General features: G+C 36.2%; 5 protein-coding genes and 1 pseudogene across 6 annotated transcripts; 3 read left to right on the top strand and 3 right to left on the bottom strand.

The window, feature by feature from the left end:
* The first annotated feature begins 34,052 nt into the window (after window positions 1-34,052).
* On the top strand, window positions 34,053-37,718 carry LOC145061664 (signal peptide peptidase-like 4). Of its 2 annotated transcripts, none has more exons than XM_079009200.1 (14): window positions 34,053-34,425; window positions 34,771-34,929; window positions 35,008-35,119; window positions 35,220-35,339; window positions 35,449-35,600; window positions 35,675-35,857; window positions 35,991-36,025; window positions 36,100-36,262; window positions 36,394-36,447; window positions 36,544-36,636; window positions 36,708-36,850; window positions 36,939-37,009; window positions 37,112-37,199; window positions 37,254-37,718. In XM_079009200.1, exons 1-14 carry the CDS (start codon window positions 34,273-34,275, stop codon window positions 37,285-37,287), a joined length of 1,560 nt encoding a protein of 519 aa, XP_078865326.1. In that variant the 5' UTR covers window positions 34,053-34,272; the 3' UTR covers window positions 37,288-37,718. The 2 variants fall into 2 exon arrangements, with proteins under 2 accessions (XP_078865326.1, XP_078865325.1); XM_079009199.1 differs by having other exon boundaries at window positions 34,054-34,425; window positions 37,112-37,195.
* Window positions 37,719-41,039: 3,321 nt separating this feature from the next.
* LOC145061848 (SKP1-like protein 21) lies at window positions 41,040-45,709 on the bottom strand. The gene is made up of 10 exons (XM_079009425.1): window positions 45,542-45,709; window positions 44,754-44,837; window positions 43,678-43,899; window positions 43,048-43,239; window positions 42,852-42,962; window positions 42,370-42,448; window positions 42,071-42,192; window positions 41,793-41,983; window positions 41,563-41,708; window positions 41,040-41,465 (listed from the first exon to the last, which is right to left on the bottom strand). The coding sequence occupies exons 2-10, from the start codon at window positions 44,781-44,783 to the stop codon at window positions 41,428-41,430; spliced, it is 1,131 nt and encodes a 376-aa protein (XP_078865551.1). The 5' UTR covers window positions 44,784-44,837; window positions 45,542-45,709; the 3' UTR covers window positions 41,040-41,427.
* A 19,517-nt stretch (window positions 45,710-65,226) lies between these two features.
* Window positions 65,227-67,148, bottom strand: LOC145061071 (uncharacterized; annotated as a pseudogene).
* A 100-nt stretch (window positions 67,149-67,248) lies between these two features.
* Window positions 67,249-70,609, top strand: LOC145061064 (putative glycerol-3-phosphate acyltransferase 8). Its single transcript, XM_079008432.1, has 2 exons — window positions 67,249-67,927; window positions 69,624-70,609. The coding sequence occupies exons 1-2, from the start codon at window positions 67,289-67,291 to the stop codon at window positions 70,497-70,499; spliced, it is 1,515 nt and encodes a 504-aa protein (XP_078864558.1). The 5' UTR covers window positions 67,249-67,288; the 3' UTR covers window positions 70,500-70,609.
* A 34,545-nt stretch (window positions 70,610-105,154) lies between these two features.
* On the top strand, window positions 105,155-109,878 carry ANTR2 (Major facilitator superfamily protein). The gene is made up of 11 exons (XM_079008790.1): window positions 105,155-105,361; window positions 105,959-106,461; window positions 106,564-106,671; window positions 107,320-107,475; window positions 107,567-107,782; window positions 108,321-108,530; window positions 108,613-108,750; window positions 108,851-108,952; window positions 109,038-109,103; window positions 109,199-109,283; window positions 109,501-109,878. Exons 1-11 carry the CDS (start codon window positions 105,307-105,309, stop codon window positions 109,596-109,598), a joined length of 1,737 nt encoding a protein of 578 aa, XP_078864916.1. The 5' UTR covers window positions 105,155-105,306; the 3' UTR covers window positions 109,599-109,878.
* Window positions 109,879-111,231: 1,353 nt separating this feature from the next.
* Window positions 111,232-113,457, bottom strand: CYP86A8 (cytochrome P450, family 86, subfamily A, polypeptide 8). Its single transcript, XM_079008755.1, is given in 3 exon segments — window positions 111,232-111,544; window positions 111,546-113,145; window positions 113,224-113,457. Coding segments are annotated over 2 exon segments (1,623 nt in total). The 5' UTR covers window positions 113,100-113,145; window positions 113,224-113,457; the 3' UTR covers window positions 111,232-111,475.
* Between the last annotated feature and the right edge of the window lie 29,067 nt (window positions 113,458-142,524).

Raw genomic sequence — 142,524 nt, 5'->3', positions numbered from 1 at the left:
CTACATAGAGTGGAGTGGACGAAATCATATAGGGAAGCCCTATAGATTTCGTTCATGGGCTCTAAGGAAATGAGTTTATGGGTTGCTTGTTGCCTAAGTTAGGTATTAGAGTTTCCACCTGAAAACCCTAGCAGCCACAACTATATATATATATATATATATATATATATATATATATATATATATATATATATATATATAGGACCCCATACAAGGGGAATTTTGGCCTAAGCATTCAAGAAATAAACCTCAGCCGAAATCCTTCTCTCCTAAGTCATCCTCCTTGCAGTGGGTGTTTGTGACTCCATTAGAGGTGTAAAACTTAGGGCACAAGGCTTTCAGAAGTCAAGATCAAGAAGGATTAAACTTGTTATTGTTACATAAAAAGATAGGTAAAGATTCTAACCCTAATCATATGTGATTTTCGATATATGTATGCTAGTCATAAGGTTATTGCTTTGGTATTCATATTTGTATGTTCAAATTAGAAAAAACTAGATCCAAAGCAATTAGGGTTACATGTACACCATAGGAATGATGTTATGCTCAGAACTCAACAGTAGTATCAGAGCCTAAGTCGTTTTTCTATTGAATAGATGAAAAAGTGAACGGACAAAAGATCAAAAAATCGAAAATTTTGTTGTCTGACTGATGAACCCGTCGAGTTCATGTCTGGACTCAACGAGTTGCTTGAAATCGACGAGTTCCATAGTTAACTTGACAAGTTGAGTGATCTGTTACCAGATTTTTCGATTTTTTGGCCAGTTTTTGATTTGGATAATTACCAAAACTCGTCTTTATTGCCTAAAATCGATTTTTTATGATTGGTATGCATATCCTTATCAAAATTGGTGATTAGGTGTCTAAGCCCATAACTATTATTAGTATGTACTTGACGCGATTACGAGCATGGTCCTTTTAGGTTGCCTTCACTCACGCAACTTGATAGGATGTCAAGAGGAGAGAGAGTATGATTTATTATATGAATAATAAATTGATACTCAAAATGGTTTTATTAATATATAAAAAGATTAATATATTATTTGGAAATCATATCATTTAATTAGTATTGGTCGGAAATTAATTTTGTGATCAAAAGAGACTGATTGAATAATTAGGGGACTGTTATGCAAATCATTGATAGTTGCATAATTGGGCTGATTGACTACATAGAGTGGAGTGGACGAAATCATATAGGGAAGCCCTATAGATTTCGTTCATGGGCTCTAAGGAAATGAGTTTATGGGTTGCTTGTTGCCTAAGTTAGGTATTAGAGTTTCCACCTGAAAACCCTAGCAGCCACAACTATATATATATATATATATATATATATATATATATATATATATATATAGGACCCCATAAAAGGGGAATTTTGGCCTAAGCATTCAAGAAATAAACCTCAGCCGAAATCCTTCTCTCCTAAGTCATCCTCCTTGCAGTGGGTGTTTGTGACTCCATTAGAGGTGTAAAACTTAGGGCACAAGGCTTTCAGAAGTCAAGATCAAGAAGGATTAAACTTGTTATTGTTACATAAAAAGATAGGTAAAGATTCTAACCCTAATCATATGTGATTTTCGATATATGTATGCTAGTCATAAGGTTATTGCTTTGGTATTCATATTTGTATGTTCAAATTAGAAAAAACTAGATCCAAAGCAATTAGGGTTACATGTACACCATAGGAATGATGTTATGCTCAGAACTCAACAGTAGTATCAGAGCCTAAGTCGTTTTTCTATTGAATAGATGAAAAAGTGAACGGACAAAAGATCAAAAAATCGAAAATTTTGTTGTCTGACTGATGAACCCGTCGAGTTCATGTCTGGACTCAACGAGTTGCTTGAAATCGACGAGTTCCATAGTTAACTTGACAAGTTGAGTGATCTGTTACCAGATTTTTCGATTTTTTGGCCAGTTTTTGATTTAGATAATTACCAAAACTCATCTTGATTGCCTAAAATCGATTTCTTATGATTGGTATGCATATCCTTATCAAAATTGGTGATTAGGTGTCTAAGCCCATAACTATTATTAGTATGTACTTGACGCGATTACGAGCATGGTCCTTTTGTGTTGCCTTCACTCATGCAACTTGATAGGATGTCAAGAGGAGAGAGAGTATGATTTATTATATGAATAATAAATTGATACTCAAAATGGTTTTATTAATATATAACAAGATTAATATATTATTTGGAAATCATATCATTTAATTAGTATTGGTCGGAAATTAATTTTGTGATCAAAAGAGACTGATTGAATAATTAGGGGACTGTTATGCAAATCATTGATAGTTGCATAATTGGGCTGATTGACTACATAGAGTGGAGTGGACGAAATCATATAGGGAAGCCCTATAGATTTCGTTCATGGGCTCTAAGGAAATGAGTTTATGGGTTGCTTGTTGCCTAAGTTAGGTATTAGAGTTTCCACCTGAAAACCCTAGCAGCCACAACTATATATATATATATATATATATATATATATATATATATATATATATATATATATATAGGACCCCATACAAGGGGAATTTTGGCCTAAGCATTCAAGAAATAAACCTCAGCCGAAATCCTTCTCTCCTAAGTCATCCTCCTTGCAGTGGGTGTTTGTGACTCCATTAGAGGTGTAAAACTTAGGGCACAAGGCTTTCAGAAGTCAAGATCAAGAAGGATTAAACTTGTTATTGTTACATAAAAAGAGAGGTAAAGATTCTAACCCTAATCATGTGATTTTCGATATATGTATGCTAGTCATAAGGTTATTGCTTTGGTATTCATATTTGTATGTTCAAATTAGAAAAAACTAGATCCAAAGCAATTAGGGTTACATGTACACCATAGGAATGATGTTATGCTCAGAACTCAACAGTAGTATCAGAGCCTAAGTCGTTTTTCTATTGAATAGATGAAAAAGTGAACGGACAAAAGATCAAAAAATCGAAAATTTTGTTGTCTGACTGATGAACCCGTCGAGTTCATGTCTGGACTCAACGAGTTGCTTGAAATCGACGAGTTCCATAGTTAACTTGACAAGTTGAGTGATCTGTTACCAGATTTTTCGATTTTTTGGCCAGTTTTTGATTTGGATAATTACCAAAACTCGTCTTTATTGCCTAAAATCGATTTTTTATGATTGGTATGCATATCCTTATCCAAATTGGTGATTAGGTGTCTAAGCCCATAACTATTATTAGTATGTACTTGACGCGATTACGAGCATGGTCCTTTTAGGTTGCCTTCACTCACGCAACTTGATAGGATGTCAAGAGGAGAGAGAGTATGATTTATTATATGAATAATAAATTGATACTCAAAATGGTTTTATTAATATATAACAAGATTAATATATTATTTGGAAATCATATCATTTAATTAGTATTGGTCGGAAATTAATTTTGTGATCAAAAGAGACTGATTGAATAATTAGGGGACTGTTATGCAAATCATTGATAGTTGCATAATTGGGCTGATTGACTACATAGAGTGGAGTGGACGAAATCATATAGGGAAGCCCTATAGATTTCGTTCATGGGCTCTAAGGAAATGAGTTTATGGGTTGCTTGTTGCCTAAGTTAGGTATTAGAGTTTCCACCTGAAAACCCTAGCAGCCACAACTATATATATATATATATATATATATATATATATATATATATATATATATATATATATAGGACCCCATACAAGGGGAATTTTGGCCTAAGCATTCAAGAAATAAACCTCAGCCGAAATCCTTCTCTCCTAAGTCATCCTCCTTGCAGTGGGTGTTTGTGACTCCATTAGAGGTGTAAAACTTAGGGCACAAGGCTTTCAGAAGTCAAGATCAAGAAGGATTAAACTTGTTATTGTTACATAAAAAGAGAGGTAAAGATTCTAACCCTAATCATGTGATTTTCGATATATGTATGCTAGTCATAAGGTTATTGCTTTGGTATTCATATTTGTATGTTCAAATTAGAAAAAACTAGATCCAAAGCAATTAGGGTTACATGTACACCATAGGAATGATGTTATGCTCAGAACTCAACAGTAGTATCAGAGCCTAAGTCGTTTTTCTATTGAATAGATGAAAAAGTGAACGGACAAAAGATCAAAAAATCGAAAATTTTGTTGTCTGACTGATGAACCCGTCGAGTTCATGTCTGGACTCAACGAGTTGCTTGAAATCGACGAGTTCCATAGTTAACTTGACAAGTTGAGTGATCTGTTACCAGATTTTTCGATTTTTTGGCCAGTTTTTGATTTGGATAATTACCAAAACTCGTCTTTATTGCCTAAAATCGATTTTTTATGATTGGTATGCATATCCTTATCCAAATTGGTGATTAGGTGTCTAAGCCCATAACTATTATTAGTATGTACTTGACGCGATTACGAGCATGGTCCTTTTAGGTTGCCTTCACTCACGCAACTTGATAGGATGTCAAGAGGAGAGAGAGTATGATTTATTATATGAATAATAAATTGATACTCAAAATGGTTTTATTAATATATAACAAGATTAATATATTATTTGGAAATCATATCATTTAATTAGTATTGGTCGGAAATTAATTTTGTGATCAAAAGAGACTGATTGAATAATTAGGGGACTGTTATGCAAATCATTGATAGTTGCATAATTGGGCTGATTGACTACATAGAGTGGAGTGGACGAAATCATATAGGGAAGCCCTATAGATTTCGTTCATGGGCTCTAAGGAAATGAGTTTATGGGTTGCTTGTTGCCTAAGTTAGGTATTAGAGTTTCCACCTGAAAACCCTAGCAGCCACAACTATATATATATATATATATATATATATATATATATATATATATAGGACCCCATAAAAGGGGAATTTTGGCCTAAGCATTCAAGAAATAAACCTCAGCCGAAATCCTTCTCTCCTAAGTCATCCTCCTTGCAGTGGGTGTTTGTGACTCCATTAGAGGTGTAAAACTTAGGGCACAAGGCTTTCAGAAGTCAAGATCAAGAAGGATTAAACTTGTTATTGTTACATAAAAAGATAGGTAAAGATTCTAACCCTAATCATATGTGATTTTCGATATATGTATGCTAGTCATAAGGTTATTGCTTTGGTATTCATATTTGTATGTTCAAATTAGAAAAAACTAGATCCAAAGCAATTAGGGTTACATGTACACCATAGGAATGATGTTATGCTCAGAACTCAACAGTAGTATCAGAGCCTAAGTCGTTTTTCTATTGAATAGATGAAAAAGTGAACGGACAAAAGATCAAAAAATCGAAAATTTTGTTGTCTGACTGATGAACCCGTCGAGTTCATGTCTGGACTCAACGAGTTGCTTGAAATCGACGAGTTCCATAGTTAACTTGACAAGTTGAGTGATCTGTTACCAGATTTTTCGATTTTTTGGCCAGTTTTTGATTTAGATAATTACCAAAACTCATCTTGATTGCCTAAAATCGATTTCTTATGATTGGTATGCATATCCTTATCAAAATTGGTGATTAGGTGTCTAAGCCCATAACTATTATTAGTATGTACTTGACGCGATTACGAGCATGGTCCTTTTGTGTTGCCTTCACTCATGCAACTTGATAGGATGTCAAGAGGAGAGAGAGTATGATTTATTATATGAATAATATATTGATACTCAAAATGGTTTTATTAATATATAACAAGATTAATATATTATTTGGAAATCATATCATTTAATTAGTATTGGTCGGAAATTAATTTTGTGATCAAAAGAGACTGATTGAATAATTAGGGGACTGTTATGCAAATCATTGATAGTTGCATAATTGGGCTGATTGACTACATAGAGTGGAGTGGACGAAATCATATAGGGAAGCCCTATAGATTTCGTTCATGGGCTCTAAGGAAATGAGTTTATGGGTTGCTTGTTGCCTAAGTTAGGTATTAGAGTTTCCACCTGAAAACCCTAGCAGCCACAACTATATATATATATATATATATATATATATATATATATATATATATATATATATATATATATATAGCACCCCATACAAGGGGAATTTTGGCCTAAGCATTCAAGAAATAAACCTCAGCCGAAATCCTTCTCTCCTAAGTCATCCTCCTTGCAGTGGGTGTTTGTGACTCCATTAGAGGTGTAAAACTTAGGGCACAAGGCTTTCAGAAGTCAAGATCAAGAAGGATTAAACTTGTTATTGTTACATAAAAAGAGAGGTAAAGATTCTAACCCTAATCATATGTGATTTTCGATATATGTATGCTAGTCATAAGGTTATTGCTTTGGTATTCATATTTGTATGTTCAAATTAGAAAAAACTAGATCCAAAGCAATTAGGGTTACATGTACACCATAGGAATGATGTTATGCTCAGAACTCAACAGTAGTATCAGAGCCTAAGTCGTTTTTCTATTGAATATATGAAAAAGTGAACGGACAAAAGATCAAAAAATCGAAAATTTTGTTGTCTGACTGATGAACCCGTCGAGTTCATGTCTGGACTCAACGAGTTGCTTGAAATCGACGAGTTCCATAGTTAACTTGACAAGTTGAGTGATCTGTTACCAGATTTTTCGATTTTTTGGCCAGTTTTTGATTTGGATAATTACCAAAACTCGTCTTTATTGCCTAAAATCGATTTTTTATGATTGGTATGCATATCCTTATCAAAATTGGTGATTAGGTGTCTAAGCCCATAACTATTATTAGTATGTACTTGACGCGATTACGAGCATGGTCCTTTTGTGTTGCCTTCACTCATGCAACTTGATAGGATGTCAAGAGGAGAGAGAGTATGATTTATTATATGAATAATAAATTGATACTCAAAATGGTTTTATTAATATATAACAAGATTAATATATTATTTGGAAATCATATCATTTAATTAGTATTGGTCGGAAATTAATTTTGTGATCAAAAGAGACTGATTGAATAATTAGGGGACTGTTATGCAAATCATTGATAGTTGCATAATTGGGCTGATTGACTACATAGAGTGGAGTGGACGAAATCATATAGGGAAGCCCTATAGATTTCGTTCATGGGCTCTAAGGAAATGAGTTTATGGGTTGCTTGTTGCCTAAGTTAGGTATTAGAGTTTCCACCTGAAAACCCTAGCAGCCACAACTATATATATATATATATATATATATATATATATATATATATATATATATATATATATATAGGACCCCATAAAAGGGGAATTTTGGCCTAAGCATTCAAGAAATAAACCTCAGCCGATATCCTTCTCTCCTAAGTCATCCTCCTTGCAGTGGGTGTTTGTGACTCCATTAGAGGTGTAAAACTTAGGGCACAAGGCTTTCAGAAGTCAAGATCAAGAAGGATTAAACTTGTTATTGTTACATAAAAAGAGAGGTAAAGATTCTAACCCTAATCATATGTGATTTTCGATATATGTATGCTAGTCATAAGGTTATTGCTTTGGTATTCATATTTGTATGTTCAAATTAGAAAAAACTAGATCCAAAGCAATTAGGGTTACATGTACACCATAGGAATGATGTTATGCTCAGAACTCAACAGTAGTATCAGAGCCTAAGTCGTTTTTCTATTGAATAGATGAAAAAGTGAACGGACAAAAGATCAAAAAATCGAAAATTTTGTTGTCTGACTGATGAACCCGTCGAGTTCATGTCTGGACTCAACGAGTTGCTTGAAATCGACGAGTTCCATAGTTAACTTGACAAGTTGAGTGATCTGTTACCAGATTTTTCGATTTTTTGGCCAGTTTTTGATTTAGATAATTACCAAAACTCATCTTGATTGCCTAAAATCGATTTCTTATGATTGGTATGCATATCCTTATCAAAATTGGTGATTAGGTGTCTAAGCCCATAACTATTATTAGTATGTACTTGACGCGATTACGAGTATGGTCCTTTTGTGTTGCCTTCACTCATGCAACTTGATAGGATGTCAAGAGGAGAGAGAGTATGATTTATTATATGAATAATAAATTGATACTCAAAATGGTTTTATTAATATATAACAAGATTAATATATTATTTGGAAATCATATCATTTAATTAGTATTGGTCGGAAATTAATTTTGTGATCAAAAGAGACTGATTGAATAATTAGGGGACTGTTATGCAAATCATTGATAGTTGCATAATTGGGCTGATTGACTACATAGAGTGGAGTGGACGAAATCATATAGGGAAGCCCTATAGATTTCGTTCATGGGCTCTAAGGAAATGAGTTTATGGGTTGCTTGTTGCCTAAGTTAGGTATTAGAGTTTCCACCTGAAAACCCTAGCAGCCACAACTATATATATATATATATATATATATATATATATATATATATATATATATATATATATATATATATAGGACCCCAGTCAAGGGGAATTTTGGCCTAAGCATTCAAGAAATAAACCTCAGCCGAAATCCTTCTCTCCTAAGTCATCCTCCTTGCAGTGGGTGTTTGTGACTCCATTAGAGGTGTAAAACTTAGGGCACAAGGCTTTCAGAAGTCAAGATCAAGAAGGATTAAACTTGTTATTGTTACATAAAAAGAGAGGTAAAGATTCTAACCCTAATCATATGTGATTTTCGATATATGTATGCTAGTCATAAGGTTATTGCTTTGGTATTCATATTTGTATGTTCAAATTAGAAAAAACTAGATCCAAAGCAATTAGGGTTACATGTACACCATAGGAATGATGTTATGCTCAGAACTCAACAGTAGTATCAGAGCCTAAGTCGTTTTTCTATTGAATAGATGAAAAAGTGAACGGACAAAAGATCAAAAAATCGAAAATTTTGTTGTCTGACTGATGAACCCGTCGAGTTCATGTCTGGACTCAACGAGTTGCTTGAAATCGACGAGATCCAGAGTTAACTTGACAAGTTGAGTGATCTGTTACCAGATTTTTCGATTTTTTGGCCAGTTTTTTATTTGGATAATTACCAAAACTCGTCTTTATTGCCTAAAATCGATTTTTTATGATTGGTATGCATATCCTTATCAAAATTGGTGATTAGGTGTCTAAGCCCATAACTATTATTAGTATGTACTTGACGCGATTACGAGCATGGTCCTTTTAGGTTGCCTTCACTCACGCAACTTGATAGGATGTCAAGAGGAGAGAGAGTATGATTTATTATATGAATAATAAATTGATACTCAAAATGGTTTTATTAATATATAACAAGATTAATATATTATTTGGAAATCATATCATTTAATTAGTATTGGTCGGAAATTAATTTTGTGATCAAAAGAGACTGATTGAATAATTAGGGGACTGTTATGCAAATCATTGATAGTTGCATAATTGGGCTGATTGACTACATAGAGTGGAGTGGACGAAATCATATAGGGAAGCCCTATAGATTTCGTTCATGGGCTCTAAGGAAATGAGTTTATGGGTTGCTTGTTGCCTAAGTTAGGTATTAGAGTTTCCACCTGAAAACCCTAGCAGCCACAACTATATATATATATATATATATATATATATATATATATATATATATATATATATATAGGACCCCATAAAAGGGGAATTTTGGCCTAAGCATTCAAGAAATAAACCTCAGCCGATATCCTTCTCTCCTAAGTCATCCTCCTTGCAGTGGGTGTTTGTGACTCCATTAGAGGTGTAAAACTTAGGGCACAAGGCTTTCAGAAGTCAAGATCAAGAAGGATTAAACTTGTTATTCTTACATAAAAAGAGAGGTAAAGATTCTAACCCTAATCATATGTGATTTTCGATATATGTATGCTAGTCATAAGGTTATTGCTTTGGTATTCATATTTGTATGTTCAAATTAGAAAAAACTAGATCCAAAGCAATTAGGGTTACATGTACACCATAGGAATGATGTTATGCTCAGAACTCAACAGTAGTATCAGAGCCTAAGTCGTTTTTCTATTGAATAGATGAAAAAGTGAACGGACAAAAGATCAAAAAATCGAAAATTTTGTTGTCTGACTGATGAACCCGTCGAGTTCATGTCTGGACTCAACGAGTTGCTTGAAATCGACGAGTTCCATAGTTAACTTGACAAGTTGAGTGATCTGTTACCAGATTTTTCGATTTTTTGGCCAGTTTTTGATTTAGATAATTACCAAAACTCATCTTGATTGCCTAAAATCGATTTCTTATGATTGGTATGCATATCCTTATCAAAATTGGTGATTAGGTGTCTAAGCCCATAACTATTATTAGTATGTACTTGACGCGATTACGAGCATGGTCCTTTTGTGTTGCCTTCACTCATGCAACTTGATAGGATGTCAAGAGGAGAGAGAGTATGATTTATTATATGAATAATAAAATGATACTCAAAATGGTTTTATTAATACATAACAAGATTAATATATTATTTGGAAATCATATCATTTAATTAGTATTGGTCGGAAATTAATTTTGTGATCAAAAGAGACTGATTGAATAATTAGGGGACTGTTATGCAAATCATTGATAGTTGCATAATTGGGCTGATTGACTACATAGAGTGGAGTGGACGAAATCATATAGGGAAGCCCTATAGATTTCGTTCATGGGCTCTAAGGAAATGAGTTTATGGGTTGCTTGTTGCCTAAGTTAGGTATTAGAGTTTCCACCTGAAAACCCTAGCAGCCACAACTATATATATATATATATATATATATATATATATATATATATATATATATATATATATATATATATATAGGACCCCATACAAGGGGAATTTTGGCCTAAGCATTCAAGAAATAAACCTCAGCCGAAATCCTTCTCTCCTAAGTCATCCTCCTTGCAGTGGGTGTTTGTGACTCCATTAGAGGTGTAAAACTTAGGGCACAAGGCTTTCAGAAGTCAAGATCAAGAAGGATTAAACTTGTTATTGTTACATAAAAAGAGAGGTAAAGATTCTAACCCTAATCATATGTGATTTTCGATATATGTATGCTAGTCATAAGGTTATTGCTTTGGTATTCATATTTGTATGTTCAAATTAGAAAAAACTAGATCCAAAGCAATTAGGGTTACATGTACACCATAGGAATGATGTTATGCTCAGAACTCAACAGTAGTATCAGAGCCTAAGTCGTTTTTCTATTGAATAGATGAAAAAGTGAACGGACAAAAGATCAAAAAATCGAAAATTTTGTTGTCTGACTGATGAACCCGTCGAGTTCATGTCTGGACTCAACGAGTTGCTTGAAATCGACGAGTTCCATAGTTAACTTGACAAGTTGAGTGATCTGTTACCAGATTTTTCGATTTTTTGGCCAGTTTTTGATTTAGATAATTACCAAAACTCATCTTGATTGCCTAAAATCGATTTCTTATGATTGGTATGCATATCCTTATCAAAATTGGTGATTAGGTTTCTAAGCCCATAACTATTATTAGTATGTACTTGACGCGATTACGAGCATGGTCCTTTTGTGTTGCCTTCACTCATGCAACTTGATAGGATGTCAAGAGGAGAGAGAGTATGATTTATTATATGAATAATAAATTGATACTCAAAATGGTTTTATTAATATATAACAAGATTAATATATTATTTGGAAATCATATCATTTAATTAGTATTGGTCGGAAATTAATTTTGTGATCAAAAGAGACTGATTGAATAATTAGGGGACTGTTATGCAAATCATTGATAGTTGCATAATTGGGCTGATTGACTACATAGAGTGGAGTGGACGAAATCATATAGGGAAGCCCTATAGATTTCGTTCATGGGCTCTAAGGAAATGAGTTTATGGGTTGCTTGTTGCCTAAGTTAGGTATTAGAGTTTCCACCTGAAAACCCTAGCAGCCACAACTATATATATATATATATATATATATATATATATATATATATATATATATATATATATATATATATATATAGGACCCCATACAAGGGGAATTTTGGCCTAAGCATTCAAGAAATAAACCTCAGCCGAAATCCTTCTCTCCTAAGTCATCCTCCTTGCAGTGGGTGTTTGTGACTCCATTAGAGGAGTAAAACTTAGGGCACAAGGCTTTCAGAAGTCAAGATCAAGAAGGATTAAACTTGTTATTGTTACATAAAAAGAGAGGTAAAGATTCTAACCCTAATCATATGTGATTTTCGATATATGTATGCTAGTCATAAGGTTATTGCTTTGGTATTCATATTTGTATGTTCAAATTAGAAAAAACTAGATCCAAAGCAATTAGGGTTACATGTACACCATAGGAATGATGTTATGCTCAGAACTCAACAGTAGTATCAGAGCCTAAGTCGTTTTTCTATTGAATAGATGAAAAAGTGAACGGACAAAAGATCAAAAAATCGAAAATTTTGTTGTCTGACTGATGAACCCGTCGAGTTCATGTCTGGACTCAACGAGTTGCTTGAAATCGACGAGTTCCAGAGTTAACTTGACAAGTTGAGTGATCTGTTACCAGATTTTTCGATTTTTTGGCCAGTTTTTGATTTGGATAATTACCAAAACTCGTCTTTATTGCCTAAAATCGATTTTTTATGATTGGTATGCATATCCTTATCAAAATTGGTGATTAGGTGTCTAAGCCCATAACTATTATTAGTATGTACTTGACGCGATTACGAGCATGGTCCTTTTAGGTTGCCTTCACTCACGCAACTTGATAGGATGTCAAGAGGAGAGAGAGTATGATTTATTATATGAATAATAAATTGATACTCAAAATGGTTTTATTAATACATAACAAGATTAATATATTATTTGGAAATCATATCATTTAATTAGTATTGGTCAGAAATTAATTTTGTGATCAAAAGAGACTGATTGAATAATTAGGGGACTGTTATGCAAATCATTGATAGTTGCATAATTGGGCTGATTGACTACATAGAGTGGAGTGGACGAAATCATATAGGGAAGCCCTATAGATTTCGTTCATGGGCTCTAAGGAAATGAGTTTATGGGTTGCTTGTTGCCTAAGTTAGGTATTAGAGTTTCCACCTGAAAACCCTAGCAGCCACAACTATATATATATATATATATATATATATATATATATATATATATATATATATATATATAGGACCCCATACAAGGGGAATTTTGGCCTAAGCATTCAAGAAATAAACCTCAGCCGAAATCCTTCTCTCCTAAGTCATCCTCCTTGCAGTGGGTGTTTGTGACTCCATTAGAGGAGTAAAACTTAGGGCACAAGGCTTTCAGAAGTCAAGATCAAGAAGGATTAAACTTGTTATTGTTACATAAAAAGAGAGGTAAAGATTCTAACCCTAATCATATGTGATTTTCGATATATGTATGCTAGTCATAAGGTTATTGCTTTGGTATTCATATTTGTATGTTCAAATTAGAAAAAACTAGATCCAAAGCAATTAGGGTTACATGTACACCATAGGAATGATGTTATGCTCAGAACTCAACAGTAGTATCAGAGCCTAAGTCGTTTTTCTATTGAATAGATGAAAAAGTGAACGGACAAAAGATCAAAAAATCGAAAATTTTGTTGTCTGACTGATGAACCCGTCGAGTTCATGTCTGGACTCAACGAGTTGCTTGAAATCGACGAGTTCCAGAGTTAACTTGACAAGTTGAGTGATCTGTTACCAAATTTTTCGATTTTTTGGCCAGTTTTTGATTTGGATAATTACCAAAACTCGTCTTTATTGCCTAAAATCGATTTTTTATGATTGGTATGCATATCCTTATCAAAATTGGTGATTAGGTGTCTAAGCCCATAACTATTATTAGTATGTACTTGACGCGATTACGAGCATGGTCCTTTTAGGTTGCCTTCACTCACGCAACTTGATAGGATGTCAAGAGGAGAGAGAGTATGATTTATTATATGAATAATAAATTGATACTCAAAATGGTTTTATTAATATATAACAAGATTAATATATTATTTGGAAATCATATCATTTAATTAGTATTGGTCGGAAATTAATTTTGTGATCAAAAGAGACTGATTGAATAATTAGGGGACTGTTATGCAAATCATTGATAGTTGCATAATTGGGCTGATTGACTACATAGAGTGGAGTGGACGAAATCATATAGGGAAGCCCTATAGATTTCGTTCATGGGCTCTAAGGAAATGAGTTTATGGGTTGCTTGTTGCCTAAGTTAGGTATTAGAGTTTCCACCTGAAAACCCTAGCAGCCACAACTATATATATATATATATATATATATATATATATAGGACCCCATACAAGGGGAATTTTGGCCTAAGCATTCAAGAAATAAACCTCAGCCGAAATCCTTCTCTCCTAAGTCATCCTCCTTGCAGTGGGTGTTTGTGACTCCATTAGAGGTGTAAAACTTAGGGCACAAGGCTTTCAGAAGTCAAGATCAAGAAGGATTAAACTTGTTATTGTTACATAAAAAGAGAGGTAAAGATTCTAACCCTAATCATATGTGATTTTCGATATATGTATGCTAGTCATAAGGTTATTGCTTTGGTATTCATATTTGTATGTTCAAATTAGAAAAAACTAGATCCAAAGCAATTAGGGTTACATGTACACCATAGGAATGATGTTATGCTCAGAACTCAACAGTAGTATCAGAGCCTAAGTCGTTTTTCTATTGAATAGATGAAAAAGTGAACGGACAAAAGATCAAAAAATCGAAAATTTTGTTGTCTGACTGATGAACCCGTCGAGTTCATGTCTGGACTCAACGAGTTGCTTGAAATCGACGAGTTCTAGAGTTAACTTGACAAGTTGAGTGATCTGTTACCAGATTTTTCGATTTTTTGGCCAGTTTTTGATTTGGATAATTACCAAAACTCGTCTTTATTGCCTAAAATCGATTTTTTATGATTGGTATGCATATCCTTATCAAAATTGGTGATTAGGTGTCTAAGCCCATAACTATTATTAGTATGTACTTGACGCGATTACGAGCATGGTCCTTTTAGGTTGTCTTCACTCACGCAACTTGATAGGATGTCAAGAGGAGAGAGAGTATGATTTATTATATGAATAATAAATTGATACTCAAAATGGTTTTATTAATATATAACAAGATTAATATATTATTTGGAAATCATATCATATAATTAGTATTGGTCGGAAATTAATTTTGTGATCAAAAGAGACTGAATAATTAGGGGACTGTTATGCAAATCATTGATAGTTGCATAATTGGGCTGATTGACTACATAGAGTGGAGTGGACGAAATCATATAGGGAAGCCCTATAGATTTCGTTCATGGGCTCTAAGGAAATGAGTTTATGGGTTGCTTGTTGCCTAAGTTAGGTATTAGAGTTTCCACCTGAAAACCCTAGCAGCCACAACTATATATATATATATATATATATATATATATATATATGTATATATATATATATATATATATATAGGACCCCATACAAGGGGAATTTTGGCCTAAGCATTCAAGAAATAAACCTCAGCCGAAATCCTTCTCTCCTAAGTCATCCTCCTTGCAGTGGGTGTTTGTGACTCCATTAGAGGTGTAAAACTTAGGGCACAAGGCTTTCAGAAGTCAAGATCAAGAAGGATTAAACTTGTTATTGTTACATAAAAAGAGAGGTAAAGATTCTAACCCTAATCATATGTGATTTTCGATATATGTATGCTAGTCATAAGGTTATTGCTTTGGTATTCATATTTGTATGTTCAAATTAGAAAAAACTAGATCCAAAGCAATTAGGGTTACATGTACACCATAGGAATGATGTTATGCTCAGAACTCAACAGTAGTATCAGAGCCTAAGTCGTTTTTCTATCGAATAGATGAAAAGGTGAACGGACAAAAGATCAAAAAATCGAAAATTTTGTTGTCTGACTGATGAACCCGTCGAGTTCATGTCTGGACTCAACGAGTTGCTTGAAATCGACGAGTTCCATAGTTAACTTGACAAGTTGAGTGATCTGTTACCAGATTTTTCGATTTTTTGGCCAGTTTTTGATTTAGATAATTACCAAAACTCATCTTGATTGCCTAAAATCGATTTCTTATGATTGGTATGCATATCCTTATCAAAATTGGTGATTAGGTGTCTAAGCCCATAACTATTATTAGTATGTACTTGACGCGATTACGAGCATGGTCCTTTTGTGTTGCCTTCACTCATGCAACTTGATAGGATGTCAAGAGGAGAGAGAGTATGATTTATTATATGAATAATAAATTGATACTCAAAATGGTTTTATTAATACATAACAAGATTAATATATTATTTGGAAATCATATCATTTAATTAGTATTGGTCGGAAATTAATTTTGTGATCAAAAGAGACTGATTGAATAATTAGGGGACTGTTATGCAAATCATTGATAGTTGCATAATTGGGCTGATTGACTACATAGAGTGGAGTGGACGAAATCATATAGGGAAGCCCTATAGATTTCGTTCATGGGCTCTAAGGAAATGAGTTTATGGGTTGCTTGTTGCCTAAGTTAGGTATTAGAGTTTCCACCTGAAAACCCTAGCAGCCACAACTATATATATATATATATATATATATATATATATATATATATATATATATAGGACCCCATACAAGGGGAATTTTGGCCTAAGCATTCAAGAAATAAACCTCAGCCGAAATCCTTCTCTCCTAAGTCATCCTCCTTGCAGTGGGTGTTTGTGACTCCATTAGAGGTGTAAAACTTAGGGCACAAGGCTTTCAGAAGTCAAGATCAAGAAGGATTAAACTTGTTATTGTTACATAAAAAGAGAGGTAAAGATTCTAACCCTAATCATATGTGATTTTCGATATATGTATGCTAGTCATAAGGTTATTGCTTTGGTATTCATATTTGTATGTTCAAATTAGAAAAAACTAGATCCACAGCAATTAGGGTTACATGTACACCATAGGAATGATGTTATGCTCAGAACTCAACAGTAGTATCAGAGCCTAAGTCGTTTTTCTATTGAATAGATGAAAAAGTGAACGGACAAAAGATCAAAAAATCGAAAATTTTGTTGTCTGACTGATGAACCCGTCGAGTTCATGTCTGGACTCAACGAGTTGCTTGAAATCGACGAGTTCCATAGTTAACTTGACAAGTTGAGTGATCTGTTACCATATTTTTCGATTTTTTGGCCAGTTTTTGATTTAGATAATTACCAAAACTCGTCTTTATTGCCTAAAATCGATTTTTTATGATTGGTATGCATATCCTTATCAAAATTGGTGATTAGGTGTCTAAGCCCATAACTATTATTAGTATGTACTTGACGCGATTACGAGCATGGTTCTTTTGGGTTGCCTTCACTAATGCAACTTGATAGGATGTCAAGAGGAGAGAGAGTATGATTTATTATATGAATAATAAATTGATACTCAAAATGGTTTTATTAATATATAACAAGATTAATATATTATTTGGAAATCATATCATTTAATTAGTATTGGTCGGAAATTAATTTTGTGATCAAAAGAGACTGATTGAATAATTAGGGGACTGTTATGCAAATCATTGATAGTTGCATAATTGGGCTGATTGACTACATAGAGTGGAGTGGACGAAATCATATAGGGAAGCCCTATAGATTTCGTTCATGGGCTCTAAGGAAATGAGTTTATGGGTTGCTTGTTGCCTAAGTTAGGTATTAGAGTTTCCACCTGAAAACCCTAGCAGCCACAACTATATATATATATATATATATATATATATATATATATATATATATATATATATATATATATAGGACCCCATACAAGGGGAATTTTGGCCTAAGCATTCAAGAAATAAACCTCAGCCGAAATCCTTCTCTCCTAAGTCATCCTCCTTGCAGTGGGTGTTTGTGACTCCATTAGAGGTGTAAAACTTAGGGCACAAGGCTTTCAGAAGTCAAGATCAAGAAGGATTAAACTTGTTATTGTTACATAAAAAGAGAGGTAAAGATTCTAACCCTAATCATATGTGATTTTCGATATATGTATGCTAGTCATAAGGTTATTGCTTTGGTATTCATATTTGTATGTTCAAATTAGAAAAAACTAGATCCAAAGCAATTAGGGTTACATGTACACCATAGGAATGATGTTATGCTCAGAACTCAACAGTAGTATCAGAGCCTAAGTCGTTTTTCTATTGAATAGATGAAAAAGTGAACGGACAAAAGATCAAAAAATCGAAAATTTTGTTGTCTGACTGATGAACCCGTCGAGTTCATGTCTGGACTCAACGAGTTGCTTGAAATCGACGAGTTCCAGAGTTAACTTGACAAGTTGAGTGATCTGTTACCAGATTTTTCGATTTTTGGCCAGTTTTTGATTTGGATAATTACCAAAACTCGTCTTTATTGCCTAAAATCGATTTTTTATGATTGGTATGCATATCCTTATCAAAATTGGTGATTAGGTGTCTAAGTCCATAACTATTATTAGTATGTACTTGACGCGATTACGAGCATGGTCCTTTTAGGTTGCCTTCACTCACGCAACTTGATAGGATGTCAAGAGGAGAGAGAGTATGATTTATTATATGAATAATAAATTGATACTCAAAATGGTTTTATTAATATATAACAAGATTAATATATTATTTGGAAATCATATCATTTAATTAGTATTGGTCGGAAATTAATTTTGTGATCAAAAGAGACTGATTGAATAATTAGGGGACTGTTATGCAAATCATTGATAGTTGCATAATTGGGCTGATTGACTACATAGAGTGGAGTGGACGAAATCATATAGGGAAGCCCTATAGATTTCGTTCATGGGCTCTAAGGAAATGAGTTTATGGGTTGCTTGTTGCCTAAGTTAGGTATTAGAGTTTCCACCTGAAAACCCTAGCAGCCACAACTATATATATATATATATATATATATATATATATATATATATATATATATATATATATATATATATAGGACCCCATACAAGGGGAATTTTGGCCTAAGCATTCAAGAAATAAACCTCAGCCGAAATCCTTCTCTCCTAAGTCATCCTCCTTGCAGTGGGTGTTTGTGACTCCATTAGAGGTGTAAAACTTAGGGCACAAGGCTTTCAGAAGTCAAGATCAAGAAGGATTAAACTTGTTATTGTTACATAAAAAGAGAGGTAAAGATTCTAACCCTAATCATATGTGATTTTCGATATATGTATGCTAGTCATAAGGTTATTGCTTTGGTATTCATATTTGTATGTTCAAATTAGAAAAAACTAGATCCACAGCAATTAGGGTTACATGTACACCATAGGAATGATGTTATGCTCAGAACTCAACAGTAGTATCAGAGCCTAAGTCGTTTTTCTATTGAATAGATGAAAAAGTGAACGGACAAAAGATCAAAAAATCGAAAATTTTGTTGTCTGACTGATGAACCCGTCGAGTTCATGTCTGGACTCAACGAGTTGCTTGAAATCGACGAGTTCCATAGTTAACTTGACAAGTTGAGTGATCTGTTACCAGATTTTTCGATTTTTTGGCCAGTTTTTGATTTGGATAATTACCAAAACTCGTCTTTATTGCCTAAAATCGATTTTTTATGATTGGTATGCATATCCTTATCCAAATTGGTGATTAGGTGTCTAAGCCCATAACTATTATTAGTATGTACTTGACGCGATTACGAGCATGGTCCTTTTAGGTTGCCTTCACTCACGCAACTTGATAGGATGTCAAGAGGAGAGAGAGAGTATGATTTATTATATGAATAATAAATTGATACTCAAAATGGTTTTATTAATATATAACAAGATTAATATATTATTTGGAAATCATATCATTTAATTAGTATTGGTCGGAAATTAATTTTGTGATCAAAAGAGACTGATTGAATAATTAGGGGACTGTTATGCAAATCATTGATAGTTGCATAATTGGGCTGATTGACTACATAGAGTGGAGTGGACGAAATCATATAGGGAAGCCCTATAGATTTCGTTCATGGGCTCTAAGGAAATGAGTTTATGGGTCGCTTGTTGCCTAAGTTTGGTATTAGAGTTTCCACCTGAAAACCCTAGCAGCCACAACTATATATATATATATATATATATATATATATATATATATATATATATATATATATAGGACCCCATACAAGGGGAATTTTGGCCTAAGCATTCAAGAAATAAACCTCAGCCGAAATCCTTCTCTCCTAAGTCATCCTCCTTGCAGTGGGTGTTTGTGACTCCATTAGAGGTGTAAAACTTAGGGCACTAGGCTTTCAGAAGTCAAGATCAAGAAGGATTAAACTTGTTATTGTTACATAAAAAGAGAGGTAAAGATTCTAACCCTAATCATATGTGATTTTCGATATATGTATGCTAGTCATAAGGTTATTGCTTTGGTATTCATATTTGTATGTTCAAATTAGAAAAAACTAGATCCAAAGCAATTAGGGTTACATGTACACCATAGGAATGATGTTATGCTCAGAACTCAACAGTAGTATCAGAGCCTAAGTCGTTTTTCTATTGAATAGATGAAAAGGTGAACGGACAAAAGATCAAAAAATCGAAAATTTTGTTGTCTGACTGATGAACCCGTCGAGTTCATGTCTGGACTCAACGAGTTGCTTGAAATCGACGAGTTCCATAGTTAACTTGACAAGTTGAGTGATCTGTTACCAGATTTTTCGATTTTTTGGCCAGTTTTTGATTTAGATAATTACCAAAACTCGTCTTTATTGCCTAAAATCGATTTTTTATGATTGGTATGCATATCCTTATCAAAATTGGTGATTAGGTGTCTAAGCCCATAACTATTATTAGTATGTGCTTGACGCGATTACGAGCATGGTTCTTTTGGGTTGCCTTCACTCATGCAACTTGATAGGATGTCAAGAGGAGAGAGAGTATGATTTATTATATGAATAATATATTGATACTCAAAATGGTTTTATTAATATATAACAAGATTAATATATTATTTGGAAATCATATCATTTAATTAGTATTGGTCGGAAATTAATTTTGTGATCAAAAGAGACTGATTGAATAATTAGGGGACTGTTATGCAAATCATTGATAGTTGCATAATTGGGCTGATTGACTACATAGAGTGGAGTGGACGAAATCATATAGGGAAGCCCTATAGATTTCGTTCATGGGCTCTAAGGAAATGAGTTTATGGGTTGCTTGTTGCCTAAGTTAGGTATTAGAGTTTCCACCTGAAAACCCTAGCAGCCACAACTATATATATATATATATATATATATATATATATATATATATATATATATATATATATATATATATATATATAGGACCCCATAAAAGGGGAATTTTGGCCTAAGCATTCAAGAAATAAACCTCAGCCGAAATCCTTCTCTCCTAAGTCATCCTCCTTGCAGTGGGTGTTTGTGACTCCATTAGAGGTGTAAAACTTAGGGCACAAGGCTTTCAGAAGTCAAGATCAAGAAGGATTAAACTTGTTATTGTTACATAAAAAGATAGGTAAAGATTCTAACCCTAATCATATGTGATTTTCGATATATGTATGCTAGTCATAAGGTTATTGCTTTGGTATTCATATTTGTATGTTCAAATTAGAAAAAACTAGATCCAAAGCAATTAGGGTTACATGTACACCATAGGAATGATGTTATGCTCAGAACTCAACAGTAGTATCAGAGCCTAAGTCGTTTTTCTATTGAATAGATGAAAAAGTGAACGGACAAAAGATCAAAAAATCGAAAATTTTGTTGTCTGACTGATGAACCCGTCGAGTTCATGTCTGGACTCAACGAGTTGCTTGAAATCGACGAGTTCCATAGTTAACTTGACAAGTTGAGTGATCTGTTACCAGATTTTTCGATTTTTTGGCCAGTTTTTGATTTAGATAATTACCAAAACTCATCTTGATTGCCTAAAATCGATTTCTTATGATTGGTATGCATATCCTTATCAAAATTGGTGATTAGGTGTCTAAGCCCATAACTATTATTAGTATGTACTTGACGCGATTACGAGCATGGTCCTTTTGTGTTGCCTTCACTCATGCAACTTGATAGGATGTCAAGAGGAGAGAGAGTATGATTTATTATATGAATAATAAATTGATACTCAAAATGGTTTTATTAATATATAACAAGATTAATATATTATTTGGAAATCATATCATTTAATTAGTATTGGTCGGAAATTAATTTTGTGATCAAAAGAGACTGATTGAATAATTAGGGGACTGTTATGCAAATCATTGATAGTTGCATAATTGGGCTGATTGACTACATAGAGTGGAGTGGACGAAATCATATAGGGAAGCCCTATAGATTTCGTTCATGGGCTCTAAGGAAATGAGTTTATGGGTTGCTTGTTGCCTATGTTAGGTATTAGAGTTTCCACCTGAAAACCCTAGCAGCCACAACTATATATATATATATATATATATATATATATATATATATATATATATATATATATATATAGGACCCCATACAAGGGGAATTTTGGCCTAAGCATTCAAGAAATAAACCTCAGCCGAAATCCTTCTCTCCTAAGTCATCCTCCTTGCAGTGGGTGTTTGTGACTCCATTAGAGGTGTAAAACTTAGGGCACAAGGCTTTCAGAAGTCAAGATCAAGAAGGATTAAACTTGTTATTGTTACATAAAAAGAGAGGTAAAGATTCTAACCCTAATCATATGTGATTTTCGATATATGTATGCTAGTCATAAGGTTATTGCTTTGGTATTCATATTTGTATGTTCAAATTAGAAAAAACTAGATCCACAGCAATTAGGGTTACATGTACACCATAGGAATGATGTTATGCTCAGAACTCAACAGTAGTATCAGAGCCTAAGTCGTTTTTCTATTGAATAGATGAAAAAGTGAACGGACAAAAGATCAAAAAATCGAAAATTTTGTTGTCTGACTGATGAACCCGTCGAGTTCATGTCTGGACTCAACGAGTTGCTTGAAATCGGCGAGTTCCATAGTTAACTTGACAAGTTGAGTGATCTGTTACCATATTTTTCGATTTTTTGGCCAGTTTTTGATTTAGATAATTACCAAAACTCGTCTTTATTGCCTAAAATCGATTTTTTATGATTGGTATGCATATCCTTATCAAAATTGGTGATTAGGTGTCTAAGCCCATAAGTATTATTAGTATGTACTTGACGCGATTACGAGCATGGTTCTTTTGGGTTGCCTTCACTCATGCAACTTGATAGGATGTCAAGAGGAGAGAGAGTATGATTTATTATATGAATAATAAATTGATACTCAAAATGGTTTTATTAATATATAACAAGATTAATATATTATTTGGAAATCATATCATTTAATTAGTATTGGTCGGAAATTAATTTTGTGATCAAAAGAGACTGATTGAATAATTAGGGGACTGTTATGCAAATCATTGATAGTTGCATAATTGGGCTGATTGACTACATAGAGTGGAGTGGACGAAATCATATAGGGAAGCCCTATAGATTTCGTTCATGGGCTCTAAGGAAATGAGTTTATGGGTCGCTTGTTGCCTAAGTTAGGTATTAGAGTTTCCACCTGAAAACCCTAGCAGCCACAACTATATATATATATATATATATATATATATATATATATATATATATATATATATATATATATATATATATAGGACCCCATACAAGGGGAATTTTGGCCTAAGCATTCAAGAAATAAACCTCAGCCGAAATCCTTCTCTCCTAAGTCATCCTCCTTGCAGTGGGTGTTTGTGACTCCATTAGAGGTGTAAAACTTAGGGCACTAGGCTTTCAGAAGTCAAGATCAAGAAGGATTAAACTTGTTATTGTTACATAAAAAGAGAGGTAAAGATTCTAACCCTAATCATATGTGATTTTCGATATATGTATGCTAGTCATAAGGTTATTGCTTTGGTATTCATATTTGTATGTTCAAATTAGAAAAAACTAGATCCATAGCAATTAGGGTTACATGTACACCATAGGAATGATGTTATGCTCAGAACTCAACAGTAGTATCAGAGCCTAAGTCGTTTTTCTATTGAATAGATGAAAAAGTGAACGGACAAAAGATCAAAAAATCGAAAATTTTGTTGTCTGACTGATGAACCCGTCGAGTTCATGTCTGGACTCAACGAGTTGCTTGAAATCGACGAGTTCCATAGTTAACTTGACAAGTTGAGTGATCTGTTACCAGATTTTTCGATTTTTTGTCCAGTTTTTGATTTGGATAATTACCAAAACTCGTCTTTATTGCCTAAAATCGATTTTTTATGATTGGTATGCATATCCTTATCAAAATTGGTGATTAGGTGTCTAAGCCCATAACTATTATTAGTATGTACTTGACGCGATTATGAGCATGGTCCTTTTAGGTTGCCTTCACTCATGCAACTTGATAGGATGTCAAGAGGAGAGAGAGTATGATTTATTATATGAATAATAAATTGATACTCAAAATGGTTTTATTAATATATAACAAGATTAATATATTATTTGGAAATCATATCATTTAATTAGTATTGGTCGGAAATTAATTTTGTGATCAAAAGAGACTGATTGAATAATTAGGGGACTGTTATGCAAATCATTGATAGTTGCATAATTGGGCTGATTGACTACATAGAGTGGAGTGGACGAAATCATATAGGGAAGCCCTATAGATTTCGTTCATGGGCTCTAAGGAAATGAGTTTATGGGTTGCTTGTTGCCTAAGTTAGGTATTAGAGTTTCCACCTGAAAACCCTAGCAGCCACAACTATATATATAGGACCCCATACAAGGGGATTTTTGGCCTAAGCATTCAAGAAATAAACCTCAGCCAAAATCCTTCTCTCCTAAGTCATCCTCCTTGCAGTGGGTGTTTGTGACTCCATTAGAGGTGCAACACTTAGGGCACTAGGCTTTCAGAAGTCAAGATCAAGAAGGATTAAACTTGTTATTGTTACATAAAAAGAGAGGTAAAGATTCTAACCCTAATCATATGTGATTTTCGATATATGTATGCTAGTCATAAGGTTATTGCTTTGGTATTCATATTTGTATGTTCAAATTAGAAAAAACTAGATCCAAAGCAATTAGGGTTACATGTACCATAGGAATGATGTTATGCTCAGAACTCAACAGTAGTATCAGAGCCTAAGTCGTTTTTCTATTGAATAGATGAAAAAGTGAATGGACAAAAGATCAAAAAATCGAAAATTTTGTTGTCTGACTGATGAACCCGTCGAGTTCATGTCTGGACTCAACGAGTTGCTTGAAATCGACGAGTTCCATAGTTAACTTGACAAGTTGAGTGATCTGTTACCAAATTTTTCGATTTTTTGGCCAGTTTTTGATTTGGATAATTACCAAAACTCGTCTATATTGCCTAAAATCGATTTTTTATGATTGGTATGCATATCCTTATCAAAATTGGTGATTTGGTTAAATATGGATAATATAGGATTATTTTGATTCAAATATTTAATCTAGTAATTTTGAAAAAGTTTTAAATCACACCCTTTAGGTTTTATAGTTTAATGTTGAAATTAAAAGTTTTAGTTTTTGAAATTTAAATTGTTAATACCTAATATTTTGAAAGGTTTCAAAATTTGTCCTCGAGTTTTGGAATTTGAAATTTAATTAAAAAGTTTTAATTTTGAAATATTAAATTCTAAAACCCTAGTATTTTGAATAGTTCATATTACATCCTTATGAATTTTATTAAATTGATTAAGTGTTTAATTAAAAGAGATAATTAATAAATCCATAATAATATGTTTTAATTTTAATCAAATTAAAAGTATAACTTATTAATAGATTAACCCACTTAGTATTTTAAATGTATAAAATACACCCTATACTATATAAAATTAAAACGTTAATATATTATATGTGTAAGTAAAAGGCCAGTCTTACCGTTAGTAGGCCTCATTCATGAAGCTGGTATATAAGGGGTGTTTAAGGAAGCGACTTGTAAAATGACCGTCATTGGGTATCCACTCTTACCCACCGTACCTTTGACCAGTGGAGGGTCGTTATCCAAACGGGTAGGATAGGACACAATCTTCCATTATAAGTATAATGAAGTACGAAGTAACTAAACACTTTTTATAAACTTCCCAAATCTTAGTTACTTTAGGAAAAATGTGAATTTGGTGCTAATCCATGAAATTGCACATTGCACCATGTTGGTAGTTAGTGGAGCGAGTGTGATTAACCGGCACACTAATATGAGACTAATGAAGGATGACAATGGGTAGCTCATAGTTTATCATAGATCAATGGAGCGTATGTGGTTAACCGACACATTGATTAGGTGATAAACGTCTTTGAGAGCACCAAGCTAATTTGCATGGTTATTCACACCTTGTTTGTGATCCTCGACATCCTAGTCACAAACTTAAAGGGAATAATCGAGATTAAACATGCCATTGAAAATTTCAATGAATCTCAAAAGATCTAGGAATTTCAATTCATTTAAAACCTAATGTCCTTTTTCGCTTTTCATGGTGGAAATTGGTAAATCATCATTTACCTACCTTCAAATATTTTACAACTGGATTACAGCATCCCTCTTCCGAATTGTAAAATATTATGTTGGGTCATAGCCTTAATATTTCATTTGGGTGTTATATTAAGGATAGAATCAACTAACTTGAATTTCTCCCTTTTGTAGATGTCAAATTATAACAACTATGGTCTTCCCGAATCCTTTGGAAAAAGCTTTCCACATGAAGATGATGTTCCACGATTGGATCGTGGAAATGGAAATCGTTCTTCACTTCCTCCATCTCCTCCACTAATTCTCCCTGACCCATGTGTTCGAAGACTTGAAAGTTAAAGGTCACTCAAGCCCTATTGGCAAGCAAACACGAAGATGGAAAGTTTGTATGTGCTCACATCTTTGACATGAAGTTGCATATTGACAAGTTGGGAATGTTGGGTGTCAAAGTCTCAAGAAAGCTGACTGTTGACTTGGTTCTTCAATCACTTCCTAAGTCGTATAGTGAGTTCATAAAAGATTACTATATAACAGACCTTGACGTGACCCTCATTGATCTCACCTATTTGCTTATTGCTGTTGAATAAGCAATGATTTGGCGCACTGGTAAAGCAACTTTGACTGGTAGGTTTGTTGGATAAGGTGTCTAAGTCCATAACTATTCCTGGTATGTACTTGACCCGATTGACATGGTCCATTTGGGTTGCATGGCATCATGATAATTGGATAGACAAAATGAGAAGAAGGACACTTATGATTTGTTAATATATTATAAGTTATAATATATTAATATGAAATCATATTATTTAATTAGTATTGATCAAGAATTAATTTGGAATTAATTTTGTGATAAAAAAAAGACTAATTAAATATATGGGATTGATTGTGTAAATCATTCATTCTTATATAGTTGGCTAATGATCCATGGTTTATTGGATTGGGCTAAAACCCATAGGGTGCTCCATGGATGCTCCATGGAGGTTAAAACCCATGGATCATGGAGGAAATGAAAAGCCATGTCAATTAGGGTTTACATAGTGTAACCCTACTTGTGACACACTATATAAAGACCCCATAGGCTAGCAAAATCGACACTAAGACTAGAACAAGGAGGGCTAGCCGATTTTGAGTGATAGTGTACTTCTCTCAAAGATATTCCAAGAGTTGTGGTGTTGTGTGAAACATTTGAGGCATCACATCTGGGGTGCTAGGCTCACAATGTTCTTAAGGAATCCAAGCAACAAGAAAGGTATGTTCTTCTACTAGCTTTTATGTTTCAACTTCCCCATGTCATGCTAGTTAGGTTAAGAACCTTGGAAAAATCAAATTTGCATGTGTCTTAGTAAAACATAGATCCAAGGTTTCTAGGATTGCATGTACATCATAGGAGTGTTAGAATGCTCAAAACCCTTCAGTGGTATCAAAGCATAGGCTTGGTTTCTTGATACTTGATGCAAATTGTTGAAGAAAATCAAAAATTATGCATTCTGTTGAGTGAAATCGCTGAGTCCATATGGGGACTCGACGAGTCCATGCATATATTAGTCCTACTCATCAAGTAGGTTCGTGTACTCGACGAGTAGGAGGCCTAGAGTGCAGTTTTTCGAGTTTTGTTGCCTGAAATGGACTAGAATCATTACCCTAAAGTTTTTTGCTTATAAAACATGTTTTTGATGTGGTAATGATTATGCTAATCCATTTACAATGCAGTGACGGAGCTTGAACATATAACTAGGGGGCCGAAAGTTAAAAAATCTAAAATAAACGTTATTACACAAAAAAATCAAAAAAAAAATATTCAGCATTTAAACACCAAAATACCTAAAGTTACCGTTTTCATCTTGTCCATGATTGTATCTATAAAAAAAATCAAAATGTATGAACAATTCATTCAAAATCTACCGATTAACTTTAATTTCTGCAAAAAAAAAACATATAACATTGTTTGAGATTCTAATTTCTTGATTCCTAAATTCCAACAACAATAAAATGGAGGAACAATTCAAATTAATTAACAATCTCAACTCATTTAAGACAAACAACAAGCAATTAGAGGAACAAATCAACAATCCTAGCTTATTTGGAGTTTTGGACAAACAAGAAGCAAGGAACAACAGTGTGTGAAATCATTTAATTGTATGAACTGTGAAATTCCCACAAGGCCACAACAATCAATTAACCAAATTTGCAAATGGAGACTGAACAGTAAACAACAGAACAAGATTACACGAAGGAACATATAACATTGTTTCATTTGTTTGAGATTCTAAGTTCTTGACTAGTTGACTATCTGATTTTTCTTCCAGATTGCACGATGGAAGAATAGAACTTACAGAGTTATAGAAGAGATTAAGAGAAGACTGAAGATTGGAATTTGAAAGTCTGCTAGCTGCTGTCACCTACTGTGCTGGCGTGCTGCGTCTGCGGATTGCGGTGACCTGTGGAGGCCGGAGGCGGAGCGGACTGAGGCGTGAGGCACTGAGGCGTCCGACGACTAGAACAGCGACCAATGAAGAACGGATTCAACGGATTGACCGAAGATGAGGATTGGGATTTGCCGATTTGGGGTTTGATACTTCAATTCACGTCATTCAGATTGGGCAGGAGGGGCCAAAGCCCAATTTACATACACCTGCGCTTATATCTCAAAAAATTATTCTTAGTTGGACTACTTCTAACCCAAAATTCAGGGGGGGCCAAGACCCCTCCTGGCCCTAACAAAGATGCGTCCCTGTTACAATGGTTATTATCAAAATTTCAAGTTTTATATGTGTTTATAAGATTCTTGAAATTGTTGATATGAATGTTCATACATTTATGAGTTTGGTAGATCAAAGGAATTCTTTGCAATTTTTTTGTTAGTTTAATTCTTGATCTAAATGTTTTTTTAATGGAGTCCATAATTTATCCTCAAGTTATGGATTATCAAAAGTCATTTCTTTTAAAGTCCATTAAAGAACACATAAGTTACATAAAATGAAGAGTCTTCATTTTAATAAACCATTAACTCATAAGTTATGAAGTTGAAAAGTTTTGGATAGTTATAAAACTTGTCCTTAAGTTTTGGAACATGTAAAGTCACTTTAGAAAACTTTAGTTCCAATCCCTAGAAATTTAAAAGTAAAAATTCAACCCTTATACTTTATAGTATTATAAGTTTATATATATATATATATATATATATATATATATATATATATATATATAAGATCAAGTTGTTTTACCGTTAGTAGGCCTCATTCACGAAGTCGGTCTATAAGGGGGTATAAGGTTGTTACCTATAAAATGACAGCTTAATGGGTGTCCACTCTCACCCACCGCTTCTTTGACTGGTGGAGGGTCGTTAGCCGATCGGGTAGGACAATGACTTTAATTCTCATTAAAATTATAATGATTATAAAGTAACTAAATGTTTTATAAATTCCCAATCTTAGTCACTTTAGGAAAATGTGAATTTGGTGCTAACCCATGAAATTACACTCTGCACCTTGCTTAAGTCGTTAGTGGAGCGCGTGTGGTTAACCGACACACTAACTTGGATTTAACATGGTTGACAAAGGATGGCTTAAGGTTTATCATAGATCGGTGGAATGCGTGTGGTTAACCGGCATATCGATTAGGTGATAAACATTAAGAGTACCAAGTAAATTTGCATGGTTATTCACACCTTGTTTTGTGATCCTTAGCATCCCAGTCACAAAACTTGAAGGGCACAATCGAGATTGAAACATGCCATTGAAAAGTTAAATGAATCTCAAAAGAGTCTAGGAGTTTCAAAACCAATTAAAACCTAATAATACATTTCGTTTTTCATGGTGGAATTTGGTGAATCGTCATTCACCTACCTTCAAATATTTTATAGCTTGGATTACGGCATCCCTCTTCTATGTTATAAAATATTGTGTTGGGTCCTAGCCTTAACATTACATTTGGGTGTCTTATTAAGGACTATCTTTATATCTAATCTAAACTTGTCCTTCTTCTTTTTCAGATGTCTTCCAACAATGCTGCTTATGGCTCAAACCCTACCGGCTCCTTCTCTCTCATGAACCTTTGTGGGAGAGTCATCTTTGATGGGACTAATTTCAATGATTGGATTAGGAACATAAGGATGGTCACTCGCTATGAGGACAAGGAATAAGTCCTTGACAAAGAGCTGAAGGAACTTGATGAGTCTTCTGCTACTCCCGAGGAGATCGCTGACGTCAGGACTCTTGAGAGAGATGCCACTAAAGTGGCATGTATCATGCTGGCCACGATGACAGCCAAGCTCCAAAAGTCTTATGAGGACTTCTATCCTTTTGAGATTCATCAGGATTTGATGGAAATATACCATCAGCGTGCTCGTCAAGAGCGATATGAAATAATCTCCTCCATGATAACAACCCGAATGAAAGATGGTGAACCCATCACGGGCCACATGCAGAAAATGCAAATGTTTGTGGACCGTCTGATGAAGTTAAATGTGAACTTTCCCGAGGAGTTGGCAATTGACATCATATTGCACTCCTTACCTTCTTGTTATGATCAATTCTGAATGACCTATCATATGAACAAGGAGGAGGTCACACTGAGCAATCTTCAAGGACTTTTGAATATTGCCGAAAGTGATCTTAAAGGTAAATCGGTTGTTACCACTCCTACTCTTACCACCGCCCATGTTCTGGATATCGGGCAAGGTAAAGGGAAGAAGAGGAAGATCCATTTCGAAGGGTAACAAGGGAAAGTCTCTTGATGGCTCCTCTTCAAGTAGAACCAAGTTCTGTCACTCCTTCTGCCAACCCTAAAGAGGCTGAATGCTTCTATTGCCATGAAAAGGCGCACTGGAAGCGAAACTTCCCAAAGTACTTGCAAGATGTTAAGGATGGGAAATTGAAACCCAACCATGCAAGTATTTACACTATATTGTCTAATAACTCACCATATTCTAATTCTTGGGTCATTGATATAGGTTATGGTATTCACATATGTTCTGATTTGCAGGGACTAAGAAAAAGTGAGAATGTGGAGCATAGGAAGATAAACTTGATCATGGGGAATAGGAAAACTTCACCTGTCACCAAGATTGGAGTTTATTCCTTGTTTCTAAGTAGTGGGTTAAGATTAGATTTGAATAAATGTTGTTACTCGTATGAAATGGCGAGAAATATTATTTCCTTTCACGGTTTGTACAAACAAGGATTTACTTTTTCATTTGATAATGAATGTGGTGGCATTAATGCTTTCTATAATAATGGTCTTTATTTTAAAGAATTACCTTGTGAAATTGTGTCGGTTGTAGATAACCTAGGAAATAATGTGTTATGTATCGATTCTTCCATTAGCTTGGATAAAGCATCGTTATAGCATTGTTGTTTTGGACATGTGAGCAAGAAACGCATAGGCTAGCTCCAAAAGGATGAAGTCTTGGAGTCATTTGACCTAAAGTCGGATGATAGTTGTGAATCTTGTTTACTAAGAAAAATGACAAAGTCACCCTTCACTGGTACTTGTGCTAGGGGTGAAGGTTTGTTGGATCTCGTACACACAGATGTGTGTGGACCATTCAAAACCGCCACAAGAGATGCTAACCGCTTCTATGTGACTTTTATTGATGATTATAGTAGATATGACTATGTCTACTTAATCAAGCATAAGTCAGAAACCTTTGAAAATTTCAAAGAGTTTAAACGGGACATGGAGAATCAATTGGGTAGGAACATTAAGATGCTTCGATCCGATCGAGGTGGTGAGTATCTTAGTACAGAGTTCCTTGACTATCTTAAGGAATGTGGGATTGTCTCATAACACCACAGCTTAATGGTATGGCTGAGAGGTGTAATCGAACCTTGTTGGACATGGTTCGTTCCATGATGAATCGAGCTTCACTACCAATCTCATTTTGGGGGTATGCCTTAGAGATTTCCGCCCATATTCTTAATCTGGTCCTTACCAAAAAGGTTGTCAAAACACCTCACGAGATGTAGACTGGGAAAATTCCTAATTTGGACCACATCAAGATTTGGGGTTGCGAGGCTTTCGTGAGGCGCGAGACTCACGATAAGCTCGAACCTCGAAGTGAGCGATGTATTTTCATCGGCTACCCACATAAATCCTTTGGTTACCTCTTTTATAGACCTAGTGATAATGTGGTCTTTGTGGTAAGGAGAGGAGTCTTTCAAGAGAGAGAGAGAGAGTTCATAAGCCAAGGAAACAGTGGGAGGCAAATTAACCTTGAAGAAATTCAAGAGTTAAGTGGTGAAGGAACCTCAAACCCTAGCAGTCAACATGAGGAGGAAACTCCTGTTGATCCAACTGACGAGTCTGTACCTCTGAGGCGTTCCACGAGAGTTAGGAATGCACCTGAGCATTACTATGGTTTCCATACTACTGTGGAAGGTGATACACTTATCATTGATAGTATACCAGTAAGTTTGGATGAACCTAACAGCTACACGGAAGTCATGGCAGTCCCTGAGTCTGCTAAATGGAAAGAGGCTATGGACAACGAGATACAGTCCATGTATGACAATCAAGTTTAGAACTTAGTTGACAATGTACCAGGTCGTAAGACAGTCGGGTGCAAATGAATCTTCAAGAAGAAGATCGACATGGATGAGAATGTACACACTTATAAGACACGACTGGTTGCAAAGGGCTTTTCTCAAACTCCAAGAGTTCTATGATGAGACATTTTCACCAGTATTGAAGATTAAGTCTATGAGTGTTGCTAGACACCCCTTGGACACCCTATTGGCCACTTTTTAAAAAGTCAACCTATAGTTAACTACTTATAATCAACTTTTTCGGAAAACAATGCAATTTCAACCAAAAAAAATATTTCAAAATTAAGTTAGAGTGTCTATATGGTAAAATGAATGTCTTTTTAGGCAACCCCAATAAATACGAACGTATCTTTACATACAATCATAAATCGGTCACATGATAATATAGAAATATTTTTTTAACAAACTCATGACTAGGGGTGTTCAAAAATATCCACATCCAAACTTCCGATCCGAAAACCCGAAAATCCGAAACAAAATTATCCGAAAATTCGGATATTCGAAACTCGTATATCCGAATTTTCGGATTCGGATACGAATATTAGTTTTATGAGTTTTCCGATATTTCGGATATCCGAATATCCGAAATAAAATGCATACTCGTTATATGTTTTCAATGTATACGTATGCATTTCTTTTAAATAGAGTAGGGATATATTAATTTTAAACCTTCAAAATATAACATGTTAGCATTATTATTTGGTTCAGCTGCGTTCAACAAACATGTAGTGATTAATTAGACTTGAAAATCATATGTGGTAAAGTTAATTTATAAGACATTATCCTCCTCGTTCTTGGTGTGAACACAACTAATGTTGTGAGGGGTGCTTGAATGAATTTGGAATCTGTGTAGTAATGACTAAGAAACGCAATATATGTTTTAATATTGAAACTCTATAACAATTAACAAAGAACTCGAGACATCTGAATTTTGGAACAATGGCAATGGTGATTTTTTTTTTTTGGTTTCATTTGTCTCGTAATTTTTCAATCTCGAATTTTGGAAACTTTGAATTTTCGGATATCCGATTCAGAATCCTAATCCGTATCTGAAATTTCGGATACGGATTCGGATATCAAAAATCCACTATCCAAATTTTCGGATATCCGGTTTTGAACACCCTTCTCTCATGACACTCACTTGCAAATTCCAAAAAAAAATGTCTATTATTTTGTTGAGCGACATTTCAAATGCCATTGTTGCGGTTGGTTACGAAAGTAACAAAAGAAGTAATTCGCGTTCACACGCGCTTTCCGTACGTATATATTCGCCATTTTCTGCCGCCTACTCCATCGTCATCGCCGTCGTCACACCGCACAATGACAAACCAAAACGAAGCAGCACCAATCTTCACGTTTTCTTGAACCAATTCCTTCTACTGCTGATCGCTTTCAAACCTGATCCAAGAACCAAGTAATGGAGGCAGCAGCAGCGATACCAAGCAGAGCTGTGCTTGCGTTGGTTGTAATTTCGCTAATTTCCTGTGTTTCTCTTGTTTTCGCCGGCGATATAGTTCACCATGATGATGTTGCTCCTACGAGACCCGGCTGTGACAACAACTTTGTTCTGGTAATAATTCATTTGTTATTGTTATTGTTTTTTGCTCGTGAGCTTTCTCTGTGTGCAGGTTGGTTCATTTGTCACGCAGTGTACGGTGATTTGTGTGATTGCAATAGTTTTCTTACTTAATTATTGTTTCAAATTGAAGTTCTTCTATGGCTGATGGACTAAGGTTGAGGTATTAGAGTTGGATTGTGATGTAAGGTTGATAACATGAGTCAAATTAAATCTAAGAAAATCATAATCGTACCCTAAACAGAAGTTCCTTAGCTCAAGCATGTGAAATATAGAAAATCCGAATTTCAGGTGTACAAATTTTCACCTATTTGCTGATTCCTTTATGTTATGTAACAGGTGAAGGTTCCAACTTGGATTGATGATAGAGAAGAAGATGAGTTCGTGGGTGTTGGTGCCCGATTTGGTCCCACCTTGGAATCAAAGGAGAAGGATGCCGATAAAAGCAGAATTGCTCTTGCAGACCCTTCCGACTGTTGCACAACACCTAAAAACAAGGTTTACTTTTTCTTCATCTTCTTCTTCCTCTTTCCTTGTAGATCTTTGTTGAAATTTTTATGATCATGTTTTCTGTAGCTTACTGGTGAAACTATCCTTGTGCATCGAGGGAACTGCAGCTTTACAACCAAGGCAAATGTTGCTGAAGCTGCTGGTGCTTCAGCTATCCTCATCATTAACAATGGCACAGGTATGTAAAGCTTATTGGGGATTTTATCAATCAAAGAAACTATATTATTACCATATACATACAGTATATCTTAACTTCATAAATGTTGATTCTTGTTTAGAACTGTTCAAGATGGTGTGTGAACCAGATGAACCTGATGTTAGTATTGGCATCCCTGTAGTCATGCTTCCACAAGATGCTGGTGAAAGCTTGAAACAGAATCTCCAGAAAAACTTGAATGGTAAGGACAGGTGTATTAAGATGATTATAAAATGATGATGAAAACCAACCTTAAAATAATAGTAGCAAGGTTGGTGGTTTGTTATAATTGTAACTGGTGTTATTCTCAGTTTTTGTGCAGCTATACTCTCCAAAGAGGCCACTGGTTGATGTTGCTGAGGTGTTTTTATGGCTTATGGCTGTTGGCACCATACTATGTGCATCTTACTGGTCTGCCTGGACTGCTAGAGAAGCTGCTATTGAGCAGGACAAACTGTTAAAGGTTGAATTTTTGACTTTTTGACTTTTTGACTTTTTGACTTTTGACTTTGACTGATATGAATGTGAAATTTACAGGATGGTTCTGATGAATACTTGAATATGGAGGTTTCAAATTCAAGTGGTGTGGTGGAGATCAACACCACATCAGCAATTGTGTTTGTTGTGATTGCATCATGTTTCTTGGTTATGCTTTACAAGTGGATGTCATACGGGTTTATTGAAGTCTTGGTTGTCTTGTTTGCCATTGGTGGTGCTGAGGTATCTCATAATAATAATAATAATAATTTCACTGTTATTTGCTTTTATCAAAATGTGTATTTTCTATTGCACATTTTATAAACAAAAGGAAAATTCTTTATATTCACTCTTTTTGTTTGTTCTCACTTCTCAGGGTCTGCAAACTTGTTTGGTGGCTTTATTGTCATGGTATTCTTCAATTTAACATAGTTTCATAGGTATTAAAGTTGGTTCTGAACTAACTAACAATTTAATAAATGCAGTTTCAAAATATTTGAACATGCTGCAAAAACATATGTGAAGATCCCTTTCCTAGGGGCAGTATCGTATTTAACACTAGGTGTTTCTCCATTCTGTGTGACATCTGCTGTTGTATGGGCTGTTTATCGCCGTTTTTCCTTTGCTTGGATAGGCCAAGATATACTTGTAAGTTTAATTTAATATTATCTATCATATATTTTCTTTTAAATGTTTTGAATTGATATGCAACTTCGAAAGAGATGAAATAGTTACATAGAATAAAATCTTTTGTTTTTTTATCTCAATTTTTACATCAGGGCGTCGCGTTGATTATCACAGTAATCCAGATAATCCAAGTGCCTAATCTCAAGGTAATCATCAAAATTTTGTTTTGTTTTTTTTTTCTAAGTAAGTGTTGCGTGTTTTAAGGTAATTAATTAATAAATATTTTTATTTGACGAATTTAGGTTGGAACCGTTCTGTTGAGCTGTGCGTTCTTGTATGACATTTTCTGGGTGTTTGTATCAAAATGGATGTTCCATGAAAGTGTGATGATAGTGGTGGGTTTTCTTATTTTGAGTTTTAAAGTAGAAGATTATTATTTATAATTTATTTAATTATGAATTAACAGGTGGCTCGTGGAGATAACAGTGGTGAAGATGGGATTCCCATGCTGCTGAAAATCCCTAGGATGTTTGATCCATGGGGTGGCTACAGCATCATTGGATTTGGTGATATCATTTTACCAGGATTATTAGTAGCCTTTTCTTTAAGGTTACAACAATTCATCATTCTACTTTGAAAAATCTACCCAATTAGTAAATATTAAGTCAGAGATTGTTTTTGTTGACTTTATTTACAGATACGATTGGTTGTCCAACAAGAGCCTTCGAACCGGATATTTCTCATGGACAATGATTGCTTACGGATTAGGTACGCAAACTTGTATACATACAATATACCATAATACCAATCTACTTACAGTTTGCTAGTTACTTTTTTTAACAATTAATTTATTATTATTTTAACATGCAGGTTTACTTATTACATATGTGGCTTTGAACTTGATGGATGGACATGGTCAACCAGCTTTGCTTTACATTGTTCCCTTCACATTGGGTAGGTTTAGTTGATAAGAGAATTTTTGTACATATTTATTTATAGTTAATATTTGCAGGGACTTTTATAACATTGGGAATGAAGAGAGGTGATTTAAGACATTTATGGACAAGAGGCGAACCTGATAGGATTTGCCCACATGTGCAGCTTCAACCCTCCTCTGAATCTCAACACTCGTAGTGCTAAACTACTACTACTAGTTTGCCTAAGTGTATATGTAGTTTATGACAATCTACAACTTCCATTACAACGAGTACAACCGACTAATGCATTGTCCCAAGTGTGTAATGCATTAGAGAGTTGTACGTCTTGTAGCGAAAGCTGTATATTGTTATGGATTTTATTTGCTTATGTATGCTCTTACAAGATTTGTTGCAAGTCCTTTAATCCCAAGCGTAAATAGGAAATTTAGAGGATAATGCGTTAATTACTTGTACATATAGTGCCACATTGGTTTAGATTTTGGTCGCTTTTAGCCTTCTATTAAAGCACCTCCCAGTGGAGGGCTAGACCTTTTTTTTTTTTTTTTTTGCATTTTATGATAACCATTTATTTTTCACTGAGTGGTTTTTTTTTTGACACTTAAATTTTTTTCTTCAAAATTATTTTCATTTTATACTCTTAAGTCATATTTTAACATTAATTCTTATTATATTTTAACTCATCCATTGAATTTACTAAATATGTAAAATATGAGACCTAAGTTCAAATCATATGGAGCATGCTTACATAACAAGGCAAGATGTCTTTATATCTTCACCAAATGGTGAACCACCTTCAAGGGAGCATGTTTTACAATATATATTTTTTTCTTTTTAAATATATGCAGAATAAAATGGAACCTCTTATGTGCAAAAAAATATCGTTAAAAAGTCTTTATCAAAGACTATCAAAATTCACATTATCAGATATTAAAAACTATATATGAGAGGTTCTTAAAAGAACAAATTAAAGGAAGACTTTAAAAACTTTTCACATAAATGAATATAAATGTTCTAAGTGTAAAAAAGAAAAATGTATTGACGAAGATATATAAATGTTAAATAAGATTAGTAGAAAATGATTAAAAAAAATCATTAAAAAGCCATTTGTTAAAGGCTATCGCCGAAAGGTGATTTGGAGAACCTTGAAAGCTAGAAGCATCCCCAGGAGATATGACATGGCTTTTTGCGATATGTATTGTCGGTGTTTACGACATCTGAACGGACCCCAGTCGGAAACACAAGTTCTTTTTTGGTTGAGGTTGGACTACACCAAGATAAGACTCTCAGCTAGAGGTGGCAAAAATTGACACGACACGAAACCCGACACGAAATAAACGGGTTTGGGTAAGATATTTCAACCCGTTTAAATAAACGGGTTGACACGACACGACACGAAAATTAAATGGGTAAGGTTAGGGTTGAGAATTTCAACTCGAATATGACTCCGAAATGACCCGTTTATTCATATGCAAGTATTTTGAATTATTTAAATAAACTAGAAAGATACAAAATCAAAACCATAAGTAAAAGATAGCCTTCGAATTGAATTGTTTTATAATGTTGAAATGACTTAGCCGTTTATATCAAGACTTCATTTCAATTTTTCCATTCTCTCCTAAACTACCCAGTCTCTTTCACCACTATCGCATCCTCATGACCTTTGTCATCCGCCTCCCCAACTCCCACTCTTTTAATTTTGTCATCTGAACTTCCTATGACTTCATCCATTCTGCCTCCAAACTATTAGTTTTGCCTTTCCGCCTACTCAACTCCTACTCTTCCAACATGCTCAATCTTTTAACCTCACATGACACGACATATTTCGAGGTATAGCCCTAACCCGAAACCCGACACGAACTCGACACGAAAATAAACGGGTTGACACGACACGACACGTTAATTAAATGGGTCGGGTTAGGGTCAAACACTTTCAACCCGTTTAGTGTTTCGACACGACACGAACCCGACACGACATGACACGATTGCCACCTCTACTCTCAGCTTGTACGTCTTCGCCTTGATCTTAGGCGATGGATCTTATGAGATCCAAAGGGATATGCATTGGTGTATGTTTTTTTTTGGTAGTCGATTTTAAGATTGAGTTGAAAAAAGCTATAGATCAACACGTTTAAAACATAGTATCTTTGGTTCAAATTTAGTGGGGAGTTGGTGTGGAGGTAAACGTCACCCTTTGCATTAAGGCGGCTTTGTTAAAGTAGAGGAAGACTATCGGAGTCTTGTGTGACAAGAAGGTACTTTGAAAATGAAGGGAAAATTTTACAAGGTGACTATTAGACTTGTCATGATGTATGAATTTGAATGTTAGCCTAGCAAAAAGGACAGTGAGAGGAAGATGGAAGTAACATAAATAAGGATGTTTAGGTGGACTTGTAGTAGAATTTTGTTGAATAGGATATCGAATATTGTTATAAGAAAATCGTTAGGAGTGACATAGATCTTATAAAAATTTAGATGCCGCTTGAGTTGGTATGGGGCTATGGCATGTCGGAAGGAGACCAATAAGGAGGATAGAGCATATGATGTTTGATGGTAAGATGAGACGTTTTAGGAGGATAATGTGAGACCAAACATGGAGAAGCTTGTTCATTCTAAGGACATGACTTCAGATAAGACGATTTGAAGGGGTAAACATGAGTAGGCTAGCACCATTGTCGTTTTTTCTATCATGATCGTTAATATTGATATATACTTCCTTTCGTATAATTGTCTGTTATTTTATTCATATATTTTTTATTGCTTATATTAACTTATTCCCCTTGCTTTGGTCTCATTTGGAGGTATTGATATATGCTTCATTTCGTATAATTGTCTATTATTTTAATCATATATTTTTTTATTGTTTATATTGACTTACTTCCTTCGCTTTTGTCTCATTTGCAAGTTCTTGAAGTCTTTTTGCTTTTATTATGATTTATCTTTGTGCCTATTTTATTGCTCACTTTGACTTACTCTCTTCTTCTTATTCTTGTTTTTCCTCATTGACATACAAGTTCCCTCGCTTTTCACATGTCGGAATGTCATCTTTATAAAACAACGCTCTTCTCTCCATGGAGAGACAGACAAGGGCAGTTTTGTATGGTGTCCAATAGTGGCGTCGGCAACGCCTAACTTGCCTATACGAAGTGCAACAAATTCGATTTTTTTTCCTATTATTGTGTCACTATGTAAAAAAATTGTGCAATTACGTAAAAAAAAATGTCACTCTAGACTGCAATTTAGAAGCCTGAAATTATAATTAGAAGCCCAAAGTTTTAATCCAACATTTCAAGCCCCAAAAGAAAAAGAAATAGACAATAGCCCAATGGCTTATGCTAGCCTTGGCCCTTGTGGTTAGAAAGAATAAGAAAAAAAATCAGCAGTGGCATATTGAAGAAGAGAAGACTCGCTGCCGGTCGCTGCTTTCTGTTTGCTCGCGTTGTTGCCTTCGCAAATCGCACTTCTCACCTGGCTATATCTTCAACTTGGCGGCTCCAAGCTCGAAATTGGGTACAAAATCAACTCCCTTTCCACTCCAAAGATGGAATTGATCGTTTTTATGTTTTTATATTATGTTTTACCGCAGAAAAAAAAAATCATGTCCCACCTAATATGAAATCACGTGTCCACCTTTGTGTGGAGAGACGAATTTTGACATCTACCTACCCTAACTCATTATAATAGGATTCCAACCTTCCGAGATCTGTTGTCATAGGTAATGAGTGGAATTGAGAAAGGATCAACGAAAAACATCAACTGAACACAGTTTTTTAATTTTAAAAGGGCATAAAAAAATTGATTATCAAAGACAAAAAAAAAATCTTTCTTTTCATCGGATACATCAACCATCATAACAATTAAAACGAGACAACCTACTTTTTTGTCATTATATGGCAATGGTTATTTTTATCCTGCTGTGAGCTAGTCTGGAGGTTTTTTAGCAAGTAGAATTTGGTTGTTTATTTTTAACACCATTAAATAATAGTACAAACTTGAACTTGAGATTATTATCCAACCAAAAAAAAAAAAAAAAACAAATCAAAATTGCATGCATGCATCATTTGGGTTTTCACAAAGAAACGTCATTAGAGGCGACTGGTGAGGTGAGGTGAGGTGAGGTGGTTTACACTTGAGAATAATCCCAATTCCCATGGCATCCATCCATGGGTACATTTCTAATCTCTTTTTTCTTTTTTCTTTCTTTCTTTCTTTCTTTAAGGTCAAAATCTGAGTCTCCCTCCTCTCCTCTCATCACTTCTCATGCTTCTCCATCTCCAGCCTTGTTGAATCTGTCCATTTTATTACACCAACAGGATTAGCAAAAGTCTTGGATTTTGTTTAATGGGGTGTAGTAAAAAGTTAAAAAAAAAAAAAAAAAAAAAATACTTGAGAATTTTGCTGAGCAACCATTTCCATTTCCATTAACAGAAACAGAATATAAAGTTGGCCTCCGTTCTTGGCCAAGAGACAAAAGCTCTTGCACTCTCTCCGGCCAATCAGAATTCAACCTTCGTGCAAAGTCCTCCACTTCTCTGACAAAACACCAATCATACCATTCTACTTTCAGTTTTCAAATTCAATTCACCCTAAGAATAAGAATTATTAAATGGAAGTACCTGTCAATTTGCTCTTTTATTTCAGGATCTATCCCATCTCCTATATCACAATCATCAAATTCATCATCAAGTCCAAATCTATCATCTTCTGAATCTTGCAACTTCAAAAGCTCGTTGATATTGGGTAGACAACGGCTTTTCACCCTATTATCATCATCATCATGCCCCACAGAACCAATACCATTTGATTCCTGTAAACATAACACACATGTCTTTTTTCTTTTTCTTTTTTTTTTAAATGAAGAACTTGTTCAATCGCTTTGTAAAGAATAAACTACCTTGGTGGCATTGTTTGTAGATGAAGTATCTGAGATAGCGCATACAGGAGCATTATTCTTATGTTGCTCCTTTCTTCTTCGGTTTTTCTTTTTGCTCTTTGCTGTTTTTACTTCTTTTGACTCTGCAATAATAATAATAATAATAATAATAATGAAAAACATCAAAATATAAATGCAATTCAAGATTATATAATAAAACTGTCAATTTTAACAAGTAAATCGCCACCCACATTTAATAAATAAATATAAAAAAACTATAGAAAGAGAAGCAAGTACTCATACTGATGCTAGGGAGGTACCTCCATTTTCTCCATTTATAAATGACAAAAGTTCATCAACTGATCGATCATCTACATGCTCCGCTTCCACCTCAACATTCTGAAAATCCAAACCCAACAGAAAGGGCATTTACGTCTTTTTCAAGAACAACTCCATGTCCCAAATACAAATAGTTCCCTGTTCTTGGGCTGGGCAGGACAAAAAATTGCAATTTTGGTCCCACTCACAGTCCAAGAACAACTGTGATGTCATGTCTTGTCATACTCACAAACACGAAAAAAGAATACTTACCTTAACAGAAGGGCATTTATGTCTTTTTCACAAAAAGAGAACAAATCCCTGACTGTTCCACCTTTTTAGGCAGGACAAAAAATTGCAACTTTTGTCCCAATGACATCAGTCCAGGTACAACAAACACACATAATACAACCTGTTATGTCATGTCTAGTCATACTGTTATGTCATGTCTTGTCATACTGACAAACAAGAAAGCATTAATTACCTTAAGTTTCTCTTTTTCTTTTAGTTCTTTCCTCTTTCTTGCATAAAGTCGATTCAATAATCGTATCCGAGGATCATCAGTTATATTTTTCAAAGGCTCTAACTTTTCTTCCTGCAAGAAATTGAAGATTTATTATTACTAAATGCTAATAAAACATATGTTATTATGCCATTTTATAAATATAAACAACAAACACCTCTGTAAGATCATCGGGTATATGAAATGTTTCACGGATTTCTTCAGGAGTTTTTCCTTCAATCATTCTTGCAAGTGCCCGACTTGTAAGATCAACTAATGGCTTTAACTGTAGGCTGTCAGCAGCAGATGTTAACTCACACAGCCGATTTGTGTCCATCCGAATGAACTTCTCATCAAACGACTTCCGCTCCTATACAAAAAAAAAATAGCAATGTACTTTCTTTACTTGTGCATTATTATTATAGCATGCAACTCTTATTTCTTTCTATTACAGCATTCTACTTTCAATTATTTATTCTAATCTGGATGCAAAATCTAACTTATTTATAGAATTCAAAGTTGATTTGTATTTGGATGACATTGCTATAATTGAGTAGATTTTTCAAAGTAGAATGTTGTACTAGGAAGAAGTGAAAGTAGGATGCTATATAAACAAATCAATGGAACTATGTTACTGTTTCTTGAATTTAACCCTTGAAATAATGATCCAACTTCTTCAATAAAACAATTAATAAGCTTGTGAACACTTGGTATATATACATTGGGCAGTTTTTAAACATTTGACCTGTGCCTTTTTTAGCTTTTTTTTTCTTCCCAAAAATGTTTTTTTTTTAAATTTGATGCATACCTTATTTGAGCGGCCTGGGACTTGATGGAATCGGCAGTAATCAAGGATTAAACTTAATGTGACAGGATTTACTCTTGCTGGAAGAGAGATTGGGTATGTTTTTGAAGATCCCATGCCTGCATGTATCTCATGACATATCAAAGGACAAAATATAGCAACCTCTTGTTCCACTTGTTGAATCGACCCATCAGCAGTTTGAAGCCATATATAAGACTTCATCATCTGAATAAAAAAAACATTAGAATAAAATCACTGTGCCACATATGTACTTTGTATGTAAATATGAACACTTTTAGGATTCACAAACTTTAGAGAAAATTTCAAAACCCCAAAAGTCTGGTACCACATAGTGCATGATTCTTTTGCCCTTTCGGGAAATTGAAACCCATAAAAAGCAAAGGTATAATTTGACCTTGTTTTCATGTTAAACCAGATAGAAAAAAACATGGTCTCATATCCCGAAAACCAAAAACCGGTGTTTACAAAAAGTTGTAGACAAAATTTATGAGCTGTAAACAAGATATTATGCTTTCCTGGTTTAACAACTGATTTATGATCAAGAAAATTTGTAGACACTATTGATAGGGGTAATCACCTATTTATGCAACAAAGTTACCACTTCATTGCATAAGTGGGTAAAAAAAAAGTTAGCCCTTATTTAAAACTTGTGAACAGAACTTTGATGCTTTCATGGTTTATAAAACTAATTCATGATCAAGAAAACGCATCGACTCTCTGATTTCATAAGGTTGATGATTGAAAATACATGAATGTTTCTATGTATGATATAAAAAAATGGAATAAACTTGCCAAACATCCTGTGTTAATTTTGCCATCCACCCAACATCACATTTCCATTATCTTACAAAAAAAAATGCTAACTTTTAACATCCAAGGCCATAAGTGTCTTTTCCAGTATGAAGGCAGGAGAAAGTAAGACAATAACCTAGACCTCTTACATATATAACCAACCTAAAAATTAATACTTTTGGAAGAGCCAAAAAGATCAAGTACAAAAACAAATAAATAAAAAAGAGAGTGCATATAGAAAAAAAGGGAATAACCATATATAATACCTCAGGTTTGATTACATCCGGCTCTGACATTATGTCAGGACGGTAGATAAGCAACAATCGGATGACTTACTGATAAACTCTAACCTGTATTCAAGATTTAAAGTAAGAAATTTTAGTGATTAGATAATAAAATTTAGATATAACACCAAACTCAATCGTTAACATGCAAAACTCTAGACATGGTCGCTGGTTCATTATAACTTTAAAAAGACCCAATTCATTGTGAGTGGATTGAAGAGAATTCCGATCATTTTAGCCTCTGATCAATTGCAGCAACTAAATAACCAGTCATTTGGCGGTTTGTGCAAAACCCTAATGCTTCGGGTAAAGAACCCTTGTAACCAGATTATTCAGCAAATAATACCATGTAGATAACATAAAAATCAGTCCTTTATCGATGCAAAGCCTAAACCTAGACCTAAACAAACAGACACTAAATTTTGCCAAAAAAAAAAAATCAAACCTAATTATTCATCAATTCTGCAAAACCCTAATCCTAGAGCCGCCCATCCATTGCCAATTTAGCAAACAAAGGTTCCATCGTTCGCTAATTTACTAAGAAAAAAGTCCGTTTCAGATAAAAAAATAAAAAAACCTAAGAAAAAAACTACACCGAAGTTCGCGACTATAAACACTGAAAATCGAGCAACTTATATAGTGATATACATCAATAACACAAACCTAGACACAATCACCAACAGGTTGAAAGAAAAAACATTTACACATTTCAATCAACGCGCAATCTCATACATTTGCATAAACAAATACGAGATTACAGTTCTATGTACCTGAGTGAAGATCTAACAGAGATTTGAGAAGACGCGCTTTAAAATTTCTGTGAAATTTGGCGGTTATTAGCGGAATCAATTAATGGATAAGAACGAGAGAGAGGTAATTTTGTGTGTTTTTGCTCTCTATATCTACAAATGGCGATACCCCTGTGTGTGTGATTCAAATTAGGGATAAAAATATAAGGGTTGTCATGATATGAATTGACAAAATTTGGGGTTTGAATTGTAATTTTAGTATTATTCAATTTCTGCCCTTTCACATTTAAACATATGATTTTCCCCCTTTATCTTGTTTATTTTCCCAAATGGGTGTGATAGTAAATACTCGGGTCGATGTGACACAGATAAATTAATGGGGTTTTTTTGGGAACAAAAATGGTGATTTTTTTAAACGATAATTAAACATAAACCAATATGATTGTTGATTGGATACAAATTTATAATCTTGAATGGCATTTGAGAAAAAATAGTAATTTATGACACCAAACGATGCAATCGTTAAAAGGAAAATGTTTGATGGCAAATTTAATGAAAATAATCTTTGTTTGGAAATTTTATTTGAAAGGAAAAAGGAAAAATAATAATTTTATGAGAATAATTGGAAATTGGTTCAAAAGCTAGGAGTTAACTTGTGAATAATATCGAAAATAAGATGAAATTTTGTTCTTCTTACAGTTAACTCAACTGTAAGAATAGGTCTTTTTCTAAAACTCCATGTTAAATACACTTAACGGTTTATTATTAATGTTTATGAAATTGCATATTTGTTCTGGTTTTTCAAATACTCTCTAATAAATGAAAGTTTTTTTGCCACTTGTCAAATTCTCAAGAGTTTTGTCACATGTAATTTTGTGAGAGTTTTAGAATTATTATTTTCCACTTGTCATTTTTTGAGAATTTCCATTTTTTTAAATAAAATTTCAAATAAGGAAAGAGAATCATTCTATTAATTTGATAATAAAGTCTCATAAATGCTCTAAAGAATATTTGATTTTTTTTTATATAAATGTTTGAAAAGATTACATTATGATATGTAAAAGTATTATTTTATAAAATATTTAACGTTTAAATATTGATATTAAATTTTTATTTTTAATAAACTCGTGTAATATACGGGTCTCACAATACATACAATTATTAAACATATCTTTATAATATAGCTTGCATTTCTTTTTGTAAAGGTAACTGGAATGTCATAAAAACTTTCCCATGCTATATATCAAATAAATTGAACAAATAGTTTCAAAGCTCTATTTTTAATTTATTTTTAATCTGAAAAAATAAATAAACGACGACCTAACATCCTAGGCTATACTCCTAAAGTTAAAATGGAACGGGCCCAAATATATGAGCCATGAGGGCGGGCTGAGGAGGCCTGAAGCTATAAAAGTTTGGACCGGAAGTGTTTAAAAGTGATGTATGCTAGGTGATTAAGAGTATAGTTTTGACTTTTGATGTTATATACCACCAATATACTAATTAAATATAGTTGAACGTTATTTATAATACTAGGCGAATATCTGTGCGTTGCGCAGAAACACCTATATAATTGAAGTCTTTTCAAATATATGTTTTTTTAAATATAACAATAACGTTGTTGTTAAATTTGATTTAATAATTTGTATATACTAAATTGATATAATATATTGATTATTTTGAATTATATGATAATATATACATTTATTATAACTTCATAATCTCAATCGTTTGAATGACTTCTACCCGCGAATTACACATAAATAAAATTAAATATAATATATGATTTGATGTTATTTATAGTTGTTTTTATTGTTATTTATATTTTTAAAATTTATTTGCTTAATGTTTTAATTTCTATCATAATAATTATTTAAAACATCAAACATTGTTTTTTATTGTAAAGTTAACAATATAATCATTTACATAGAGTTATTTTTAACTGTTGTTACTATAAATTATTTTAAGTTACTTATTTGAAAATTTTTAACGATTATAAAAATATATATAGGATATATTTTAGTTAAATTGATATTACAATTTAGTTTTTGTTTTTATCACTACAATTTATCACTTTTAACTATTTAGAAAATATTATTTATTTTTTTAAATGGAACTGAAATTTATATTTGAGTTGACATTGTAATGCGCAGAAACACCTATATAGTTGAAGTCTTTACAAATATATATATATATATATCTTTTTAAATATAACTCTAACGTTGTTGTTAAATTTGATATAGTAATTTGTATATTAATTTCATATAATATATTGATTATTTTGAATTATATGATAATATATACATCTAGTATAACGTCATAATCTCAATCGTTTGAATAACTTCTACTCGCGAGTTACACATCAATAAAATTAAATATTATATATGGTTTAATATTATTTATAGTTGTTATTGTTAACTAATTTTTAAAATTTATTTGCTTAATGTTTTAATTTCTATCATTATAATTATTTAAAACATCAAACATTGTTTTTTTATTGTAAAGTTAACAATATAATCATTTACATAGAGTTATTTTTAACTGTTGTTACTATAAATTATTTTAAGTTACTTATTTGAAAATTTTTAACGATTATAAAAATATATATAGGATATATTTTAGTTAAACTGGTATTACAATTTAGTTTTTGCATTTATCACTATAATTTATCACTTTTAACTATTTATAAAATATTATTTGGTTTTTTTAGTGGAACTGAAATTTATATTTAAGTTGACACTGTAATGTTATATTTAAATTAACAATTTAAGTATTTTATCAAAATTGTTCAAAAGTTGTAGCTTTAAACTGATAATGGTTTACATGCAACAACATTTTAAATCTAATAAATTAAGTATAATATGTTAAAATTTAAAGACATAACTTTATAAATAGAAGTAAAAATATTATTTTAAAATTGAAATTTAGTATATTTATGATTACACTTTAGGTTTGATATTTATTTAACCTTATTAACCAATTTACAATCATGATTAGAAAGACACTACAATTTATCACTTTTAACTATTTATAAAATAATCTTTGGGTTATTTGAGTTAAATAAAATTTATATTTAAGTTGAACTTATAATGTTATATTTTAATTAATAATTTATGTAATTTATACAAATTGTTCAAAAATTATACCTTTAAAATGATAATGGTTTACATCCAACAATATATTAAAACTAATAAATTAAGTATAATATGTTAAAAGTTAAAAAAAAAACATAATTTTATAAGTAGAAGTAAATATATTATTTTAATATTGAAATTTAGATTATATATGATTACACTTTAGATTTGATATTTATTTAACCTAATTATCAAATTATAATTATTATTATAAAGAAATTGAAAAGTCATGGGAGTTTCAAATGAATGTGGTAAAAGGAAAAAAGAATGGGGGTTTCAAATGCATGAGATTCAAGAAAAAATGCTAGCTTTATAAGTATTATGTGCGAGGCCCAATGCAGCGGGCAGGAGCCTAGTATGTGGTTATGTGCTCAGTATTATGTATGGCATGTATGGATCAGTAGATATGTATGTTATGCGGTAGGTTGGGGAACTCACTAAGCTTCATGCTTATGGTTTTCAGTTTTGGTTTCAGGTATTCAGTTTTTAGAAAAGGAGCTCGGGAGGGTTATGGTGCACACACCATGGCAAGTTAGCCTGGGATGTTTACTCTGATAATTAAACAAGTGTTTTGGAAATGAAACTATGATTTGTCATATAAACCCTTTTTGCATGTTTGAATGACTTAACACTATGAATTAGTAATGTTTTTAAAATAAATTTTTGGACTCGAAATTTGGGATGTTACATCGTACCCAGTGCGTACTAGCCAAAAGAGGCGTATGCTGGGCGTACTCAACAATTGTTGACTTTCGTTGAGTGTTGTGATTTCGGTCATATTTGGACTACTAGGGTTTTGGGCCTTGTTGGGCCACTAGTCTTTCTGAATTTTGGTCATTGTTAGGCTTTAGGCCTTATTGGATTTAGGACCATAATGGGATTTGGGTATCATTTAAGAATTTGGGCCATATTGGGCTTTTGGTGTCATTGTGTTGGGGCCTTGGTTATTGGACAATGTGAGGAAAGGGTAAAATGGTCTTTTACCATGGGTGTTGGACAATGAACTAGATTCATAGTTATTGTTTATGGTCCAATTATCAATTGAGGTTTTATTTGATTGATTAGCACGGGGATTTTCCGATCCAACAACCCGATCATTTGTTTGGCATACAGCAGCCTGAGGTGAGTTTACTCACTATACTATAGGACATTAGGATATGTTATGTGCTTGTAGTCTTTGTGACTCCTATTGTATGTGTTATATGCTTGTGTGTCACAACTGGAAATTTTGTGTCATGTAATCTATACATTCAAGCTAATGTGAATCAAAAACTTCAATCAAATACATCATACAAATACTACAAATAGTCATCAAACAATTGGGAACACTAGAAGTTCTTAATTAGGTCCATTTTGGACTAGAACTTCCTTATTGGACCTAATGGACCAATAAGCTTCCAATTTGACTATCTTGGGTTTAGAACCCCAATTGGATTCAAATTGGACCCACATTTATTTTATTCAACATTTTAGGTCATGTTGGACCTAGAATGAAATGAACTAAAATCCTTGATACATGAATAACCTAAACTAGTCCAATAAAAATATGAAAATCCTACCACATTCTTTTAGGTATAAAACACACCCTAACTAACTCTAATTTTGGGCTTAAGGGGAAAAAGCCCAAATTTTTCTTTTCCCTTTCCAATTCTCGGCCCAAGGCCCAAACCCAAAGAGAAATGGAAGTGTTGACTTTGGATGCCACCTCACTATTACCCAAAGGACATCCATGCATTGTATCTCATTCTTCCATGCAAGTATCACTTCAAAGATCACCTCACTTCTTCCTCTCTCTCACTCTCAGCCATACACCCACACACACCCACAAAAATCTCTCAAATTCTCTCTAGATTACTCAAGAACTCTCCTTCCTCCCCTCTTCAAAAATCTCGAGTTTTAGGAAGCCTTCAAGAGGAAATTTCCACAAATTCTTCATCTAAGGTAAGATTATGCATAGATCTATGATTTAGATTCTTGTTGTTATCAAAATCCTTTCCTAATCTATGCAAAAATCATGATCTTGCATCCTAGAACCATCTCAAACTCGAGATCTACCAAGGAAAGGTGCTAAGGCCAAAAATCATCAAGTTTTCCTCCATCTTTTCTTCCAAAAACCGAAACCACACCCAAGGTGAGCTTCATACCCCCTATTTTCTGTTTTTATGAGTTTTGTGGGGGGGGGGGGGGAATACAAGTGAAAGTGTAGATCTATATGTGTTTTGTATGCCTTGTATGATTTCCATGCTTATATGTATGCATTTGTGTGTTATAATGTTGGATCTAGCCATAAAACCCCTCAAAACCGAGATATATCTTGTGTTAAATGATTTTAGCTCCAAATATATTTCTAAATACAAAGTGTTTCAAGAAAAATGGTTAAGTGGTTTAGTAACAATTTTCTTTGGGTTAAAAACACAAATTTTGGACCTAAAATGTGAAAAATACAAAATTAAGGGCCCAAATTGACATATCACGAATTCTGATGGATGAGGTGTGTCAAAACAGTTTCAATAAAACAATTTCTGGAAATATACTCATTTAGAGGATTAAAAACATAAATTTCAAGCTTAATGGGCTAAAAATGACATTTTCGGCCCAATGAGGCCCATTATGCGAGATTTTCTGATTTGGAGGGCCAAAACTGCATTTTTCTGTAAAACAGTGGACTATAAGTGTTCCAAGTCCTTTTCAAAGGTTTAAAATGCTTTTTAAATTTAAAAGGACCAAAGTTGCAAAAATTTTACAATTTGGGCCAAAATTGTCAAAGTTGCGAAAAAGAAGGGTTAAAACCGAGAAAACTGCATTTTCAGGGACTTAAACTGTTTTCTATGAAGAATATGCTGAAAAATATTAATTTCAATAATTTTTGGTGTTAAAATGTCAAGAAAATTAATTTAAGGACCAAACCGGGAAGTATTCAATAAAAGGGTTGAAAATGTAAATTTTACAAACAATGAGGGGCTGAAAACAGGAAAATTTCAAGGCAAATTCAATATACGCAATTTGATCAAATAATGGCACCGCGACTATCGACGAAATACAATACACTACAATACCAAAATCGTTGTGAAACGAATTGGTTCGGTCTCGAACCAATGAAAATCCGAAACTACTAACACGACGACACTACGATTCATACAAATAACGTTTGGGAACTCAGTTTACATGCGAGTGTGCACAGACGTCTACGCACCATCTTTGGGCCCCAAAAGTGTAAAATCTTGTTTGTTGGGCCTAGCTAGCCCAATGACCTGATCTTAAGGCCCGAAGACATTTTTTTTTCTACGAAGTGTTGGGTTTAACCGACTTGGCACAACGTAGAGGGACTTTCAATGGCTTGTATACTACTGGTCCCCAAGGGTCCTTTGGTATTGCTAGTAAAGTCTACATTTCATGCGAGGCGGGTCTGGGACCCCTCGTATATTTTTATCCCCAACCGGTTAATGGAGTCATCGAGGTCTTCGTGTCCTCTCTCTCTTCGGATGTGGGACTACACCTAGTCAGGGCGATTGGATAACGTGATTAGTACGGACGACGCCTTCGGGATCGTTAGTATAGCTATAAACTGGGCGTTTGTGTAATGCGGGTTTGTAGTAATTAATCATGCTAAAAAATAATCCAACGTCGCCTGGGACTGACACTATACGCTATGCAATGGTTTCAATGCAACTTCATGTAATTTAAGAAATTAGGAAAACATCGGGTTTTCCTAGGGTTTTCAATACATACGGATTCGAAATGCATACAATTTTAATGAACAATTTTTACAAGTATAAAATCAAACAAGCATACCTATGGATCTTCACACCTTTTTTTTTTACTATACTATTTTCAGAAAATATCGGATTTTCTGGTGGTTTTCAAACAATACAAAACATTGGATTTCAAAAACTACTTATGAACTCACCAACATTTCATATGTTGACGTTTTTCAAAATACTTGTATTCTCAGGGAACCAGTGAATCAAGGGAAATCATATTCAGTGATGGCTTGCAGTTTATTTATGTACGAATCGAACAATTTATTTTTGGAAATGTAATGTTTAAACAATGTATTTCATGTAAACACTACTGGTTGTACTATATTAATGAATGGTGACGAATGTTGTTATGTTTCATATATATTCAATGTTATGGTATTCAATTGAGTCACGACAGCCCCCGGACGTTTCCGCCGTCTGGTTCGGGGGTGTGACAGGTTGGTATCAGAGCTTTGTTTATAGTGAACTAGCATGTCGAGCCACACATTGATATGCAACTATAAACCAAAAAGAGGGACTAACATAACTCTGAACAAAACAAATAAATAAAACACACTTGCTTGCATTAGGGATAAGGACCTAACGCTGAATCAAACACAATAACACTGGTATCTCGGTTAATTCGGGACTGTTCTTAGTGATACCAAGGAGTGAATGTAGCCTGATCAACTACATTCTCTCCAAGGTAAAACTAACACACGTCTTGATGAGATCGGGATAGCTAGGGAACCTAAAACTATACCCTTTATCACCCAAAAAGAGAATGTTTGCTTAGTCTGTACAATAGTCATAGCATCCTAGGAATAATGTTAGCATATTTACGTACTCGCGCAGACAGCATGGATGGCTTTCATCACCCTGGAGACCCCTACTTCCCTAATCAGGGAAACAACGGGTGGCTAGAGGAGGAGGAGCCTGAGGAAGAGCCTGAAGAGGAACCTGAGGAGGACCCCGAAGAGGAATCTGACGGGGAACCGGAGGCAGAAGTCGAGGGCGAGCCTGCCGAACCCGAAGAAGACGAAGAACCGTTCGGAGAGGAGCTCGATGACAGCGAAGGGGGTGATTCGGACGCAAAGTCCGAGGTCATCGACCCCCCTTACTCGATCAGGGTGCCTGCTTACCGTGTGGGCCCCACTGGACCTACCCCTCCTTGGGGCATTGATCTCTGGAGATGGAGCAGACATCAGGGACAGCGACCCCCGTTTGGCATGTCACGTGAGTTCTTCGACCTGAGGGACGGAGGACCGGCCGACCGAGCCCTACCGGTCATGGTGAGGCGATTACGGGACACCGGCGACCTTGCTCAGGGCACTGCTGATCAAGTACGCCAGTTGTGGACTAGGGTCGAGCGTGCGGAACAGGAGACGCGTGACGTCCTCAGGGAGTTTCACATGAGGCAGGTAAGGTGGGAGTCTCGACTTCAGGACGCAGAACGCTTGGTGGCTCGTCTTCAGGGAGCATCCACATCTTCGGCACCACCTCCTGACGCAGCTCATCGCGGTTAGGGATAGACTTATCATAGTAGATCATTAGGAACTATGTTATGTACTCCGACTCTATGTTTAAGTGACTACACTACTCATGGAGCCGTTATGCTGTCGGATTAGTGTCACATATGTATGCTCCTACGAGCAAATTTTATTGTATTACATGCGGATAATATTAATGAACTTTTGTGTGTTTTGCTATGATATTACCAGTTGTTATGTGTTGAGACGTTATGATTGTATGCTCGATGGTAGTAATGTTTAGGTTCGTATCATACACCTAGTTAGTAGGATCGCAACCTCACAGAAACCACGTACACTCAACATCTTTCCATTTCATGACAGAAAGATGCCTCGCCCAGCTACTCGCGGAAATCCCGAACTAACCCCGTCCGAAGTTGACACCACTACTTTCCAGGCAGCCGTGTCTGCTGCGGTCACAGCAGCTATGGCGCAACTTCACCGAGGGAACAACGGAGGAGGTAACGGACAAGGATCCGGAAGTTCGAACAACGGGACGAACCAAGGACCCACTAAAACGTGCACCTACAAGGATTTTTCGAACGCCAAACCCCGAACTTTCAACGGCACTGGAGGAGTGATTACCCTAAAGCGATGGATCGAGAAGGTAGAGTCGGTATTCGAGATATGCGAGTGCCCCGAGCAGATGAAAGTGAAGTTCGTGGCCTGCACTTTTGTGGACCAAGCACTCACTTGGTGGAATGGACACGTAGAAGCTATGACGCTCCCTGTCGCCAACTCTATTCCCTGGGCAGAAATGAAAGAGATGTTAATGGCTGAGTACTGCCCCCGAGGCGAAATACAAAAGATGGAACAGGAACTATGGAATCTCACTGTGCAGAATGGGAACATCGATGCCTACATAACGAGATTTAGCGAACTATCTCTGTTGTGCCCGGGTATGAGTACATCAGAAGGAAAGAAGATTGAACGATTCATCTGGGGACTGACATCCCCCATTTAAGGGAATGTGATAGCTGCGAACCCTGAAACGTTTGACAATGCAAAGATATTGGCAAAGAGGCTATATGATCATAACCACAAAAAGGGCGAGAAGCCAGTGGAGACTGAGAAGAAAAAGGAGGATGATGGCAAGAAAGGGCGGAACAACAAGAGAAAGGGGCGTCAGGGCCCCGAGACCTCTAAAAAGCAGCAAACAGTGGCAGTCAACGCTGTCACTGCGCCGGTTCCAGCCACACCACATGCTCCAGCCTCAGCTGCTTCAAATGCTTCAAGACCCTATTCCGGTAATCTTCCCAAATGCAACAAGTGCGGTTTCCATCACCAAGGAGAATGTAGGGAGTTCCATTGCACCAGTTGCAACCGAAGGGGACACACTGCAAGGTTCTGCAGGACTTATCCTTCTCAGAACCAGAGTCAGGGAAACAACTAGAACAACAACAACCACCGCAATAACAACAACACCAATGCCGGCAACAACAATGCAGGGCCTAGCCACACCTGTTTCGGGTGCGGAAGGACGGGACACTTCCGTCGGGATTGCCCTAACAACAACAACTCAGGAAACAGAGGAGCAGGAAGAATGCTGACTATGGGTCAGAGTGATGCAGTTCAGGACCCCGCAGTTGTGACCGGTACGTTTCTCCTAAATCACACTTATGCATGCATCTTATTTGATACCGGAGCGGAGCGAAGTTTCGTAAGCGAGAAGTTTAAACATTTATTAAAACAACAACCCCAGAAGCTAAATGAAACCTATACGGTGGAAATGGCCAATGGGAAAACCGAATCCACTAGGGAGATCTACATCGGATGTACCCTAACCCTCAACCAACACGTCTTACGAATAGATCTGATGCCAGTATCAATTAGGAGTTTCGATGTGATTATCGGCATGGATTGGTTAAGCCCCCACCATGCTAAGATTATGTGCCATGAGAAGGCCATTCGCCTTCGTCTCCCAAATCACGAAACCCTAGTAATTTACGGAGACAAACCCAGTACAAACCTTCGTCTCATCTCGTGCATCAAAGCACAAAAACACTTGCGAAAGAACAATTTGGCCTTCTTGGCTCACATAGTGGACAAGACCAAAGAAGAAACTAACATCCAAGACATTCCAGTAGCATGTGAATTTCCGGACGTGTTTCCCGAAGATCTTCCAGGACTACCCCCAGAGAGACAGGTTGAGTTCCGAATTGACCTCGTTCCAGGAGCAACTCCTCTTGCTAAATCACCATATCGATTGGCTCCTGCTGAAATGCAGGAATTGTCCAGCCAACTCAGTGAGCTTCTGGACAAGGGATTTATCCGACTTAGCTACTCGCCATGGGGAGCTCTGGTACTCTTTGTCAAAAAGAAGGACGGATCTTTCAGAATGTGCATCGATTACAGAGAGTTAAATAAACTCACTGTCAAAAACCGCTACCCACTCCCACGAATCGATGATCTATTCGACCAGCTCCAAGGAGCTAGTTATTTTTCTAAAATAGATTTACGGTCCGGATACCATCAACTCAAAGTCCGAGAAGAGGATATTCCTAAAACCTCTTTCCGAACCCGCTACGGACATTATGAATTCGTCGTAATGCCCTTCGGTCTAACAAATGCACCCGCCGCATTTATGGACCTAATGAATCGAATCTGTCGACCGTTCTTGGACAACTTCGTCATTGTGTTTATCGACGACATCCTCGTCTATTCTCGAAACAAAGAGGAGCATGGCCAACATCTCCGACAGATCCTAGAAACTCTGCGAACGGAAAAGCTGTACGCCAAACTCTCCAAGTGCGAGTTCTGGCTCCGGAGTGTGAACTTCCTAGGCCACGTAGTAAGCCAAGACGGAATTCATGTGGATCCTTCTAAGGTCAAAGCTGTGGAAGGATGGGCAACTCCGACTACGCCCACCGAAATTCGTCAGTTCTTAGGCCTAGCAGGCTACTATAGGAGATTCATCCAAAACTTCTCTAAGATCGCCAAGCCGCTTACCTTGCTTACGCAAAAGGGCGTGCCATTCAAGTGGACAGACCGACAAGAAATTGCGTTTCGAACCTTGAAGCAAGCTCTCTGTAGCGCACCTGTACTATCTTTACCCGAAGGAACGGAAGATTTTGTAGTTTACTGTGACGCGTCAAATCAGGGCTTAGGTTGCGTTCTCATGCAACGTGGAAGAGTGATAGCATATGCGTCCCGCCAACTAAAGACGCACGAAGTAAATTACACGACCCATGACCTAGAACTGGGAGCCGTGGTCTTTGCCCTAAAAATTTGGAGGCACTACCTGTACGGTACAAAGTGCACCATCTTCACGGACCACAAGAGCCTCCAGCACATCTTGAATCAGAAGGAGCTGAACATGAGACAACGAAGATGGGTGGAATTGCTAAACGACTACGAATGAGAGATCAAGTACCATCCAGGCAAGGCCAACGTGGTAGCCGATGCATTGAGTCGGAAGGAGTGCTCTAATCGCCGTACGAAAACGCACTCGATAACCATTCAATCTCATCTGGCCACTCAAATTGCATCAGTCCAGGCAGAGGCTATGAAAGCGGAAAATAGAACTAGCGAGGCATTACGCGGGATGGAGAAGAACCTAGAAGTCAAGGAGAATGGGGTATACTACTTTATGAACCGTATTTGGGTCCCAAAAATCGGAGGATTTAGGGAGACTGTTATGAAGGAAGCCCACAAGACACGATACTCCATTCATCCTGGTTCGGACAAGATGTATTTGGACATTAAACAACACTATTGGTGGCCTAACATGAAGGCGGAAATCGCGACTTATGTTGGTAAGTGCCTTACGTGCGCCAAAGTGAAAGTGGAGTACCAGAAACCTTCCGGATTGTTACAGCAACCGGAAATCCCTGAGTGGAAATGGGAGGGGATTTCTATGGACTTCGTGACCAAGCTGCCCAAGACGTCGGACGGATTGGACACCATATGGGTAATAATCGACCGACTGACGAAATCTGCCCATTTCCTGCCAATCAAAGAATCCTACAAGATGGAGAGGCTGACGCGTTTGTACCTACGAGAAATCGTAAGGCTCCATGGAGTGCCAAAATCTATCATCTCGGATAGGGACAGTAGGTTCACATCGCGCTTTTGGCAATCACTCCACAAGGCAATGGGAACTCATCTTGATATGAGCACCGCATATCACCCACAAACGGACGGTCAAAGTGAACGAACCATTCCGACGCTTGAAGACATGCTTCGTGCTTGTGTGATAGACTTTGGAAAGTCTTGGGATACCCACCTACCGTTGATCGAATTCTCATATAACAATAGTTATCATTCGAGCATCAAGGTGGCCCCTTTCGAAGCACTGTACGGGCGTAAATGTAGATCACCGTTATGTTGGGCGGAAGTAGGTGACACCCAGCTAGCAAAAACGCATACGTCAAACAGGGCACTAACGGGACCGGAAATCATTCGCGAAACCACAGAAAAGATCGTTTAGATCAGAGCTCGATTACAAGCATCGCGCGACCGACAAAAGAGCTACGCTGACAAACGGCGGAAGCCCTTAGAATTCCAGGTCGGTGATCGAGTATTGTTGAAAGTCTCACCCTGGAAAGGGGTTATACGTTTCGGAAAACGGGGAAAGCTGAACCCGCGATACATTGGACCTTTCGAAATTGTCGCCCGAATAGGCCCAGTAGCATACAGACTACAACTACCCGCGGAACTAAACGGTGTACACCCCGTGTTTCATGTCTCTAGTCTGAAAAAGTGCCTATCAGATGAAACCCTTGTCATTCCTCTTGACGAAATCGAAATCAATGAGAATCTCCTGTTCGTCGAAGAACCAATCAAAATCATGGACAGGGAGGTGAAGCGTACTAAGCAGAGTCGCATCCCGATCGTGAAGGTACGGTGGAACGCAAAGCGTGGGCCAGAATTCACTTGGGAACGCGAAGATCAAATGAAGCAAAAGTACCCTCACCTATTCTAGCATTCTCAAATCTAGCTTTCGAACAGAATTTCGGGACGAAATTCCCTCTAACGGGGGGATGATGTCACAACTGGAAATTTTGTGTCATGTAATCTATACATTCAAGCTAATGTGAATCAAAAACTTCAATCAAATACATCATACAAATACTACAAATAGTCATCAAACAATTGGGAACACTAGAAGTTCTTAATTAGGTCCATTTTGGACTAGAACTTCCTTATTGGACCTAATGGACCAATAAGCTTCCAATTTGACTATCTTGGGTTTAGAACCCCAATTGGATTCAAATTGGACCCACATTTATTTTATTCAACATTTTAGGTCATGTTGGACCTAGAATGAAATGAACTAAAAGCCTTGATACATGAATAACCTAAACTAGTCAAATAAAAATATGAAAATCCTACCACATTCTTTTAGGTATAAAACACACCCTAACTAACTCTAATTTTGGGCTTAAGGGGAAAAATCCCAAATTTTTCTTTTCCCTTTCCAATTCTCGGCCCAAGGCCCAAACCCAAAGAGAAATGGAAGTGTTGACTTTGGATGCCACCTCACTATTACCCAAAGGACATCCATGCATTGTATCTCATTCTTCCATGCAAGTATCACTTCAAAGATCACCTCACTTCTTCCTCTCTCTCACTCTCGGCCATACACCCACACACACCCACAAAAATCTCTCAAATTCTCTCTAGATTACTTAAGAACTCTCCTTCCTCCCCTCTTCAAAACTCTCGAGTTTTAGGAAGCATTCAAGAGGAAATTTCCACAAATTCTTCATCTAAGGTAAGATTATGCATAGATCTATGATTTAGATTCTTGTTGTTATCAAAATCCTTTCCTAATCTATGCAAAAATCGTGATCTTGCATCCTAGAACCATCTCAAACTCGAGATCTACCAAGGAAAGGTGCTAAGGCCAAAAATCATCAAGTTTTCCTCCATCTTTTCTTCCAAAAACCGAAACCACACCCAAGGTGAGCTTCATACCCCTTATTTTCTGTTTTTATGAGTTTTTTTTTTTTGGGGGGGGGGGGGGGGGAATACAAGTGAAAGTGTAGATCTATATGTGTTTTGTATGCCTTGTATGATTTCCATGCTTATATGTATGCATTTGTGTGTTATAATGTTGGATCTAGCCATAAAACCCCTCAAAACCGAGATATATCTTGTGTTAAATGATTTTAGCTCCAAATATATTTCTAAATACAAAGTGTTTCAAGAAAAATGGTTAAGTGGTTTAGTAACAATTTTCTTTGGGTTAAAAACACAAATTTTGGACCTAAAATGTGAAAAATACAAAATTAAGGGCCCAAATTGACATATCACGAATTCTGATGGATGAGGTGTGTCAAAACAGTTTCAATAAAACAATTTCTGGAAATATACTCATTTAGAGGATTAAAAACATAAATTTCAAGCTTAATGGGCTAAAAATGACATTTTCGGCCCAATGAGGCCCATTATGCGAGATTTTCTGATTTGGAGGGCCAAAACTGAATTTTTCTGTAAAACAGTGGACTATAAGTGTTCCAAGTCCTTTTCAAAGGTTTAAAATGCTTTTTAAATTTAAAAGGACCAAAGTTGCAAAAATTTTACAATTTGGGCCAAAATTGTCAAAGTTGCGAAAAAGAAGGGTTAAAACCGAGAAAACTGCATTTTCAGGGACTTAAACTGTTTTCTATGAAGAATATGCTGAAAAATATTAATTTCAATAATTTTTGGTGTTAAAATGTCAAGAAAATTAATTTAAGGACCAAACCGGGAAGTATTCAATAAAAGGGTTGAAAATGTAAATTTTACAAACAATGAGGGGCTGAAAACAGGAAAATTTCAAGGCAAATTCAATATACGCAATTTGATCAAATAATGGCACCGCGACTATCGACGAAATACAATACACTACAATACCAAAATCGTTGTGAAACGAATTGGTTCGGTCTCGAACCAATGAAAATCCGAAACTACTAACACGACGACACTACGATTCATACAAATAACGTTTGGGAACTCAGTTTACATGCGAGTGTGCACAGACGTCTACGCACCATCTTTGGGCCCCAAAAGTGTAAAATCTTGTTTGTTGGGCCTAGCTAGCCCAATGACCTGATCTTAAGGCCCGAAGACATTTTTTTTTCTACGAAGTGTTGGGTTTCACCGACTTGGCACAACGTAGAGGGACTTTCAATGGCTTGTATACTACTGGTCCCCAAGGGTCCTTTGGTATTGCTAGTAAAGTCTACATTTCATGCGAGGCGGGTCTGGGACCCCTCGTACATTTTTATCCCCAACCGGTTAATGGAGTCATCGAGGTCTTCGTGTCCTCTCTCTCTTCGGATGTGGGACTACACCTAGTCAGGGCGATTGGATAACGTGATTAGTACGGACGACGCCTTCGGGATCGTTAGTATAGCTATAAACTGAGCGTTTGTGTAATGCGGGTTTGTAGTAATTAATCATGCTCAAAAATAATCCAACGTCGCCTGGGACTGACACTATACGCTATGCAATGGTTTCAATGTAACTTCATGTAATTTAAGAAATTAGGAAAACATCGGGTTTTCCTAGGGTTTTCAATACATACGGATTCGAAATGCATACAATTTTAATGAACAATTTTTACAAGTATAAAATCAAACAAGCATACCTATGGATCTTCACACCTTTTTTTTTACTATACCATTTTCAGAAAATATCGGATTTTCTGGTGGTTTTCAAACAATACAAAACATTGGATTTCAAAAACTACTTATGAACTCACCAACATTTCATATGTTGACGTTTTTCAAAATACTTGTATTCTCAGGGAACCAGTGAATCAAGGGAAATCATATTCAGTGATGGCTTGCAGTTTATTTATGTACGAATCGAACAATTTATTTTTGGGAATGTAATGTTTAAACAATGTATTTCATGTAAACGCTACTGGTTGTACTATATTAATGAATGGTGACGAATGTTGTTATGTTTCATATATATTCAATGTTATGGTATTCAATTGAGTCACGACAGCCCCCGGACGTTTCCGCCGTCTGGTTCGGGGGTGTGACATTGTGTGTCTGTTGCTATATATATGTGGGGTGAAATAGACCCGATACAACCTTTTGCTGACACATGAGTTGAAATAGACTCGGGGATGAAATAGATATTGGGACGAAATAAACCCGGGGTGAAATAGACCCGATACGACCTTGGGCAAACACATGAGTTGAAATAGACTCGGGGGTGAAATGGAGTCGGGGGTGAAATAGACTTGACAAAACTTTGAGCTAGCAGATATGTATGGTATGTGGTATTTCGGGGAACTCACTAAGCTTTGTGCTTACGATTTCCAATTTATGTTTCAAGTACTTATGGATAGAAAGGGAAGAGCTCAGGATGATCGCATCGCACAGAAACACACACCATGATTTCCACCTTACTTGACTATGATGTATTTGGGATGTTTGGCTGACATACTATGTTTTTCCTTTATGGTTTTATAAACATGTTTGATTGGTGATTTTATTAATATGAAAATGAAATTTTTGGTCTTAAATTTTGGGACGCTACAAAAATGTTTGTAAAAAACTTTGAGATCGTAGTATGAGTTTTGAATCACATGAGTGTTCATCTAAATCCCTTAACCCAATGCTTTGATACCAACTTGTAATGTCCTAAATTTTCAAACCAAAAAATTCTTCTAAATTAAGAGTAAAACATTCAAATCCATTTTTCATAAAACCCCAAGTATCCAATTATTTCAAAACCATTGATTCAAATCATAAAATGTATCAGAATAATAAAAACAACGAAAGTCAAAACATAAATCAACAACGATACGTGTGCGGTACAATCAAGCTGGACCATTCGCTTTAACAAGAGTACCACTTAAAAACATTAAATCAAAAACCGTAAGCATAAAGCTTAGTGACTTCCCTATAATAACACATAACACAATACACATATAATGCATACAAACAAGGATTAATGGCTCTAATGTTGTTTCACCAATAACATACGACGAGGACTCACGGATCTCGCATCGTTCCATCGTCATAGGGCATCACAATTCTCGTGTCATTTCATCAACAATAGGGACTCATGACACTCATGATGTTCCTCCATCAATAATGAGTATTATATGCTTACATGTCTTATGTTGTTCCACCATAAACCTGTAATGACAACATTTCAAAAACAAATTTTCATTTTTAAATCATATTTTCAATCACCAAAAACAATATCCAACAACTGTATCCAATGTTATCATAATAAATAATCCCAGAATCTCAAAAGATCTCAAATACAAAAATCCTCTCAGTGTGTACGGATCATGCCGGCGCCTTCCCACGGTCCTCGCTGGTACCTGAAACACACAACACAACAACTGTAAGCATAAATGCTTAGTGAGTTCCCCAAAATACCACATACAACACATACGCCTTTCCAGACCATAACTCTGTGGGACCCTCCGGTCCGAGTGTCTTAGGGGACTTCCGTCCCAAAATCCCAGTAGACCTTCCGGTCCTACCCGTATCGACCTTTCGGTTCGTAACCTCCTGACCTTCCAGTCCATGTCCTCTCGACCTTCCGGTCCATATCATATTGACCTTCCGGTCCTTATCATACACATCATACATAAAACATACATATCACATATCAGCATATAAGACCTTCCGGTCATACATAGGTACCCTTCTAGGTACAGTATAGTGAGAAGACTCAGCTCGGGTGACTCGGCAATCTCGAAATCGGTAAATCTCGGTCTAGCCTCCGCCTAATCACATGGAATAAGCACTCTGATCAATACAACTCTCAAGGTTAGACTAGATCCATCTCTTAGCACTCTCAGAAGGGTAAAATACCATTTTACCCCTCTCAAGGCTCAAAGACCCTAACATTGACCAAACCCTAAAAGTTAACTATCCGGGTTATACTGCACATACCAAACCTGTACGCTGGGCGTACCCGAAAACCTCACAGAAACGGGGAACGCGACCCCCTACGTTGCGCATACTGGGATTACGCCCCGCGTAACTCCAAGTTTCATACTCCTTAGCTTTTGGGGTCTTAAACGGTTAAGACCCACAACCAACTTTCAGATTTGACCACTTCTAAGCCTCTTAATCCATAAAGTTGGTGGCTTTAAGCCTTTGCGTGGCTGTGAGAGTCACCAACACCCAAATCTCTCTACTTTCAACACTCTAAAGCTCATAACTCAAGCATGACTCCATAACAACGACCAAGATGGGATTTTTATGGATCAATATCACACATAACACTGAAATGGGACAAATCTAGGTCCATGGAGCCCCTCTTGCTCATAAAGTCTCCACCTTTGGGACTTAAACCCTAGAAATGGACCATAAAACACCAAACCAAAATAAAGAGGAAAGTTCTGAGCTTTTTACCTCAAAGTGAAGCTCCTTCCTCTGAAAAACTCAGATCCAAGCTGGAACTTCAAACCCTAGCCTCCACAAGCTTCTCTCATCATTCTTCACTAACAAACAAAGGCACCTTTAGCTCAAAATACTCACACACAAGCTTTAGGACGAAGGAAATGCTCTCTTAGGGTTTCATTCTCTAAAATGGTGGTTGAGGATAAGGCCTTAGCATTCCTTTTATAGTGCACAAGCCTTAAATTAGGTTTTGCATCTGGGCCCGCTACACCCAACGTAACCCTGGGTACGCCCAACGTACCTAGACGAGTCCGCGTCCAACTTAAGCGCATGAGTACGCACAACGTACTCTCCAGTACGCCCAGCATACTCATTTGCAACACTTTCCCACTCAAGGGCCATTCTTGACAAACTGACAAAGGAGAAGGATTAAATAGCTATACCTGAATTTCGGGATGTTACAAAACCCCTAAAAATAAGTATTCTAGGCATACAACTATCGTGTTGTTCTACCATCAACCCCCCATAGACACGAGTCTTCCTCGATCGTGGCATGCTTACCGTGACATAATCCATTTTCTTGTTAAGTACTTGATTCCTTAGGAGAAGGGTTCAAACTTTTAGTTTTGGTTCTTCTAAAAAATGGATAAAGTTTCTAACTTTATCCTTTTCGGAGGCTCAATCTCAACAAAACTCCAAACCTAACTCCTCAAGGAACAAAACTCATGCATGGCACAAAGGGAAGTACACACATTCCTATTTTTATATCTCCTTACAAGTCCATAAGAAAAATAGGATATCCATAAGGTTTTGGAGTTCTCCAAAATTCTCATTAATCTATATCTAGAAGATATATCTCAATGGTGTAGAAAAGATGTAAGAATGTTGGATCTACGTTGTTGCTCCTTGCACCAAGAGCGATCTCCTTTTTTTCTTCCACTCTTCATAAAGGCAAGAACAAATGTCAAACATCTCTAAAGAGTTTAGGGTTTGGGAGGAAGAACGTTTATGGAGATGGGGGTGCAAAATGAGGCAAACCTTAGAGAAATGAGCCTTTAAATAGGGCCCAAGGTATAAGAATCAAGGTTTCACCAAACAGCTCAAGCGTGACATGTACCTTTAATGCCACATCACGATTCTCATTAAACTAACCACTACACGTTTTCCTTTAATTTGTGTGTCGCGACAAACCATATGTTGTGCCGCGCTTTGATAAAAATCTCGGGTGTTACATTCCCAATCTTGTTTCCCAAGCCCATCGAAATAGGAACAAATAGTTTGTTATTAGAAACATCAAAATATATAATCTCACCAAAGATCCAAGTTGCGGTGGTATTGTGTCGGTGAGAATGTTATCGTGGTGTTCAATGACATTGAGACAAATGCACATAGGAAGCGAAGGTGGGATGATGTCAGAGCGTTGGAGGAGAGGTTGACAAGGTATTAAAGTTCATCAGGGAAAGGTCCAGTGAGGGAGTTATTGGAAAGATCTAGTGATTGTAGGTTGGTACAATTGGAGATGTTAGGTGAGATGGAGAGAGAGAGAGAGAGAGAGAGGTCTGGAGGGAGAGTTTGTAGATTCGACCATTTTTGCAAGTGGCTCCAATAAGGTTGGAATTGAAATTGAAACATGGGTTTGAGAAAAGCGAATTTGGTCCGATTATGAAGGTTTTTGATAGGGTCTAGAAAAGAATCAAATATATGGGTTAAACACGATTCATCTTCTGATATGGGGTTGATAGTGGAAGGAAAATAGAGATTATGATCAACAAGAGTGATGATCTGGAAACAACCTTATGTTAAGATTTAAGAACAAAAAAAGTTTGAAAAAGAAACATGTAATTATAAAAACATTTGACTATCAGAAGTTAATGTACACATCAATAATGTATCTGGGAAACCTCAAATTGGGGAGAAAGAAAGAGGGGTTTTCAGTTTTCTCTTTCCTTCTCGGGTAATCCAACATACGGTTGTTAATTTTAATAGCAATAGTTTGGTTCACGTGGCTATGAATACCTTTGACTATCATAACTTAATACATGTTGTTATAAAAACCTTTGACTATCAGAAGTCAATGTCACATCAATAATGTAACTAGAAACCTGATAAATTTGAGTAAAATGATATTTTAAACAAGTAAATTTCGAGTTTAATGGTTTAACGGATAAAAAATAATAATTTAAATGGTGATTTAAACTTAAAAATGAAGTTTTCGTATGCTTATATGTCAAGACCCTTATCATAAAACCAAATAATAATATACTTTAGAAGAATTTGCGTCAAATTGAAGCTTATAAATATGTGTACACAACCAAAACCAAATGTGAAAGTGATTAAATTTTTTAGAAAATTTCAAGTCTACTATAATAAATGAAGATAATTTTGCCACATGTCAATTTCTAATGAGTTTTGACACTTGTCATTCTGTGATAGTTTTTAAATAAATAATATCCACATGCTAATTTATGTTTTTTTTTTTCAATTTTTAAAATTAAAAAGCCACATAATACATACTATAATTATATATGTAAAGTATTAAATATAATAAATATGATATTAAATTGCAATTAATATGTTTCTTCATTTCTTATTTCAAAAAAATACTTATTATTTATATTTTAATATTTTATTTTTTTAATCAACTCGCATAATACTTTTTATTACATTAATAAAAAAATGAAGATCCAATAATATGACATTTTAACATTAATAAAACAATTATAACAAATTCAAAATATTTATATCGTATTAAAAAAAAACAAAAAAAAAACTTATTAACATATATAGAAGATTGTGTTCACGAACATCATAATTGAAAAAGAGTATAAATGTAAAAGAGAATCAAAAGTCAAATTATCAGTCAACTTTCTTACCGGTGCATTAAACCGCTCAACTACTTGAGGCATTTTCGTCATTTTACTGACACCCCGCGAAAACTTCCCACCTATCTTCAAGGGGCAATTTGGTCATTTAGGTTGTGTCACACCACATTTAAAAGGAACCCTTCCCCCTCCCTCCTTTCATTCAGTTGCTTACAGAAGTGCAGAGAGAGAAAATGTCGTTACAGAAGCCGGAATTGGGCGAGAAGGCGTTTCCACCGATCTCGAAATGCGATGTCTCCGCCATTAGTCACCAGTCAGTGGCGGCCGATCTTGACGGAACTCTGTTGAAAGCGACCTCTGCTTTTCCATACTACATGCTTGTAGCGATCGAAGCCGGCAGCCTCCTTCGCGGCCTTGCTCTGTTACTTTCGTTTCCGATAGTTGCTGTAGCCTACATCTTCATATCGGAGGCTTTGGCCATACAGATGTTGATTTTCATCTCCTTCTCCGGGATCAAGGTGAAGGACATCGAGCTTGCGTCACGCGCCGTTCTGCCGCGGTTCTATGCGGCGGACGTGAGGAGTGATAGTTTTGAAGTTTTTGATAGGTGCGAGAGGAAAGTAGTTGTTACGGCGAATCCGACAGTAATGGTGGATGCGTTCGTGAAGGATTTTTTGGGAGGGGAGAAGGTGCTTGGAACGGAGATCGAGGTGAATGAGAAGACGAAGAGAGCTACAGGATTCGTGAAGGAGCCTGGTGTTTTGGTTGGCAAATGGAAGAAGCTGGCGATCCTGAAGGAATTTGGTGAAGATACGCCTGATATCGGACTTGGCGATCGGAAATCTGATCACGATTTCATGTCCGTTTGCAAGGTTAGTCAAATTTCAGTTAATTTCTTGAAATGTCTAGCATCTATTATGTTTATTTGGAACTAGTTAAATGGCGTAATACATAATAATCTACAAAGGCGAAGCACAAACCGACTTACGCTTTTGTTATTTTTAGTGCCAATAAAGTAAACTAGATCGTGCTCTTTTCTTTATTGCATACTATCGGTTAGTGTTCGCATTTCATACTAAATACACTCTTCCGTGCTAAATTGAAATTTATATTGGAAAGAATGGAGGAGATTTGTTGCTTTAACTTGTTGATTTGCTATCCTGCCTTAATATCAATTCTATGGAACAAGTAAAAGATGATGCAAGTTATGCCAGGACAAAGCATAAAAATGTGCTAATCATTAATTTAGTAAACAATGCATCACAAATAATAATAATAATAATCCCTTCATTTTTTATTTTGGTATGCATGTATACCATTTCTTTCAATTTGCAATTTGTGTGGATTATTAATAGTGGTATGTATATCTTAATTTGTTCTTGCCTATTCTTCTAGTTTAGAAGCATTTCTATTTTCTAGATCGGGTCTCAACTATATGTAGTTCTTTTTCCATGAAGAGCTAACATCAAGGTAACAATATTCACTTTAATTGCTTCTAACAAAATTGGTGCTTGTAACATAAGAATTAGTCCACTGGTAACTGAAAAGTGATATTGTCTGGTACTTTGTCCAAAACCATCAATTCCAATTAAATGTCAATCATCTTAGCTAAGTTTTAGGCTTCATTTCCAAATTACAGTGCATCTTTTGATGGATCCATTGGTAAGTGGTATAGAATATGCTAGAATTGAGGGCTTCCCATGTTTATGCTTAAGCACTATAAAAGGATTATTCTGGAATGTATACGGTAATTCTTAAAATTATCATGTAATTGATTGTTGACATGGTCTGAAACCCAGCCCATATATTGAGAGACAAGAAGCTGTAAAAGACCGACTAGAATATGAGGGTACAGTAAACAGGGTAATAGTACTTACTTATCCGGTCTGTATTTTCGGTGCATTATTGATTCTCAAACTGTAGACATTAATTTGTGAAGCGATGGTGGTTGGAGATCTGCTAAAACGGTGTAAAGTTTGGTGGTACATTTGTAAGAACAAGTAAGGAATTAAAGAAGACGGTAGTAGATAGCTTGTTTAATTATCAATCCCAACCCCTTTCCCTTCCCCTTGAAAGAAAAATCTAGGCCCACTACCATGTACTAGTCCCTTTCTTTCTTTTTTTGTGTCGATTATTACACCTCCAATTATTCTTATAGACTTGAGTTGACTTGGAGGACAATAGATTGAACCGGATTTCTGACCCAAATAGAATTTCAAGTCTATGATTACTGATGGGTCTTTTTATTTAGTATGTTAAGTATTAAGACCTTATTGATAAATTCAACCAGCCCAACCTTTTAATCAACAATTTTTTTTTTCTTATTCAACTTATACACAACAACCTTTAGAAGTCACCAACCCAACCTAATATATTTTGCCCTTATTATCTATTTAATGATTTATTATTTATAGGGAATAAACAAGTTTTATTCTATTTAAGATTATACGTATTACATTAAAAAAAACATTTCTTCGTTATTGAAATTTGAAACGGTTGCTTAAAAACGGTATATAAAACTTTTGGTTATCCTAGTATTAATTATGTAATTTGTGACTTGAATTGCAGACAGCTTTCATGGTGCCGAAAGACGAATCAGCGACGATAGTAGGCCGCGACCGCCTGAAAACCCGACTAATCTTCCACGACGGGCGGTTAGTCCAACGGCCGACTCCATTCAACGCTCTAATCACATACATCTGGCTCCCATTCGGATTCATCCTATCACTCATCCGTGTCTACTTCAACCTCCCACTCCCGGAGCGAATCGTCCGTTACACCTATGGCATGCTCGGTATCAAACTCGTAATCCGCGGCAACCCACCAGCAGCTCCATCCCCCGGCACCCCCGGAAACCTCTACGTGTGCAACCACCGAACCGCCCTGGACCCCATCATAATCGCCATTGCCTTGGGTCGCAAACCCTTCTGTGTCACATACAGCGTAAGCAAACTCTCACGCTTCATGTCTCCGATCCCCGCAATTGCCCTAACCCGTGACCGGGAAACCGACGCTGCCCGGATCAAAGAATTGCTTCAGAAAGGTGACCTGGTTGTGTGCCCGGAAGGGACGACTTGTCGTGAACCGTTTTTGTTGCGGTTCAGTGCCTTGTTTGCTGAGTTGAGTGATAGGATTGTTCCGGTGGCAATGGATTTGAAGCAGAATATGTTTAATGGGACGACGGTTCGTGGGGTTAAGTTTTGGGACCCGTATTTTTATTTCATGAACCCGAGTCCCACTTATGAGATTACGTTTCTTGAGAGGTTGCCGGCGGAGATGACGGTGAAGGGTGGTGGGAAATCGGCGATTGAGGTGGCGAATCATGTGCAGAAAGTTTTGGGTGGTGTTCTTGGATTTGAGTGCACCAATTTGACTAGGAAAGATAAGTATTTGTTGCTTGGTGGGAATGATGGGAAGGTGGAGTCCATGTATGGGAAAAAGTGATTTAGATTTTAGGTGGTCGTTTATTCACTTTGGGCATTATATTTCAACAGAAACAGTCGGTCCTTTTAGATTCTTTTTAATTGTGATTTGGGTATGTCTTTCTTTCTTCATCCATCATCTTTAATTGGTAAACAAGCGAATAAAAGATTTTCTTTTTTGTTTTTATACACAAAATGGTTACAAGTTGTTAACAAAACAAACAAAATCTATACATGGATGAACAATATAATCTACCAAATTTTTTATTTTATATAATAAAATAAATTACAATCTATTTAACATATTTCAAAAAGATTAAATGCCTGCTTATCGGTAATAAAGAAAAATATAATAACCGTTACATACAAAAACAGATGAAAAAAAAAAGATTTCATTATGTAAATGCCATATGATCAATGATGAATTAGTAAATTACATTTGATTCGCTAAAAAAAATCTCACTTGTCTTGTCTGACTTGACTCGATCAGACGTATATCAAACGGGGTCTAAAACATTTTTGCTTGAACCAAGAACAATGAGCTGTTTCCACTATAATTTAGTGTGTATGTGTATTTATAGAAACTTTTTAACTTGTTGATAGAAAGTTGGTAATCAATAATGACAAATATAGAAAAAGATGCGGCTATTTAAACTATAGTATGCAGTTCACAAATTTATGAATCATAAATAAGCTCATAAAACAAATGTTTTAAAAACCGGTTTGATCCGGACGGTCGAACCAGTTGGACCGGGAATCGGAGAAGAAAACGGTTTAACTATCACCGGTTTTATGTCTATTTTTGAACCGGATCGAACCGGCCGGTTTTTACAAAAATCTGGTTGAACCGGTTAAATTGAATAAAAACACATGTAATTGAAACCTTTTGCATAATAAACTTTAGTTGTTTTTAACATTTATTAGAATTTTTCTAAATAAAAGCATATGATAAATGTTATGAAGTTTTTTAATGCATTTATATTCATCTACGACTTTATTTTCTTTTTAATCCACGTAGATTGATATAAAACTTATGGTTATAAGTTATTTTAATGTTTTTAGAATAATATACAATTTGTTTTCATATGTATTTTAATGTTTGAACGTATGGACATCATATTCTTGATTTGTGTATGTAGGTATGTGTGCGAAAATACAAAAAAAGATGAAAATTATAGAAACTGGTTTACTCAGCGGTCGAACCAGTTAAACCGGTTGAACCGGAAACCGGTCACCATACCGGTTCAACTAAAAAACCGGTTTTTAAAACATTGAATAAAACACGTTGAAAAATTGTCCACCAACCAAACACCTAAAACACTTGAAAGGGTAACGAACTTTATATTTTTTTCACGTTTAGTCACTAAACTTTTTTTCGTTATCTAACCAGTTAAACCGGTTGAACCGGAAACCGGTCACCATACCGGTTCAACTAAAAAACCGGTTTTTAAAACATTGAATAAAACACGTTGAAAAATTGTCCACCAACCAAACACCTAAAACACTTGAAAGGGTAACGAACTTTATATTTTTTTCACGTTTAGTCACTAAACTTTTTTTCGTTATCTATTTGCCATTGAACTATTGAAACTGTTCACATTTTACCCTTATGACCGGCTGTTACCGGTCATAAGGGTAAAATGTGAACAGTTTCAATAGTTTAGTGGCAAATAGATAACGAAAAAAAGTTTAGTGACTAAATGTGAACAAAATCGAAAGTTCGTTTCCCTCTAAAAAGTTCAATGGCTAAATGTGAACAAACTTCCTATTGTATTATGTTTTAGCAAATTATTTATTTTTGTTTAACTGTAGCAACATTTGTTGATGAAGAAATCTATGAAACAAAAAAACAAAATGTAACATCCAAATTTACAGGTATCATAATTTAAGTATTTTTCTTTTGAGTTAAGAAGAGAGACTTGACGAGTTGACGACTTAACTCGTTGAGTAAGGTCGCGACTGATGACTCAGATTAATGAATGGACTCGACGAGTCGGTGAGGCGACTCGACGAGTCCGCGCTGTTGGCAGAAACCCTAAATCTTTGGGCCCGGGCCATATTTAAAGGCACTTATGGCCTTCAATTGCGACTACCTTTCCCATAAGTGAGATCCCTAGCGAGCTTGAGTGTGTAGAGTGAGAGGAAGAGCTATCTTGAGCTTTTTGGTGTGATTTTGCAAGAAAGGAGAAGAGTTCCAATAAGAGGGACCAAGGAAGGTTATTGTTCTGAGTTATTCAAGCAAGGACCTTCATTCTGAGGTACAAAAATGAACCACTTTCCTTCCTTATTGTGTAGATTCCATTTTGGGGTTAGGGCTTGAATCACTTCATCTTTAGGGGTTAGGGCTTTTGCAAGTTTGTGTTATAGATCTGGACCCTTCTAGGTCCAGAGAGCCGAGAATATGAAGCTTTAGTAGAGTAAACCTTGGGGTTTGAAGTTAGGAATCTGGACCCTTTTAGGTCCAGAGAGCCGAGAATATGAAGCTTTAGTAAAGTAAACCTTGGGGTTTGAAGTTAGGAAGCATTTATGGGATTTTTATGGTATATATAGTTACTTTCATCTTACACGTAGATATGAAGTATTTTATATAAATTACGTGCTATGTGTGCATATTATTTGAATATTTGTTGTCTATGCTGGATGAACGATTTTATACATGTTTTAAAAGATTTAAACGGTATATTTATTTTATATCTACAAATATGTTGCGGACGAAACATGGGTAGATTAAATAGTTGGTGTGTGATGAAATAAAATGATGAGAGATAGGTGATGATAGAAATGTGAAGATAATTAGGTAAATAGATGATGATGAATAGGTGATGTAGGATGAAAGGAGATACCATAACCTTAACCGGCAATGTGGCAATGTAGTCATCTACCAGAGTATAGATGACGACCACGGACTATTCTAGACAACCTAGTGGAAACACCAGCAGACCCATAACCTGAAGGTGATTAATTACGAGTTCAGGCGATGTTGTAACTATGTATTCATGCGATGATACTCTAACTCATTACTATGAATTACGAGTTTAGACGATGTTGTAACTACGTATTCATGGGATGCACAAATTCCGCATGCCAAACTAATGATCATAATTCACATCAGTGAGAATGGTTCATTTTTTTGTAAAACCAAAATCAAATTGGAAATTTTGATTTTTTATTTTGGAAAATGTCAAACCATTGGTTTTTTATTTTGGTTTCGGTTTTTTGTTTTTTTTTTTTTTAAATATTTGCAGGGTTTTATTTTTTTTATTTCATAGATTTCTTCATCAACAAATGTTGCTACAATTTAACAAAAATAAATAATTTGCTAAAACATAATACAAGAAGAAGTTTGTTCACATTTAGTCATTGAACTTTTTAGAGGAAAACTAACTTTCCATTTTGTTCATATTTAATCACTAAACTTTTTTTCGTTATCTATTTGCCACTAAACTATTGAAACTGTTCACATTTTACCCTTATGACCGGTAAAATGTGAACAATTTCAATAGTTCAATGACAAATAGATAACGAAAAAAAGTTTAGTGACTAAATGTGAAAAAAGTCGAAAGTTTGTTACCCTTTCAAGTCATTAGCCCATTTTTCAATTAAGAAAGACAAAAGAGAGCTAAAATATCACGACGAATTGGTTCAAACAGGTATCATCTCATACTTGTATATAACTATTCATTTTAACAGTTTTCCGATATAATAATAAAAATAATAAAAAGACAAGAAAGCACACAGTACAAACGACCTTTTATTAGCAGTGCACATATCCCTTCACCCCTCACATTCACCCCTCACGACAACTATTGGAATATGTGTATAATTCTTTAATAAATCTTTTCATTTTCAGTTTGGTATTTGCTCTATAGTCTATCCACTTTAACGGTTGTCACTTCTTTAATACCCTAAGACATGTATATTTGTTGGCTTATGTATTTTTAGCACAAATTTTAGACCAACGACAAACCACTTGTGGTGGCGCACGGAGGACCACCGATTCCAACTTCAACTTCTACTCCTAAGACATTATATGATTTATATATTATATAAGGCTATTTGGTATGGTAGCACAAACCACGCGTGACCTCTGACGTGGCAGACCAGAAGATGCGTGAACACACCTCCCCCCCCATCGACCAATGGTTTGACTGTGAAGACGGACAAAGGCGACAAATAAAAAAGCAGCAACAACGGTCACATATTTGACTGTTTTTTCATTTTTCCTTTGTAGTAGTTGAGTTAAAAAAAAATCTTTAATTTTCAATTGTAAAAACACAATCTACAACTATAAATACCACCTATTTTATAAACATTTCACACTACCAAAACACACAACTTCTTTCTATTTTCTTATTTTTCTTCAACCTATAGATCCAAATCAAAATATTTCATAGTTCATCCACTCCAAACACTTCAAATGATCCATATGTAAATCTTGGTTACATGCAAATGTTAACATCCATAATCCAACAACAACCTCTATTCACAAATCCTTCATACCACCCAAACTACCACCAACAACAACGACCACAACACTTCAATCAACCTCAATTTCAAACATTTCAACAATCGCAACCTCAACAGGTTCAAGCACAACCTTCACAACCATCTCAAGTATCATTATTTAAATCCTAACCTATAAACCTCGACAATGACGACAACTGAAGGGTACAAGAAGCACAACAACCATATAGAAGACGACAACAAAAAAGGAAAAACTCCAAAAAAAAAAACAAAAAACCAAGCAGTGGAACGAAGACGAGGAGGAAGCTTTAGCGGAAGCTTGAATTTTCATATCGCAAGATGGTGACATCGGGAACACGCAATCTGGTCAAAGTTTTTGAAATCGTGTTTTAGACCACTTGTATTCGCTATTAGGAAAGGAAACGGAGCAGACATACGACACGGTTAATGCAAAATGGCATGACCTACGAACGGCTTGGACGAAATTTAATGACATGTTTGACAATCTTAAAAATATGCACAAAGGTGGTAGCAATGATTTCAATATTTTATCAACTGCATGCTACCAATACAAAATTACCAATAAGAGCAAACCATTCGGTAACCAAAAAGCGTGGAAAGTTTGTCGTAAGGGTCCAAAATGGGTCCTTTATCCGGGTGAGGTGCATTCGTGATCTATTACCGACTCCAACAAAAGGCCAAGAACTTCCGATTCAGACGTGGGTTTTGGCCTCGACCTCAATGATGACTTCGATGGCACCGAGTGGGAGGGTCCACCGGAAGTCCAACTTCGTCGACCACTGGGAAGGGACAAAACGAAAAAGACGGCGTCTTCAAGTGGAAAATCGAGTAGCGAAGACGTACTTGTGGAAAAATAGACAAACTCTAAGTTTTCTAGAAAAAATGAAGCAACGGAGGAAGCTTGTCGCCAGAAATAATACTTACCGATCTTTAAATCATAAACACAAAGCCCCAATCTGATCTCGACCTGGAAAATCTAACCACATTTCTAAAAATCCAACAAGTCTGCGAAAAATATGGAAATTAGTTTCTAGTGTTTTAATATTTAGGTTTTATTTGGTACGTTTTATGTTTTTTTAGTAATTTATGTTTTAATTTTTTTTTTATGTTTTTTAAGTAATTTAGGATTTAATTTTGTGTGTTTTTAATTAATGTAAAATATTTATTTATGTTTTAAATTATGTTTTTTTATTTAATCTAATGACAAACGAAAAAATAAAAAATACAAAGATAAAAATTGTAGAGTGGTAACTATTTTCAAAGGTTAGTGGTTTGATAGTGAATATGTAGTAGAGTTGATGTGGCGCTGAGTTGACAACACTTTTTTAGAGGGTTGGTGGTGACCATACCTCTTAACCTAATTTGTATAAAACCTACACTGAAATCCTTTTCAACTCCAACCACACACAAAAGTTTTATATGAAAAATATATTTTAATATTTTAATAATAAAATGATATATTCTTTATCATAATAAGATTTTATTTAACATAATAACTATTATTATACATCAAAAACACATGTTTAGATTCAATATTTGGGCATAATCTCCATATAATGCAATGCATGTGCTTATATTTTCAAAACCCAAAATCACCTAAAGTTAAAACACCTCACTAAAGTCATCTCAAGTCTAAACATTTCACCAAAGTTTGAATGGATAATTGTCCATGTAAAGAAAGCAACAAGGTAAACATTACACATATGGACACTAAATGCTAGGATAATGTGGACATCATACAAGATCTATACAAGAGGAAAATAGACTTATGTACAAGTGAGGTATGTCTACAATAATGTCACATCATCACCACATAATACCACACTACCATAATTGGGTACTAATTTAGGTTTGAACTTTCAACCTAACCGATGGGTTTGGTTTCTCAGTTTTTCCGATTCAATTTCGGGTTTAAAACCAAAAATTTCAAACTTAGCCACTATTTAACCAAAGGTTATGTTGGATCCAAGCGAACTCTCAATGGTATAAGAAATCTCTATACTAATAAAAGAATAACTTTAATCTTCTTTTGTCATGTGTCACTCTAATACAATTCTACATTAATATTATGTCATGTGTCAATCTCCCTTAATAAATGAAGGTTTTATGTCACGTGTCACCACCTCATTCAATATGACACATGACATTTTTATGCTTTTTTCAATTAAATTTTATTCCACTTTGCAAATTATGGATTTTTTGTTTTTTTTTTTCAAATTAGAAATTCTCAAAAATTTACTGCATTATACAAATAAAGGAAATGGCAATATCCTTCCGATTTTTGTCAATCAATACATTTACTCAAAATATATCTTCCTAAATTACATACACAATTCTCGGAAATCAACACTCATATTAACTCTTATTTGTTGAAACTTATCAAATCAATTCATTCACAACTATTCTTCATATCCTTTCCAAATTCAATTTTGAAAAATATATACAACTACAATCTTATTCATATGTCGTTTTTATTGAGAGATTGAAGATTTACAGCATCACCACGTTCATCATCAAACTCCATTATCAACAATATTTACTACATCAGGTTAGCATATGTAATGATCGATACAATTACTTTACATAATCACCAAAATGATTTGATTCTTTTTATTTGAACATTTCATGTTTTCCTCGTCTCCTTTCCATGATATGTTCGATTTGTATACAAATTTATATACTAATTATTTACACATGTTTTACTGCATATAAGCTGTTCGATTAAATGCCTCAAAGAAATTTTGTTTCCCTGTCACACACCCTGCTGCAACAACTGTGATTGTCAAGTTTTGCACTTTTACTCTGAGTCTTTTCTCCTGCATATCAAAATATCTTAAATACTACTGAATTAAAATTGATCACATGCATATAAAGGATTAAATTTCGTTGGATAACACAACCAATGTATAGGCAATTCTTCAAAATAGAGTTAGCAGGTGATTGGTTTTAAGGAATTTGAATTCCAAACAATTAGAATTTCAATAACAAAATATCTTTAATGCATTTGGTCGACATAAAAGTGTATCAAATTATTTTTGTTCTCTGTTTGGTTTTACATATCTTTCTGGTAGTTGCACATAAGAGTATTTTGGACATTTCGCCATGTATTTCCTTAAATGCCCCTGATTTATATTTCTGTACATAAAGGAATTTTAAAGTTGAATAACTTTGTTTACAATGATTATATATTGTAACACAAGGATATGGGAATACAACGATTTAGGAATTTCTATTTTTTTTATTATTGTTAGTTTATTAACTAATCTCGGAAACTGTATAATGACTTTCTTTAAATGTCGCTAATTTCTTTTTATAGTTTATCTACATGTAAAAGTTCAAATCTATTTCGAAACATGATTATTTAGAGTTATTTAGATGATAATATTAATATACTGATACTCCCAACAAATACCCCAATAAAAGTCAAATGTAATTTTGGACATAAGGGTATTTTGGACATTTCACCATGTCTTTCCTTAAATGCCCATGATTTCTATTTCTGTACATAAAGGAATTTTAAAAGTTGAATAACTTTGTTTACAATGATTACATATTGTAACACAGGGAAAGGCATAAGTCATAAAAAAAGGTGTTGCAGTAAGATATTTCAAGATCCAAATTCCATGTCAATTAATCATCAATAACTCCCTAGTCTAACAATACATGGGTTGTTTACAGTTTCTATTTTTGGAAACAATTTCTACAACAGGATGTTCAATAATGCAATTTACAGAAGCAAATGCACAACTTACAAGCCAAACAAATTTGTTAAATTTATCGTTTCCACTTAACTTATTTACATATTTGTAAAGAGTGCAAATGCATATATTTACTTTCTTATATGTGTACTATTTATGCTTCGTCATCATGCTTTTGAAAATTATTTTTGTCATTTATTTACAATACTTTTCTGTTATATAACAACTAATCTTCGTTACCACATTTGGTTTACAGCTTAATGGAAAACACCAATGTTACCATGATCAGTGACTTGGCACTTGCAAAAGATGACTACACGATCAAGGTTCGAATTATTCATCTGTGGAAACAGATTCGTATGATTGGAATGATATTGATGGACGAAAGGGTATTTTGGATTTTTTTTAGTTTATTATTTTTGATATTATTTATTTATACATGTTATGTTATAATTATTTTTATGTGTAGTATAACTTTATATTTTTTCATCTATTTATACGACGCCAAAATTGAATGTAATGTGGATAAACCATTTGCATCCCTACAAGGAAAAACTTTTGAAGAATATGGTGATTACTACATTCAAAAACCCACAATAGGGTTAAATAATGGTGCTATAAAGTTTGTTGATGGTCCACATAAACTCTATTTCCAGTATAGCACTAAGGCAATGGCAAAGCTGGAATAACAACCAAATTGTTGATTCCTAAGGTGGAAAAATGATCATAAACAACAATCTTTCTTTGCTACTCATTGTTTTCTCCTAAGATATTTTTTTTATATTTCCTTCTTTTACTTGCATATTATTTTGGATTTCAAAATTTTGTGTTTGGTAAACTATGAATATTCATTTGTGTTATCTTTTACTTTTTTAATTGAATAATGTAATTGGGTTTTGGATGTTTGTTTGTGATAGCTTCTACTAAATAGCAGTATTGTTTTCTTTGTGTTTGTTCTAAACAATATATGGTTTTAATCCATTTATGTGTATTGTTATGGTATGAAAATGGTCAAATAAAGGTTGAATTTTCGTGTAAAAATACCTTTTGGTTTTGGTTTTTTCTCTGCCATCAAAATATAAAAAATAACTCACATAATTTTGACCCAATAATATAAAAAATAACTCATATAATTTTGCATATATAAACTGCGAAATTCTTAATATTATAATATTGAGCTGTGATTTTTTTTTTTGGTAAATGTGAATATTCTTTTTTTTTTTTTTTTGGAAAATGATAAATGAGATTAGTCTTTATTGTGTTTTTTCGCTCTATTATTTATGTTATGATTTGAAGTTGTTGATATTTTTAAAAATTGGAATCTTAGTAATTTAGGATCACAATGTGATTAGATTTTAGGTAATAGAAATATCATAGCCTGATGATTATTTAAATTTAAGGAATATGTACAAGATTAGACTGTAATTGAATGAGTATATTTTATAAATTTGTACGTACAGTGTGTGTTAGTTCAAGGCTTTATTCGGCCTCTTTTTTTTCCCAACATAAGAGAAGAAAACTACAAAGATGAGCCAATATGTTTTTGAGAATATATGATACAATAAATAAGTATAGCGAGTATTTTTATTTTCTTCATTTTCACTTTGCATCTTCATCCATGTTAAATAGAAAACAATACCCAACTAAATTACAACTTTATTTTCCAAAATAAGAATTCCATTACACCATATTAATTAAATTTGAATCTATGGAATCTACGTGTCACCCATGTGTCGGCAAAACCGAGCTAAAACTAATCTGAATTTTTCTCCTCGTAAGTTACAAAACTGGTTTCAACACTGTCGTCATTACCACTACCACTAAGGCTATGGGGAGTGGTCACACCCACTCCACCGGAAAAGTGCTGCCACATGTGCGTTATGTTAGCTTCACATCCAACCCACCTCTCCGTCTTCTTCCGTCTTCCCACTCACGCCCGCTCACGCCACAGCCAAAGCACCGGCCTTTGGGACGGTGTTCACGCGTCTTGGGACTGCCAAATCAGCATTCATGCGTCTTGAAGAAGCCCCATACCTAGGGCTGGCAAAATTATACCATGAAAAACCAACCAACAAGTTACCAACCGAACCAAGAAACTTGGTAGTCAATATATTTGGTAGCCAACATGTTTGGTTGGTAATACCGTACCAATTGATCAATGTTGGTACAGTAATGATACAAAAATTGGAATACCATGGTAATACTGTACCAACCAATTCATTTTATATATATATATATATATATATATATATATATATATATATTTCAACTGTTAATTGTATTTAGTGTTTACTGTTTTAATAACATTATATTAGTAACCACTTGGGTTGTGGTGACTTGGTAAGGCATGTGGAAGATATGGTGGATAACCTATTGACCCATGTTCAAATCCTGACACTACTAAGCCCTTGTGGCCATGGAGGTTCGCCTGTAGTGACTCCAGGGCATGAGGCAAAGCCTCATGTTTGCAGCGGGGGATTAGTCGGTGCGCGAAAGCTGGCCCGGAAACCCTCGTTAGGGAAGTCCCCTTTAAAAAAAAAACATTATATTAGTCATTTGGTCGTATTGGTCAATAGTTATTACCACATTAAAGCACAATATTAAAACATTACTTTAGCGATACTTCGGTAGAATTCTTTTGTAAACTAAATGAACTACGTAACTAATTTCTATACTACACATCAAAATCCCGATGTCTTTGCTTATTTTTAAATCTTATAATAGAAAATTAAAAGAAGTTGGTATATACCATTACCAATTTGTACCAACCAAACTTGTTGGTAGCCAAATAAATTAGTACCAAGTATACTAGGTACGGTACCGGTAACAATTTTTTTATACCAATTATAGTTGGTACGGTACACGGTTTACAGAAAAATGAATTGGTACCGTACCAATTCCACCCCTACCCATACCGGGTAGGCTAACATGATCCAATGTGCTCATAAAAACCGATCCATCAGATCCAGATGTATCCGACTGTGATTGCGATGGTAAAGTCACAGCACTTCCCGTTGTCATTTCTTCAACCTCAATATAACTGCAAAATGCATATATCTTCAACAAAACCAATATTATATATTATCTGTTTTAAATTTATTTCACAAAAAATCATACCTTCCTACTTGAAATTCTACTACCAGACAGAAATCATGCCTCTATTCCAATACTTCCTTTATAAGAATAAAACTGCATAACTCCCAAACAATTTCTAAATTTCTTCTTTACAAAATATTTTCAACTAATAATAAATGACTCTTCCTACCTGCCCTTTTTTTCGTTTATCAATATTACATCTTATACTAAGGTTCCTATCGTTTCAATTTTCAAATTTCTAACTCCTTACATCTCCAATAATAGTCATCAACACAGTTTTGCTTACTTTAAGAAGGAACCCATGAATGACTAAGATTTTGAAAGGTCATTATCTTTTAATTTCTGTAGCCCCTGAAATATTAACAATCATGAAACTTTATCACAATGACATATCCTTGTGGAAATAACAATTCACCCTACTCAGAAATGATCTATTGCGTTACATTACCTGTTGTGAAAATAGCTTGTCGCTCATCATCGATTCCTAGATATAAGCATTTGGAACACTGAAAATATAAAAAAAAATAGGAAAAGCAAGCTGCCATGAAATGCTAATATAAGAATCAGTCTTACCGTTAGTAGGCCTCATTCACGAAGCCGGTCTATAAGGGGGGTATAAGGTTGTTGCCTATAAAATGGCAGCTTAATGGGTGTCCACTCTCACCCACCGCTTCCTTGACTGGTGGAGGGTCGTTAGCCGAACGGGTAGGACAAGGACTATAATTCTCCCTTCATTAAAAGTATTAATGATAAATACTAAGTAACTAAACTCTTATTAATACCCAATCTTAGTTACTTAGGAAGATGTAAATAAGGTGCTAATCCATGAAATTACACTTTGCACTTTGTTTAAGTCGGTTAGTGGAGCGTGTGTGGTTAACCGGCACACTAACTCGTATTTAACAAGGTAGGCAAAGGGTAACTTAATGTTTAATATAGTATCGATGGAGCGTGTGTGGTTAACCAGCACATCGATTGAGGGGTAAACACTTAAGAGTACCAAGTAATTTGCATGGTTACTTCACACCTTGTTTTGTGATCCTCGGCATCCCAGTCACAAAACCTGAAGGGCACACTCGAGATTGAAACATGTCATTGAAAAGTTCAATGAATCTCAAAAGAATCTAGGAGTTTCAAAACCAATTAAAACCTAATAATACATTTCGTTTATCTTGGTGGAAATTGGTGAATCGTCATTCACCTACCTTCAAATATTTTATAGCTTGGATTATGACATCCCTCTTCCAAGTTATAAAAGTATTGTGTTGGGTCCTAGCCTTAATATTTCATATTGGGTGTTATATTAAGGACTTTAAATCAACTATCTTGAATATCTCCCAAAAGATGTATGGCTTAGACGTTTATGATCTTCCCAAATCTCTTGAAACAAGCTTTCCTAAATGAAGATGATATCCCATGGAAATCATACTTCTTTCACCTCCTCCAATTATTCTCCCTAACTCACAAGTTCTTGAAAAGTTAAGGTCACTCAAGCCCTATTGGCAAGCAAAGGTCTATGTGTGATCACATCTTGGAGATGTAGTCACATATTGACAAGCCGGGAGAGTTGGGTGTCAAAGTCTTAAGAAAGTTGGTGGTTCAGTCACTTTCTAAGTCACATAGTGAGTTCCTTTGGGACTCCTATGAAACAGACTATGACAAGACCCTTAATGGTCTTATCTATTTGCTAAGGTCAACTTCCTAAAACTTTATGGACATTGACAATGATGACACTGGAAATCCAGAAAAAGCATTCTCTTCCCATTGGAAAGGGATCGGCCACAATTAACTTTGTTAACCAAATGGTAAAGAGAGAGGCTAAGTCTGAGATAGTCCCATTATCAAGAGTCCATTGCCAAAGAAAGGGACATTGGTTGCGAAGCTGCCAAATTTACCTAAGGATGTTAAAGCCAATAAGTTTGACTCTACTTCAGGTAAAGTCCACTATCTAACTCTGCTAAGTTTCTATTCTGAGATTCTTGATACATGATGTGACTGGGTCACATGTTGATGTTTTAAGAATCAAAGAAAAAGTGAAGAAACTTAAAGAAAGAATATGCTGAATCTGATCGCGTAGATGGATTTTTATCGCATAGTTTGAAGATCGGATTCTTGAGCTACTTCTTAGGAGTTATGATATATTGCTTAGGAATAGATAACAACAAACTTTTCATGTGCTTTTGCACTGTAAGTATAGTTTTTTCGCAAAGTTTTAAAATAAAAGGAAAAAATTTTGATTTTATTTATTTTAAAATATCCTTACAATGGCATTTGTGAAAATTTTTTGTTGCTTATAAGATTCCATTAAGAGCAAGAGTGGAAATATGAATTTGATTCTTTCATTTGTGGTAATGTCTAAATTTACCAAATAAGGAAAGATTCTCATCACCCAAGTTTCAGTTGGATAGAAACTTGGAATCATGCAAGTTGTATAAAATGATGAATGAAAACTTTCAAGCATTGGAAAAAATTAAGACTAACTACTTGCTCACATGGATGTGTGAGTCAAGTAAAAGACTAAGGGATCGAGTACACATTCTTGTGCACTGGTTAAGTCCACCACACAAGATCGATAAGACTGTTCATCATAATTTACTACAGCTCGGTAAATATGGTTATACCTACAAGCTTAAGTGTAATTCTGAGACATTGGAAAAGGTTCCAATGTATGACATAGCGAATAAGAAGAATCAACTTAGGCAGAAAGATAAAAGTTTCTCAAATCTGAAAAGATGGGAGAGTACTTTAGTATCATGTTATATGACCATCTCAATGATTAAGAGACCTTATCACAATTCATCCTCTAAGTACATTCTGATAGCTAAGAAGAGGAGCTATGAATTGTTGAAGTGGTCAAATAAAGAAGACGAGTCATACTTCGTTCCAAAACAAGTCTTAGAGTCATACTCCAAGACTGTAAGTTAAGTGACATATCTTAAAGAAAGGTTTAAAACACTTGTCAAATGTAAGAGTAAAAGTGTCCTACTCTTGTACATTTGAAATTGGTAAGTTGTGATGTTTTGGATAAAACAAAGACCAACTAAGGCCAATTGTGTAAAGTGCTTGTCTTGATAAAGAATCCAAACTATCTCTTGAATATTTGGCAAGTGAGTCTTATATGTCAAGAGGACAGTGGGAGTCTTAAAGGTATTGAAAGTCTCAAGAACTAATCAAGAATAAAACCTGAAGTTCTTCACTAGCACACGACTTGAGGTTTATAACTTATCGTGTTGACATATTTTGTGCCCATTCCAATTAAAATTGGCATTGTATATGAGTTCTTAGAGTTCTCAATTGGTTGCACAACAACTTGGAAGCAATGGCAGGCCCTTGAGATGCCAGATGGCAAGAAATTAAGATTGAGTTCAGTCCATATGAGTTTGGATTTGTCATTATCTTTGTCTTGTGACTATGGTTTTGACAATTCACATGGATAAGAACACATACAACATAAAATCTAAGGGTCATAAGGTTTCTCTCCGATTCATGAAAATGATGGTGAGGAAACACTTTCACTAAGTAGATTTTAGCTAGATAGCAATTGTGATATTTGCATTCTCAAAGTCGTTAGTGGAGCGTGTGCGGTTAACCGACACACTAACATGGACTTGTGAGAAGTGGCAAAGGTCTAAACAATCGAGACTATGATTACGTCATCCCTTTTCATAGTTCTTAAAATTGTTTAGACACACCTGTGAGCTATCTAAGATAAGGTGTATGATATTGATAAAGTTTTATCAAAGCAATCTAGTATCAAAAATCTGAACTTTGGTAAGAAAGTCAATAAAGTTGATATGTGTATTGTTATATATATTTTTATACATTATATCTTAATATTTTAGCTTTCATTATTCTCTTTTAGAACTAAAAATTACTTATAATACTTTGAATTATGATTTGCAGCTATTAGTTGTCAATAGAACGCAAAAGAAAAGACTGGATCGGAATTAGGGCTTAGAAGCTAAACGAAAGAAAAAATGCTGAAGTAGTCAATTACGCCCAGCGTAATTGCTAAGTACACTTAGCGTAATGGCCAAAGACAGATTACGCCCATCGTAGATAAGGTTACGCCCAGCGTAACGGCTTGCATCCGGATTTCCTCATCGCGTCATAATTCTCACTACGCCCAGCATACACCGACTTACGCCCAGCGTACGTAAGTCGGTTCCAAGGGTTATAAAAAGCGATTATCAGCTAACCAGAGGGGGCATTCGACTTCTAACCTAATTTAGTCGATAATTAACTTTGGTTAAGCCGTTTTGAGGGTCTAGAAGGCGGCCGGAAGGCCGTTAAGCTAACGGGAGCGGAGATCGAAAGGATTGGAGAGCGGATACATGTCGGTCATCATGTGGGTTGTTAACGTGACCATGTTTAGCATTCCATTTTGATACTATTATGTGTTTAGTTTCTGATTTAGGTGTAAAAACCTTTTACTTTGTGTTTATGATTGAATGAAACCTTGATTATTAGATTATTTGCTAGATTAAATCGTTTGTTTATGTTTAATTTATCTTGCCAAGCTTGTTAAAAGATCCTTATGTGTTAATGATAATTATTTGCTGTTAATTGTCAAGTAAATTAAGTTGTAGGGACATTTGCTTGATTGCTTGTATCTTATGACTTTGATGACCATCAAGATTATAAGTCTAGGAATAGCGAATGTGAAACTAGGATTAACTTGGAAATAAGTAAGTTAACGTGCGAGCCTTGTGTGATGACCATCAACAAGAGGTTAATTGAACGACCAATTTGATTAACTATTATTACAAGTCTTGCTTGATACGAACTGAACACTAGGAAGTATGTTAGTTTAATCAACTGATCACTTTTTGAATTAACTTTTTTGCTAAAGGATTAGTAATAGTGAACGCGAATCTAATCATTTTAGGAATCGGTGAACATGAATAAATGAATTTGTGTATGCAATTGTCTATGCTTTTAAGGTGTAATTTATCTAAACCAAAGTACCTAAAGAGATTTGTTTCCCTGTTAGTTTATCGAGATTTGTTAATTAGTTGTTCGTTTGAGATTTAATAAACCATTTCTTTACTGCTTTTATGTGTCTTGTGTAACCTATAATCAAATATTTTAACTTAATTTAATACCGTTCCCCTTGTGTTCGACACCCTTGCTTATCAAAGTTATACTATACTCGATCGGGTTCACTGCCTGTAAGGTGTGGTTTAGATGCGATAAATTAGGAATTATAAATAAAAAAACTAGTGCATTAAAAATTCACATCAAAAGTATTGTTTTTCTCGAAGCTCATCTGATTTCAGAATACATGTCAAAGCTAGTGGGAGCATAAGTGTTATGCTAATAATCATCATGTTAGTGGGAGCATGATAATTATGATAAAGGTTGCAAGTTAGCAATGTTAATTATAGAAAACAAAAGGTTTCAATTGGGAAAAAGTTGTTTTGCTATAATTAAGGGAGAGGAAATTATACTTCGTCTCAAATCTAATAGCTTAGATTGAGATTTTAATCGTATTTAGTCGATGTATATATATATATATATATATATATATATATATATATATATATATATATGAATTTCATGTTGGAATGGCTCAACATAAGGAAATTCTATATATGGATCTATAATTTGCATTCTAAAATTCGATTATGATTACGACATCCCTTTTCATAATTTGAATTCATGTGCTATAATATTCATCCTTTCTAAACTTTTCCAAATGCCTGGGGCATTAAGAAGGGAAAAGGTCTAGAATTGGATATGACTAAAAGGATTAAGCAATTGTTGAGGACAATCTATGGTTTACCAAAGATTCGTTGCTCAGGGACAGTTGGAAGTATAGTGTTAATTGTTGGAAGGACCATATTGACATATTCTGAAAAGAGGCAACTCTTGTTCAGAAGTGATAGTCAAAGGGGAATATGGAAATGTTTCAAAGTTAGAAGTTATTCAATCTGTGTAAGATTAGGAAACTTAACGCAAGAAGGATGTTTCCAAGGAGTCGATCTCTTTTGGAATGCTCTATAATGTTTGTTGTCAATTCTTTGTGACTTTCTGCATAATCATTACAAGAGGATCAATGCATATAAGTTTAAAATCTAACAGATTTTGGTAAATGATAGGAATTTGAAATTCTTACATTTTCGATAAGGATTTGGGAGTGTGAATCATTGAAGTTATGTTCAATCGATCTAGTTCACAAAGTAAAGATCATAGGCAAACTTAGTTTGCATACTTGGTGTATGGCATGACTAGTGTTTAGAAAACATAGTGTACATGCTTGGAGCATGGGACAACTATTATTTTAATTCAAGAATAAAGTTGATAGCTAAAACAGTATACAATGAATAATGTGTAATCATATGGTGATAAATAAAACGTGTTTTATTTATATTCATAAGTTCTGAGACCATATTGGATTCGATTATTATTGTGTTTCACTTTGCATGTTTTGACTTCCAAAATAACTAGGTCATTGTTCTGAATGACTAAGTTATTCAAACCATACACATTCGGTCATATGTTGGAAGTAGATACGAATCAAGACTGTCATGGGTTAGGCTTGTAGAGGTCTAAGATGTTGGACAAGGTGGTGCTACAACACTCATGAGTGCTCATAAGTTCCGAGTATTGGATTCAACCCGCACTCATTGGAATCACTTCATGGATTTTATCACGAGTGATCATGAGACGATAATATCTTATATTCTTCAAACCTAGAGATATGAGTTGTTACTATTAGTTGTTTATACATTGATTGCACGAAAACACATTGGTAACTCGATGTTATAAAACGTGCCTTTGTGTATGATTCAACAAGTAGTAGAACAAGTCATATGAGTCGAAGTTTATCCCTTCCTTTTACATTCGGGATAGAAGCGATATCTGTGGTCCCCTCGATGATTTGGTGATGACAAATGTAAGTGCTCGGCCGGGCCTGGACTGATTTGATTTGTTTAATTATTCAGTCGTTATAAATCGGAAATCGGGAAACAACAAATGGACAGAGAGAATGATTATAATCCATGTCTCAGTCCATATGATATCTAGAATGGAGGAATATATGATCCCTTATCTAATAGACAAGTCATTGACAAAGGTCAGAGATCATCGGCAAGGTCAGAGTTTGACAAAAGCTTTTGAGAGCTACGATTGCCAGTCGGTTCTTGAAGTCATACTTGCAATAATAGTTTTAGACTTATCCAAGTGGGAGACTGTTGGATTAATGTCTAAGTCCATAAATATAATTGGTAAGACTTGACCCGACCCGACATGGTCCATTTGGGTTGCATGGCATCATGCATTTGGATTGACTAAAATGAGAGAAATAACACTTAAAGTTTGGTAATATATTATAAGTTCTAATATATTAATAAGATTATTTAATTAGTATTGATCAAGAATTAATCTAGAATTAATTAAGTGATCAAAAGAAGACTAATTAAATATATGGGTTGATTGTGTAAATCATCCATACGTGTATAGTGGGCTAATGCTCCATGGATTATCAAGTTGGGCTAAAACCCATAGGATGCTCCATGGTGAATTTGAACCCATGGATCCAAGTAAATGGAAAGCCATGAAAATTAGGGTTTACCCTAATTATGACAGTATATAAAGATCTTATTGTTGACAAAATCGACACTAGAGTATGGGGAAAAGGGCTAGCCGATTTTCATGAAATATGTATATCCTCTCAAGTTATTCCAAGTGTATTTGGTGTTGTGTGAACCATTTGAGGTGTCACACTTGGGGCACTAGGCACTCAAGCTTCATGAAGACATTCTACATCAATGAGGTATGTAATTCTTGTTGGGTTTTGGGCATTGCAACACTCCTAAGTGTACATGCAACCCTAAATACCTTGGATCTGTGTTTTCTCTATTATACATGCAATTATGAGCATCCAAGGTATTATCCTAATCTAGCATACAAAATAATGAATATAAAAAGATAGAATACATACCTCTTTGATGTAGAATGTCTTCATGAATCTTGAGTGCCTAGTGCCTCAAGTGTGACACCTCAAATAGTTCACACAACACCAAATACAATTGGAATAATTTGAGAGAAACTTGAACACTCCTAAAATCGGCTAACCCTTTCTTATTATTCATAGTGGCCGATTTTTCCAAAGAATATGATCTTATATATTTGTTACAATTAGGGTAAACCCTAATTGTCATGCCCTTCCATTTCCTTGGATCCATGGGTTCAAATACACCATGGAGCATCCATGGACCATCCTATGGGTTTTAGCCCAACTTGATTATCCATGGAGCATTAGCCCACTATACAAGTATGGATGATTTACACAATCAACCCATATATTTAATTAGTCTTCTTTTGATCACTTAGTTAATTCTAGATTAATTATTGATCAATACTAATTAAATAATCTTATTAATATATTAGAACTTATAATATATTAATCAACCTTAAGTGTTATTTCTCTCATTATAGTCTATCCAAGTGCATGCTGCATGCAACCCAAATGGACCATGCCGGGTCGGGTCAAGTCTTACCAATTATAGTTATGGACTTAGACATTAATCCAACAATTCTAACTTGATATATTCATATGAATCAATGTTATTATGCTAGTTAGGATGAATACCTTGGAAAGTTCATATTTGCATGTATAATAGAGAAAACATAGATCCAAGGTATTTAGGGTTGCATGTACACTTAGGAGTGTTAGAATGCTCAAAACCCAACAGAATAACTCATCGAGTCTGATCTTGTGGGTAAGAAGATTGCCTTGGACTTACTGAGTGTGTTTTTTCACTCGTCGAGTCCCATGATTTCCAAATTATGGCTACGTCTTAATACGTCGAAACACTACTTGGGACCTTTCTAAACCTCTGCTAACACTCAACTGGGCTCCTTTGAACCTCAACAGATTGGGGACTCAAGCGCCAGACTCGTCGAGTTGCAAGAACAACTCGTCGAGTCAGCCATTGTCTAAGTCTAAAACTCGATTTATGTTGTACAACCCTCTTCCAAAAGATAGATCTGGGCTTATAAGGTCGATCTAACACGTAAAGTTATGAAATTTACATGCATGCATGGAACTATAAGCTTTAAGGACCCAAAAAGAGGTCCAAAGAGGTGCATGGGCTAATATGGTCATAAGGCTTGCATCTTTATGCCATGAACTCGGTTCTAGAGTCTAGATCTGAAGGTGAATCGAATTGGGACATCCAAGTCTTAAGGATCAAGCTTATTGACCCCAAAACTCCAAAAAGGGGCAAAGGAGAAAATCTATAAAACCACAAGTCAAGTTTGAGCTTGATTACCTGAAAGTGAAAAGAAACTGATGTTGCTTCTAGATCTAGTCCTTCTCCCTTGATCCTTCTTCCTTCCAAATCTTCTACTAGATACACAATGCACCAAAAACCCTCCAAGTCACTAAGAAAGCTCAAGTTTAGCAAAAAGGAATTAGGGCGATAGTGCATTCTATGTATACGTTTTCAGTGCTTTTAATCTATCCTTGTTATTACTACTGTGAATATTGTACTTCGTTTAGCGACTACTAGTAGACGGGTGTTTCGATAATTGAAAATGATGAAATTTCATAATATAATTCCTATAGTAAAAAGTTAAGCTTCGAATAACCTACCGTTGTTCACAGGGGTTCTGGAGTAGTCTCTCATGAGGTGATCATTAGTATTCTTCCATCTCAGCCAGAGTTCCTTGTTATTGGACAATCCCTGTGGAAGTGTCCAGTTTTGCCACAACTGTAACAGCTAGGAATCTGCGAGATAGGTTATGCTGGTACTCTACATAAACGAGTAGTGTGTCCCTTCATATTGCAATTCTTGCAATGCATCCTCCGACAAGCTCCTGTGTGATGAAAATTTCACTTGTTGCATTTCGGAAGGTTCCTAGCATATCGACTAGTAGGTGCTAGAGTGGCAGGTGTTGTAGCAGTATAAACAACAACAATTTGCTGTCTTTTCGAGGTTTCTTTTGTTTGTGGTCCCTCTTCCTCAATCCACGACTTCTGCTTATAGTCATCCATTTTTGGTAGCTCAGGAGTGGGGGTCATCACGCCTTGGCAGACTCCATGGTCGATGAGTCTCTGGGCCAAGCGTTTAGTGCTATCAAAAGTAGTTGGGTTTGAGGCTAATACATGTCCTTGAATCTGAGGGGCTAGTCCCCAGATGTATCTCTCCACTTTCTTGTTCTCTGGGGTAACCATCCCGGGACATAGTGCCGCTAGATCACTGAACCTATCAGTATAGGCCACTATATCAGAGCCTGTCATAGTAAGGTTCCACAGTTCTTGCTCTAGCTTCTGTATCTCTCCCCTTGGGCAGTACTCTTCTATCATCATTGCTTCCAGGCCTTCACAGCCTATTGAATTTGCCACCGTGAGTGTTAGTGACTTGACATGGCTATTCCACCATGTAAGGGCCCTGTCTGAGAAGGTGCAGGCAACAAAATTAACTTTGCTTCCTTCCGGGCACGTGCATATATCGAATACGGATTCTGCTTTCTCGAACCATTGCATTAGAGCAATGAATCCCCTACTTCCACTAAAGGATTTGGGTTTGCAGTTCATGAAGTCTTTGTATATACACTCCCTATAGTGTCCATGGCTATTTCCGTAGTTAAAGTTGTTAGTACCACTTCCCGCCCCACTGGCACCATTTGCTTGAATTTGAGTCATGACAGCTGCTACAGCGGTAGTTATGACAACCTGGATCGCAACAGGATCCAACTGTGGTGGAGGCGGTGGTGGATTTGTTGACATGTTGTTATTACGCCTATTATATCTACGAGGAGGCATCCTTTTGAAATTCTGTGATTTGATTTACTGTTAGTTGTCGCGTCGGAAAAAGCATTAAGCCTAATACATAGAGCGAGTAGTGAAATCACCAACTCACTAGGTTACATCAATTTATCAGTTATTAGTATGATGCATCATGCCCTTGATGATTTCTCTATTTATTTGATCCTCGTATGTTCCCTTCTCGGGATTCTCTTTATGAGTCACTTTTTGATCTTCCTTGACTCCTCTGTTGACTGATGTAGTGGAGTGGTTATATCTAACTATGTTGTCGTGCGAGAATGGGGATGTCTAAAGAATATTAATAGTTTTTATGATGATCCTCGTTGGGTCCTCCTATAATTATGCAGCATACACCAGTTGTATATAATTGCGATTAAATAGACTTTCGATTAAGTGATCCTACTCTAAAACCACAACCAAAAAAGGAACAAGTAGTAAAGCGAAGATCATTACTTCTAAGTCTATGAGATCTTAATTATATATAACCTTGGAGCATGCACTCCGCAATTATAGACCTGCCAGCAAAGGTCTTTTAGTTTTCACATAAGTTATCTAATTGTATTTAAAATACTCCTATAGTATTCTAAATGTTATGTTTGATTCTAAGGTTTATAAGTTTGGTAAGTTTTAGACTTGTTGCCCACTATAGCTATCCCCTGGCATATGCTGGTCGGCTCTCGGACAAATATAGTTGATCAGGCTATATTCATCCCAGTCCCGATTACATGTCCCAAGGCATACCTGTAGTGCACAACTTATCTATAATACTTTTATGTTGGTTTTTATTATGATATTGACCCTGTTATGTAATGTATGCATGTGAACTTTTGTAAAAATTCTATTTTAAAAAGTATAACTCTTAATAAGAGTGTTTTTGCCCAGTTGTGTTTATAGTTGTATACCAAAAATTGTTTTGATATACTTAGCTCACTATAAACAATGCTCTGATACCAATCTGTCACACCCCCAAACCTGAACGGTGGAAACATTCGGGGGCAGAGGACATCATGAACAGTATCATAACAAATGTAAAATAGTAATCAAAGCGACAACAACCATTGTATTGATAATAAAGTGTTTACATTGAATACATAAAGTAGATAGTGTGATTTCAAAAGTAGATGACCAAAACAAAGACTCGAAGCTACTCTGCTCCATCTTTTTGACACTTGTACGAGTACCTGCTTATTAGTTTCCTGAGAATACAAGTGATTTGGAAAGTGTATCAACATTTAAGTTGGTGAATTTATAAGTATTTGATTTAGAAAGTAAGTTTATTGTTTATTGGAAATGTTCATATGATATTACAGAAAATCCTATATTTTCCTAATAGCTTGAAGTGTAGCCCTTAGCCTTGATAACAAAATGTATTTGTTTCTTACGTTTAAAGAGTGATATATGATACTTTGAGTTTGTATATGAAAAGTGACCAGTGTTAGTTCTTACCATGATTACTTAGTGTATATAAGTTATATAAAATCAAAGATCGAACTGACAGTCAAATGAGTAAATATGCCCTAAGCCCACAACCAAACAAGGAACAGGAAATGAGGCAGAAACCACACATTTCACTATCTGTCGAATCTTCATTTTATATAACCCAAACATACCCACTAAGTGATCACATCAATATGAAAATACTTGTATATGTCTCCAGAAAATCCGATATTTTCTAATGAAAAGAGTTATTATTCGTTGTGTTGAAAATGAATGTATTAGATCCAGAAAACCCCATATTTCCTACTAATATAAAAGTAGTCTTCTACCAAGACCCGACTGTTTTTGAATGTTTGCTTCTAGAAATCCAATATTTTTCCATAAGTGTGTGGTAGTTTAAAAGTTCCAAAACTGTAATGCAATAGTGTTTTTCATGCCTAGAATAGTAGATTTATGTATGTATAAAATCACTAAGGCATTTGATAACCCCGTAAATCGACGTGTTTTTAATACTTCATGTGAGTTTTATAAACATGCTATTGACCCAGGCTGCCTGTAACAACGTTCTTCAGGCGTTGGAATGTTATGACGTTTGTCACCCCAGACCTGCCAGTCTAACTGTAGCTAACAGTTTAGGTGCGGGATTGTCAATCCTGTATAGATCTATACACAAGTATCATGCTCTCCCTACAAGAGATTATGGTATATAGTACATGACTTTAACTGCATACTTGAAAGTACGTGAAGTTGAATGTCTCACAAAACTTAGTATCAAATAGATTTACGTATGAAAAGTCCAATTACTCTTGTATATGAAAGTATTTCCTTGATATAGTACTTATAGTATGTAAAATCTCATGAATATCTAGTAAACTATACCTATTATAATTTTTCCCAAATGTGTGATTCGTTTGTATGATAAACCCTAATGTAGTGTCGACTTTGTATGTAAAGTATAACATTTGTAATAACATTATTGAACATTTATACTCAAATTATACATAAATTGTTTGATATTTATATAATAAAAGTATAGCAAAAGATTGATGTTTTTCACACGAGGATAACCGTGTGTGTACTTGTATCCCCCCCCCCCCCCCCTTAAAAGTGTATAAAAGCATTTACAAAACATTTGAAAACGTAGTTATAGGGGTATGAACTCACCTGATAAGAGGTGAATTGGGCAGCACTTCCTTTATAAGAGTGACCTTTCTTGACGTATCCTCGGGTTTCGGGTTAAAAACCGGGCTTCACGCGGGCATAGCTTCGGCTCAGGAATTTCACTTCTCGGGATCTTCAGGGCTTCAGGACTCGCTTCGGGTCTCGGGAATGATACCGGGACTTCGGGGTATAACTTGCACGCAAAACGATGCAAAAATGAGAGGGGAAGGAAGAAATGAGCAATAAAACCCGCCAGCCCTCAATTTCTATTTATAGGGTGCTGAAAGAGGCATTACGCTGGGCGTACTTCGGTTATGCTGGGCGTACGCAACGACAACGCTTACGTATGGCACTCGAGTGTTGGTCAGGTCGGTTGTAGCCCGAGGTGGTTCATGCATCCGGGTACATTGGGCGTACCCAATTACGCTTGGCGTAACCCGATTAATCAAACTTCTAAATGGCGTAACTTTCGCATACGAGCTTCGTTTTCGACGTTCTTTATATCCATGCGTAGGTGAGACTGTACTCTACATGGCGTAACTTTCGCATACGAGCTTACTTTTGACTTTATTTTTAATAATAGACTTTTAACAGGCCGGGACTGGAAAAGTCCGTTAAAAATCCATAACTTCTTCATCCGACGTCCGTTTTCGTCTGTCTTTTTACCGATGTATTACTATTGTCGAGACCTTCGATTCTCATTTAGGTTGTGTTGGCTAAAAATCGCTCGATCTCTATTTCGAGTTTTTAGCCGTCTACCGCTATATCTGAAACTTCGAAAAATCATAACTTCCTCATACGAAGTCAGATTTAGGCGTTCTTTTTATGTATGTTCACAGTTTAATGATATCTACGGCTTTCATTTAGATACATAAGGCTAGAAAGTATTTTATTGAAATTTCGTATTTTACGCTTAACAGTGTTTTACCGGTATTGTCGCGGATCTTCGATCGGTCATAACTTCTTCGTTATAACTCGGATTTTAGTGTTATTTATATTTTTGGAAACCTCGTCATGATATCTACCACTTGGTACATACCAATTATGGTTTTATAAAAGTTTAATGTTGACCTAGATTTTGTTAGTGTTACACTGGCCTACTCGTCGAGTCCATGAGCGGACTCAGTGAGTACATTACTTAGACCCGCGTCCCAACCTCGCATCTACTCGACGAGTCAGGGCTGCCACTCATCGAGTCAATAATACAAATGGCATAAACGAAGATCAAATACGTACCAGAAATGGGGTGTTACACAAAGTACCAACACACAAACAGATAATGTATACAAATAACAGCACGCACTGGGTCCACAACTGAAAGACGGGATTACCCCAGAGCCCAGTATATGTTTCTGGCTTGCCTATCAGGCCTACAACTCAAATCTGGCCTGCTCTTGATCCCACAACACAAATATGGCTTGCCCCCGGAGCCGACATCTTATTTATGGCTTGCTCCCAACCCAATCAGTCATCGGACTGGAGTACCAATATTTAGCCCTCAGTACGAGTCTGGCATATCAACCAGTCCTTATCTTGTATCTGGAATGCTACTGAGCCCTCGGTGTGAGTCTGGCATGCCCTACCCAGACCTAAAATCATATCTAGAATGCTCCAATACCCTCAATCCCTCAGTACGAGTTTGACATACTACCGAGTCCTCAGCTCGTATATGGAATGCATATGAGCCCTCAATATGAGTCTAGCATACCACCCGGTCCTCAATTCATATCTGGAATGCACTTGAGCCCTCAGTATGAGTTTGGCATACCACCCGGTCCTTAGTTCATATCTGGAATGCTCCAGTTTGTCGGCTACAACACGAAGCAGTACAACCACAAACCAACATAATAAAAACATATATAGTTAATCATGTAAGCAGAAACATAGGCAATCCTACAGATCTACCAGACCAACATATCGACAACTAGCATAATCATGCATATCTAATCCATACTCAGCAGACCTTGGTTCCTTCGACCCGTAAATACAGTGAAGAAAACTCACCTCAATCCGCTGATACTCCAATGACTGCTCGCACCGCCGAAATTGATAATCCTCGTGCCAACTAGCAAACTACAACTTTCATCAATTAGTTACCTTATAACCCAAAATACGAAAGCCCAAAATCTCCTTAATTACCAAAAGCCCAAATATCCAAATTAGACCCAAACCCATTATGGACCTAGCCCAAGAAGGCCCAACATATCAAAAATCAACCCTGGTCAAATTCTGGTCAAAGTTCTATAGCCAACAAGTCAACAAAACAAGAAAAGTCAAACAGGTCGAGTACGCCTTGCGTACTCAGCTGGTACGCCAGCATACACCCTTTGGGGCCAGTATGTGCAACGTACCAGATGGGTACGCCCATAGTACTCCCCTGAACCCCAATCTTCTCCAATAAGCACTTAACCACTTAAGTCCTTTCTCCAAATTCTCAGATCTGATTCCCATGGATGACTTATCACGTAAAGTTAGCAACTTTAATTGCATGCATGGCTTAATAGGGTTCTAGAGCTATAACACCCTGACAATTTAGATAATTTTTTTTTATTTAATATTTAGAAATTACAACCATATTTTGTTTTTCCAAAATTCCATTACATAAACTCATGTCTAAATGATCAGAGTATCGCCATCAAGTCGGGCCCTTGCCTTTAGAACCAAATTACCTGAAACACCCAACAAACTGTAAGCAAACGCTTAGTGAGTTCCCAAAATACACAAAACATATAACCACATAATGACATGCAACACACACACACACACACACATATATATATATATATATATATATATATATATATATATATATAAGATTGCCATGGACTCCCTCCATGGTCTTCACCAGGAATGCCATGGGCTACCCCTATGGTCTTACATTCAATGGCCATGGGCTCCCCCATGGTCTTTACCAAGTTCTGTGGGCTCCCCCATGGTCTGCACATAAGTCATAACCTGCCAAATAACAAACCATTGCATATTTAACTATAGAAACCACATATCAAGTAATGGGTCGACATTGGTGCCTTCGACCCATTGGTATAATGAGAAAACTCACCTCAAACTACTGAAAACAATAAATGCTCGACTACTAGTCCAAAATCTTACACTGAACAAATATACAAAAAACCCTAATTAGGATTATAACACGACCTAGAGAAGGGACCAACATCCTAAGTCCAAGTCCCTCCGTGGTGGCCTAAAAGTCTTTCCTTCACTAATGGGCATAGCATCAAAGTCCAAATCTATATTGGGCCACAAGGACCAATCATGCCAACATTGGCCCAAATAATAAATTCAGGCCCACAACTCCAGCAAGTCCAGGCCCAAAACAATTAGGGCCCAAATGTTAGAAACTCCACTGGAAGCCCAAAACTCTCTGAGGGCGTACGCCCAACATACCTCTTTAGTACGCTTAGCGTACTAGATTCATGGGATGTGTGTGCAGCGTACAACATAGTACGCCCAACGTACTGATGGGTTTTGAGCATTACAACATTCCTATGGTGTACATGCAACCCTAATGCTTTGGATCTAAGTTTTTTTCTCAAGTTATACATGCAAATAATCATCCAAAGCGTAAACCCTATGATTAGCATACACAATTTCAAAATTCACATGTAAATTAGTGTTTAGTCATTACCTCACTTGTTATATTGTAATAATAAGTACAATCCTTGCTTGATCTTGACTTCTGAAAGCCTAGTGCCCCAAGTGTTGCACCTCTAATGGAGTTACAAACACCCAATGCAAAGGAAGACTTGGAGAGGTAAGGAAAATCGTCCAGGGTTCTTCTTAGAATGCTTAGAGCCGAAAATCCTAATTAGAGGGTCTTTAAATAGCTATGCTTGCTAGGGTTTTTAGGTGTAAACCCTAATACCTTACTTAGGCACCAAGCAACCCATGGACTCCCTCCTTAGAGCCCTTTGGACTAAATCTATAGGGATTCCCCATTAGGATTTCGTCCACTCCACTCTATAGAGTCTATCAACCCAATTATGCAACTATCAGTGATTTGCACAACCGTCCCTCAATTATTAATTAGTTCATTTTAATCCCAAAATTAATACTAGATTAATTTCTGATTAATTACCAATTAATAATATGATTTTCAAATAATATATTAATCTTATAATATATTAATAAAATCATTCTAAATACCCATTTATTATTCATATAATAAATCTTGCTCTCTCTCCACTAGTCATCCTATCAAGTTGCATGAATGAAGGCAACCCAAAAGGACCATGCTTATAATTAAATCAAGTACATACCAAATATAGTTATGAGCTTAGACACATAATCCAACACGTACAAACTGTCTTGCATCCAATAAAGTCACAAATAATCTATATAAAAAAGTCAATGCATATTAATAAGTCAATACAAACACTTTATATGGCTTATCGTCAATCGGGTCACAAACATACGCTATCTCCTAATAAATATTTGTTAAACTAATAATTTCTTATCATTCACACAAATGATTTTATATATATATATATATATATATATATATATATATATATATATATATTTAAATTGTCTTGGCTTAGCTACAGTATTCTGCCATGTTTTTGTCTCATTTGACCATTCTATTTTCCTCCTTTTTGTTTTCTTTCTTCATTCTTCAATTTTGTATCATCTTCCACTACTAGAAAAACAGCCTTTTACAACGCTCATTGCGCGTTGTAAAAGGCTCAGACGACGCACAAATGCGCGTCAAGGAAGACCCTGTCATAAAGAGAGACGACGCTCATTTATGACGCGCAGTTACGACGCGCGTTTACGACACGCATAACATATCAAGGAAGGCCCTGTCATAAAGGAAGACGACACGCATTCGCGTGTCATAACCTTACGACGCGCGTGTTAATGACACACAATGCGTATCAAGAAAGCCCCTATCAAGAAACGTCATGTCATAAATGAAGATGACATACATTTTTGCGTATCATAATTTTAAACGTTTAAAAAATATATATTTTTTGCGTATCATAAATGAAGATGACATACATTTTTGCGTATCATAATTTGCATTTAATGCCTCATAATAGAAAATAAAATATCATATACAAAAAATACAATCCATTTCATAAAATTTAATGTCATACAAAATATCATATACAAAAAATAGAATCCATTGCATAATATTTTATTACAAATTCGACATTTTTTTGTTTCCGTACTTTGACAATTTGTGCTGCTGCTGATTCCGGAGCCAATTCGCGACTGCATTCCAGAGCTGATTCAGTGGAAGAGCATCCCAGACTCCATCACTTGAAATTACAAGCCGCCCACCAGCAGAAGATAGCTGAAGATCATGAATAAATAGAAGTTGTTAATAAAATGATGAATAAATTGAGTTTAATTACTAAACTAACCTTCACTTGTTTGACATGAGGAACTGGAATAATGAACTCCCCAACATCTCTATCTCCAATAGATCTTGAAAGGCATAACCCACCTCGCCAACATTTTAAAGGACCAATCTATCATAAATATAAAAACATTGGTAAGTTAAGTAAGATCCCATTTAAGTTGTCGCATATGCAAGAACAATTTGACATTAGTCAAATGTGCTATCTATGGAACTCTAGGATAACAAATTTTCTACAATTACACACAATGATTCTGTATCTACAGTCTTGCTTTCTCTGCAAGATTGATGTTTTCATAAAAAAAAAGTTGGGAATTTAGAAATTTTATAAATTATACCAAGTATTGATGTATATATCTGAACAATGTGCTTGGAAAAGGCCACACCTATGGTAGGAATCAAAAAATTAATACACTCGCACAAGATTATTAAAAGTTAATTTAGAAATTTTATAAATTATACCAAGTATTGATCTATTTGGTCCCCATATGCAACGGTTAACAGATACTGCTGCATCCTTTACCAAAGTTGTCTAGACATGAATTTGATCATGATTCATGTTAAAGTTAAGCCAGTTTACAAAATAGTTAAAAATGATAGAATAAGTAATAGAAGCTTACCTGAAAAGGCATTGAACAAGCAGATAAATCCCAAACCTGGAAGGGTTTATGCACCATTCTTTCTCGAGTTCCAATCTCCCAAATGCTTATTTCACCAACATTTGTTCCAGCTGAAAGCCATGAACAATCTCATTACCTCTTTTTTTAAAGGAAGGAGGATACAAAAGATTAAATCAATTTGATAAATTGTTAGGAATTGAAGCAAATTGATTGAGAAGCAACCTAAGGGAATAGTTTGGTGTTGAGGATGGACGTCTATTGACATGACATTTGAACCCTGGTTAAGTAACCGAACCACAGTTTTTGGAAGATCATCTAGTGAGTATGAATTGGGAGGATGAGTTGAACCAGAAAACGACACCTATTCAACATATTAGATGATGTTAGTTCTGAAGGAAATATAACAAAGATTAAACCAAAAAAGGAATATTTTTTTCTTCATTTTTGGTCCCTATTTCGAGGTCTTTTTTCGGTAACTCGGTTTTGTAAAATGGTCATTTTACAAACCCTTTTAAAATGACCATTTTGCCCCTACTTTTATAACTAGAGTAAACTGCAAATTTGGCCCCTTTGGTATCTAATTTTTATATAATTGTTTACAATAGTTGTTGAGTTTATAAGGAACATACCAGAAGGAAAGTACGATGCTATAATTTTTGATTCTTCTGATCCTGTGGGTCCCGCTCAAGAGCTTGTGGAGAGGCCTTTCTTTGAGATGTTAGCAAAAGCTTTAAGGACTGGTGGTGTTCTTTGTAACATGGCAGAAACAAAAAAGAAAGAAAGAGATTTTTTTTAATGCAAGTTATTTGGTTATGCAGTGGTGTAATTGGATTCATGTGGTTGTTGTTGGGATTCTTGAAATACAGCCATCAAGGGGTGTATACCTACACAAAAATGAAGATGATGATTATCATTAAAGGCCTATTTTCTAGTAGTGTTCCCCTTCTATTTCTCTTTATTTGTTTTCTCAGTGTTGCTGGTTTCATTCTTTGGAAGTGGGTCTATGGATGTATGCGTTTCCTGGGCACGTACCGCCTCTGCCCTCCCATGGCTTATTTTTTTATTTTTTTGTTTCCTTCGTAATCGTTTTAGATGCAACGTGTTTGTCACCGCCTCTATTGGCCAATATCTATCTTTCATTTGTTCCTCCACCTCTTCATCGCTTCTTTGTATCGATTTTTCATCTCCCCTGTTTATGTGACTTTGTCCATTTCCGTTTATTTTCTTTTTTTCCTTTAGGGTTACGCTTTTCACTTCCGATCGTTCCGCTTTGTTATATATTATACTAATTCTCAACTTTATAGAAATGGTCCCTCAACTTTATTATATATTATACTAATTCTCAATTTTATTATATATGTTGACAGAAATGGTCCATCAACTTTATTATATATTATACTAATTCTCTACTTTATAGAAATGGTCCCTCAACTTTATTATATATTATACTAATTCTCAACTTTATTATATATGCAAGATAGGTCCCTATGGTTCCACCGCCTCCATTTCACAATGATGTTTAATGCGGTAATTGTACTTACTTTCTTTCAGTTAATGGCATATTTTTTGTGTAGGGTTAAGGAGAGGTTGCAAAAGAGGGTGGTAGTGAATTTTCTCACAAGGGTAAAGAGATGTTGGATCGATTGGAGAACAAAGAGGTTGTGATGTTACATACACATTATTGAATGAACGATTTTATTTGCTCATTCATGAACTGCTAAAGGACTACAGTTTTTTTTTTTTTTTTTTTTTTTTTTTTTTTTTTTTTAATGTATATGTTTTTCATTACTATTTGTGTACGTTATATCTTTGATATGGTATGTTAGGCTTTGAATTTGGTTTCCGGTTTCTTTTGAAAAGAAATTGGGTTTTTACTCTGCGGTTGACAGAAACGTGGTAATCAAGCTAATGAATATTAAACGCAGTACCATTTAACTATAACAAAAAACCATCATTGAAGGATTCCGGAAAAACAACATTAAAGGCTTCCGACCCCCCGCAAAGCGGGGGACACATTTCTAGTTAAATGATAATTTTTAGACAAAACTGCACAAATGGTCCCTATGGAATGTCGAAAATTGACACTTTGGTCCAAAAAGGTTTGGACTAGCACCAGAGGTCCAAAGTTTTCATTTTATTGCAAATATGGTCCAATTTGTTTTGAATTTTTTTAAAATACCGATTTTGCCCTTTGTATTTTCTTTATTTCAATTTTTTATTATAGAAAAATACCCATCTCTCTCTCTAACAAATTCAAAACACTTTATGAACAATAATCGCTACCACCGTTATCCCCCATCACCACCACCTGTCCGCCACCAGATTCTACCACCACTACCTGTCGGAATATCATAATGCCACCAACACCACCACCGTTGGCCACTAGTCTCAAGAACTACCACTAACATTTGATGAATTCAAATATAATGTTTCCAGATCTAAAGAACAAAAACATTCCATTTTTTCTAATCTACAAACTCAAATTCAAGAACAATCAGTTTACTCTTATCTGCAAACTCAAACTCAAGAACAACCAAATCTGTAAACCCACAAGAACAATTAGTTTTTTAACAACAAAACATTACTAGATTTTTAAACCTCAAGAACAACCTGATTTGTAAAAGAACAAAAATTATGTACATAAAATCGTTCAAACCCTAACCACGCCAAAACCTCTTTATCTATCTATTTGGAAAGTTTGATTCCTGATTTGGAAAGACAAAGAAATGTCTTCTTAGCTCCGATAATGAAGGGATCTGTAGCTCCAAAAACGAAAACCTTTTCTAAGCTCTTCAATGGTGTTGAAAACCTTTCGATGGAGCCACCAGTGTTCAATGGTTCAGATCTGTAGCCCCATCACCACCACCTTAGCGACACCATGGTGTGATAAATCTGGATTCCACCTAAGCTGAAACCTCGACAAAGATGATAGTTTAGGGTTTTTAGAGGTACTCATATCTGAAACCTCCATGGCAGCGGCTGTAACTCGATGGTGGCGCTAAATATCGATGTTCGTCGCCGTTCTCAGCTAGGGCTTCGAAAATTCTAATCCAAATGAGATAGGTGGCGATGCTAAATGATATGCAGAAAACCTAGATCATTGGCGGCTGACTGGATAAGGAGAAAGACGAAGGTGATGGAGAGAAGGGCGGCGATTTGAGAAAGAGGAAAGAAGGGTTCCGATTCAAGAAGTTGAAGCTAGGTAGGTTGGGTTGTTGGTGCATCTGAATTCGTAGTCATCGGTTTGTGGGGGGAGGAAGGTGAAGTTGGGTGAGTCGTGTGAGTGTGAGAGAAGTCGGTGCCGGAAAAAACGAGGGTGGGGTTCATATTTTTTCGGCAGTAGAGAGAAATGGAGTTAGGGAGGGAGTATGGGTGGGGTAGGGTTATATTTGTTTTTTTTAATTGTTAATCAGAAAAATTCAAAATTAATAAAAAAAAAAAAAGGAAAACCAAATAGAGAGGGCAAAAAGGTCATTTCACATCCTTCCAATTATGAAATGTACCAAATTTGCAACAAAATAAAAACTTTGGACCTCTGGTGCTAGTCCAAAATTTTTTGGACCAAAATGTCAATTTTCGACATACCACAGAGACCATCTGTGCAGCTTTGTCTAATTTTTATTATGTAGAGTGTTATTCAATAATTCAATAAATAAAATAAACAACCACGATTGATAAACGAAATGGACTATTATCTCAGCATTACTTAATTAAAAAAATAACAAACGTTTTCTATATTGCAAGGTATTACAGTTGTAAAATTTTTAACCAATCTAAAACCCTAGCTTAACAAGGAATATCCCTTTCTCACAAATACCCAAACTGCCCTTCATTTCACATCCTTTTAAGGAAACAACCACGTAAATCTTGCTTCAGCCAGGGATAATATTGTACCAAAATAAGAAATCCTCTACATGACTGGACACGTGTCAGTTCCTCAGCCTCTTATTAGTATCTTTGTCACAAGATATTTTTTGTCCCCCTTTTTTAAATCTGAGAAAAAAAATAAAAATTTAAATTCAATTTTTGGTGTCCAAAATTCGTATGAAGAAAAACATTTCTGCAGGGTTTATCCTCTTCCTCTCACTCTAGACTAGAGAGAGCGTGTCAAATTATGGTGTAATTCTGAAATAAATTCTTCGAATTCCAGATTTGTGTAGTCTATCCGGTCAGAAATGGCCATCGGCGCCGTTATATCTCACCGGAACTTCACATCTTTCATCAGCTCAGGTAATGATATGTAGTTATCACTTATTCTTAATCTGTTGTTGAATTAGGATAGTGTTATTGTTTGTATGAAGGATTTTTCGTGTGTAAATGTACTTGATGAATCTTTTGTATATCATATTCATACATTTAGTTTTCCTCACTTGAATAGTAATTCATTTTTTATGTTAATCAGAATTCTTCTAAACAAGAGAGATGAATTAGTGTGAATCTACAATAAATTCTTAAGATTATGTGGTAAAAAATGGCCATTAGCGCCCTAATTTCTTACAGAGTTTGACTTGCTCCATTTGTTTGAGTAACGATATAGAAAATGCAGTTTCTGTCATCTATTTGCATGCCTTGGTGTGGGCGTGTAATGTTTCTTAATTTCACATTGCTGCTGTTGAAGTAACGATATAGAAAATGTAGGTTTTGGGCCTTTTGGAACTTGAATTGTATGTGACTTGTTATGTTAGTCTTGATTAAACATATAGATGTTCTTTCCCTCATGGAATTAGGGCAGAAGCAGAAGTATTGTATACATGTGAATATTTGTACATAGCTCATTCATAATCTCTTTAATGATTATGCTTATCCATGGGCAATGTTTTATTTCAGGTAGAATTCATAAACCTGAACAAGATACAACATATCAAAGAGCTGAGAAATTAAGCTTTTCTTCTGCACAACATGTGCATAGGAACATGTATTCAGAAAAACTATATAGTCTAAAGAAGATCCACTTTGTTTCCGGATACTGGAATGCCATATCTTCTCATGGTGTTCATCTTTCAACGATCCCACAAGAAAGCAAAAAGTTCCAAATCAGAAATCATAGACGAATAGCAAGATGCAATTGGATTAAACCGGAACAGCTAAAACATAACAGTATATTCAATAGGCAACCACGACATACTACAATTAATAGAATTCGGGCAAACTATAAATCTGAGGAGTATGACGTGGCAGGAACAGATTTGGATTCACTTGTAGTATCATCAGAAGGAGGAGCAAGTGAGGCTGTTTTAGTTGGTGAAATACAAGAAACAAATCAGTTTCCAAAGCGTTGGGTGATAGTACTTCTTTGCTTTTCTGCATTTCTGCTATGCAATATGGACCGTGTGAGTTTTTTTTTTTAATAGTTTATTATGCAACAGGGTAATAAATAATTTTATTTGGTGTTAATAATCATTACTTCTTATATCTATATATAATTATTTCAGGTGAATATGAGCATAGCAATACTGCCTATGTCAAAGGAGTTTAACTGGAACAGTGCTACAGTTGGTCTAATTCAGTCTTCTTTCTTCTGGGGTTATTTACTTACTCAGGTTTGTTAGGATCTGAGAGTATTTTCTAGTTTCCATATAACTAAACTCTTGTATGCATTTTGTTGGGCAAAATACAAAAAAGCACAACGTACTTTTACTATTTTATTGATTTAGTCACAAAACTAGTCCGTATTATTTATTAACGATTAATTATAAGGGCAAGTTACAGGAAATAGCAAGTAGTAACAATATACTTACACTTATTACGGATAATAGAGCTATGAGCTATGTAGCCTAAAACTTGTAAGATGTACTTTATTTTCTACCCGTAACAGCAATATACTTACATTTCCTTATCCATAATAGCAAGTAGCAACATACTATGAAAAAAGGATTAAGCACATTGATAATATTGGTAGCGAGAGTAAAAGTATGTTGCTTTTCCCCACAATTTGCGTTTATTATAATACTAGATAAAATGTAATGTAATAGTTCAGTAGCTAAAACGATAAAAGGTAATAATAGTTATGTGTCGAAATCGATCAAATGATGAAAGTAGACTGTGGTTTATATATATATATATATATATATATATATATATATATATATATATATATATATATATATCACAGCTGGGTAATGGGAAAAAGTTTAATAAATTTTGTATTTAATTTTTTGTGTATGTGAATGTGTTTTTTGGGGTAGTAGATTGTTGGAGGCATATGGGCAGACAAAATTGGTGGTAAACAAGTACTTGGTTTTGGAGTGATCTGGTGGTCGGTTGCAACAGTTTTAACTCCAATTGCTGCGAAAATCGGACTTCCTTTCCTGCTTGTCATGCGTGCCTTCATGGGAATTGGTGAGGTTGGTATCCATTTTTCATCATATTGAACCAAAACAGAAACAGAGAAACAGTGACTTGAACAAACGAAATAGCCGTGTTTTACTTTTACAGGGTGTTGCAATGCCTGCTATGAATAACATACTCAGCAAATGGATTCCTGTCTCGGAAAGAAGTAGATCATTGGCATTGGTGTACAGTGGAATGTATCTAGGCTCTGTTATCGGTTTGGGTATATCTCCCATTTTGATTCAAAAGTTTGCATGGCCATCTGTATTCTACTCCTTTGGTTCCCTTGGAAGTGTCTGGTTTGCTTTCTGGCTGGCCAAAGTAAGTCTTTTCCCACCAATTTTTAATTCACTTGTTTGATAATAATAATCATATAAGGATGCAGTAACCGGAAAGGGAATCGAATGAAAAAAATTCTTGTTTGTTTGTCAGTTGTCACTTAGGAATGGAATGAAGCATTCCTTCTCCCATGGGGGAGGGCTGTTTTTATTTTATTCAATTAAATTTTTATTTCTCATTTCCAAAGAATAACTAACAATAATATTTATTTAAATTTTGATGGTATTTAATAATTTATTCTTTATATTTCAAACAGTACTAATTTATTTACTGGTATATTTTTATTTAACTATAGCTTCAATTCATAAAATAACATCTTTATTTATTTATCAATTCATTTTCTAACAAACTACATGTTTACATGACACATTCCATTCCTTCAAGCCAACCAAACATGATATTATAACAGACCCATTCCAATTACCTTGCTCATTCCCTTCCATTGCATCATATCTAACAGACCCTTAAGGATATCCAAGATTAATGTAGCAATTCTTTGGGTTTGACTTTGACATTTCAGGCTCATAGTTCACCAACAGATGACCCTGAGCTTAGTGCAGAGGAAAAGAAGTATATCTTAGGTGGCAGTGTCTCAAAGGAACCCGTGACTGAAATTCCATGGAGACTTATATTATCAAAAGCACCTGTTTGGGCTCTCATTGTCTCCCACTTTTGTCACAATTGGGGAACTTTTATTCTTCTCACATGGATGCCTACTTACTATAACCAGGTACAAATTACAATACTATTCTATTTAATTATATTTTCAGATCAACTAAACTAACATTTATCACATATTATTTTTGCTTCAGGTCTTAAAGTTTAACCTTACTGAATCCGGACTGTTATGTGTATTGCCATGGTTGACCATGGCTGTGTTTGCCAACATTGGAGGTTGGATTGCAGACACACTTGTTAGCCGAGGTTTTTCAATTACCACTGTTCGTAAGGTAACCTAAATATACTGTTTGTTGTGGTTGTTTTTTAAATTTTTTATGATTACCATAACATCAAATTTAATTATGTGAAATATTTTCAATATGTATGTAGATAATGCAGTCGATCGGATTCTTGGGCCCTGCTTTCTTTCTTACACAGCTGAGCCGTGTCAAGACACCTGCAATGGCAGTGCTTTGTATGGCTTGCAGTCAGGTCTTTTATCCCTTAAATTAACACAAACATTATTTATAACTTTCAAAAATCAAACAATTATATACTAAAAACCGTTATGTGCCAGGGATCTGATGCATTCTCTCAATCGGGCCTTTACTCCAATCACCAAGACATTGGACCCCGATATGCGGTTAGTAATAATTCTAATTTATTATTTCATCACAGATGAGATAATGCATCTCATAATTTCCGTTGACTTTTACTAATCCCTTTTTGACTTGCCAGGGAGTCTTGTTGGGGCTGTCTAACACAGCAGGAGTACTTGCTGGAGTCTTTGGTACAGCTGCAACTGGTTATATACTCCAGAATGGTAACTTCATAAATCATTACTTAACTAACTACTACTGCTAACTGCTTTTACTTATAATATATATATATATATATATATATATATATATATATATATATATATATATATATATATAGTTTTATTATATATATATATATATATATATATATATATATATATATATATATATATATATCATCAAGAGTCAAGACATGACATAAGGAATGATATGTTTCAGGTACGTGGGATGATGTATTCAAGGTGGCAGTTGTGTTGTACCTCATTGGGACTCTTGTTTGGAACCTGTTTTCCACTGGTGAGAAAATTCTAGACTGAATAATAATCGGAATAGGGAATTTAGATAAATTAAAGGCTAAAATGGGGCTGTGACTGGTTTGCATAATTAATTCACGTACCATTTACATGGATCATATATATATTTGGTATGATGAATCATGTCAACATGCAAAAGCTGTTGTTATATGTAATGAATGTGTTGAGGCTGTAATTTTTATTTATTTTTAATTGTAAACACAAAGACAAGAAGAAAGACAGGGACATATCAAATCAGTCGAAAATTGTTTACAATTAATAAATTGAATTTGTCCTTCAAAAATTGGATTGGGTTTGTTGTAGTTTCCTTTCATAATTGATTGCTTGCATTTGAGCCGATATGATTGTCTTGATTTATATGCATGTGTCTTTTCTGTTGATATAGAAGGTTTAAATTGAATGTAACCAACTTTTCATGTGTTTATTTGCTACCGACTATTTTTAATCGTAATTAATTGAAACTGAAATTATATAACCTATACAAGTACATCCACCCCTTTCCCATCAAACTTTCTTTCATTGTTAATTAGTTGTCTGTTTGTTTTTATTCGCATTTAGCCATTTCTTTTGTACATTATATGCCATTTAACTTGTTCGGCTATTGTAGATTATAAGGTTAATATGTGAAAAAATTTCTTCATTAATTTAAAATATAATCAAATCATTATACTAATTTAAACATCTATATGTGGTCTAGCAGTTAAAGACAACTACATCAAGAGAACTACAATGTAATAAACCCTCAAAAGTGACTCAATCCCGTAATTAAAATTGATAAACTGTAGTTTTTTTTTGGAAGTTATACAGTCCACATGTACGTATGGAATTTTAAGTGTAAAAGTGACACGGCCATGTGACTAGTGTAAAACGTTTGAAATATTCAATCATATAATCCTTCTTAAAGCATATAGACAATAAAAAGACTGCAAATGTGGGCAATTTTAGATGCAATCATCATACAATGGATCTATAGAACAAATCTTCAATGATTTCATTCATACAATACTCGAGTCTGATGCTCAAGAAGCATAAGACTGCCTAGTACATTATCTTCCAAGACAACAAACACTCACGAGTTGTCTATCTTGACAATCAATTCACTTATGTTCATCTTAAAAGCATGTAATAGTCCTTATTATAGTTTTGTAACGGGGACAATTCATAAAAACGAGTTTGCACCCAAAAAAACATTTTTTTTGCAAATTTAATTGAAAACAATAAATGATTATTTCACAATAATAGAAAGAATTTCATTCTTATCCTTACAAACTTTAAATATTAAATATTTAAAGATAGATCATATTGTAATAGACTTGTCGTTTTTGATATTTTGTGATTAAACCATCTTTATACGTCTTTTTCCATTAATATACAAAAGGTTTAAATTGACTGTAACCAAATTTCCACGCCTTCAATTGCTACATTTTAATCGACTTCTTTTTTTTTTTTTTTAATCGACTTCTATAGAACTATTTTTAATCATACTTAATTGTAACTGAAATTATATAGTACATTAGTACAATCTATGAAAGCACATTTTGAATACAGTCACTCCAAAAAAAAAATCCACAACAAACATTCAATGTATATACTATTATCCATATTCCTATAGCTATTCAAAGTAAAAATAAAATAATTATTGTTAAAAATTTATACGGTTATTATTTATCTTTCCATAATGGAAATCCAAATAAGACTATTATGGCACAATAATAAATGAAATTGTACCTACAAGATGTAAAAATAATAAAAATTGCATGTGACCATATTCAAAGCACAAGCTCAACCCGAACCCGAACCCAAATAAAAATTTAATAGTATTCAAAATTCAGACCTACCTCATCAAACTTTATACCGATAAATCAACCCAACCACCAAAATTAAACAACCCCAACCACCGCCGTCCACCGCCGTTTGCCGCCGCTAGTCGACACCTTCTTTCTCTTTCTTCACACTTTCCATAATTGCCTTCAAATCCCTCTGAAACACATTCACCTTTAACCCATACTTCATGAACAACGTCAACGACATCTTCTGCTCCACCTTGTGCCCCGGCACCACCGCCAGACGGTGGCGTAGCAACACCGCCGCCGCTATAGACTTCATCTGCAAATAAGCCAAGTCCTTCCCAAGACATATCCTTGGTCCGGCATTAAACGCAACAAATTTATACGAATCATGCCTCACGAATTTAGTGCCGTCGGGAGACAACCACCGCTCTGGGCGGTACTCGAGACAGTCTTCACCCCAACTTGACTTCATCCGGCCGGCCGAATATATTGAATAAGTAACTGAAGATCCCGCCGGAACAAAAGTTCCGTCCGGCAACACATCGTCGGAAACAACATGTTTCGAATCCTCTGGCACCGATGGGTATAGTCGAAGGGTCTCCGACAACGCTGCCTTCAAATAAACCAGTCGGTCCACCTCTTCAAAACCTAATGGCTCATCTGTCCATTTCTCCACGTCATCGCCACGTGTCTCCAGCAAGACGCTAGAGATTTCTTTAAGAATTTTCTCTTCGACTTTTGGGTTCTGAATCACCAACCAGAAAAACCAGCTCATCGCCACAGATGATGTGTCACGTCCAGCTAGGATGAAGTTGAGTGCCACGTGTTGCAAGAACGTATCAGAATAGGATTCTTTCATCTTCATAAACCTTGATAACAAGTCATCATGTAACCCTCCATCTTTAAGCTGACTGGACAATTCATGCCTGCGTGTACTAATGATGCTCGACAAATACTCCTCCACGTGAACAAGGCTTCGGCTCAAGCTGACCTCCAAACCAAGCCGTAGCCATCTCCTCATTCTCCAAATGACTTCGGGGAAAATAAAGCGTTGCAACGAAGCCTCGGTTGCCCGATCAAAAGCCAATGCAAAGCTATTGTCGGGCAACTCAGGGGCTAACGTCTGTGGGTCTTTCCCGAAAGCCAGCCCGCAGATATTATCAAAAGTGATTCGTAACAAAAGATCTTGTAGATCTACGGGCTCAGCCTGGACCTGAGCCCGTTCAAGAATCGGACAGAACCGATTCTTGATAGCTCGAGTCACCCATCGAGCCATCGCTTGTCGTAGTGTTCTGGTTGTGAACTCGAGTGCCGCCGTCTTCCTTTGTAGAAACCACGTATCGCCATCCGAATTAAAGATCCCTTTTCCTAATAAATCATGGAAAACAGCTTGCCATGTTGGACCCTTTGGGTAATTATCAAACCGGGTTTTCAAAATGTGTTCAAGATTCTTCGGGTCGCAGGTGACGGTTACAAGACCTTGTTTTCGGGCTAGAAACGGGACTGCACAGATACATGTTTGATAGGTCCCGTTACAGGCCCGAAGGTTATCTGCAATCCATTCGTGCAACCGATCTGAATTCTCGATCAGTCCCGGAAGACTGCCGAATAATGGCCATACACGTGGACCCTTTAATGACCGTGAGATGAAAGTAAACCATAGCAGATACGCAGTCACAGCAAGAAACAACATCAGAGCAATAGATACATCCATGGTGTATCTATCACCTTCTTCCCGCCAAAATTCTTCAAATAAAATTCTGTGAAAATCAACGACCCAGATCAGATTCCACTTCAACAAATTATGGGTTTCGTTTATTTCAACCACAAAATCGTACTTTTAGTGACAGAAAGTAGAGAGAGAAAGCTTCAAAAAATGTGAGTGAGGAATGCTCAATCCGACTAACATTACATCAACAAATGGAATTTCAGAGAAAACAAAAAGATCAAATTACAGACGATCAAGCTTGATTATAACTCGAGTTACAGAGAGAAATGAAAAATGCTGCTAGAGAGAGAGAGAGAGAGAAAACAGGGATATAGAGGGAGAAGGAGATGAGCGAAAAAGAGTGGAAGCTGAGGTGTGATTTATATAAGCATGTGGTTGAGAAGATGGGAAGCAATTACTGTGACAGAGTGTTTAACATCTCTCTCCTGTTTTCAGCCATTTGATATGAATCGCCATTAATGCAAAAACAGAGGTTCGTTGTAAATGTATTTATGAATTCAAATAATCAAAAAAGAAATAAAGGTGTTTCATCATTTTTTTTATTTGAAAACCGAAACAAGGAAACCCAATTAAACCCATCAATCTCACGATCTATCTCTTTTTTTTCTCTCTCTACATCTAATGCAGCAGTGGAAGGAGCTGGCTGACTTTAATTTCATTCATTCAAGAGAGATAGGAAGATTTAATGAGTCCAGTTTCAGTTGAGAAGAAACCCAAGTTTTATTGTGTGTGTGTGTGTGAAAGAGGGAAAGAGAAACAGAGAGAGAACTTACGTCGGAAGAACTCTGTTTGAATGTAAAGATATTGTGGGTTTTCTTCCATTTTTAATATACATTTGGATTTTGGACCAAAAAAAAATAAATATAATTAAATTGTTAGCGTAGGCATAGCAAATTATAAGTATAAAAAATATATTTCAACCAGTTTATACTATGAAAAATACATCTTGGAATTAAAGTTAAATATTTGTTTTATGAATTTATAGTTAAATAAAAATAATAATAAGATATCGAAAAGAATATTTACTTTTAATTCAATTTATTAATAAAAATTTATACCTTAAAAATATGTTTTTTCATGAGTAAATTTCATGGATGTTTGATGATATTTGCTAGTTAGGATTTGGTGAACTAATTCATCAAAGAAAAACATACATAAATAAAATTTGGTTTTCTCAAATATATAAACTCTTTTTAGGTAACCTATATTTCACCCTTCTAGTTTTACATTACTCAACGATGGACTATGAAATTGTGTTCGATATTTGAAGTTGTTTTATATTTATGCCTTCATATCATTTTATATAATCTAATTTAATAGTTTGTATTGTAGTTTTTTTAATCAAATAAAAAACTCGAATATTTAGTATATGTATACTTATTGACAACCATCATTTATATAAAAATAATTTTAAATTAAAAAACTAAATATACTTTTATTTTAGTTCTTAATTCGCCATTATACGTTAATCTTAGTTTGTTAAAGTTCTGTTGTTAGTAATCTATAAAAATAATAATAAATAAAAGATTTGCTATTGCATTATTATCCTATTCAATAGTAGCTTTGACTTGTTATTTAAGTGGTTTTGACTATGGACTTGGACTTCCAACTACTAAAAAATTTAAATACTTCAACCATCTCATTAAAGTTAATAAATTGTTACTTTGACAAATAGCTAAAACAGCTGTTTTATTTATCAATTATTTTAATAAATTATCAACAAAATTATAATATAATATTATCTTACTATTTGTTTTTTATAAAGCTGACATATATATAATTTTGTCTAAAAATTTATATGATATTTTTAATGTATTATTTATCTTTATAACTATAACTTAATATTTTTTTATATTATAATATATATAATAAAGATCCGATAATTGCATTTATATTTCGTATTAAATTATGATGTATTTAAAAACGACTAATTAAATGAGAATGGTTTATAAAATATATTATACTCGTATAAAAGAAGATATATTAGTGAAATTTATATAAAAAGTTACTAAAAAGGTAAATAAATTACATGTCATTTAACTTGATATTAAAATTAATGAAATAACGTACTATTGGAAACGCTATAAAAATATGTGATGATTATTAATAAATAATAATCAGTATTTGGCTTAAATTCTTGTCGACAAAATATTGAACATGTCGTATAACTTTATATTTTTTTTTTATCATATGCTTTATGTTTAAGTAAGGATGTCAAATATGTTGTATTTTTAATATGACACAATACAATAAATTTATATATCATCTGATTGTTTGCGTCCCGGTGTCTTTTATTTTACAAATCATTCTGTTTTCCTAAAAAAATAATTGTTTTATATTCAAGAAAGAAAATTTGTAAATTTATTAATACTTTTACATAAACTCTTGCATATGGATATTATATTTTATGAAAAATAAAGGTCAACGTTTGTCTCAATACAATTGATTGACTTATTTTATATATCTCATTAACCCACAAACCAACAAAGACGTGAAAAAGAGTCAACCTTTCTGACTAAACTCTGAAATTCAAATGCCTAGGGATGATGATGATAATTAAAAGTCAACTCTCTGAATTTTTGTATTTAAATCAAAGAAAAAGTCAACACTCTCAATATGCCATCTTAATTGAAGTTTGAGCGTTTGAGATTGGGCATGATTCTCAGGTGCTTCACGTGTTTGTACGACATGCTTCGAGAGTTGTTTCCTTATATCTTATATTGTTTTCCTAATTTTTCCAATTTCTTTCCAAAGATAACTATAACATTTTTTAGTTTAGATTTGGAGGAATGGGCTCGGTAAATGGGCATGTCCGACAAACACCGTCTCACCAGAGTAGCATGTCGAGACTTTTTCAATGAAATGGCATTCGGGTGCCGAAGAGAGAGAGAGAGAGATTCAAACACTATTTTTATTACCCCAATACACATTTCAACTATTAAAAAAAACAAAATCAGCTGTTTTTAAAAAAAAAAAAAAAAAAAAACTTGTTTTTAACCTTATTTTAGACCACTATAAATATACATATCAACCTATAATTCTTACCACACTAATGGTTTATGGGGGTCATCACACACATAAAGATGAAACAACACTGTTAAGAGTAGTCCAATGATAAACAACAAACCAAATACTTATCAGACTGATAGCTCTCGACAATGCTGATTATCAGGTAAAACCAAACGTCAATATATTAAAAACAAAAAATCATCCGTATGGATTCTCAGACACTATCCCAAAAAACACAAACAAATGCAACATTATTATATTGAAAGGTACTACCCTTACAACATCTGGACATTTACAATACCCATTTAAAAACAACGAGTAACCAGACCATCTCGTTTGTATATAATACTTTCGATACACACTAGCAATGTAGAGTTTTCGGAACCCAAACAATTTTACTACCCTTCTTTGGCGTCTAACTTAGGCATCAAAGAGCAATATCGGGGTCCATCCTTTTATATCGCTTTCTAACCTATTGTTTGTCCATATTTTGTAGCATGCATTTTAGATTGCACATTAGAAGAGTGTAACATCCCGAAATATCAAGAGTAGAGTGGAAGGGCTAAAAGAGTAAATTGGGAAAGAGTGACTCGGCGAGTCCATGGGTGGACTCGACGAGTAGAGTCGCGACTGGGCCGCGTGTTAAGTAGCCGACTCGGCGAGTAGGCGCTAAGTGGAGAAAACCCTAATTCTCGGGGTTGAGCCCTATATAAAGAACATTATGTTTTCCTCCCAGCCTCTTTATCACCCCTTGAGTCCCAGAAACCCTAAAATCGTGGAGAAGCACCATTGTTGAGCAAATTAGAGCTTGGAGAGGTGGTTATTGAAGAGATCTTAGAGAAGGAGAGGCTTGGAGCAAGGGGCTTTGCTTGGATTCGAGTTTCATTGCAGTTGGGGTGTTCTTTTGAGGTAATATTTCGTCTTTAAGCTGCCATTTTCCTTGATGCATCATTTTGGGGGTATTAGAGATAGATATTTGGATGTGTTGGAGTTTAGAGGTTAGATCTGAGGTTGCTACCTCAGATCTGGAATGAAAGAGAGTTGGAATGCATGAAAGTCCCTGTGTTGAGTGTTGGATGAAGCTATCATGTCCCAAACCTTAACCCTAATGTGCAAAATGCATAGATCTCTTTGGATTCACGTAAAGTTTGCCACTTTACGTGATGGATGAGTTGTAGGAGGCTAGATCTATGTTTTGGAGCAATTGCATGGCCTGGAATGCTTCTGAATGGATTCAGAACAGTGGTACTCGGCGAGTCACATGGGTGTACTCGACGAGTTGCTTGAAGACGAGCTGGAACTCGACGAGTTGGAAGAACAACCCGGCGAGTTGGATGAAGATGGCCAGGAACTCGGCGAGTTGTATGTACAACTCGGCGAGTAGGTTGAAGATAGCCTTGGACTCGGCGAGTTTGTTCTTGGGCTCGGCGAGTCTTGTCGAAGAGTCCCAATATTTTCTGGTCGAGTCGAGAATCGGTGAGTCAAGGGATGACTCGGTGAGTTGTGTGCGAGTGGACTCAGAGTTGTTGAACTCGACGAGTCTCGGGGTGACTCGGCGAGTTAGGTCGCGGATTGAGGGAAGTTCTGAGTATGGGGACTCGGCGAGTCATCGGGTTGACTCGGCGAGTAGAGTCAGTCAGGGGTTGACTTTGACCTTGTCTTTGACCAAGGGTTGACCAGTGGTTTCCATGGGCATTGTGGTAATTGTTGATTATTGTTTTGAGTTCAGTGCATTGGTGGTTGTCCAGTGGTGGAGATCGTATCAGTGATCGGAGCAGCTTGGGTTATCTATTCAGTCGGCAGTTTCGAGGTGAGTTATCCTCACTATATCAATAGGGTCTAAGGCACCAAGGCCGGCCCTTATCGGATTGAGATCCGGGTAGTTGTTATTATGTTACTGCTTTGATATGTTTGCATCTTGTGGGTTAGGATGGTATATGCTAGAGACCTGATTGAGATCGGTACCCTGAGAGATAGGGAGATGCTATGCTAGTGACCTGTTAGGTCGGTATCCTGGTTAGGATGATGATATGCTATGTGATCTATTTGATCTGCTTGTTGTCTGTGAATTGCTATATGATTGTATGTATATGTGCACATGGTTGTTTGGACTGGAGTTGGGTTGAGGCGGGTCCTGCTGCGTGCTGTAGGCCAAGATACCCAGGGCGGACCGATTGTCCCGAAGGCCCCGCGAGCGGTCCGGATAGGCTGTAGGCCCCGAAAGGGCGGACCAGACGTGCCGAAGGCTCGGAGAGTGGACCAGATAGACTGAAGGCCCGGTGCGGGCGGACCAGTCATACTGTAGACTCGGAGAGTGGACCAGGTGGATTGAAGGCACGGGAGCGGGCGGACCGATCACACTGTAGACTTGATGTATGTGGATAGACTCAGAGGTTGGACCAGGTGGACTGTAGGCCGGTGCGGCGGACCAGTCACACAGTAGACCCGAAGTGCATGGCTGTTCTATGATCTGATATGTTGTGGCATGTTATGCGAGTATGGTATTAGTGGTTGGTATTTTGGGGATATCTCACTAAGCTTTCGGGCTTACAGTTGTGGTTTCATGTTTTTCAGGTTCTTCAGGAGACTGTGGCAAGGCGAAGGCGTGATCGTACCGCTCCTCGTGATTTTATAGTATTGTGATTCTGGGAACACGTTAAATGTTTTGTATTGAAAACCTTTTTGTAAAGATTTAATGGAATCGATATGTTTTTGAAAAAGTTAAAATCGGTTGTATTTTTCGGTCGTTACAAGTTGGTATCAGAGCCTTGGTTTGAGTGAATTGGAGGAACATTCGTGTGACTCCAGTCTCAAATCGAGGAGAGTTTTCAAAAGAGTATTTAAAATGGTTTTCAAAATGAGTAAGGGAGGACGCGGAGGTACGATCAGCCGGAGCCAGTAAGTAACCCCAAAATACCATGCGTGTTATTGTTTTTGAGCTTTGATAGAACAACATGCTAGTGATAGGCTAGGGTTCTTCAGGATTTCATGATATGTTGCTTGATTTGTGATGCCTGTAGCCTAGGGTTCCTTATGGGATATTTTCAGTGTTCCTCTAGTGATGAGGGTTGAGCGTTGCTATGCATGTTTCTCTAGGGCGTTGTGGTAGTACTTCATACAAATATGGGTAGGTGTGGAAGGTAGTATGGGCCCGTACTACTGAAAGCACAGGACCCATACGCGTATCAGGAAAACCATGATCTCTAGGGTTGGGTTGAGAGAGTTGGATCCCAAGATGGTGGGAAGGGTCTGAGATTTTGTGTGGTGTTTTTCAGTATGGAGATTCCGAGGCATGATGAGAGTGGATCCGAGTCAGGATCAGGAGCTGGAGAGAGAGGTCCGGGCGGATCGGTGCCGCCCGAGGTTATCGGTCAAATGAGCACGAGCGAGTTGGATGCGAGGATTCATGAGATCCTGCGTGATGAGATTGCTGAGTTGTTCCGGGCTGAGTTGCCAGAGCTGTTTGGGTCGATTAAGACCACCATGGTTGAGTATTTTGATGAACGCTATGCGGCTCTCACAGAGACGGCCGCCGCGGCGGCTACAGCGGCTGTAGCAGCGGAAAGGGGAGGAGCTAGTTGGGGTGTTCAGTATCGAGACTTCGATAATACGAAGCCTCCCACATTCGATGGAGTTCAGGACCCGATTGTTGCTATGAGGTGGTTATTGTTGGAATAGTGTCTAAGGCTGTAACTATATCCGGTTGTGCATGGTCCTTTTGGGTTGCCTTCACCATAGCAACTTGATAGGATGATTTATTAAGAGAGAGTAAATATTATTAATATATTATGTGAATAATATAATGAATAATATATTTGTTATTTGATTAATATAAGTCATAGAATTAATTAGAATTAATTTGGTGACTTAAAGAGATTAATTAAATAAAGGGGTATAAACTGTCAATTGTTTGATAGTTAAGCTTTAGACTGTAAATCCATTAGGATATGGTTTGGACGGATTCTAAGAGCTTTAGGAAAGCTAAATTCGTTCATATGATTATCTTAGGAATGGATTTGGATAGCCTTAAGAGAAGATTATCCAATTAGGGTTTAGGTTGTAACCCTTAAGGAGTCTACAAGTATAAATAGACCCCATGACATAGGGAATTCGACACTTCTGAAAAAGCAAGAGAACTCTGGTCGAATTCCTCCCCTCTCCTCTCTCCTAAATCATTCTTATTGCTATTGGTGTTTGTAAGCCATTAGAGGAGTGACATTTGTGACTCTAGAAGCTCCAAGACCTCAAGATCAACAAGGAACTCAAAGGTATGATTCTAGATCTGTTTCAATGTTGTTATTTAACCTAATTAGTAATTAGAAGTCTTGGATTCAAAGCATGTTTATTAGAAAGCCTAGATCCGAGCATTAGGGTTTTGCATGCGCACATAGGAAAGTTCTTATGGCTAAAACCCATCAGTGGTATCAGAGCCTAGCTTGGTTTTCTGTAAATTGTTGCTTGATTAACTGAAACAAACCTGCAAAATTCGATTTTTTGGTTTCTGAGTCATGGACTCGGCGAGTCTCAAAGTGGACTCGGCGAGTAGGCCTGACTCGGCGAGTCCATTTGTGCACTCGGCGAGTCCAGGCGTCAGGAATGGCCAGATTCGGGATTTCTTTGTGTTTATCTTATCTTAACTTACCATAAACTAATTAGATCAATATTAATTCGTTTTTCTGATAAATATAACTATTATCTTGATCTAGTTAAGGGTAATTATCAACTAATTAAATATTTAATTTCCTTATATGATAATTAATTAATTATTTTGATTATTTTGGTAATTATCTTAAAAAGAAATCTTGAATAAATCAAATATAGATAATTAGGATATTAATTGTTAATTGGAATTATTTGTTATTTGATCCTCCATGTTTTAAATGTTTAAAACCTACCCTCATGTTTTGAAATTTACTTTTGTGATTAAAAGCTTTAATTTAGACAACTTAAATTTCAAGCCCTAGATTTTAAAAGTTTTAAAATACAACCCTATACTAATATGATATTACTAGAATAATATATATATATATGTATAACTAATGCTAGTCTTACCGTTAGTAGGCCTCATTCACGAAGCCGATCTATAAGGTGGGTATAAGGTTGCGGCCTATAAAATGGCGCTTAATGGGTGTACACTCACACCCACCGCTTGCTTGATTGGTGGAGGGTCGTTAGCCGAACGGGTAGGATAGGGCAACCTCATCCTCTCATTAAAAGTATAATAAGAAATATAAAGTAACTACACATATTTTAAAATTTCCCAATCCTAGTTACTTTAGGAAAAGTGAATTGATGCAATCCCATGAAATTACACTTTGCACCTTGCTAAGATGTTAGTGGAGCGTGTGTGGTTTACCGGCACACTAATTGGTTCTAAGCGAAGGTGGCAAAGGGTGATTCGTTGTTTATCATAGTTCGATGGAGCGTGTGTGGTTTACCGGCACATCGAATAGGTGATTGTTACAATGAAGGCGCCATGTGAATTTGCATGGTAATTCACACCCGCTTTGTGATCCTCGGCATCCCAGTCACAAACAAGAGGGGCATATCGAGATTTAAACATGCCATTGAATAGTTTCAATGAATCTCATCCGAACCTAGGAATTCTCAAAAACACTTAGGACTAATAGTTTAAGTTTCGTGGTGGAGAATTAGTGAATCGTCATTCACTTACCTTCAATTTATTTGCATGTTAGATTACGGCATCCCTTTTCTAGTATGTAAATGTTATTGTTGGATCCTAGCCCTAATTTTCTTATTGGGTGATAATTAGGGATTCTTATTCTAATCTATCTTTGTCCTTTTCTAATTATAGATGTCGAACGCAAACAACGCTGCTGCTAGTTCTTTCACATTAATGAGCCTTTGCCAAAAGGTCACCTTTGATGGAACGAACTTTAGCGAATGGATAAGATACATTCGCACCATTGCTCGCTATGAGGACAAAGAGTATGTCCTTGATGAGAAGCTCGAGAAAATCAACACCGAAATCGCTACTCCAGCCGAAATCACCGCCTTTGAAACTCATGAGCGAGATGCAACGAAGGTACATTGCATCATGATCGCCACCATGAACTCCGAATTCCAAAAGTCCTACGAGGACATGTACCCGTACGAGATGCATCAAGACTTATTGGAGAGGTACCACCAAAACGCGAGACAAGAGAGGTACGAGATTTTCACTAACATGATTTCCGCAAAGATGGGTCATGGAGAATCTCTTACCGTGCACTTGCAAAAGATGCAAAGGTATGTCGACCGCCTTCGCAAGTTAAATGTTGACTTCGGTGAGGATTTGGCGATCGACATGGTGCTTCACTCTTTGCCTCCGATGTACAATCAATTTAGGATGACCTACCACATGAACAAAGAAGAGGTCACCCTAAGCAAGCTCCAAGGTCTCTTGAGGGTTGCTGAGAGCAACTTTAAAGACAAGTCTGTTGCACCTACTCCCAATCCGCCCGCTGCTCCTGTCTTGGCTATTGGACAAGGGAAGGGAAAGAAGAGGAAAGCTTCATCGAAGAACTATCGCAAGGTGAAAGCCCGAGATGGTGCCTCTTCTAGTGGGACCAAAGTTGATCCCGCCAAGCCCTGCTCTAACCCGAAGGAGGCAGAGTGTCACCACTGCCACAAGATAGGACATTGGAAGAGAAGCTGCCCGGATTACCTGCAAGCAATCAAAGAAGGAAAGATCAAGCCATCTTTCGCAGGTATATATACAATCAAATCTAACGATTCTAATCATGCTATTTCTTGGGTTCTTGATACCGGTTGTGGTTATCACATTTGTTCTAATGTGCAGGGACTAAGAAGAAGTAGGGATGTGGAGCAAGGAAGGATCAATCTAATCATGGGGAACAGAAGATCGTCGCCTGTAACCAAGATTGGAGTGTATTCCTTAGTGCTTAGGAATAGTTTAGTTTTAGATTTGAACAATTGTTGCTATTCGCCAGAAATGGCAAGAAACATCATTTCATTTCATGGTTTATTTAGACAAGGATTTAGATTTTCTTTTAATAATGAGAATGGTTCTATTTTGGCTTATCTAAATGGTGTCTTTTACTTTGAAGCTATACCATGTAATGGAATATATGAAACTGTTATGATTGTTGATGACTTTGGAAATGATGTTTTGAATATTGATTCTTCCACTAGTATGGATAAAGCATCCTTGTGGCATTGTCGTCTTGGACATGTCAACAAGAAACGCATAGCCCAACTCCAAAAGGATGGAGTGTTGGAGTCATTCGACCTTAGGGAAGATGACACATGCGAGTCTTGTTTGCTTGGAAAGATGACTAAGTCGCCCTTCACAAGTACTTGTGAAAGGGGCGAGGGTCTATTGGACCTAATACATACCGATGTATGTGGACCGTTTAGATCAACCACGAAGGATGGGAACCGCTTCTATGTGACTTTTACCGATGACTATAGTAGATATGGGTATATCTACTTAATGAAGCAAAAGTCAGACACCTTTGAAAAGTTCAAAGAGTTCAAGAATGAAGTGGAGAATCAATTGGGCAGGAAAATCAAGATGCTTCGATCCGATCGAGGAGGAGAGTACCTAAGTCTTGAATTCCACGATTATCTCAAGGAGTGTGGAATAGTTTCGCAATTGACGCCTCCTAGGACACCGCAGTTAAATGGTGTGGCAGAAAGGCGTAATCGAACCTTATTGGATATGGTTCGCTCTATGATGAGTCGTGCTTCACTACCAATCTCTTTTTGGGGGTATGCCTTAGAGACTGCCGCCCATATCCTTAACCGAGTCCCTACTAAGAAGGTTGCCAAAACACCTCACGAGATGTGGACAGGGAAAGCTCCCTCGTTGGCACATATCAAGGTTTGGGGTTGCGAGGCTTTCGTAAGACGAGATACTCACGACAAGCTTGAACCTCGAAGTGAGCGATGTATTTTCATCGGCTACCCGCAGACATCCTTTGGATATCTCTTCTATAGACCGAAGGACAATGTTGTCTTCGTTGCGAGGAGAGGAGTTTTCCGAGAGCGAGAACTCATAAGCCAAGGAGACAGTGGGAGGCAAATCGAACTTGAAGAGATTCAAGAGTCGATGGATGAAGGAACCTCTACCGCTGGCACTCAACCCGAGGAGGAAACTCCGGTTGAACCAATTGACGAATCCTTACCTCTTAGACGTTCCGATAGAGTTAAAGTTCATCCCCAGTTCTATGGCTTTCATATTACTACCGAAGGGGACACGTATATTAGTGATGGTACACTAGTAAATCTTGATGAACCTAATAGCTACAAGGAAGCCATGGCAGGCCCGGAGTCTGTAAAGTGGAAAGAGGCAATGGATAGCGAGATCCAATCCATGTATGATAACCAAGTTTGGAATTTGGTTGATTACGTGCCCGGACGTAAGACCATTGGGTGCAAATGGATCTTCAAGAAGAAGACCGACGTGGATGGGAACGTACACACATATAAAGCGCGATTGGTCGCGAAGGGCTTTACTCAAACTCCCGGAGTTGACTATGATGAGACCTTCTCACCAGTTGCGAAGATTAAATCTATTAGAGTGATGTTAGCAATTGCCGCATTTCATGATTATGAGATTTGGCAAATGGATGTCAAGACCGCTTTCCTTAACGGAAAGTTGGCTGAGGATGTTTACATGGCTCAGCCAGAGGGGTTTGTGGATCCGAAGCATCCGGATAGAGTGTGTAAGCTTGAGAAGTCCATTTATGGACTTAAGCAAGCATCTCGCAGATGGAATCTTTGTTTCGATGAGAAAGTCAAAGAGTTTGGATTTGTACGAAGCGAAGACGAATCTTGTGTATATGTCAAAGCCAGTGGGAGTATAGTAAGCTTCCTCGTTCTATATGTCGATGACATATTACTCATAGGAAACGACATCCCGACTCTGCAGGAGGTAAAGTCCTGGCTCGGGAAGTGTTTCGCTATGAAGGACCTCGGAGAGGCCTCTTACATTCTGGGAATAAGGATAATAAGAGAAAGAAGTAAGAGACTAATTGGACTTAGTCAGAATACTTACTTAGAGAAGGTACTAAAACGTTTTAGTATGGAAAACTCAAAGAAGGGAGAACTACCGATACAAAGTAATGCCAAATTGAGTAAGACTCAAAGTCCGAGTACCGAAGCTGAGATAGCAGAAATGAGCCAAGTACCATACGCTTCCGCAGTTGGCTCAATCATGTACGCTATGACTTGTACTCGCCCTGATGTAGCCTTCGCTTTAAGCATGGTTAGCAGATATCAAGGGAATCCTGGCAAAGCACATTGGATTGCGGTGAAGAATATCCTTAAGTACCTTCGGAGGACGAAGGAATGGTTCTTAGTCCTCGGAGGAAGTGATGACTTGAGGGTGCGAGGGTATAGTGACGCCAGTTTTCAAACCGACAGGGACAACTACCGTTCGCAGTCGGGCTGGGTCTTTACCCTAAATGGAGGAGCAGTGACATGGAAAAGTTCCAAGCAGGAAACCGTAGCTGATTCAACGTGCGAATCAGAGTACATTGCAGCGAGCGAAGCGTCGAAGGAGGCAATATGGCTAAAGAACTTCATCGGTGATCTTGGAGTCGTACCTGCCATAAAGGAGCCAATGGAGATTTTCTGTGATAACGAAGGTGCGGTTGCCTTAACCAAGGAACCGAGGGATCATGGTAGATCAAGACATATCGACAGAAAGTATCACTTCATTAGACATCGTGTAGAAGAAGGACAACTCGTAGTTAAGAGGATATCATCAGAAGATAACCCAGCAGATCCGCTTACGAAGGGACTGAGTAGGGTTAAGCACTTGCAGCATGCTAGGAGTATTGGGCTGAAGGATGATATTAACATAGATTAGATAGTATTAGAAACGTGTAATAGATAAATGTAATTGACATTTGATGATTAAATAAAGGAGTTTTATTTATGAGTAATGTTACTATCTTATGTTAATTGTTTACCTATTGTTTCACTTTGCATGTTTTGACTTCCAGAATAATTGAAATTATTAGGAATAATAGAATTATTCAAATGGTCCACAATCGTTCATATGTTGGAAGTAGATATGAAAGAAGATTGTCGTGAATTGGTGTGTAGAATGTCTAAATGATGTTAGACATAGCAAAGGATTGCTGCAACGTTCATGAGTGCTTATGAACTAGTTTTGAGCATTGGAATAAACCCGCGCTTGCTGGAATTACCTTATGGAATAAGATATAAAAGGTGATCGCAAGACGATAATATCATATAGTCTTAAAACCTAGATATATGGTTTATTATTTGTTAATTGATTGTACATTGATAATACGAAAACGCATCAGTAACTTGGTGTTATAAAACGTATTGTTGTGTATAGTTGGTAAATGAATAAGTAAATGCATATAAGTCGAAGTTTATCTGTAACTTTTATCTAAGAAGGTAAAAGCGATATCTCGGCCGCTCGATGATTTGATTTGACTTATGTGTCGGGCCCGGTCAGAACTGAATTGATGTGTTCGATTAAGTTCTATGTCAGATAAATCAGAGATCGAGAAACCTAAATGCTTGACTAACCATTCCATAGGATTGTCAGCATGATATCTAACAGAGGACTGTACGTTCCCTTATCTAAAGGACAAGATTGATTAGATCAGAGTTGACAGCGTCTTTGAGAGCTACGATTGCAAACCAAATTGTACTTGTATAGTTACTAGACTTATCCAAGTGGGAGACTGTTGGAATAGTGTCTAAGGCTGTAACTATATCCGGTTGTGCATGGTCCTTTTGGGTTGCCTTCACCATAGCAACTTGATAGGATGATTTATTAAGAGAGAGTAAATATTATTAATATATTATGTGAATAATATAATGAATAATATATTTGTTATTTGATTAATATAAGTCATAGAATTAATTAGAATTAATTTGGTGACTTAAAGAGATTAATTAAATAAAGGGGTATAAACTGTCAATTGTTTGATAGTTAAGCTTTAGACTGTAAATCCATTAGGATATGGTTTGGACGGATTCTAAGAGCTTTAGGAAAGCTAAATTCGTTCATATGATTATCTTAGGAATGGATTTGGATAGCCTTAAGAGAAGATTATCCAATTAGGGTTTAGGTTGTAACCCTTAAGGAGTCTACAAGTATAAATAGACCCCATGACATAGGGAATTCGACACTTCTGAAAAAGCAAGAGAACTCTGGTCGAATTCCTCCCCTCTCCTCTCTCCTAAATCATTCTTATTGCTATTGGTGTTTGTAAGCCATTAGAGGAGTGACATTTGTGACTCTAGAAGCTCCAAGACCTCAAGATCAACAAGGAACTCAAAGGTATGATTCTAGATCTGTTTCAATGTTGTTATTTAACCTAATTAGTAATTAGAAGTCTTGGATTCAAAGCATGTTTATTAGAAAGCCTAGATCCGAGCATTAGGGTTTTGCATGCGCACATAGGAAAGTTCTTATGGCTAAAACCCATCAGTGGTATCAGAGCCTAGCTTGGTTTTCTGTAAATTGTTGCTTGATTAACTGAAACAAACCTGCAAAATTCGATTTTTTGGTTTCTGAGTCATGGACTCGGCGAGTCTCAAAGTGGACTCGGCGAGTAGGCCTGACTCGGCGAGTCCATTTGTGCACTCGGCGAGTCCAGGCGTCAGGAATGGCCAGATTCGGGATTTCTTTGTGTTTATCTTATCTTAACTTACCATAAACTAATTAGATCAATATTAATTCGTTTTTCTGATAAATATAACTATTATCTTGATCTAGTTAAGGGTAATTATCAACTAATTAAATATTTAATTTCCTTATATGATAATTAATTAATTATTTTGATTATTTTGGTAATTATCTTAAAAAGAAATCTTGAATAAATCAAATATAGATAATTAGGATATTAATTGTTAATTGGAATTATTTGTTATTTGATCCTCCATGTTTTAAATGTTTAAAACCTACCCTCATGTTTTGAAATTTACTTTTGTGATTAAAAGCTTTAATTTAGACAACTTAAATTTCAAGCCCTAGATTTTAAAAGTTTTAAAATACAACCCTATACTAATATGATATTACTAGAATAATATATATATATATATATATATATATGTATAACTAAATGCTAGTCTTACCGTTAGTAGGCCTCATTCACGAAGCCGATCTATAAGGTGGGTATAAGGTTGCGGCCTATAAAATGGCGCTTAATGGGTGTACACTCACACCCACCGCTTGCTTGATTGGTGGAGGGTCGTTAGCCGAACGGGTAGGATAGGGCAACCTCATCCTCTCATTAAAAGTATAATAAGAAATATAAAGTAACTACACATATTTTAAAATTTCCCAATCCTAGTTACTTTAGGAAAAGTGAATTGATGCAATCCCATGAAATTACACTTTGCACCTTGCTAAGATGTTAGTGGAGCGTGTGTGGTTTACCGGCACACTAATTGGTTCTAAGCGAAGGTGGCAAAGGGTGATTCGTTGTTTATCATAGTTCGATGGAGCGTGTGTGGTTTACCGGCACATCGAATAGGTGATTGTTACAATGAAGGCGCCATGTGAATTTGCATGGTAATTCACACCCGCTTTGTGATCCTCGGCATCCCAGTCACAAACAAGAGGGGCATATCGAGATTTAAACATGCCATTGAATAGTTTCAATGAATCTCATCCGAACCTAGGAATTCTCAAAAACACTTAGGACTAATAGTTTAAGTTTCGTGGTGGAGAATTAGTGAATCGTCATTCACTTACCTTCAATTTATTTGCATGTTAGATTACGGCATCCCTTTTCTAGTATGTAAATGTTATTGTTGGATCCTAGCCCTAATTTTTTTATTGGGTGATAATTAGGGATTCTTATTCTAATCTATCTTTGTCCTTTTCTAATTATAGATGTCGAACGCAAACAACGCTGCTGCTAGTTCTTTCACATTAATGAGCCTTTGCCAAAAGGTCACCTTTGATGGAACGAACTTTAGCGAATGGATAAGATACATTCGCACCATTGCTCGCTATGAGGACAAAGAGTATGTCCTTGATGAGAAGCTCGAGAAAATCAACACCGAAATCGCTACTCCAGCCGAAATCACCGCCTTTGAAACTCATGAGCGAGATGCAACGAAGGTACATTGCATCATGATCGCCACCATGAACTCCGAATTCCAAAAGTCCTACGAGGACATGTACCCGTACGAGATGCATCAAGACTTATTGGAGAGGTACCACCAAAACGCGAGACAAGAGAGGTACGAGATTTTCACTAACATGATTTCCGCAAAGATGGGTCATGGAGAATCTCTTACCGTGCACTTGCAAAAGATGCAAAGGTATGTCGACCGCCTTCGCAAGTTAAATGTTGACTTCGGTGAGGATTTGGCGATCGACATGGTGCTTCACTCTTTGCCTCCGATGTACAATCAATTTAGGATGACCTACCACATGAACAAAGAAGAGGTCACCCTAAGCAAGCTCCAAGGTCTCTTGAGGGTTGCTGAGAGCAACTTTAAAGACAAGTCTGTTGCACCTACTCCCAATCCGCCCGCTGCTCCTGTCTTGGCTATTGGACAAGGGAAGGGAAAGAAGAGGAAAGCTTCATCGAAGAACTATCGCAAGGTGAAAGCCCGAGATGGTGCCTCTTCTAGTGGGACCAAAGTTGATCCCGCCAAGCCCTGCTCTAACCCGAAGGAGGCAGAGTGTCACCACTGCCACAAGATAGGACATTGGAAGAGAAGCTGCCCGGATTACCTGCAAGCAATCAAAGAAGGAAAGATCAAGCCATCTTTCGCAGGTATATATACAATCAAATCTAACGATTCTAATCATGCTATTTCTTGGGTTCTTGATACCGGTTGTGGTTATCACATTTGTTCTAATGTGCAGGGACTAAGAAGAAGTAGGGATGTGGAGCAAGGAAGGATCAATCTAATCATGGGGAACAGAAGATCGTCGCCTGTAACCAAGATTGGAGTGTATTCCTTAGTGCTTAGGAATAGTTTAGTTTTAGATTTGAACAATTGTTGCTATTCGCCAGAAATGGCAAGAAACATCATTTCATTTCATGGTTTATTTAGACAAGGATTTAGATTTTCTTTTAATAATGAGAATGGTTCTATTTTGGCTTATCTAAATGGTGTCTTTTACTTTGAAGCTATACCATGTAATGGAATATATGAAACTGTTATGATTGTTGATGACTTTGGAAATGATGTTTTGAATATTGATTCTTCCACTAGTATGGATAAAGCATCCTTGTGGCATTGTCGTCTTGGACATGTCAACAAGAAACGCATAGCCCAACTCCAAAAGGATGGAGTGTTGGAGTCATTCGACCTTAGGGAAGATGACACATGCGAGTCTTGTTTGCTTGGAAAGATGACTAAGTCGCCCTTCACAAGTACTTGTGAAAGGGGCGAGGGTCTATTGGACCTAATACATACCGATGTATGTGGACCGTTTAGATCAACCACGAAGGATGGGAACCGCTTCTATGTGACTTTTACCGATGACTATAGTAGATATGGGTATATCTACTTAATGAAGCAAAAGTCAGACACCTTTGAAAAGTTCAAAGAGTTCAAGAATGAAGTGGAGAATCAATTGGGCAGGAAAATCAAGATGCTTCGATCCGATCGAGGAGGAGAGTACCTAAGTCTTGAATTCCACGATTATCTCAAGGAGTGTGGAATAGTTTCGCAATTGACGCCTCCTAGGACACCGCAGTTAAATGGTGTGGCAGAAAGGCATAATCGAACCTTATTGGATATGGTTCGCTCTATGATGAGTCGTGCTTCACTACCAATCTCTTTTTGGGGGTATGCCTTAGAGACTGCCGCCCATATCCTTAACCGAGTCCCTACTAAGAAGGTTGCCAAAACACCTCACGAGATGTGGACAGGGAAAGCTCCCTCGTTGGCACATATCAAGGTTTGGGGTTGCGAGGCTTTCGTAAGACGAGATACTCACGACAAGCTTGAACCTCGAAGTGAGCGATGTATTTTCATCGGCTACCCGCAGACATCCTTTGGATATCTCTTCTATAGACCGAAGGACAATGTTGTCTTCGTTGCGAGGAGAGGAGTTTTCCGAGAGCGAGAACTCATAAGCCAAGGAGACAGTGGGAGGCAAATCGAACTTGAAGAGATTCAAGAGTCGATGGATGAAGGAACCTCTACCGCTGGCACTCAACCCGAGGAGGAAACTCCGGTTGAACCAATTGACGAATCCTTACCTCTTAGACGTTCCGATAGAGTTAAAGTTCATCCCCAGTTCTATGGCTTTCATATTACTACCGAAGGGGACACGTATATTAGTGATGGTACACTAGTAAATCTTGATGAACCTAATAGCTACAAGGAAGCCATGGCAGGCCCGGAGTCTGTAAAGTGGAAAGAGGCAATGGATAGCGAGATCCAATCCATGTATGATAACCAAGTTTGGAATTTGGTTGATTACGTGCCCGGACGTAAGACCATTGGGTGCAAATGGATCTTCAAGAAGAAGACCGACGTGGATGGGAACGTACACACATATAAAGCGCGATTGGTCGCGAAGGGCTTTACTCAAACTCCCGGAGTTGACTATGATGAGACCTTCTCACCAGTTGCGAAGATTAAATCTATTAGAGTGATGTTAGCAATTGCCGCATTTCATGATTATGAGATTTGGCAAATGGATGTCAAGACCGCTTTCCTTAACGGAAAGTTGGCTGAGGATGTTTACATGGCTCAGCCAGAGGGGTTTGTGGATCCGAAGCATCCGGATAGAGTGTGTAAGCTTGAGAAGTCCATTTATGGACTTAAGCAAGCATCTCGCAGATGGAATCTTTGTTTCGATGAGAAAGTCAAAGAGTTTGGATTTGTACGAAGCGAAGACGAATCTTGTGTATATGTCAAAGCCAGTGGGAGTATAGTAAGCTTCCTCGTTCTATATGTCGATGACATATTACTCATAGGAAACGACATCCCGACTCTGCAGGAGGTAAAGTCCTGGCTCGGGAAGTGTTTCGCTATGAAGGACCTCGGAGAGGCCTCTTACATTCTGGGAATAAGGATAATAAGAGAAAGAAGTAAGAGACTAATTGGACTTAGTCAGAATACTTACTTAGAGAAGGTACTAAAACGTTTTAGTATGGAAAACTCAAAGAAGGGAGAACTACCGATACAAAGTAATGCCAAATTGAGTAAGACTCAAAGTCCGAGTACCGAAGCTGAGATAGCAGAAATGAGCCAAGTACCATACGCTTCCGCAGTTGGCTCAATCATGTACGCTATGACTTGTACTCGCCCTGATGTAGCCTTCGCTTTAAGCATGGTTAGCAGATATCAAGGGAATCCTGGCAAAGCACATTGGATTGCGGTGAAGAATATCCTTAAGTACCTTCGGAGGACGAAGGAATGGTTCTTAGTCCTCGGAGGAAGTGATGACTTGAGGGTGCGAGGGTATAGTGACGCCAGTTTTCAAACCGACAGGGACAACTACCGTTCGCAGTCGGGCTGGGTCTTTACCCTAAATGGAGGAGCAGTGACATGGAAAAGTTCCAAGCAGGAAACCGTAGCTGATTCAACGTGCGAATCAGAGTACATTGCAGCGAGCGAAGCGTCGAAGGAGGCAATATGGCTAAAGAACTTCATCGGTGATCTTGGAGTCGTACCTGCCATAAAGGAGCCAATGGAGATTTTCTGTGATAACGAAGGTGCGGTTGCCTTAACCAAGGAACCGAGGGATCATGGTAGATCAAGACATATCGACAGAAAGTATCACTTCATTAGACATCGTGTAGAAGAAGGACAACTCGTAGTTAAGAGGATATCATCAGAAGATAACCCAGCAGATCCGCTTACGAAGGGACTGAGTAGGGTTAAGCACTTGCAGCATGCTAGGAGTATTGGGCTGAAGGATGATATTAACATAGATTAGATAGTATTAGAAACGTGTAATAGATAAATGTAATTGACATTTGATGATTAAATAAAGGAGTTTTATTTATGAGTAATGTTACTATCTTATGTTAATTGTTTACCTATTGTTTCACTTTGCATGTTTTGACTTCCAGAATAATTGAAATTATTAGGAATAATAGAATTATTCAAATGGTCCACAATCGTTCATATGTTGGAAGTAGATATGAAAGAAGATTGTCGTGAATTGGTGTGTAGAATGTCTAAATGATGTTAGACATAGCAAAGGATTGCTGCAACGTTCATGAGTGCTTATGAACTAGTTTTGAGCATTGGAATAAACCCGCGCTTGCTGGAATTACCTTATGGAATAAGATATAAAAGGTGATCGCAAGACGATAATATCATATAGTCTTAAAACCTAGATATATGGTTTATTATTTGTTAATTGATTGTACATTGATAATACGAAAACGCATCAGTAACTTGGTGTTATAAAACGTATTGTTGTGTATAGTTGGTAAATGAATAAGTAAATGCATATAAGTCGAAGTTTATCTGTAACTTTTATCTAAGAAGGTAAAAGCGATATCTCGGCCGCTCGATGATTTGATTTGACTTATGTGTCGGGCCCGGTCAGAACTGAATTGATGTGTTCGATTAAGTTCTATGTCAGATAAATCAGAGATCGAGAAACCTAAATGCTTGACTAACCATTCCATAGGATTGTCAGCATGATATCTAACAGAGGACTGTACGTTCCCTTATCTAAAGGACAAGATTGATTAGATCAGAGTTGACAGCGTCTTTGAGAGCTACGATTGCAAACCAAATTGTACTTGTATAGTTACTAGACTTATCCAAGTGGGAGACTGTTGGAATAGTGTCTAAGGCTGTAACTATATCCGGTTGTGCATGGTCCTTTTGGGTTGCCTTCACCATAGCAACTTGATAGGATGATTTATTAAGAGAGAGTAAATATTATTAATATATTATGTGAATAATATAATGAATAATATATTTGTTATTTGATTAATATAAGTCATAGAATTAATTAGAATTAATTTGGTGACTTAAAGAGATTAATTAAATAAAGGGGTATAAACTGTCAATTGTTTGATAGTTAAGCTTTAGACTGTAAATCCATTAGGATATGGTTTGGACGGATTCTAAGAGCTTTAGGAAAGCTAAATTCGTTCATATGATTATCTTAGGAATGGATTTGGATAGCCTTAAGAGAAGATTATCCAATTAGGGTTTAGGTTGTAACCCTTAAGGAGTCTACAAGTATAAATAGACCCCATGACATAGGGAATTCGACACTTCTGAAAAAGCAAGAGAACTCTGGTCGAATTCCTCCCCTCTCCTCTCTCCTAAATCATTCTTATTGCTATTGGTGTTTGTAAGCCATTAGAGGAGTGACATTTGTGACTCTAGAAGCTCCAAGACCTCAAGATCAACAAGGAACTCAAAGGTATGATTCTAGATCTGTTTCAATGTTGTTATTTAACCTAATTAGTAATTAGAAGTCTTGGATTCAAAGCATGTTTATTAGAAAGCCTAGATCCGAGCATTAGGGTTTTGCATGCGCACATAGGAAAGTTCTTATGGCTAAAACCCATCAGTGGTATCAGAGCCTAGCTTGGTTTTCTGTAAATTGTTGCTTGATTAACTGAAACAAACCTGCAAAATTCGATTTTTTGGTTTCTGAGTCATGGACTCGGCGAGTCTCAAAGTGGACTCGGCGAGTAGGCCTGACTCGGCGAGTCCATTTGTGCACTCGGCGAGTCCAGGCGTCAGGAATGGCCAGATTCGGGATTTCTTTGTGTTTATCTTATCTTAACTTACCATAAACTAATTAGATCAATATTAATTCGTTTTTCTGATAAATATAACTATTATCTTGATCTAGTTAAGGGTAATTATCAACTAATTAAATATTTAATTTCCTTATATGATAATTAATTAATTATTTTGATTATTTTGGTAATTATCTTAAAAAGAAATCTTGAATAAATCAAATATAGATAATTAGGATATTAATTGTTAATTGGAATTATTTGTTATTTGATCCTCCATGTTTTAAATGTTTAAAACCTACCCTCATGTTTTGAAATTTACTTTTGTGATTAAAAGCTTTAATTTAGACAACTTAAATTTCAAGCCCTAGATTTTAAAAGTTTTAAAATACAACCCTATACTAATATGATATTACTAGAATAATATATATATATATATATATATATATATATATATATGTATAACTAAATGCTAGTCTTACCGTTAGTAGGCCTCATTCACGAAGCCGATCTATAAGGTGGGTATAAGGTTGCGGCCTATAAAATGGCGCTTAATGGGTGTACACTCACACCCACCGCTTGCTTGATTGGTGGAGGGTCGTTAGCCGAACGGGTAGGATAGGGCAACCTCATCCTCTCATTAAAAGTATAATAAGAAATATAAAGTAACTACACATATTTTAAAATTTCCCAATCCTAGTTACTTTAGGAAAAGTGAATTGATGCAATCCCATGAAATTACACTTTGCACCTTGCTAAGATGTTAGTGGAGCGTGTGTGGTTTACCGGCACACTAATTGGTTCTAAGCGAAGGTGGCAAAGGGTGATTCGTTGTTTATCATAGTTCGATGGAGCGTGTGTGGTTTACCGGCACATCGAATAGGTGATTGTTACAATGAAGGCGCCATGTGAATTTGCATGGTAATTCACACCCGCTTTGTGATCCTCGGCATCCCAGTCACAAACAAGAGGGGCATATCGAGATTTAAACATGCCATTGAATAGTTTCAATGAATCTCATCCGAACCTAGGAATTCTCAAAAACACTTAGGACTAATAGTTTAAGTTTCGTGGTGGAGAATTAGTGAATCGTCATTCACTTACCTTCAATTTATTTGCATGTTAGATTACGGCATCCCTTTTCTAGTATGTAAATGTTATTGTTGGATCCTAGCCCTAATTTTCTTATTGGGTGATAATTAGGGATTCTTATTCTAATCTATCTTTGTCCTTTTCTAATTATAGATGTCGAACGCAAACAACGCTGCTGCTAGTTCTTTCACATTAATGAGCCTTTGCCAAAAGGTCACCTTTGATGGAACGAACTTTAGCGAATGGATAAGATACATTCGCACCATTTCTCGCTATGAGGACAAAGAGTATGTCCTTGATGAGAAGCTCGAGAAAATCAACACCGAAATCGCTACTCCAGCCGAAATCACCGCCTTTGAAACTCATGAGCGAGATGCAACGAAGGTACATTGCATCATGATCGCCACCATGAACTCCGAATTCCAAAAGTCCTACAAGGACATGTACCCGTACGAGATGCATCAAGACTTATTGGAGAGGTACCACCAAAACGCGAGACAAGAGAGGTACGAGATTTTCACTAACATGATTTCCGCAAAGATGGGTCATGGAGAATCTCTTACCGTGCACTTGCAAAAGATGCAAAGGTATGTCGACCGCCTTCGCAAGTTAAATGTTGACTTCGGTGAGGATTTGGCGATCGACATGGTGCTTCACTCTTTGCCTCCGATGTACAATCAATTTAGGATGACCTACCACATGAACAAAGAAGAGGTCACCCTAAGCAAGCTCCAAGGTCTCTTGAGGGTTGCTGAGAGCAACTTTAAAGACAAGTCTGTTGCACCTACTCCCAATCCGCCCGCTGCTCCTGTCTTGGCTATTGGACAAGGGAAGGGAAAGAAGAGGAAAGCTTCATCGAAGAACTATCGCAAGGTGAAAGCCCGAGATGGTGCCTCTTCTAGTGGGACCAAAGTTGATCCCGCCAAGCCCTGCTCTAACCCGAAGGAGGCAGAGTGTCACCACTGCCACAAGATAGGACATTGGAAGAGAAGCTGCCCGGATTACCTGCAAGCAATCAAAGAAGGAAAGATCAAGCCATCTTTCGCAGGTATATATACAATCAAATCTAACGATTCTAATCATGCTATTTCTTGGGTTCTTGATACCGGTTGTGGTTATCACATTTGTTCTAATGTGCAGGGACTAAGAAGAAGTAGGGATGTGGAGCAAGGAAGGATCAATCTAATCATGGGGAACAGAAGATCGTCGCCTGTAACCAAGATTGGAGTGTATTCCTTAGTGCTTAGGAATAGTTTAGTTTTAGATTTGAACAATTGTTGCTATTCGCCAGAAATGGCAAGAAACATCATTTCATTTCATGGTTTATTTAGACAAGGATTTAGATTTTCTTTTAATAATGAGAATGGTTCTATTTTGGCTTATCTAAATGGTGTCTTTTACTTTGAAGCTATACCATGTAATGGAATATATGAAACTGTTATGATTGTTGATGACTTTGGAAATGATGTTTTGAATATTGATTCTTCCACTAGTATGGATAAAGCATCCTTGTGGCATTGTCGTCTTGGACATGTCAACAAGAAACGCATAGCCCAACTCCAAAAGGATGGAGTGTTGGAGTCATTCGACCTTAGGGAAGATGACACATGCGAGTCTTGTTTGCTTGGAAAGATGACTAAGTCGCCCTTCACAAGTACTTGTGAAAGGGGCGAGGGTCTATTGGACCTAATACATACCGATGTATGTGGACCGTTTAGATCAACCACGAAGGATGGGAACCGCTTCTATGTGACTTTTACCGATGACTATAGTAGATATGGGTATATCTACTTAATGAAGCAAAAGTCAGACACCTTTGAAAAGTTCAAAGAGTTCAAGAATGAAGTGGAGAATCAATTGGGCAGGAAAATCAAGATGCTTCGATCCGATCGAGGAGGAGAGTACCTAAGTCTTGAATTCCACGATTATCTCAAGGAGTGTGGAATAGTTTCGCAATTGACGCCTCCTAGGACACCGCAGTTAAATGGTGTGGCAGAAAGGCATAATCGAACCTTATTGGATATGGTTCGCTCTATGATGAGTCGTGCTTCACTACCAATCTCTTTTTGGGGGTATGCCTTAGAGACTGCCGCCCATATCCTTAACCGAGTCCCTACTAAGAAGGTTGCCAAAACACCTCACGAGATGTGGACAGGGAAAGCTCCCTCGTTGGCACATATCAAGGTTTGGGGTTGCGAGGCTTTCGTAAGACGAGATACTCACGACAAGCTTGAACCTCGAAGTGAGCGATGTATTTTCATCGGCTACCCGCAGACATCCTTTGGATATCTCTTCTATAGACCGAAGGACAATGTTGTCTTCGTTGCGAGGAGAGGAGTTTTCCGAGAGCGAGAACTCATAAGCCAAGGAGACAGTGGGAGGCAAATCGAACTTGAAGAGATTCAAGAGTCGATGGATGAAGGAACCTCTACCGCTGGCACTCAACCCGAGGAGGAAACTCCGGTTGAACCAATTGACGAATCCTTACCTCTTAGACGTTCCGATAGAGTTAAAGTTCATCCCCAGTTCTATGGCTTTCATATTACTACCGAAGGGGACACGTATATTAGTGATGGTACACTAGTAAATCTTGATGAACCTAATAGCTACAAGGAAGCCATGGCAGGCCCGGAGTCTGTAAAGTGGAAAGAGGCAATGGATAGCGAGATCCAATCCATGTATGATAACCAAGTTTGGAATTTGGTTGATTACGTGCCCGGACGTAAGACCATTGGGTGCAAATGGATCTTCAAGAAGAAGACCGACGTGGATGGGAACGTACACACATATAAAGCGCGATTGGTCGCGAAGGGCTTTACTCAAACTCCCGGAGTTGACTATGATGAGACCTTCTCACCAGTTGCGAAGATTAAATCTATTAGAGTGATGTTAGCAATTGCCGCATTTCATGATTATGAGATTTGGCAAATGGATGTCAAGACCGCTTTCCTTAACGGAAAGTTGGCTGAGGATGTTTACATGGCTCAGCCAGAGGGGTTTGTGGATCCGAAGCATCCGGATAGAGTGTGTAAGCTTGAGAAGTCCATTTATGGACTTAAGCAAGCATCTCGCAGATGGAATCTTTGTTTCGATGAGAAAGTCAAAGAGTTTGGATTTGTACGAAGCGAAGACGAATCTTGTGTATATGTCAAAGCCAGTGGGAGTATAGTAAGCTTCCTCGTTCTATATGTCGATGACATATTACTCATAGGAAACGACATCCCGACTCTGCAGGAGGTAAAGTCCTGGCTCGGGAAGTGTTTCGCTATGAAGGACCTCGGAGAGGCCTCTTACATTCTGGGAATAAGGATAATAAGAGAAAGAAGTAAGAGACTAATTGGACTTAGTCAGAATACTTACTTAGAGAAGGTACTAAAACGTTTTAGTATGGAAAACTCAAAGAAGGGAGAACTACCGATACAAAGTAATGCCAAATTGAGTAAGACTCAAAGTCCGAGTACCGAAGCTGAGATAGCAGAAATGAGCCAAGTACCATACGCTTCCGCAGTTGGCTCAATCATGTACGCTATGACTTGTACTCGCCCTGATGTAGCCTTCGCTTTAAGCATGGTTAGCAGATATCAAGGGAATCCTGGCAAAGCACATTGGATTGCGGTGAAGAATATCCTTAAGTACCTTCGGAGGACGAAGGAATGGTTCTTAGTCCTCGGAGGAAGTGATGACTTGAGGGTGCGAGGGTATAGTGACGCCAGTTTTCAAACCGACAGGGACAACTACCGTTCGCAGTCGGGCTGGGTCTTTACCCTAAATGGAGGAGCAGTGACATGGAAAAGTTCCAAGCAGGAAACCGTAGCTGATTCAACGTGCGAATCAGAGTACATTGCAGCGAGCGAAGCGTCGAAGGAGGCAATATGGCTAAAGAACTTCATCGGTGATCTTGGAGTCGTACCTGCCATAAAGGAGCCAATGGAGATTTTCTGTGATAACGAAGGTGCGGTTGCCTTAACCAAGGAACCGAGGGATCATGGTAGATCAAGACATATCGACAGAAAGTATCACTTCATTAGACATCGTGTAGAAGAAGGACAACTCGTAGTTAAGAGGATATCATCAGAAGATAACCCAGCAGATCCGCTTACGAAGGGACTGAGTAGGGTTAAGCACTTGCAGCATGCTAGGAGTATTGGGCTGAAGGATGATATTAACATAGATTAGATAGTATTAGAAACGTGTAATAGATAAATGTAATTGACATTTGATGATTAAATAAAGGAGTTTTATTTATGAGTAATGTTACTATCTTATGTTAATTGTTTACCTATTGTTTCACTTTGCATGTTTTGACTTCCAGAATAATTGAAATTATTAGGAATAATAGAATTATTCAAATGGTCCACAATCGTTCATATGTTGGAAGTAGATATGAAAGAAGATTGTCGTGAATTGGTGTGTAGAATGTCTAAATGATGTTAGACATAGCAAAGGATTGCTGCAACGTTCATGAGTGCTTATGAACTAGTTTTGAGCATTGGAATAAACCCGCGCTTGCTGGAATTACCTTATGGAATAAGATATAAAAGGTGATCGCAAGACGATAATATCATATAGTCTTAAAACCTAGATATATGGTTTATTATTTGTTAATTGATTGTACATTGATAATACGAAAACGCATCAGTAACTTGGTGTTATAAAACGTATTGTTGTGTATAGTTGGTAAATGAATAAGTAAATGCATATAAGTCGAAGTTTATCTGTAACTTTTATCTAAGAAGGTAAAAGCGATATCTCGGCCGCTCGATGATTTGATTTGACTTATGTGTCGGGCCCGGTCAGAACTGAATTGATGTGTTCGATTAAGTTCTATGTCAGATAAATCAGAGATCGAGAAACCTAAATGCTTGACTAACCATTCCATAGGATTGTCAGCATGATATCTAACAGAGGACTGTACGTTCCCTTATCTAAAGGACAAGATTGATTAGATCAGAGTTGACAGCGTCTTTGAGAGCTACGATTGCAAACCAAATTGTACTTGTATAGTTACTAGACTTATCCAAGTGGGAGACTGTTGGAATAGTGTCTAAGGCTGTAACTATATCCGGTTGTGCATGGTCCTTTTGGGTTGCCTTCACCATAGCAACTTGATAGGATGATTTATTAAGAGAGAGTAAATATTATTAATATATTATGTGAATAATATAATGAATAATATATTTGTTATTTGATTAATATAAGTCATAGAATTAATTAGAATTAATTTGGTGACTTAAAGAGATTAATTAAATAAAGGGGTATAAACTGTCAATTGTTTGATAGTTAAGCTTTAGACTGTAAATCCATTAGGATATGGTTTGGACGGATTCTAAGAGCTTTAGGAAAGCTAAATTCGTTCATATGATTATCTTAGGAATGGATTTGGATAGCCTTAAGAGAAGATTATCCAATTAGGGTTTAGGTTGTAACCCTTAAGGAGTCTACAAGTATAAATAGACCCCATGACATAGGGAATTCGACACTTCTGAAAAAGCAAGAGAACTCTGGTCGAATTCCTCCCCTCTCCTCTCTCCTAAATCATTCTTATTGCTATTGGTGTTTGTAAGCCATTAGAGGAGTGACATTTGTGACTCTAGAAGCTCCAAGACCTCAAGATCAACAAGGAACTCAAAGGTATGATTCTAGATCTGTTTCAATGTTGTTATTTAACATAATTAGTAATTAGAAGTCTTGGATTCAAAGCATGTTTATTAGAAAGCCTAGATCCGAGCATTAGGGTTTTGCATGCGCACATAGGAAAGTTCTTATGGCTAAAACCCATCAGTTATCAGACGTGGAGGGGTGTTTCTTCATGTGTTCATGCCCTGCTGATCAGAGGGTGAGGTGTGCTCTGAACCTGTTGAGGCTCGGGGCGAAGGATTGGTGGAGATTGACCACGGGGTCATATTCAGATGCGCAAAGGGCTGCAGTATCATGGGATCAGTTCCGAGAGATGTTCGTCACTTGTTATGTTCCGCAGGTTGAGAGGGAGAGATTGGCTCAGGAGTTCCTTGAGCTGAAGCAGGATTCGGAGTCAGTGACTGAGATCACCAGGATGTTCACTGAGAGGGCGATGTTTTGCCCAGAGTTTGCTTCGGAGCAGGCTCAGATGTCTCGATATCTGAGCATGCTCAAGAGGGACATCAGGCAGTTTTTGTCTGCGCAGAGGTGCGGGACATTGTTGGAGTTGCAGGAGGCCGCTAGGCGGCGTGAGTTAGAGATAGAGTTGCAGTTGCGTGAGCTGAGGCAGGCTCCGGTGCAGTCGCAGCCGGCGCCGAAACGGTCCAAGACCGTTGATGTTAGAGTGGGGGATCTGAGCAGTCACACTTGTGGGAAGTGTGGGAGGGGTCACACCGGGGTTTGTAGGTCCGGTGGTGCATGCCGCAAGTGCGGAAAGGAGGGGCACTATGCGAGGGATTGTCGGCAGTCAGCGCCAGTTCGGGATTTGAGGATTTGCTATCATTGTCATCAGGTTGGGCATTTGAGGGTCAACTGTCCACAGCTTGTTGCAGGACCGGTGCAGGCTCCAGCACCGGCCACTATGAGGATCACAGGTGGAGGTCAGGGTGGAGCAGAGCCCCCAAGGGCTCAGGGTCGTGCTTTTCAGCTTGTAGCAGAGGAGGTCAGGGCAGTGTCGGATGCAGCTGCGGGTATGT

This window comes from Lactuca serriola, chromosome 7, assembly GCF_051521515.1.
Source record: "Lactuca serriola cultivar US96UC23 chromosome 7, Lser_US96UC23_V15, whole genome shotgun sequence".
NCBI lineage: Eukaryota > Viridiplantae > Streptophyta > Magnoliopsida > Asterales > Asteraceae > Lactuca > Lactuca serriola.
This window is presented reverse-complemented; position numbering and strand designations above follow the sequence as displayed.

Coding starts and splice junctions, on each gene's coding strand:
- LOC145061664 (XM_079009199.1), top strand. CDS start 34,273: ATGGAGGCAGCAGCAGCGATACCAAGCAGAGCTGTGCTTGCGTTGGTT. Junction 34,426..34,770: donor GTGACAACAACTTTGTTCTG/GTAATAATTCAT, acceptor GTTATGTAACAG/GTGAAGGTTCCAACTTGGAT. Junction 37,010..37,111: donor AATGATTGCTTACGGATTAG/GTACGCAAACTT, acceptor TTTAACATGCAG/GTTTACTTATTACATATGTG.
- LOC145061848 (XM_079009425.1), bottom strand. CDS start 44,783: ATGTCAGAGCCGGATGTAATCAAACCTGAG. Junction 42,963..43,047: donor TACCCGATGATCTTACAGAG/GTGTTTGTTGTT, acceptor AATTTCTTGCAG/GAAGAAAAGTTAGAGCCTTT. Junction 42,449..42,851: donor AAGAAAAAGAGAAACTTAAG/GTAATTAATGCT, acceptor TTGGATTTTCAG/AATGTTGAGGTGGAAGCGGA.
- ANTR2 (XM_079008790.1), top strand. CDS start 105,307: ATGGCCATCGGCGCCGTTATATCTCACCGGAACTTCACATCTTTCATC. Junction 108,531..108,612: donor TGCCTACTTACTATAACCAG/GTACAAATTACA, acceptor TTTTTGCTTCAG/GTCTTAAAGTTTAACCTTAC. Junction 109,284..109,500: donor TGGTTATATACTCCAGAATG/GTAACTTCATAA, acceptor GATATGTTTCAG/GTACGTGGGATGATGTATTC.
- LOC145061064 (XM_079008432.1), top strand. CDS start 67,289: ATGTCGTTACAGAAGCCGGAATTGGGCGAGAAGGCGTTTCCACCGATC. Junction 67,928..69,623: donor ATTTCATGTCCGTTTGCAAG/GTTAGTCAAATT, acceptor CTTGAATTGCAG/ACAGCTTTCATGGTGCCGAA.